The 119522-nt window shown below is 40.0% G+C and overlaps 3 protein-coding genes across 6 annotated transcripts; 1 reads left to right on the top strand and 2 right to left on the bottom strand.

The window, feature by feature from the left end:
- Positions 1 to 9656: 9656 nt before the first annotated feature.
- Positions 9657 to 13106, bottom strand: tnfsf13b (TNF superfamily member 13b). Of its 2 annotated transcripts, none has more exons than XM_044216991.1 (6): positions 12507 to 13106; positions 12275 to 12389; positions 11514 to 11570; positions 11102 to 11202; positions 10656 to 10806; positions 9657 to 10395 (listed from the first exon to the last, which is right to left on the bottom strand). In XM_044216991.1, the coding sequence occupies exons 1-6, from the start codon at positions 12726 to 12728 to the stop codon at positions 10283 to 10285; spliced, it is 759 nt and encodes a 252-aa protein (XP_044072926.1). In that variant the 5' UTR covers positions 12729 to 13106; the 3' UTR covers positions 9657 to 10282. The 2 variants fall into 2 exon arrangements, with proteins under 2 accessions (XP_044072926.1, XP_044072925.1); XM_044216990.1 differs by having other exon boundaries at positions 11102 to 11226; positions 12507 to 13105.
- A 364-nt stretch (positions 13107 to 13470) lies between these two features.
- abhd13 (abhydrolase domain containing 13) lies at positions 13471 to 19707 on the bottom strand. Of its 3 annotated transcripts, none has more exons than XM_044216988.1 (2): positions 19447 to 19707; positions 13471 to 18859 (listed from the first exon to the last, which is right to left on the bottom strand). In XM_044216988.1, the coding sequence occupies exon 2, from the start codon at positions 17774 to 17776 to the stop codon at positions 16721 to 16723; it is 1056 nt and encodes a 351-aa protein (XP_044072923.1). In that variant the 5' UTR covers positions 17777 to 18859; positions 19447 to 19707; the 3' UTR covers positions 13471 to 16720. The 3 variants fall into 3 exon arrangements, with proteins under 3 accessions (XP_044072923.1, XP_044072922.1, XP_044072924.1); XM_044216987.1 differs by having other exon boundaries at positions 13471 to 17810; positions 19447 to 19702; XM_044216989.1 differs by lacking the exon at positions 19447 to 19707 and adding an exon at positions 19046 to 19330 and having other exon boundaries at positions 13471 to 17810.
- Positions 19708 to 36334: 16627 nt separating this feature from the next.
- On the top strand, positions 36335 to 119101 carry LOC122885844 (transmembrane protein FAM155A). Its single transcript, XM_044217544.1, has 3 exons — positions 36335 to 37697; positions 110448 to 110619; positions 113390 to 119101. The coding sequence occupies exons 1-3, from the start codon at positions 36978 to 36980 to the stop codon at positions 113689 to 113691; spliced, it is 1194 nt and encodes a 397-aa protein (XP_044073479.1). The 5' UTR covers positions 36335 to 36977; the 3' UTR covers positions 113692 to 119101.
- Positions 119102 to 119522: the final 421 nt, after the last annotated feature.

Here is a 119522-nt window from a genome sequence, read left to right as displayed (position 1 = left end):
ACACACACAACCAGAATGGGCTAATTTAATTCATTTACTTAATTAATAGTTTTAATGGGTTACATAACTGGCCAGATTAGACATCCACTCAAATAGAGGCAACATGTTCCTCTCTTCTGTGACTGCTTACACTCAACATACAGCAGTCTGTCATAATGATCCTTAATCTATAAGTACTGCCCTGGTAATGAACCCTAATTTTGCAGTAATGCCAGACTGTGTGACGACTTACATTGCTTTCACACATACAGATACAAAGTAGTAGGCAGTCTCTGGTCTCTCATGAACCTGTTGCTCTGTGTGTGTGTCTGTTGCGCGGATGTAATTTACATACTCTGCTTCGCCTGGACATTTGTGTTGTACAGTTAGTTTCCAGAGTACAGGCCACCCTGGCACCCCTAAGCAGAGAATACTTCCTCTTTACCACTCACATTACCCTTCATGTGCCACCATCAGTCCAGCTATGCAGTATATTAGTCCTTTTCTCAACTACACACACTCTACATCTTGCCTCACTCTTCCATCCATATATCCTCCTTCTCTCATCCCCTCTGTTGTAGACAACATTTTTACAGATTAGCATGATAGTCGGTGGGAGTGTATCATGGCATTGTCAAAGGAGGGGGCATCATGCTCCATTAAATATTGACCTAATTTGATTAGGGTTGAATGTGAGAGATGACATGTTTGAAATCAAGCACACAAACATCACAGCCAGACATTATCTTTCATCTCAGCATAAACTCCCTCCATGGCTTCTCTGATAGATCAAAGCAATGTTTTTAAAGGGAATGCTTAACCGCTCCTGTTCAAATCATTAGCATGGCTCTGCAGCTGGGCTCATACTCAATACTCTAATATACACTGTCTAACTGCAGGCAAGAGAACCTGGTAGGTGGACAAGTGTTTGTATGCAAGAGGGAGAGTCCGTGTGTGTGTGTGTGTGTGTGTGTGTGTGTGTGTTAGAGGCTTGATAGTGATGGGAGCAGTAAAGAGGTTACATTTCATGCACCTGCCCTCATACACATTCCAGAAAGGGGGAGAGAACCAGCTGCTTCATGAGCTACTCTCAATGTCCCTCTTTTCTGTCTTTTCTTCCCTCCCACCTCTTTCTGGGAAAGACCTTTACCATCACTGTCATTTCAGCTTCCACTCCTACACACTAAATTACCGTCATAACACTCGAGTACCTGTACCTATGGAGTGCTTTTTTTCTCTCTGCAAGCACAAATTCTAGCTCTGTTTATGTCAAACAGTCCCAGCTCTCCCATTCCAGTTCAGGGAACAAACAGGTAGAAGCCATACATGTTCACACACACACACACACACACACACACACACACACACACTTGTTTTACTAACCCTGTGGGGACAGTCATTGACATTATGCCTTCACTAGCCCCTTACCCTAACCCTAACCACCACAAATAAGTGCCTATTCCTAACCTAAGTGTAACTTGTACCCTAAAACCAAGTCTTAACCCTCAAAAAGCAGTCTCTACCTGTGGGGACCTCAATTTTCGTCCCCACGGGTTAGTGTGCATTCAGGTTAAAATCCCCACTGGAATATAAGAACATGAAACACACACACACAAATGTAGCAAAAGCAAGTCCTGGCAAGCCCAGACACTTACCCTTACATTGATGTCCCTTACTAACACAGTGTCCAATAATAGCCCTGAAGGGAAACAAAGTCTGCAAGGCCGCCAGTTGCATGCCAGCGGCAGCAAGCCCGCATTAATATGAGGAAGTCTTCTGCAGAAAGATGAGGTCACATGGGGAATAGCCTTCCTCTCCTCTAACAAAGACTACGATCACATAGGGCTTGGTCGACCTTTGTGTCAGCTGGTGCACCTGTTTAGTACTGAACCCATGCAGACTGCTCTGCTTTGATGAAATAGTTTCATCAGATGGGGGAAAGTCTCAGACCAAAGGTCTGGATTTAATCTTAGCCTGCTGGAAGTGTTCCACTCCCAAATAACATGTTGCTGCTGCTGCTGCCAGCAGTGCTCCCACCACCTGTCATTAGCTTTAGCTGCTGTTTGAGTCGGCCAACTGCCCAGTCCCATGGGCCTCACTCATATGAATAGTCTGGGATTTCATCTTCATCTCAGGATCATTTTTCAACTCACGTGGACACCTGAGATATATAGGAAGACGAAAAATGTCAATAAGAATGGTTATGGATTACACCCCTGTTTATTTTACTTAATTTTCAGGAATTTAACTCCATCTAAATAAACTCTGGTTTCCAGCATTGGACATGATTAATGGACTGTCAAAAGACTCTTTGAAACAAATAGTATGTTAAGTCAATCAATAAAAGATTAACCTAAGACAATTTTGCTTTAATTTAATTATTTAAGTAATTTAAAAAACAACCAAACATTTTCTTCACAGTTTCTGAAAGGGGAATTCCACTGATTTTACACATGTGTTTACAGGTCTTGGACAGTACTACTGCATATGTGAAAAAAAGTTTTATAAAGCCGTTTGTGACTCATGAGGGAGCTGCGCAAAATCTGAAGTTGGGTCTGAAGACAACAAGTTTAAAATTCACCCCAATCTAGGGGTGTGGAGTTAGAAAGAAGTGAGATTACCAGACCTCTGTAGCAGGCTCCTCTTCGCTGCTTGAGGCTAGCGGCTCGAGGCTACATTAGCAAACACTAGCCTTGAAACCAGATGAATCTGCAAGCTCATGCTTTATTTGCAGATGCATTTGCGAATTGCTCTGGCAATGAAACAAGCACACCAGAATCTCCGACCAAACTGTCGGTGGTCGCGTTGCATTGTGGGTAATGTTGGTTTTGACAAGTAAGAAGAATGTGTTGAATAAAAAAGTCCATATCTCTGTTTCTGCTGCATCAATTTTGATCTTTTTTTAAAACTGTCCATTATGAGTCAGACGATGTTACAAGAGTGCAATGCTAAATTGGTGGAGTACTGTTTTATATGTGAGGATTTGCTATTTTTTTCTGCATTATATCATTGTAAATGGAGTAGCTTTGCTGTTGGCTAGACAAAATAAGCAGTATTAAAGTAAGATTTCACATTGGGCTCAAGTAGCCTACCTTGGGCATTTATTTTTGATATTATCAACTAAACAATCCTTAATTAAAAAAAAAACAACCCATGGGATCAATCAACATTAAAAAATAATGCAGTCTTAAACACAATGACCTTCTATTCAAATGCATGACTCTTATAGATATTGCACATTTCGAAACAGACATCTGTCTCTAGTTCACCAAATATAAATAGCACATATTGGTGTGGATTACAATTTGCAGTTATTAGATTTGAGGGTGAAACAAATCTATGGCTTCCCCAGATGAATGGTAACCCCCTTAATCCCATCCCACCCCCACTTCTGTCTGCGTAGTCAGCTGTCTGCCTTCTGACGTCAGGCACATGAAATGCATCTATCTACTTAGTGTCTGTGTGTATGTATGAATGCATGTGCTTTTTTTCTGAAGGGGGGGTCCATCAGAGGAGCTGCAAAAGAAATCCAGTAAGCGTGGGTACCTGCTGGTCCCATCTAAGAATAAATTAGCTGGTGGACAGAGTTAGACAGGGTTAGACATCAAAAATGTAGACAAAGGCTTTTGACTGACAGGAGGTCCAAAGTTAGGTGTTAGCATACAGGAATTCTTCACCAGTTTGACCTGACAGACAGAAATATTCCAGGTAACAGTTGGTGGCTTCCTTTTCTAGTTTTTGCTTTCCGAATTTTATGCAGCAGTGACTTTCACGACCACACTGCACTTCCTCATAGACCTCTGTGAACAAGCATTCCCGTCCTTAATCATGCATAAAAGGTGTCATTTAAATCTTGCCAGAGCCACAGGCCCTCGGCATTGCAACACAGCCGGTGGGCTGCTTTACATGAGTAAAACAGTGGGGGGCTGCTATATATTCCTTGAACACCTCTGGAGCTCTGACAGCATCAGATCCATCAAAAAGCTTTCTTGTGTAGAAAAGTCTTTGCACCGTCATCTTATTCGCCCCCATTCTCCTCCTCCTCCATGGCTCTTCTTCATCGTCCTCTCTAGCTCATAAATCAACCCATAATTATCAGGGAGGGTGGTGACTAAGTCTTGAGACCATGTGGCTCAACAGCTGACCACAGCACAGGGGACTGGGCTGCGTCCTGAAACAGACCGAGAGACAGCTTTCAGACATTAGTCTCTTGCCGGCTACACCCACAGACCAATGCAGCACGACTTAGCATGTTTCAAAGAAGAGAAATATGAAAGAAGAAAGACAAGCCAGAAGGCAACTGCTGGAAAATGGCATTGTGGAACCATGTGGTTGAAATAATCTTTTCAGTTTAAAGAGAGTGATACCTCCATACAGCACTGCCAGAGACAGAGGCCCACAATCTGGCTGAGCAGGACAGATGGGTGTATCACACACACATACACACACACAAACAGCCCTCAGTACTCTGAATGAGCCCATCTGTGAGCTCCTATAACACAAAAGCAGAGTTTTGTGGGGTGACACAGGCAGAGTTATGTTCTTGTTTGTTACTCAACTCATGTACCGTCACACCAATCTGAAAAACCTTTGCAAAACCTTCTGTTCTCTCTGTCTCCTCACTGCTCTTTTCTGTCTGTCCATGAAAATGCTTCTGTTTCTGTGTCTCTATTTCCCTCTTTTACTTTTTCTGTCTCGAACTTTCCTGCTTTTTTGTCCCTACTCTGTGTCACTCTATCTCTAAACACTGACACACAGGCACACACTGTACACATCACACAACCACACTGCATTTGGGTGAAAGCCGCCCAAGGTCCCCTGAAACTGGGACAATTCCCAATTGACATCCAGCACCCCAAAGGCGTTTTGGAGGAGTGTGTGTTTGTGTGTGCAGTGAACAAGCCAACAAACCTGTTTTCCATTTTCTACACTGCCAGCCGGCACACATGCAACATCTCAGGGCAAACAACAGCATGCAAGATGGAAAAAAAGAGACAGAAACAAAGGCCAGTCCACAGACAGCGAACAAAGACAGTGGCCATTTAAGAAGAAGAAATCGTCTTTCCTGAAAATATATAAAGCAGAATGGATTCAGACATGTCACTCTTTGTGAGATGCTTGTAAACACATTCATGCAAAGAATAAAGCATTCAGAATCACAGTGAGAACAAACTGCCAATGGCCAAACATTGTGCAATCAGTCCTTGTGTGACTGGTAAACACTCACACACATTTCCACACAGCTAAACAACACTCACAGACAAACAGGAGACAAGTGGTACCGTACCTCACTGTAACATTTCCCCCGTAGTTCTTGATGCTTTCTTTTCAGCTAGGAAATCACATCCAGAGACAATCTAGTCTCAGCTGCAAAGATCTGAAATACTCAGATAGAGAGAGTGAGAAAGAAATCAACTCCCAGGTCTCTGTACATCTACACCCATAGGCTAAAATCCTCCACTGACATCTCATCAGAGAGATAGAGAGAAAGGGAGAGAGGGGAGTGTGCCAGTTTGGGTGAATGAAGGGGGAGCAGTTGCAAGGGTGAGAGAGCATGAGTCAGTGATAGAGAGAGGGGGGAGCGAGGGAGATTTAGGAGTTTGTCAGTGAGTGATCGTGTGTGTTTGTGTGAGAGAAAAACAGAGAGTGAGATGGGAGTTTACAGTAAATCTCTAATTACAACTGCTTATCACAAACCCATAAGCAGCTGGCAGGAATGAGTGACACGGAACTTCATACACACTGCACTTGCATTGCGCCCGTATTGTGTGCGTGCTAGTGTGAGTGTTAGTGTTAGGGGGAGGAGAACCAAAGGCTCAAACTATGGACTGAAAGTGAAACCATATAGTGAAAACAGGAGGACAAAAAAGCAGCGCAGAGCAGATGTGCACTGCAAGAGGACAACTTTCCTCTCATGCCCTTAACATGTTGGCGCTCTTCTGACAAAGACTGGCTGTTGCATGTACATACACATAGACATTTATAGTATTATAGTTATATATTATAGCTCATACCTGTCAGCTTTAACCAGATTTCCCCCATTTCTGTGACTTTTTTTTTACTAAAATATTGGAAATTAACAACATAGCAATCTCTGTCATGTGTTGTTAAATTAACAATACGATAAGAGCAAAAACAAAAACAGCAGAACAATAAGGATGAAAGAATAGATAATAGATCTGTCTTCTTATAATCATAGATGTTTATGTACCATTTGTTGCTGTGTTCATGCTTCATGCTAGACAAATGTTGCTGGCTCTGTGTGCATGCCAGAGCTCCATCTTGGGCCCATAATGCAGAATTAGAGTGTGGGAGTCAGGAGATGGAGAGAGGAAGTGGGGCAGAGTTGTGGCAAACCAAAATCCTTCCCTCCTCTCATCCATTTGATGTCCTTGAGTAAAAGGCCAGAAAAAAGCAAGATCTATCAAGATGAGCTTGAACAGAGACAACTTTAAAATCTGCTCTTACTTTTCTTGTACACATGCAGATTGCAAGCCTGGCGTTTCATCGTGGATTGATTCCAGGCAGAGACAGAACCATATGAATTATAGATCAGCTTATATTCCAGCAGATCCTATGTAGTCAGGGAAGGAAAAACGAAACCAAATCTAACGTTAACGCTGTTAAAAACAAATAAACCTCTCATTCTGCTGGGTCAGTCACGTTTTTCAGATCAAAAACAATTAGTGTCTTCTCAAGCTGAATCGATTAAAAATCTGCAGTATGGCAAGCACAGAACATGATGTTTAGACTGAGAGTAATGGATGGCACAATCCAGTTTGTTGATAAACCAAATCCTCACTTAAATGAGAAATCCACGCAGTGCTGCTGCCAGTTGAGCTGCAGGGCTCTGGATCAGCCTGATTACTTTGGGCTGACTGCAGCAGATCAAAGTAATCCCCAAATACTAGAGAAGTAGGTACATGGAACAACCATGTAGTACATTGAAACACAGTGAGACTATGTAAGTGCTGTACATTTTGTAAGTATTTAGGGGAGGCATTGAAGGTCCATGTGTGCATATGTATGTGTGTGTGTCTATGTGTATGTGCAAGTGCAAGTCTATGTATTCTGCAAACTCTGCAGTGTGTGTTCGTGGTGGTTGCAGAAATAGAGCACGCTGGGTTTTATAATCAGGATTCAGTTATCACCTTTAGCCCCTGTCATCAGTCAGACCTGTCCTAAAGCTCCCAACAGGGAGAGAGGGAGGAGGGAGAAAATGAAAGGACAGATGGGGACACAGAGACACTAAGGTCCACAAGTGATGTAGCCTGAAAAATAGGAGAATGAAGGAGACAGACTCTAAAGGACTGGGACTGATGATTCTACTGAATTTACTCCTCTCTCCTACAAGCAAGCAAATCATTCTGTAATCTTGAGAAATGTACTAATATCAAACAAAAATCAGGATTTAAAATCTAAATAAGAGGTTATCCTGCTAACCTCATGTTGATATGTAGTTTTGCAGTGAAGACTGCCTATTAAAACTACATAACATTTAGAAAAAAGATATTTGGAATATTGTTTTTGTCTTGCCTAGTTTCTAAAGATTGGTCTAAAAATACATTTAACTAATTTTCAATATTCTAATACAAATTGTGCTCAAACTATTACTTACGCGATAAGAAACAAAACTTTAACCATTGTAAATATTATGACTTTGTTTGTCCCTTTTTACTGTGTATATGTGATATATATCCGTCTGCTTTTTGTGTGTGTTAAATCATACGACTCTGTGTACTCGCAACATGTGTGTGAGTGTGTGAACTATACACAGTGCCAGCATGTGTACACAGCAGGTCTCGTTTCCTGATTCTGCGGTCTGATGCTGGTTTCTCTTTTGAGTGCCGAGACTCACAATGACATCAGCTTCCGCCAACACACCAGCCGTCACCATGGCACCACACAAAGACATTTCTGGCCGAGAGGGGGGCGGGGAGCATCATGCTTGACACATTTATTGGAGAGGTCTCTTATACCCTCCTCCCTCTCTTTCTTCTTCTTTTTCTCGATTGGTGTTTGTACAGCCGCCTGCTCTGTTTACCAGATCATCAAAGAGCTTCTCAGACTTGGCTGTAGTACGCTGGGCCTGGCCTGCTCTCTCGACCTGTTTTAGCTGCACAGCCTCTCTCTTCCCTTCCGCTTGCTCTTCCACTCATGGCTACATGCTATCCATTAAGTCCATTTGAAATCTTTCTTTCTCAGCCTTCTATTTTAGACTCTTCCTCCCTCCCCCTCTTTCTGGGCTCTCTTCTTGTCAAATGGAGCCATGACTCCAAGGGCAAAATGCCTAGTGAAGAAGTGACCACCCACTGGGCTTTGTCTAACTCTTTGCCCCAACAGACAGAAGGCCTGTGTGTGTGTGTGTGTGTGTGTGTGTGTGTGTGTGTGAGAGAGAGAGAGAGAGAGAGAGAGAGAGAGAGAGAGAGAGAGAGAGAGAGAGTTACACAGAGAGGGAGAAACAGACAGGAGTGTGGCAGGTACTGAAAGGACCCTAATGCAAAAATATTTAAATATCAATCTCTTCTAAATGAACAAGTTAGAAAATATCTCAGATGTCCCGTCCTATCTGGAACAATATAGGGGGTCGTCTTGTGACACAGGGGTGGTACTCTTTTACACTGAGTAAAATAACATCTTTTTTAAAAAGCCAAGTTCATTTAAATAGGCTACTTTAATGTTGTTTAGCTTTAAAAGGTTTAGGCCTGAAACAAAACAAAATAACAAAAATGATGTCACAATTTCTACATTTTAAAGAAAGGTCTATGAATAAATGATTGTTTATTCTTCATTAATTATTTTTCTCTGAATATGAATTGTAGATAGCAGTTCCTTGTATTGAAACATGATATAATGCCATAGCTTTTTCAGAGATCATGGTATTTCTGTCTTTTATTAATTTTTACACATCAACAAAAATCAGACTAGAAACAGTGGGGTGGGGGAGGATGTCCCTTGGGCATTTTGCCTCAAACCCCACCAGATGTGATTTTTTTCACATTTGCATAATTATTATCAGAAATATTATGTATTTTTCTCCAAACTAAGGTAAATGTTTGTCACACAAATCTCCTACTTGGATCACTTAAATGCTCTGCCACCAAACAAACCTCTGTATCCAAAAATGAGGCACTGAGGTTTTCCAGGAGTGTGTTAGTTGTTTTAGTTGTTCCCTGATAGCAGCCAGAAATGTAGTTCAATCTATATTTTCTTGTTCCGCAGAAGCTGATAAAATAGTAACATGATATGACTATCACAATATGATTCCACTGAAAATCCATTCTGCCCAGTCCTACTGCATGATGTACCCTGAATATTATGGAGGTTAATTTTGACACCACATATTAAAAGTCATGATAATCCATTGGCTGAAATGTGTCTGAACCCTGCCAGAGGTGTTTTTATTATTATTAAACTATATTTTAAATTGAAGAATTATCCATTGACGGTGTCTCACTGTTTCCTCCAGGGCATTACAAATTTATCGAGCAGCAGCTCCTTTGAATGTGCAGACATCATACAGTTTTGCCTCAATCTAAAAATAGGCACTCTTACCTAATTTCCACTGTTCCTGCTCAGCCTTAGCTCAGTTCATCTATCTGCTGCCTGACAGGATGCTCTGTCAAGTCCTTCCTTGTGGCCAACAAAGGAAAAACAACCTCCAACCAGATTCCAGATGATGAAATTTCTTGTGCAAGAACTGTCACTTTATTGCATCTGAATTTTCAATCAGTTAGATATATACAGGTAAACTTAAATCAAATTATGGCATTCAGATTTGTATGTTCAAATATCTAAAATAATAAAGCATATGAAAAGAACTATTTCAGTGGCACAGTAATGCTGCTGCTACAGGAGCAAAGACTATTGATCAAAACAGTATAACAATGATTTCACACAAGTAACACATCTCTTACAAGTCGGACAAAGTCAAGTCTCATAAGTAAGACCTTGCTATGTGTTTGTGATTATTTGAAGAAGAACTACTTGATTATGACAGTTTCTCTATTCTAATATCTTGTCTTGATGTGTAGTAGAAATGAACATAATACAGCTGTAGCTCTATAAGATGCATGTATTTTTAAGAGTAAAGAGCGCTGCTATCAACTCATACTCCCCATCATGTTCCCTCAGGCTGAACAAGCTAGGAGTCACACAGTCTATCATTCAGCCAGCACATAAATGGCTGCTTCCTGTATTCTTCTCACACCACCCAAAGTCAGGCAAGGTCACCAGAACTGTGCCCTGTTACACAGTTTGTTCCACAACAGCATCCCTCTGGTCCAAAGTGAGGTGATACACCTTAAGCCAGTTTGACAGCACCCAGGAAGGTGGAGTCTCCATCCATGGACACGTTGGCTGTGGAACGGGGGATCAGCAGCTCCAAGTGGTCCCCAACCTCCAGCTTCACAATTCCTGAGGGATGCAAATGTACACCTCAGACCTTGAACTGCCATTTTCCCTTTTTCCTGCCACAAACAGCTATCACCCACACCCAACTACTGATACACATATACAGCCATTCCACACACACGCACACACACACACACACACACACACACACACACACGACTGAGAGCTGGACTAAAGAGCAAAACACGCTGGCTGACCTTCCATACAACAGCTGTTGTAAAAAGGGTGAACATAGCTGGACATAAACAATAACACAGGTTCACCTCCTGTGTAGCAGGTGTTGTAAGGGTGGACAGGGTTCATGTTCTGGATGCAGCGGAACAGGATCACATACTGAGGCTCGTCTCCCACCACATTCCTCTTCCTCCGGATCACCACATGACCCATTGCAAAGGTGCTGTCCATGTAGTAGACCTGAGCACATCAGAAATACTGGGTTAAATCTGAGGTATGGCCCAGGCATTGGTTTTACCAGTCTTGTGGGTGGTATAGCATTTGCTACTCAATTTCTTATGCATGCGTCATTTGCATTTTCTCTTCTGACCTTTCTTCAAGGTCTGTTAACCAACTGCGTTCTTAGATCGAGCACACCCTTTTTTCTGCAATGTATGTAGACATGTTCCCCTCCTATGGCAAAACTGGTGATTGGCAAACAGACTAGCAGCACCCCCCTGTGGAAAAACTATGAAATGACCACAAATGGACCTACCTGACTGTATACAAAGTAGAAGCCCTCCTCTCTGACCAACATGCTGTCTCCATCTGCCTCCAGGGCAGAGCCTCTCCTCAGCCCCGCCTGCCAGGGGATACCTGTGTGCGGCGTCGAGGAAAATTCTGATTCAAGAAATAAGAGTATATCAGAAAACATGTCAGCAGTCAACCTGTTTCGAATCAGTTACTGGAGTTGCTGCTTGGGGTTTCTGCATATATGTTTACATACATTTTAGTGTAAAATATATTTTATTATTACTCTGTAATAATGGATATATTCATTGTAAACTTGCAAAGTACAAACAAAAAATAAAATGAAATGGTAAAATATAAATAAAAACTACATAAAATTCAAATAAAAACTATTATAAACCACCAAAGTATCACAGTCCAGGCCCAGCATACTGTACCTTTCCTGAAGGTTTTCCTGCTATTGTTTGCCAACAACTGCAGGCAAGGCTGAGAAACTGACAAAACATGAGAGAAATTTAGACAGGTTTAATCTAGTCAGCAGTTTCCTTAAAATCTGCACATTACTTATTCCATTGCTGTTTTTGCTCTCTTTTTCCTTTTGCTCCTTCCCTTTTGGGAGAAAGTCCATGGATGTCAGCACTCAGAAGCAGTCTCCTGTAAATACTGCACCCCAGGGATTGTTAAATAGCTTGAGCTGATGGTGAGCACATTCACACCATTAGTTTTAATAGTGAGCACTAATAGATGGTAGCATTATCTCACCACGTCAAACTTCTTATATTTGACGTTGTTACCACCAAAGCTGATGAGTCATTCACACTGGAAAATGTATTTTGGGGAAGTTTTTTGAATTAAGGGTCAAAGGATAGAAGGTGTGTACAGTTTGTAAAGCCATCTAAGACATTTTATGATTTTGAGCTATAGATATAAACTTGACTTGAAAATTATATATGAAATATCATAACAATAAGGAATGATTGATTGATGATGAAGGATAAAATATCTGAATCACCACCTTAAACTCTAGTAATGGAATCGGTCACACTCTGTATAAATTGCTCAGCCTATTTGCAAGTGAACAAATGGATTTGTAAAACACCACCAATCTTGCTCTGCAGGCAAACTAAGGGAACTAAGAACTGCATCTTATACATAAACAGTGAACTCTCAGGCTCAGGTGCAGCCTACCGTGTCTTACCTAATGTCTCTGTTCCAGAGACCTGTCTTCTCCTCCTTATCAGGGTGAAAGCATGTTGAGACCCAGGTTGGTGCAGAGGCTCCTGGCTGCTTCTCCTGCTACTGATATTCTCAGTCTGAACAGACACAATAAAGTCCTTAGAAAAAACAATACATGCTGGTAAAATGCTTGTCTTTACAATCCTGTGCAGATGGGGTGTTTGTTGTTATGTCCTTAAGAAATAGTTTCTCACCTGGCCTCCATGCTTGACCTCTCGTCCCTCTTCTCTCCTGCGACAGACCTCTGATTTGAGTCCCTCCACCTCAGCTCTGAGAGCCACCAGTTGGTATAGGGACAAAGCTGAAAGAGAGGAGGAGGTGACAGCAGCTAGCGTCAGCAGGAAAACTGGCCAGGACAGCCTCCCTTCACCTGCCCTTTGTCCGGTCCCAGGCTTCACACCGGCCAAAGCTGCCATCGCGGGGCTCTTACAGTACAATCTCCAGGGAGCTCACACTGGCAGCATGACCAATCTCAGGCCTGAACTACGCAGCCTCTCTTCTGACACACTTGTGCTAGGAATGGTGTATGTTTGCTTCTGTCATCAATGTTTTCTCTAGTCTCCAGCTTTACCTTAATTCCTGTCTAAAAGCTCCAATGACTTCCTTAACTCTTGCTTTTGTCCTTCAGTAGCCGGTTCCAGTTTAGTCCGAGGGACTACGCAGAACGAATACAGTGCAAAAAAGGGCTTAACAGCTTCCCCTCTATTGTTCCGCTCAGCTAACCACACTTACAGCTTCCTGCCTGACCAATCTCTCTCTCCTTTCTCTTCATCTTGCTACTTCAAAATGATGAAACACAAAATTCTTCACATTCTAACAAATAAACCATGTGATTGTTAGAGTGGAAACAGGAAGGACAGTCATGGCAGTTATTTGAGTGATAGTCTGGTAGGGAAATAGGGGGCAAGATTGCGGACCAAGAAGGAGAAATAGACAGTATTAATGACACCATTACATTTGAATTTGACAGCTAGAGGAGCCAACATGTACTGAAAGAAGGAAGTGCAAAAATTACTTTGAACGGCAACATAACAGCAAAACAAATGGCGATTCCCAGAATATAAAAAGTGAAGTGATGCTAAGTTACATGAAAATTTATTTGGCACTGTTACATTAAAAAAGCTTGTTTACAACAACAAAAAAATCAAACAAGACAAGCAATTTTAATGTATCAATTTATTGCATGTAACAGTACAGAAAATAGAAAGTGAAAATGTGTGCTTACAAAAGAAGTTGTCAACATTGTTTCAAAATAGAAAAGAAATGTTACTCTAAAATGGAAAATCCCTCAAACTGACTGCTTCATACTAAAGATAAAGATGAATCTTTCAGATGTCTGACTGTTCAGATATCCCATCACTGCTTCGTCAATGTGGAGTCACTGTAAGTCACGGTAGATGTACACAATGTCAACACTATGCAAGTTCATTACAGAAATTTGCTAAGACTCAACATAATTACATGCCAGCTTGCAAATGCAAATTCCAAAGTATGCCAACACTTTCAATGGCATTCATTCCACTCTATTCACAATCATATGAACATATAAAAATATGTTCCATAGTGCTTTTGCACAATACCACAATTATTTTCTTTATTTAAAAAAGGACAGACATTCAGTTAGATTCCATTTCTTTTCATCAACAGGGTGTTGGACAACAATACATTTGGCTTGGATAAAAACCCAATCTTCTAGTTATTATTAATTTTGCTTTAGGCCAGCAACCAAAACAATAAATCAAGAGAATTATGACAAGTTCCTACGTTTTTTCTTGAATGAAGACATGGTGAAATGCAAACTAACAGCACAAGTGTGTAAAATAAAGTGCGCGGAACTAAATTAATGTATTGTCACATTGTTAACTTCAGAGTGCGCAATGTGTTCTGCCAACATATGATCATTAAATTGAATGCATCTAACTCAGCTCATGGATTTGATATAATACAAAAATGCCTGAAACTGTTCCGTGCCAATGGTGGCAAAACATCACACAAAACGGGAGAAAAGACTTTCTTATAAAGCACACTTATTAATTTAAGACCACAATTTACATTCAGAGTAGCTTTTAGACCATTTTTCAAGTTGTTATCTCATTGACACAAACAAATGTGGTCTTCTGATGTTTGTTCAATTTTGTTTAGTATACTGTTTACAAACAGTATCATATATGGCTAAGGAGATCTGTATTGAAATGGCTTTGATACCACTGCAGTGCAGCATGCTGCATTTGGAAAGCAAGAGCAGATAACAGTGTTTTAATCGCCAGGCTCTGCTCCACCCCCTGGAAGACATGCAGGAAAGGTTAATTAGCTCATTAAAAGCCCTCCAAGTGAGTAAAGCCATTTTGCCACATAAGCATGGGGTGAGATGAGAACCTAGAATCCTCCAATTAATAATTGTGATGCTGATGATAATAGCTAACAAATAATCACAACTTTTGATTAAAAACACTCACACTTTTTTCAAGACTATCTTAAAGGGTAATTCCAGTATTTTTAAACCTGGGCCCTATTTTTTTTATGCATATTTTGGGATCTAAATGACTAATAGGTACAAAACATTTTGGCAAAAACAAGCACTTTTAGTGGACATACTTTTGACAGGCGCAATTGCCCCCAAGGATTACGTCGCAACCCATTTCGCGGCTGCCGGCTGAGGCGATCTTCTGGACCAGTTCCAAAACTTTTTGTACCTATTAGTCATTTAGACCCCAAAATATGAAAAAAAATAGGGCCCTAGTTTAAAAATAACCAAATTACCTTTTAATACAATACTCACATGCCCATATGTATGTATGTTGAAAGAGTAATTGGTAGATGTAACCATTCCTCCGGTCTGTACTAGCCATTAAGAAATCCCTTCCTAGTGCGATTAGTGTCCTCTAGTCCTCTTTCATTCTAAAGTTCAGCCGAAGTTAATAAGAGGCTTCAGCAGTTTGAGTTAAACAAATAACGTAAATAACTTTAAAAGATTAAAAGTCTTTTTTTTTTTAAACACAAAATGCCTAGTTTAGAATTTGCCACACTGTTTCCTTGTTGATCTGAGTGGAGGAAAAGTAACACAAAGAGGAAATCTTCTACTCAATAGACTTTACCTTGGAATATACCCACTTGATTTGTCTTACTCAGACTGCTCACTGCTCATACTAGCCTCTGCTCAACCTCAGAATACTTCTTTGCATAAAACGAGAACTGTGTATTTTGTCCCCCATCTTTCCCAATGGATTTATGTTAGAAACATATCTCTTCACGGTCAGTATGGACAAGAAGATTACAGCGACCAAAAACTCTTTCAGTGTACATATGGGCATATGTATTATAGTGATGTACTAAGATAGACTTGAAGAAATCTGAACCCATCCTTTAATAACAAACCACACACAGAGCAAACGCTCCTTACCAAACTACAGGAGCCAAGAGAGGAGACTATCCTGTGTGCTAGTTGTGTTTTAACAGGACATAGTAACAATATCTCTTAGCTTATCCCAATCGCACTGAAACAGAAGTAGTTTGACAGGAAATAATATTTCACGGACTTATTTCTGATAGGCAGAAATAACAACCATGTCAACATTATCTTACTGACCATTTCATCTAAGCCAACACTTTTGTGTCTGAATACAATTGTTTCAACAGCACATATTTATTTATGCTATTGTGCCAGACAAAACTTTCAAAAGGTATATATAAATATTGATCACTACAATGTCATGTCATGCCAAGCTGCTGCAAGTACTCACACAATATTTATGTTCCTCACCAACAGGGGACAGAAAAAAACATCCTTATGCTCCTCAAAGTATTGCTCAGATGTTAGCCTACATAACTCAACATTTAAATCTGAACAAAAAAGTGCTATGTATTAACAAAGATATATATACACAGTATAGGCCTACAGATTATCAGTGTCCCATTTTGTATATCAGAAGAAATGTAATTTTAATTCCAGAAATTATCAGTTTTCACTGAAATATTGTAGGTCCTCATATGGTAATTAAACTATGAACAATTGTTTCAGTGATTTTAATTCATTTCAGTAGAGCCATTACAGCAATTTTTTGTGGTAATGACATGTCTTGCAGTGTGGGCATGTATGCTCTGGCTTCATTCATTTAAGGTCATAAATACATGCATTCATAGCTGCAACACAAAAAACATTGTTGAGGGCATTGTTACCCTCTCTTTAAACTTTGAAATAGTTCAATCATTTTAACAAATATGTTACATTTACAGAAAGGTAAAAAGAGTGAAATAAAATAAAAACCCAGACAAAGCATAAAAAAAATGTACATTCTTTCCAAAAATCAATTAAGTCCATCCAATCAATTTCCGTGACAGCCTTCACTTCCTCCAGCTCTTAACCTGTAGTCAACAGTCAGTCCCTGACTGTTATTTTTCTTCTTTTTTTTCAGATAATGGTGACACTAGCTGAGGGCTGAGCACTCTCCTCATGGGCGTGGCTCTTCAGCAGGTCTTTCATGAACTGCTCCAAAGCAGCGAAGTAGCCCTGACATTGCCACGTGTCGTTGTGTGTGCCCTCTGGAAAGATAGCCAGGCGTTTAGTCCGCGCAGGAGACAGCTCATACAGTTGTTTCATCATGACTGGTGGGATGAGCTGGTCTGACAGACCAGACACAAACAGCGAGGGCATGCGGCACAGTGCCACCTGCCGATAGGAGAGGAACTGATTCCTATAGCACCACAAAGGCAGCAGGCGCATGGGCAAGAAGGAGAAGAGTGTCGCTGCCATGTGGGGGATGCTGAGGAAGGTGTTTTCAACAATAATGGCTGCTACACGGTGAGGGTTGACTGACGCCAAGCGCACAGCCACAGCACCCCCCAGTGAGCGGCCAAATAGTACCACCTTAGTCTTGTCCAGATCAGGACGGGTCATGACATAGTCCAGTGTGGCCTCGGCATCCAGGTACAGTCCATCCTCACTGGGCTCACCCTCACTTTTTCCATAGCCACGGTAGTCCAACAGCACCACATTGGCTTTCAGATTGACTAGCATCAACAGGGCGTTTGGCACCCTATGACCAATATTACCTGCATTACCATGGAAATAAAGGATGGTAGGTGGAGCAGAGGAAGTGGGGCTGCTTTGATTGCCAGGGGTGACTCCAGGAGGCGTGTCCCCTCCTGTGTATCGAAGCAGGATGAGGTTAAGCTTCACACCGTCCTTGGTGCGAATGTACACATTCTCATGTGGGATTCCTGTTGGCATGGGAACATAAAGGCGAGAGGAGGAGGGCTGGTCAGGGAAGTAGAGGAGCACATCCTGAAATTTGTACAGGATGCCTGCCACAGAGGCTAGGATAAGAGCTAGGAGAAAGAATCCTCCATACAGGTGGAAGGTGAGGATGAGGGCCAAAAGGGAGACTCGACAAGCACCCCAGGACCAAGAGGCCAGAGTCAGGGTACAACGCTCCATTGCCCCCCACAGCCTCCAGGGCTTCTCCATGGCTTCACAAGAGCTGAGTCACACGACACACACTCTGCAAATACAGAGACAACCAAAGAAAGTACAGGGGAGAGAGATTAGGGAAAGTGGTTGAATATAAATGTACATGATTAAGGAAAGTATTTAGAAAAAAACATTAAATATTTTAATTTTTAGCAAGAAATCACCACCTGTTAACCTTCATCCAATCAGTGGATGCACTCAGTAAGGTTTTTGGAATGCAGTCCTGTTTAATCGAAAGTATATTCTACACTGTCCGGCTAGCTAGCTACGGGTTAGCTCAGTAACAGTCTGTTATTTCTGTAGGTTATATAAACCCTTTTTAAAGAGCCTCTAGCATTAGACCAATTGAATAAAATTACAAATAGTAACAGGTGTATATGGAAAGGTAAATGCTAAAAAGTAGCCTACTTGCTTTTATTTTAAGTTGAATTACTTAAAGCTTTTTTAATTATTCTGTGTGTAACCTCATCTTTGGTATCACCGATGAAATTAATGTAAATGTACTTTATTGAATCACCTCTATTCTGAAAATGTTACACATATCTGATCGGATGCAAAGTTTGTGGTTACTGTCTCATAAGAGGGACTTGTTTTGAAAATAAAGACAACAAAAGCATTAAATGAAGCAGTACTCAGTGCATTTTATACTGTGGTAAAACATCATCCCTTCAAAGCAGAAGGCCTTACACAATGGCCATTAAAATACTTTGAAGGCTTGACCCCTAACAGACACAAATTGATTAACACCCTCATAACCAAAAAGCCATGTGTGCTGCTGATTATCACTCAAACCATTCAGCTACTGGTAACAGTACTGTCTATCTCCATCCTGTGTTTGGGGCAAAACGCCACAAAATACCACCTGACTACTTGCCTGGCACAAATATAATTGAATCAATCGCAACCAACACTTATCTGTCAGTCTGTTACAAACAGATGGGAGTGGTGGTCACGCCTGGTCCTGGAGAGCCCAATCACAGCATATTTTCCATCTTTCCCTGCTGTACCTGCACCTGCACCTGATTAGGCGGATCCGTTGTTTTCAGCCAGCTCTAGATGGACTGAAAACCCCGTCTTCACCTATTCAGGTGTGGGCAGAGTAGAAACAGAAACAGTAGCAAGTATATACAGCGGTGGGGCTCTCCAGGACCAGGAATGAGCACCACTGAGAGTAATAACGTTACGTTAAATTAACGTTAATGTTGCTGGGAACAAACTGAGGATACATTTACAAGTACTACAAGACTGAAAAATGTCTTGACCCACCCACAAGGAAGAGATGGTGACAGCTGCCGCCAGCCCGGTGAAAAGCACATACGATTAATGTTAGAAGTGCTTTGACAGTTAGCGTTAGCCAGCTAACGTTAACTAGGTTAACGTTTAACGTTACCGGCAGCTATCACTAAGCTATCTAACGTTAATTCTGAACTGTCAACACAAGCTGTCAAACCAGAGACTTCAAGTTTTAAAGTTACTGACCATAAAACCGAACTAAATCCTATTAAAATTAACGTTATAGTTAGCTAGCTGCGGGTTAGCTTCGTAACAAGCATGCTAACTGTCAAGCTATCTTTGCTCCCATAGCTGCTAGTGCTATCAGCACTGTTATAGCGTTTTAAATTAGCCACCTATCTCTTCAATGGTTAGCAAGGCAGCCACATACTCACCCTTCTCTCATTTTTAGCGCCTCAGCTGCATGGGTTTTTTACAAAACAGTAACGCATAGACAGCACAGCCTCTGTCATTCAGCTCTGTAACAGTTAACGTTAAGTAAATTACAGTAAAAGTGAGAACGCAAGGTGAGTAACTGTCAGCAAGAACCGGCTGCACAGCTGGTTAGCATTAGTAGTGTAGCTTTCATGAGTTCCGTGTTGGGCTCAGCACAGGTTCTTCTTCTTCTTTGAGGTTTAACGACAGCTGGCATAGTTAGTGTTGCATTACTGCCCTCTTCTGGAGTTAGTTAGCTCCTACAATGTCTGGTTTGTCAGATTTTATCCATCAGTGCTGTTCTCCTTGGGAAGCTGATCAAACATCTTCTGCCTTGTTCACTTCCACCACACTCCAGTATGCTCTTTAATCCTGCTCCTGTTAGCCCTGTGTCCTATTCTTAATCTAGTCATTATTACCTCCTGTTTCTATTTCCTCCCCTATTTCTCACAATACCCACTCTATTTTGAACTGAATGTATTCTGCTTATCTCCTGATCCCAGTGCTGTTGCCACTCTTTATTGATTTTCTTCCATATAATGCCCTTTCTATGGTTAATATGGTGGTTGGTTTGATTTGTTCAACCCATTCTAAAGCTATCAAAATGGCGTACAACTCAGCAGTATTTGAGTTGGAGAAATTTGAGTTTGTTTGCACATTTCAACTCTGTGGCTAGGAACTGCAACTGCAGAACCTGTATTATCTGTTATTGGATCCTTCGACCCATCGGTAAAAACCAGCACAAAGTCTGTATATTTACATTCCTTGTAACTATAAAACTTACTAAATCTGCACTTTTATTTCTTGCCTTAATTTGAAGTAATTCCAAATATACAGAGTTTCTAGTGACCACACCAGGATTATAGACCATATCACAGCTGGACAAAACTCCTTTTCATATACTCCAAATCTCAGTGCTGCTGCAGCTCCTGTCCTGCCAAAACTTGATTTTGGTGGTTGCTTCCTTTCCCAGCAGGCCTGCAGCACTTTTTTGGTTGGGTGACTATTTCCATGACTTCTTAAATTCATCCCAATAGTTGACTAGGAGCAGTTTTCTGTAAAAACACAGTGACATTTCTTCTGTCTTAATTTGTAGGGCACACACAGGTCAAGTTCTTACTGCTCCTAGACATAGACACTATGAGCCCAGGCCTGGGTCACATCTAATCCTTCAAGTATCAAGTACACTCCCATAATCTAACCTTGTTCTAGAGCTACATATATATATTTAAAGGATGCAAGATGCAGTCGTCTGATCTGAAGTTGAGCAATCACCATTGCATGTGCTATTTGATTTTTGCCCACAAGGTGCTGCTCTTAGAAAGAAAATATTCCAGAAAATTCACAAAGTGAAGGTTAATCTTACAGTTTAAAAGTAAAATCCCCAATTTAAAGTCAATGGGATGCTTCATGAATAATCAACAATGCTGTGTTATAGTGCACAAATACACTTTGGGGACAGGGGACTTTGGCTATTATTCATTCATGACATAAAGCCAAGACAGGAAGTAAAAAAGAGGGTCTCAAAGGTAAAGACTGTTGTAATCCTTTCGTTTCCTAAATCATGATCCAAAAACAAAGTATAAATTGACAGCTTTACATTATGTTAGCCTGCTGCTGTGATCACAACAGCAGACTATAAAAACATGTTTTTTTATGTGTTGGTGGAGTCAGAATTGACACATTTCACAGCCTACAAAAGTGGGTCAAACTGTAGATGTGACAGCCATTACACTCTGACATGTAGGGTGCCGAGAGAAATGTCCTTGAATGAAATGTCCCTCGATGAAAGAACAGCAAGGGTAGAGAGCATGTCAACCTGCACAGAACGTTCATCTCAGTTCCTGCTTACCTGGGAGAATGACTTAACATAGGCTCTGACCATTGCTTGCATAAGGTGAGGTCAACAAAACGAACAAAGGCAATACAACTAAGGGTTTGAGCTGACTGGTTGTGATGCAATGATTTTACATACAATTATGTTGTTCTATTAAACTAATCAGAAAATAAAAACATGACATGGGGAATATGAAGCAAATGGCTTGTTAAATACACATTTGAATATTACATGTTGATGTTTTTCCCTCTTTATAGGTTACCTATTGGTATTGCTGTTTTTAACATCTTGCTCACACTCGGTGTGACCTTGGAGGAGACAGACAGATTATGTGCAGACTAGCACAGCTGTTGGCCGTTCAGCTCTGTCCTTGAGGTTCGCTGATTTGATTCTGTGGTGTCAAAGTCAGCATCAAAACCGTAGATGGAGTATGCTTCTATTCTGTTAGATAAAAAACTTCATAGGCTACCAAAACTAAGTCAGCATACTCCTGAAATATAGTCGGCGTAGAACAGCATATGGTTAATGTGTTTTGATTATTGTTGAGGCAGAAATGCTGACATTGGCTGCTGCACAGATGCAGTTGAGGGGAGGTTTGCTATGCACTGCTTTGGAGGAGGTGGTTATGATGTGACCACATGTATAAGATGACGTGATCATTATATACCTGCCCACATACTGTAGGTAGGTGGACAACTTGTTTTCTCAACAGAAAGATGTAGGAAATCTTTTGATCGTGGTTGGCCTGCAGACAATCTACCAGGCAAACTGCAGGATTTGATATTCAGGCATATTCTTTGTGTGTATTCTGACACTAGTGAAAACCTCCAGAGCCCTTGCCTTTTTAGAATTACAGCTTATAACCTGCACTGTTGCTTGTATCACAACAAGGAGCAACACAAAAAGGTTTTGGCATATGTGCAGATGTTCAGTCTTTTTCATTTTTTGCTGGTAAAGCCCTCACAGAACTCCATTTTAGGTAAGAATTCACTTAGAAAGCTGCCTTTAAAGTGAAAATTGTTTCTTCATCCAGACTGAGGAATGAGGATGAGGGACTGTATTTTTTCAACATGAACAGATTGACTTTAAGATTGTGTCCATGTTCAAACTCCATTCATTATTCAGACTGTTTTAAAAAAGAGAAAAGCTAATAACACAGAATCACAGTGCAGTGGCCTTTTCAATGGCTGCAGCCCTGTCTGGTAGGAGTTGCAGTGTCTATGGAATGCATAGCAGGCATGCACACACATGCATGCACTCGCATGCATGCACACACACACACACACACTCTTGTCTCTTTAGGTTATAGGGAGTGCTGCATTCTGATGGATTCCTCTTATAAGAGACTGACAGCTGGCAAGTTCACTCTCTCTTACCTACCACTCAATTACCTTTGACATGTCAGTCAAAACATCTATTACACACACACACTCAAACTCTCATACACACTTATACACGCACACTCTGTGGTTCCACTCTCGTATTTCCACGACTCAATTACTTGAAATATAGCACTCTAAACAGCTGGAGGGCCTGAGCTCAATAAAACAAAGTCAGAACTGCAACAGGACGAGGAGTGACTGTGATGACCTGGCAGGGAATATCATATCATCAGGCCAAGGGACATGCTTATCATTCACCTCACGCCATGCACCCAATGGCGAGCTATTGGTACATATTGATTTTTCTGTCAGTCAGCATCTTTTGTCACTGGTACTGTGACTTTATGTCTTCATTTTGAGAGTTGCTATCATTGCATTTTTGCTGGTTTTGTGAAAGAGATAGTTGAGCTCGTCATCATAACTGATGCCTCTTTGATTTGCAAGTCACTGAATGACATGCACAAGGTGATAGATGTGGTGTCCATGGCTACAATGTAAATGTGTTGTCACTTTGGAGACAGAGCATTGCTTTGAGTCAGAGAGGACAGCTACATAATGGCAATGCTTCATTTTAAACCCAGGAGGGGGCAAATACAGCCAGAAGTCAGTGCCGTACAACATTAAACTGCCTTTTTCCCCTTTCATGCCAATTCATAACTAACAAAGTAAGAGCTGCTGTAGCTCCTATGGCTCTATTCTAGTATCATTCAACAAGGTTTGATGACGATTGTACATTGTACAGTGATAGCCTAATCAGCTAAGTAAAGTAGGCAGGCCTACCTGGCATTGTGGGCATGCAGCAAAGATTGCTGTATATACTATGTCTATCAGGAATAAATTGGGTGGAAATTGCTGTATGTGTCATGCAGCAATTAAGAGGGCTCGTGTGGCGAGGAGACAGACATTTAATAAATGCTACATTTCCCTCATTTCCCTTGCAAATAAACTTTCTGTCACACCTAAGATGATATCTATCACTCTAATTAACCTGCAGATATAGGTTTGTGCGTACACATTTCTGAGTGTGTGCTCCTGTGTGAATTTTGGAAAAAAGAACAATCCCAAACCAAAGCCATTCAGTGAGGTAATAAAGGAGTAACAGCAATACAGAGGGTAATTACATGTACCTTTGCAGGACCTGTAGCTCCTTCTATTCACATTCCTCATTGTGTTTAGTATACTCCCCATGATAAGTAGGACATTAAGGAAGAGTGGTCACCACCTTCCCTAAAATGCTACCATCATATCTGCAGCATTTTTAGAGTGTGAATGATGTTCTCTAAGCCATCATTAATCTCCCGGTCTTTGCCCAACCTCCTCTGATGGTAGAGATAGATAATTAGCACATTTGCCCATTGTGCCAAAAATAAAGATGAAAAGATGACTTTCAGAGAAGGCTTTCCTTGGCTCTGCAGACACTTGAACAGCCTCCACAGTGGAAAACATCACTTGCCAGAGCTGCTAAATCAAGCAGTCTTCAAGTTGCTTATTAATGCAATTCATCTAGGTGTGTTTTTCCCCAACATTTATTTGAGACAAGTAAAAATGCCAGCTTTTGTCTTTGATAATCTTTGTTTTTGATCTTGCTGTCACGTAATTAAAGTTAAAGGAATAGTTCGACATTTTGGGAAATTCGCTCATTTTCTTTCTTTCTGAGAGTTAAATGAGAAGATCGATACCACTCTCATGACTGTGCATTAAGTACGAAGCTAAAGCCAGGAGACAATTAGCCTAGCTTAGCATAAAGACTGGACACAGGGGGCAACAACTAGCTTGGCTCTCTCCAAAGTTCAAAAATATTCCTACCAGCACATCTGGGCTCACTAATTAACATGTTGTATTCAGTTCTTTAATCCATACAAAAACGGAATGACAAGTTGTGTTTTTATGGGGACTCGCGCTGTAACTATTTCTTGGTGGAGAGCAGTTGCAGGGTGTGGTGACTTCCTGGAGTTTCTTCTGGTTGCCTGGTAACCTTACGGTAACAAAAAAACTCCAAGTCACTCCTCCTGGCCTCTATTCGGCAAGAAATAGTTACATAGTAAAACCACAACCAAACAAAATACAACATAGTTCCCCCTGCTGCCAGTCTTTATGCTAAGCTAATCACCTGATGTTTCCAGCTACAGACATGTGAGCGGTATCAATCTTCTCGTCAAACTCTTAACAAGAAAGCATTTCATGAAATGTCAAACTATTCCTCTGAGGCAATAACCGCCTCAGCTGCCACCACCACAATAATCATCATCCTCATCCTCATCATTATCATCATCGTTACTATTAATCCCTACTATTAATCATTATTATTAATCCCTGTTACAATAATATTTTAACAGCTACCTTGTGCCCAGAGCTCATCACGCTGGGAAAACCAAAACATGTCTCTCTGTGAAGGACATTTTCTTTTTGAAGGAGGTGCAACCATGAAAATAGTGTCAACAGCAAACCCTGTTTGAAAAAGTGCAATATCAAGGGCATGCTGTAATTACAATGTGTTCAATTTAGCCTGTGGAGAGTTCAGCCTCTGCAGAGAGGTAGAACCCACTGTCCTTGAAAAATGCAGCCACATTGTCTCAGTGAAGTCAAGAGGTTTCACAAGGTGGGGCAAACTGTAGAAATTTGAGTGCATATAGGGTCATGTTGGTAACCGCCATCCACTTAAAGAGCAAATTCACTCAATTTAGAGAAAGTTCAGTCACTTTGTGAAGGTCAGTCAGACCAGTAATAAGTGATTGTTTGAGTTGCTTTGGGAGATCACTCCTGACTGAACTGATACCAGAGGACATGTAGACTCTGGTCGCCAGTAGAAACAGACAGGGTTGTGGTCCAGATGAAAGGTTACTGTTTCATCCTGTGGGGACGGAAAGGCCATCTTTCATTTCTCATTTAATAAGTCTGTGTGTGTTTGCGCACATGAGTGTGGGTTTTTATGGGTATGTGAATGAGCAAAAATGGTAGGTTTAAAAGGAAAGAGTGAAGATTTCTTCTCCCAAATTTAGATTTTTGACCTTTGACAAACTGATATATGAAGTGGATAAATAAGGCCAATCAATGGTGTTTTCATAATACAGAAGTTGACTGCTAAGTTCACAAATTTAGAGCACTTACAAAATGGATCCTAATCTCTAAGATAAAGATTAAATTAGATATTGATTTATTCAAACTTATTCACACTGGAATAAAAACCTACACACTCTACAAGAATGTTTCTGCACATGCACTGCAATAGAATGAGGGGTTCTTGTAAATACCCAGGCTGATACACACACTGTCATTTACTAATGCACGGTATCATTGCCCTGAAAGTAATGCTTCATGTGATACAAGTGGGAGAGGAAGGTACTTATTCATCAGTGTGTGTCAGAGGGTTATGCTCTAAACAGACCCTGCAGCAGTGTGTTGCAAATAAAGACTAATAGCTCAGTTGGTGGCAAATACGTCTACTAACACCAAAACATTGCTTTGTAGGAACTAAAGGCTTAACAATTATCCATCCAATTAAAATCTTGTTGCAAACACACTGGACTGAATGACTGATGTTACCATTCTTACGTCCATCAAGTACACTGCAAGTCACATAAGGTGGCGGCTATAAAATCAGAGTAATTATAGCAGAGCATGTGACATATTTACCCATACACAGTCAGTATTCCAGGCAGAAATGGTTGCATAGAGGAGGTTGTGCGAGATTAAGAGAGAGACAGAACAAGAATGATTGAGAGGAAGGGCCAACATACAAGTCCATGTAATGATATACATATCTAGCTTCCTATATCTCTCCCTTTTCAGTCATATGACCCTGTAGTAAGTCAGTGTAATAGCCTTTGCTCAGGGAGCCTTGTGATTTAAAGACATGCGTTTCAACCTGTGAATATTGACAATATATCACCGCCTTCCTTCCTCATCTTCCCTTCTTTATCTCCACACTTGGCTCTTAGTTATTGTCTGTTTCAAGCTCTCCCTCTCTTGCTCTTGCTCTCGCTTTCCCTTGTCTGTTCTCTCTTTCTGTTGCTCCCCCCCCCCCACACACACACAGGGAGACACACACTCCCAGGCACCTCCCCTCTTCACCCCTGAGGCCCACACAATAAGAGCTTAATGAAAAGGTACTTTACACTGGCGGCTGTGCACTGGGGAGATATCTTTAAATGTCACTGTTAATGGGATGAATTAGCAGAGAGCAGGGTGTTCTGCATCTGTGTGTGAATGTGTGCATCCTGATGAAAGTGTATGATACCTGGATAAATGAATTATAGTTTATTTGTCTGTGTGTGTGGGTGTGTGTGTGAGAGAGAGAGAGTGTGTGCATGTGTGTTAGTTCACCACCCAGCAGTATATAGTGGCAGTTCATGCTGTTGATTTATGTTCCCCAGGCTTCGGCTCTCTGGACCCTAGCTTGATTGCAGTGTATCACTGCAGCTACAGCCATGACCCCACTGTGACCCCATAAATTAGCCCCACTGCATGACGGGGAGCTTGCAAAATCGGATGATGGCGATCTTCTTGAGCTGATTGATTTAACTATAGCCATAATTTCAGCATTTATTTATTCCCCTCTAGTCTCCTTCCTGTAAATCGAGTGTCTCAGTGGTGCAATGCATCACAGCTCCAGTGAACCTAGAGGACCATGGTGAGAAGGACTGATGTTTTTCCATGGATCATTGGCGAGAGGGTCTGTTTAATGGTTACATCAATGGTTTACATACTTAATAGAAAGGTATTAGAAGAATGAAGGCAGATCACGTTGCTGCTGTCTTATAATCTCAGCTGATGAAGCCATGATACACTGAGGTGGAACACTAGGTACCTTCTCAAACTCTGGTTTTACACTGATATACAGTAGAAAGTGCCAGTGCAGAATTTATCACTTTTGACCTTTTTCTGAACTTTACTCTGTCTGTGGCAGATATTTACAGAGCCTTACAGAGAGGAGCATGACTGATGGAGAGAGAGGGATAAGTGTCCAAGAGAGAAAAGAGGGTGGTTGTTTAGGAAGGAAGGAGGTCATGAGTGTGTGTGACATGCTGCTGTAGAGGAGGCAAACCTCCTTCACATCAAAGCAGCTTTTAGGGAGCAATTAGCAGAGCTGCAAATAGGCAGATAACACAATTAACAGTGACACAATCTTTACATTAAACATGGTCCCAGGTTAACTGAATTTACAGTGGCGCATCTAAAGAGCAACTTGTGCACAGTCGCTAATGGATGACACTCCTCCTTTCATTGTCTTATTTAGGCTTAGATTTTAGATTGCCAAGAGAAGCACAGATGTGTGCTGTGATCAGAAGTAGAACAAGCCACCACAGGGAGAGAGGGAGAGATTTGCACGTGACTGGTAGACTGCAGAGTGTGTCTGCAAAGTCATCTGAGGTCGGCCAGTCTGTGTGATGAGATAGATGACGCAGAGTAAGGGCTTAGGCCGAGTACAGCACAGTGCCACACAGGCCAGGCTCACACACAAAACACACCACCTTGCATATTAGATTAGATAGCGATTGAACCTTGGCTTTATTTGCAAACAAGAAAGCCACACAGAGAGTGTTAAGTGAGGAACTAAGCTACATAAAACTAAGAGTCTGCAGCCCAATAGCAGCTCTGTGAGGGTGCGCTTGGGCACAGCGGTGCTATAAACTAAATTCAAATGTCAACATGTTAACACGCTCATAATGACAATGGTCGCATTAGCAGGTATAATGTTTACCGTGTTTACCATGTTTACCATCTTAGTTTAGCATGTTAGCATGCTAACATTTGCTAATTAGCAGTAAAGACCTACAGCTGAGGCTGATGGGAATGTCATTAACTTTGCAGGTAGAAATAAACATTTTGGTCTGATGATGGTGCCAGATGAAAAGTCAGGGGGTCAGTTACAATTAATCCTGTGGGGAACACGAATGTGTGAACAAAATTTCATGGCAATCCATTCAATAGTTGTGGAGACATTTTACTCAAAACCACAAATGTGAACCTCATAGTGGCGCTACAGGGGATCACCGAAGTCATTATCATCCTCTGGGGAACATGAATGCATCTGTAAAAAATTTCCTGTTGATCCATTGAATAGTTGTTGAGATAATCTGGACCAAAGTGGTGGACTTACTGACAAACTGACAACATGCAGAGTTGCTAGCTAAGCTGGTCAAGTACCAAACGAGAAGCAAGAAGGCTGCCAAAAAAGCAGTAATAGCACATTTATTATCAAACAAGTCATTTTTGCTGATATATTGTATCTCATCTAGGCAATTTCCATTGCAGATCACTTTTGCAAGTACACAGTAAGACAGTGATGACATGAGCGAGACAGACGTTGAAGAGAAGAAATTGGTATGGACCAGTGCGATTTGCCCTGTGAGCTGTGTTTTCACACAGTGGCAGGGACTGCTTGGTGATTTTCTAAGCCTCAGCATACTAACACTCCAAGCTGAAGAGAGGAGAGGGAAGGAGAGATGAGGCTGGGGGATTGGAGCAGAGCTACTCTGGCCTTTCTCCAGCCCCATCCAGGGCACAATCTGGGTAGTAGCTGTATGTTTATTCCTGTGAACACACCACTCCTACAGGATGAGAGGTGACTGGATCTCGGCACTGGATGCTGCTCAGGTTTCATGTTAGCCAGGATTTGACTTCACTCCCAGTTCTTCAAAGGCTTCAATACACATCCCCCCCCACTTTCCTGTTGGATCCAGGGGCAGACATATCCAGTGGTAGACATATCCCTTTCATCAGGAGGTGCTTTTCTCTGACAGCACAGATTAGTGAGAGGCAAATGCATTTAGAAACGCCAGGCTCATTTTCCTTGCTCACACACTTTACCATGCTTTGCATTAATAAATGGTTCATCCAAGGTCTTCTATCTGTTGTCCCATTGAATTCAGCATATGAAATTTTAATGTAAGCTCACATCACACAAGGAATACTAAATTCAAGTGATACAGCTCTGTGCAGGTGCAGAACAGCTACTTCAAATCGGTTTGATCTCTATTTTTAAATCAGTAGAATTGTAATGATAAAGGACTAAGAGATGAGGATGAATAGACAGACGGGGAAGGAATAAAGTACTGTGGGTCCAGCTCAGGTTGGTGTTGACAGCGGGGATGCTTGGTGACAAAAACCTTTTGGCCTCAGCTCTCTCTGCTGGAGTGTGGAGCCTCAGTCTCATCCCTGGAGTTCCTGTAAATCCTGCCTTCTGCTGTTTACACTAGGGCTAAAGCTGATGTTACAGGGGCCTGCTCCTTCCATCTGGAGGAAGCAGGCCCATTGTTTTTGGTGCTTATCAAGACACTCCTCGAATTCAAGATCTCCTCAGAAATGTGTACATATCTCTGGTTTGTATGCCACTTTGTGTAGAAATTAAAAATTTCTGACTATGTTGTTAAATCGACTAGACTAGGAGTCTACAGCCACGTTAGTGTCACTGTGAGGCTCTTCTTGGAGCTAACGTCAGCATGCTAACATGCTCAAAATGACAATGCTAACATACTGATGTTAAGCAGGTATAATGTTTACACCACGTTCACCATCTTAGTTTAGTATGTTAGCATGCTAACATTTGCTAATTAGCAATAAACAGAGTACAGATGAGGCTGATGGAAATGTCACTAGTTTTGCTGGTATTTGGTCATAAACCAAAGTGTTGGACATTGGTATAGTGTTGGTATTTTGACCTGATGGTGGCTATAGATGAAAAGCCAGGGGATCACCAAAGTGATTACAATTTATTTGCTACACACTTGCATACGCTTGGCAGTCCATCCAACAGTTGTTTCAAGCTATTTCTCTCTCTCTCTCTCACTCAAACCATAAATGTCAACCTCATGGTGGCGCTACAGGAAAAGTCAGAGGATCACCAAAGTCATCAGGATTCATCAACTTGGAACTATGAATGTCACGAATGAAACAAAATGTCATGGCAATCCATCCAATAGTTGTTGATACAGTACATTTCAGTCTGGACTGAGTGGTAGCCTGACCGACCGTCAGACCGACATTGCCATCCTCAAAATCAAGACCTGTGCACCAAACATTATGAGGAAACAACAGAATAATGCCATTTCCTCATCATCAATTATTTATCTCATAATTATAAAAAGTCATTTTAGTTAAATGTTTAAAATTGATTCAAATTAAAAATCTTGTGCAAAAAGCATCTTACTAGCTGTTTAAAGAGACAAGTCTTTTTAAATTGTTGAACTAGAGTAAGAAGAGTAAAACCCACTGTGTGATTATCATTTCTACAGCCTTCTGGCCCTTTCCTAGAGGGAGCAATCATTCCCTGTGTAAGAGATTGTGTAGAGACTGTGAGAGCATCAGGATACAGTCTCAGGTCATCAGTGATGTAGGTAAGAGCGGTTGAAGACAAACACACCCTAACATACACAAATACATTTAATCATGTTATTCACATATTCAACAGTGTTTGATATAACTATTGGAAGCGTTGTGATATTCTCAACAAGAATGTTTTAAATATTGCGGAGGGCATAAAGGCGGTTTAAATAAGCTGTTAAGTTACTAGTCAAACATACTATGCATTTGTATTCTGTATGTTTCCTTGCCATGGTAAAAGCTGCCTTCCCTGACAGGCATATTTCCTTTGAAGCTGGAGGCTGGGTGAACGCAGAGATCCAGATTGCAAGCTGGGAATATAGGCCAGGAATCCAGGATCATGGATACAGGAATAGGCAGTGTCCTTGGGAAGTGTTGAAGTGAGCTGTGTTGATAAGCTGCTGAGGGATTCCTAGAATGGAAATGGGGTGAGCCAATCGATCAGGAGAGTAAAACCCTAAGGCGGAGCAGAGGTGGTGCTGGGTGGGGTGGGAGGTTGAACTGCATGATGGTATCTCCATCATCAGCCTAATCCCCCTCAAGTTCAGTGACCAATTGAACAATGCACATTTGTTTCTTCACCCTTCACATACATGCAAGGACCATACCAGTGAGTCTGCATATTTAATCATTTATGGCAAATCATATCTACTTTACATCACTGCTGACTATTTGGCAAACTATGCTGAAATGTTTCAAGTTTTTACATTGATTTTTTTCACCTTCTAGGCAGCCATTGGTTTCCATTATTTTTTGTATGGTTGAAAATCAATTGGTGGACTTTCTTTGGTTGTGCAATCCATCACAGTGAACAACAACTATGCATTTGTTTTTGTCAAAGTTATATTATAGTTGTGAGATAGTGCAGTGTGCCCTATTCAAATATATCAGCAACAATGTTCAAAAATATTTAAAAGAGACTTGATGTTATGACTGTAATGGAATAAGACAAGCAAATTTCAAGAATATTTTATTGATTTTCATACCATAAAAGGATAGATGGAAATCAATTGCTGCCTAGAAAGTAAGACAAATATATAAAAAAATCTATATAGCATAATTCAGAAAATTGTCACCAAAGACACAGGTCTTTTAATTAGTAACTAATATGTTCCATACTTATGTTAACAACTGAGCAAACACAATTCGCTGATGGAGACTGTGAGATGTGGTTGAAAGCTAGCCGAGTTAATATGTTTTTGTCAATCTACTACTCCTAATGTCAAGAATGAACTTTCACGTTCAAATGATAATCATATTAAGACAATGGCACACACTCAGAGCAGCAGAATAACCACACATCACAGCAGTGTGTGTACCTTTACAGGTGCATACACTATACTTGTGCTTGTGTGGGGGTTAATGCACTAATCTTAAATCACACATCTCTTGTCAATTTGTAACATCCACTCAGGACAGTAAGCCAGTGCTGAGGGTGTTGTCTTCTCTGACCAATCAGAGAGGCTGAGCCTGTCTCTTTCTCCGCTATGATGTCAGGCAGATGAAAGCACAGAAGGAGAGTATGACTGAGAGACAGAGGAAGACAGGGTGATGGTGAGCGAGAGCTTAAGGAAGAGTCGTACAGGGTCAGCTGAGTGGGAGAAGAAGAGAGGGACTGATGGAGAGAGTTGGTAACAGTAGAAAAGAGGGAAATAATGCTGACAGATTATTGAAAAAGTGGAACAAAGTAAATATAGAAGACGAGAGAAAGAGAATGAAGAGCATGCATGCTTTTAAGAGCGAACAAGAGATGGAAAGAGATATAGTGACATATTTACTTAAAGATGTCCATTTCCACACTTGCACAGTGCGTAGGAGGTGGGAAGGTTGTGGATTTGACACAAGTTGGCGAATGGCACAGTTGGATGATGTCACTTGTCTTTCACCCCATATTCCTTCTCCTCTGATTGCTGGTAGGTCCAGTCCAGACACCACCACTCTCCTCCTCCCTGTCTCCCTCCATCAGTATGCTGACAGGTGGGGAAACACATTGAAATATTAACATCAGGGTGCAAAAAGGTCTCGACAAAAACTTAAGATGCTCATGAAATATAGTTTTTTTTTAAAGAACCAACATTGTCAGCATCAGTTTAAGTTTCTTGTATGACTCAAGAAAAACAATAAAGAATGTGGTTACTTTTTATAGTTGGAATTCAGAATCAGAACGACAGCTTCAAACAGAGTACTAAAAAGGCAATGAACCCTCCACTTGGTTATTTTCGATTTGTTTATAAGACATTTTTAAATAGACATTTATAAATAGATGCTTAATCTGAACGACACAAATGTACTTTCAAGTGCCTTTGACAAGCCAGACAGGACAATGGTGTAAAAATAGATATAAAAAGGGTTTTTATATGGAATGACGCACTTATTATCTGCTTTTGATTTCCTTGAAACTTAAAGTGGCAATCTCGAAGATTTTCATTTAAATACACGTCTGTTAAGTCATTATCTTTCGCCAAATGAGTTAACACAATGTTGATTGAGCCTATGGCCCACTGATGAAAATATATAAAAGCCCTTGCATTTGCAGTATTATGAACTGGGTGTCTGTGGCGACATTTGCGGAAAAAATGCTGTTTTAAGTTACTGCTACTGCAGACTAAACATTTCCTGCTACAGCTTCACATTAAAAGCATTTAACTGGCGAAACACGAGTTGACTTTTATTATGATATAGTCACAGGAAATGCAATGTGTTTGTCAGTTAGTACTGACCGCTTTAGTTCATCAAAAATGAGTCTACAAAACAAGACAATGGACATTTTCAGCATTTTTTGACAGCGGATCAGTTTGAAATATTGTAGTGAGTAATGGAACAAGAAGGAGCAGCCACAGTGAGCTGTTAGATGAAGCACTACAGGCGACATGCTGCACACCTCCAACTTCTCAGCGAGGTAACCGAGTCCTTTCACTGTGCCCTGCTGTTTGCAGACTCATGCCATGTGCACCATAAAATCAGATCATGGTTGCTCACAGAATGATGGAAAAAGTTATTACTTGACTTCTTTATTAAAACGACAATAGCTTGTTTTGCTGCCCCCAGAATTCTGTGAGCTGTAGTATTAAACCGCATTTGCTGTTACCACCAGTAACTAGGTGTCGCCAACCAGTTCTGAAATCTTAAGGATTACAACTTTAAATAAAAAAAAAGAGGTTCAGCAGTTAAACTGTGCAGATTTCCTTTGATTTAGCAAGAGTTTCTGTATCAGTACAATGAGATAATAATCAATTCTACACATGTATGTACAGTTGTTTCAGAGAGGACACACAAACACACACACACACACACACACACACACACACACACACACACACACACACACACACACACACACACACACACACACACACATGTTCCCCAGCATGGATAGTGGATGAGTCATGTCTGGCAGCCCTTGCTGTGATGGGTCCAGATTTAAAGGCCAGCAATCTGCATTCATCTCACAGACATACTCCCTCTCTCTCTCTCTCTCCCCTGTCTCTGGCTCTGTCTCTCTACTCTCACTCTTTCCCTCGTGATACATCTATCTCCTTTACACACACACACACACACACAGAGGTAGGGAAGTATTGAAGGTGGTGTGAAACTGACGACTCTCTGCTGTGCCAGACACATACTCCGTATGTTGTTGATTGGCCACATCTCAGGAGCTGACATAAGTCAGGCGTTCAGCTCGAACCAATCAAATTGCAGATCTGGAAATGGTATTGTGAGACTCCTGGCCAGGTCCATATATCCATATGTCTACCAACAGAGCAGGGGGAGGCAGGCATAGACATGCACAAACACACAACAGTTAGGGTCAAAGATGAAGCATGAAATTGAGCAACTACAGTTAAAGGCAGACTAGACAATCCCAGCCATGCCCAGTAGGACATCTATCCCCGAGAGGCACAATCACAGCATCCTGCAGTGACATAATATGTGAGAGCAATGAGTGTTGAATGATGAGCATTCAAGCACCCCTAGCACTGACACAACAGATGTTTGCCATCCGCGATTTCAAATCCTGTTAATGCTCCTACCAAAATTCAGGCCCTGGATGGTGAACTTTCAGTCACCATTACGATCAGAGGTGAATTACAGAACAAAACAGAATCTCCTTGTGTGTGCACCCACTGACATTTGGTGATAAATCAGCAAATTTACAAAAACAAGGCTTTTTTCCTCCACTCAATACGGCAACAGAAATGGCCAAAATACGGCAGACAACAGTAAGTGGTGAGCTATCCATGGTGCTGAAAATTAGTGCTGTTCTCTCACAGAAAAAAAATCACACAATATATAACATTTTCATTTAATTCCCTGCACTATTCAATATGATGTTGCATATTTTATTTTATTTTTTGGCAGAGGGACACTGGCTGCACTAAAACTAATTGGATTGGTGTTAGATGAACACTTCTTCCCCTCAACAAATTCTAGAATAAGCTGCCTCCCACCCTGCCATAAGCACACATTAATCAGGTAATCATCTCTTGTCTTATCCCCAATATACAGCCCATTAACATTAAGCAACACTCTCTTTGGTAGCACTCCAAGCCATGCGCTCTGACAATGATTAGTAGCTTTAAAGACGAGGATAAATACTGTAATTTTACTTTCACCACCCTAAGAACAACTACCACCTATCTCTCCCTCCCTCCCTCTGGTACTGTCTCTGTCACACACACACACACACACACACACACACAGGAACATTGCATATAGGGCCATACTGTAAGTCATGTGTTTGTTTTGAACCCACTGACCAAACACAATACAACTGATAAGATGGGACCCACTTGCAGGGATCAGGTACACAGTATTGTTAAACCTACAAGCACACACCTTGTGCTTGTTCAGCTGCTTTCCACTTGTCAGAGGTTCAAACCTGACTAGTTTTCAATAGAGTTGTCAAAGCCTTAATTTCCCACATCTTAGTTTCACCTCCGTCTCCTCTGGGCAAGAAAAAAAGCTTTGTAATTTGAGGATTTACGGTATGTACAGCCTACATTGCTGTGTGAAATGGGCCGGATCAATGAATCTTAATGACTACATGGAAACAGTGAGTGTGATGTCTTAACTGCATTGTTGTTCTTGTGAATGGACTCGCATCTATCCTGCACCAAAAGCAAGATGTCGCCAAAAGTGTGTGTTTGTGCCCTGCCAAGACAATATTTGGCAACTATTACTAATGAGGAGCAGCGTGGATAGCCAAAACACCCCTAACCACCTTTATGTGTGTCTGTGCTCTCTCTCTCTCTCTCTCTCTCTCTCTCTCTCTCTCCTCTCCTCCCATGTGTGTCTGTGTGTGTGTGTTTGTGTGTGTGTGCACATAGGTAATAAGCTGCTCCGCCACTGCGCAACGATGGAGCTATCGCAACGATGGAGATGACGCAAACAGACCCAGCTCTCCGAAAAAGTGTTTCAAGACGAACATGGCGGCAACTTAACCGCGGTCCAAGATGACAATGGCCAACGGGAGAAATGATTCTAGGCTTTCCGCCCAGGTACGGGAAAGAGAAACCAGCCTGTGTGCATCGAAAGGACTCGTTGCTCTCCTTTAAGTGAATCTGCAAACCGAACGGCGGCAGACGCGCAGCATCAGTACCAAGAGGCTCGCAACAGCTGGTCTCCCTGCGCCCCCGACAAGAGAACAAACCCGGGGAGGGACGTTAGAAAGAGGGGGGCATGCGGTCAAAGAGGACGCCGTTTCCCCCCGGAGAGCCATGGAGAACCGGGATGCGGCAGCGCTAAGCTTAATCTGTGCGGGCGCGCTAATTGGATCGGAATAGCACCGATTGCTGCGGGCGCGATAGAGGAGCGCCCTGGACCGGCGGAGGCACGGCACCCCACCGTTACAGAGGAGAACCAACCGGAGTCCATCCCCCCCCAAGTCAATGAGTATTGTGGCAGAGCAGCCCCCGCGGTGGAGTCGGCCAGGGCAGCACTTTCCTAAAATATGACCAGGGGTGCTTGGATGCGTCGGCAGCATGATGAAGGCTTAAAATACTGGTTTGCACCCCGAGAGAACGAGAAGCCATTTACCGAGTCGGAGCGGGCCCAGAGATGGCGACTGTCGCTGGCCTCTCTGCTGTTCATCACCGTCCTGCTCTCTGATCACTTGTGGTTCTGTGCCGAGGCGAAACTAACGCGAACCCGAGACAAGCGATCGGACGAGGGGCTTGCAATTACGGACATGGGCGAGTACCCAAACTCCCTCCACCGACACCATATCCCAACATCACCTGACCCCCACCGTCTCGCCAGAGAGCAAGATGTTATTTTTCTAGGGAATTCTACCAAACCTCTGTGGCGAATGGACACCTGTCACCCCGACAGCCTGTCCAAAGACTGCTTTACTTTCACGGACGCGAAGACCGTGTGCCTGGGCCTCTCCGGTGGAGGGGAAAAGGGGACACAGTTGGCGTACGTGAATCTGAGCGATTTGTACCTTTCTTTTTGTAATTCCTACTCACTTTTGGATTTGTTTTACGGGTTTACGAGTCCGGACGATTTGAATTGCACCCTGGATATGGCCATGGGGGGATGCAGTGAGTGTGTCCGGGCTTATCAGCGTCTTGACCAGCAGGCGGAGGAGAACTACCGGGAGTTTGAACTGCTGGTTCAGAAATACGAGACAGATGCATACTCGGTTAGGACGTGCATGGAGGAATGCAAGGTAGGACTAACGAGGCTGGGTAGCGCACGCGCGTGCACACAAGTGCATTTAAGGGGGTGGGTTCACAGTCGTCATGGCAACCGTTGGGCATATTTGTCAGTGTATTGGTATTTGTTTTTTAGACTTCAGGCTACCAGTAGACTACCAGTGCCGTTCTTGCATCATTTGGCCTGTTAGGGTTTGCACAAACACACAGTTGCACCAAATGAAACTGGCATGTGGGACTAGAGGACAGGTCAATAGACTCCTGCAGTCCTTCATTCTCTCTCCCTCTCTTTTTTTCCTTGTTTCTCTCTCTCTGGGTCTCTAAGTCTAATCTTTCTAATATGGACTACTTTGTGAACTGTGACTGTGAAAGTGACATTTGACATTTGGAGTAAGGGCCAGGCTTGCACTGCAGCTCTATGAGATGAGGAGAGAGAAGGCTGTTGAGTGGTGCCCATTTCAATATCGTTAATAGCATGCCAGCAATTTCTAATCCAGGCTTTGTATTGTCCCCAGTTTGCTTGTTGTTCCAATAACATGGCAGTCTTAGAGCACATATCTCAGGCTGTGGACTACATGTTGTGCATGTCAACAACATAGCATACGTAGGTCTACATTATCTACACACACACACACACACACACACACACACACACAGACGCACACACATACACAAACAAAGACACACACACACAGATAAACACACTTTGTCTTGTGTTACTTTAGGCATGAAGGCCCACTCGGCTGTGCTGAACAATGAAAACTTGTAAACAGATACATGGTGGGGATACATTGGTTGAATTACACTTCAATCTGTTTCATTTGCTGTGCGCTGGACTGTTGCGGAGGCTCGTCTCCCTGTCAGCTGTGCATCCGCCTGTGCTCTCTCTCCATGGTGCTGAAACAAGGCACTGCAAAGACCTCTCAGGGGGACATGCTTGTTTCTTTAGCTGTGTGGTTATGAAATTATATCCATTCTTTTAATTAGTCTGGCAGTGAAGTATGGTTAAATAGTCGATTTTATTGGCACAAAGACCAACCTAATTTTGGACCACTACACTGCATGTTCTCTCACCTCTACCTATACCTGATTAGCTCAGTCAGGTGGGTTCAAGTTCCTGTTTGGCTGCACACACATGATAGATGGAAAATATGCAGTGTGGGGTCTTTCATTAACAGGATTGAGAATCTCTGGTATGGAAAGTATTGAATATGGTTAATGACACTAGGCATGTGGGAGTATGGCCTGACAAAGACAATATAGATTTATGATGTTAGTCTGACTTGTACTGTCTCTGATATAGATACAGTACATGCATTTTTATACTGCATGCACTGTATATACAATATAGCATTATTTGTGCTTGGCAGCCTTTTACCTGTCCTGTATTATGTTTTTGTGTTTGATGCACTGTAGCTTGACCACTTTCCTTATCCTGAACATTAAGGTTTTGAGGAATTGTAATGAAAGTTGTTATCAAAATGTGTCCAAAGCCGGTAGAGCTGCCTCATCACCACAACAGCACTATAACACAGGTCAGGGAATGAACCTTGGAAAGCAAGAAATCTTTCCTCAAAACTGCCCTAATAATGATCCCGCAGCCCAAACTCATTTCTACAAGATGGATGTTGTACAAGGGCAGATGGTCAGGGTGCTGGGCTGCGAGTGCTGATAATCCATGTGTGTGTGTGTGTGAGGAAGGATAGTTAGTGGGAGGATATACTGAGGATAAACCTTCACAATGGAATCATGTGCTGTTTATGTTTGTTTATTGTGAGTCATAACCATAAGGTTATGCCTGTTTGTCAACGTGAGTGTGTGCATGCATATATTTATGTGCATGAATCTGTTTCCTATAACATCTTATAGCTGCTTCCTTCTTATGCCATCTAATTAGTAGTATGCATTTGCACTCCTACTCTTTGCTAATGTAATCAGACTCAGGCAGGGCTACAGCAGCCTTTTAGCCCCTTTAGCTTGATCTGAATTGCTAATCTGCTTCAGTGTTCTTGTGACCTTTGTGAAAGCACAGCACCCCAGGCCGACATCACAAACCACCGCTCCTTCAAGAACCACTCTGCTGTGTGTTGTCAATAAGTTTAGGGGATTGGAGAACAGATAAGCAGTGAGATGAGAAGAAATGGAGGAAAAAGAGAAGGAATAATGGAAAATGTGAGGTAAGATTAAGAGGTGAATTTAAAGTAAGAAACAGAAAAAGAAATTTGTGTTAAAGATGGGAAACTGTCACAAAGAGGCAACAGTATCAACACATAAACAGTAAACACACACACACACACAGACACATAATAAGACATAACAAGCCTACTAATCGTCATGGACAGATATAAACTGTGGGTGTCATTATCATTCAAACCAGCTAGTTTTCATCTAGATGGTGTATGGCACTGGGCCAGCCTTGTTTACTGAGTAAACCAGTTAGCTTAGCTAGAAAAAGAAAATCAAAATTCAATACAAAACAAGCAAGAAACTTATATAATTGGATATTTGGTTGGTGTAAGTGAAGCAGATATTGCTGTCACTAAAACAAACAAAACATTTTGCGAAGTTAACTTAAAAGCATGACCTAATCCTGGTGGATATACAGACATTTGAAAGGCTATGCGGGGCTCTGATGTGATGCAAATTTTTACATAGAGGATACATTTATTTTTTTAGGCAGTTATGTTGCACTTGTTGAGCTATATGTATAGTACAGTGTCTGTATACAATTCATAGGAGGTCGATGAAGGATCTGCCTCAATGGTCAGAACTCCATCATAAGATATAAATGCAAAGAGAGGCTTAGCCTTGCCACTTGACAAAAATGCTCAGAAGTCTGATTACCTTCCACTGTCAGTAGATGTTGGCCTAGGTTTGAGTGTTTTCATTATGGCCATATGAACTGTTTAGTAATAAAGGTTATAACACTGATCTACTTTTCTGTTATTGAAAGAACATGGCTGGTGATATTCTATATATTTTCTTATAGTCAACAAATCCCATGAAAAGATTAAAACCAACAATGAATCGAACTCCTAGCAAGTGTTACCTGTGTAGCTAAAGCCTCATAGAGCCTATCCCTCTGGGCCATTGAGCGCCACTGTTGCCCAAAAACTACATTTTAATTAAAAACACATCAGTGAGCGACACTGTTGCACTGGGTAACATATTTAATAATTTCAGTGAAAATGGGCACTGTAGTTTATTTAGAGTCAATCAAACCCAATCCTGCTGCTGTAAATACTCGTTAGAGCTCCAAATGTTTATTAATCCACGGCTGAAAATAGTAGCCAAACAATGCAATATTTACTTCTGTTTGAGTAATGTTTGATTAAAACTACAGTGCCCAGCTGTTATAGGAAATTACTTAGCCTTTAAAAAAAATCTAACTATACATTCATGAGATGTTTTTAAAAATGTACCTCTTTAGAAGGAACAAATGGGCTTGGGCCTGCCACTGACAGGGTAGAGAAGTTTCAGTATCAGATGGTGCCTTTAACTTGTAGCTCTCAGACTCCACTTCCTGAATGTGTGTACAAATCTCACCTCCTTTGCTATATTAGCAATCCTAGGCCATAGCCACCACTTCTACCATTAACTTACTCTAAACCTAAACAAGATAATTTGATAGGCGTCTTTCACTGAAGACATTTTGACATGTAACAGTAGGAAAATCACAGGTGTAAATAACAAAATTAATGATGGCTGAATTCCATTTGGCTGCTTCATTTTCAGGGTTGTGGTTGGGTGGCTCACTGTCACACTGTCACACTGTCATGACTTACCAGGACACTTTAATAAAACAGAGCCATATTTAATGTTAGTAACACCTGTGCTTTATCTACTATGACAAGTCAAAATGTCTGCTGTCAAAAAGGCATATTTATGCAGATTGTTGGGAGCAGTATCTAGCCTGGCAGTACCTGTTGCACCCTGATAAACTAATTTCATGGCAATAAAGTCAACTAACCACCTTTACAGTAGCTTAAGGTTCTCAATATCTGATTTTTTCAGATAATAATTTGTTCAGTCCTTTGCCATTTGAGATGGAAGTATGGCAACACAAGATTAGCTGTGCACACATGCATGCAGGCAAGAAGCATTAAAGGAAGTGGACATTACTGTGAACAAACAAGACATTACTGTGAACAAACATATTTCTAAACGGCTCTGTTTACAAAGATCAGCACAACTCAGGTTCAAAAACCTTTGGTGCAATGTGGCCTGTACAGTACACTGTGTGCAGGGTTGCCAGAAAACATAAAATGCAAATATACAAGAAAATACATCAAGGAAAAAATAATGGAAGAGGCATGTGGAAAAGCTGATTTTCTCATCATGTATCATTATTTATAATTATGATTATTTTATTTGTGCTTGGCAAAAAATGCATGCAGATTGCTATGCTGTGTCTTTCCTTTTTGCATCCTGTTCTTTTCTGTCTTTATTCTTTCCTTCTTTACACCTTTTGATCTCTGTATGTATTATTATATCACACACACACACATAAACACACACACACACACACACACACACACACACACACACACACACACACACACACACACACACACAAAGAGCCCCATGTGCAGTGTTTCCTGCAGGTCCAGATCTGACTGTCCCTTCCGGTGTAATTTAATTTGCACTCCCATAATTCTCTGCTTCTCTGGTGGCTGTGTCTCCAGGGTTCTATCTCAACATGTTGATCTCCTTTGTCCCTCCATCTGTCATTGTCTCTCTCTTACTTTCACATCCTCTCTCTTTGTCTTTCTCCCATCTGTGTCACAGCTCTGAGGAACCAACATCACACATACACATGTGTCCAGTATCTGTCTCTACATCCCCTCCACCCCTCTCCCTCCTCCTCACAGATTTGCTTCCCATCAGAGGCCTTGGTTTTTCTCTCCCTCTCCCTTTCTGGAAATATGTGGGTGTTGAGCTCTATTTTCCTGCTGGAGTGATAGATACTGATCTAGGTTAAGGCCCTTTCCTTCCCTTCAATTACAGTCCTGGCCACACAGATCCCACTGTGTGCACCTTTATCCAGCCTCTCTGGCCCTCTGCCTATTCAATCACCTTTTCTCCTCTATCACTCTCTAATTTCTACAAGACTATTCAGTTGAGCCCCTGTTTAATTGAGCTATTTAGGTTTACATTTTAACTCCACAGTGAGGATAGGCTGATTGTGTTTTCCATTAAATAAAGCAGAAATACAAAAAGTCCCTGCTGGAGTCTTAGTGTATGTCAAAGCAAAATTAAGAAAAAATATGATATGATAAAACTTTATCAATCCCCTGGAGGAAATTTTAGCATTGCAGCAGCAAAAGAAGCAGACCAGAGATGTAGGAAGGAACAGGATAGAAATACAGTAAGTAGGATCAAGCCTGCAGTCATGCTAGCGGCTCTGTGAGGCTCGAAGCACAGAGGTGCCTCGAGCTAAATTTGAATGTCAGCATGCTAATATGCTGATGTTTAGGCATATGTTTACCATGGTCACTGTCTTAGTTTAGTGTGTTAGCATGCTAACATTTGCTAATTAGCACTAAAGTACAGCTGAGGCTGATGGGAATGTCATTAGTTTTGCAGGTATTTGGTTGTGAACCAAAGTATTAAACAAATGATGGACTGATGATGGTGCTAGATGAAAAATTAAGGGATCACCAAAGTGATTATAATTCATCTTGAGGGGGACATGTGAACCAAATTGCATTGCAGTTTGTTCAATAGGTGGGACTGGAAGTTCATTCCTGACCCCTTTCACATGTTGGCTTAAAAGTTGAGATTGTGTCATACGATTGAAAGCTCCAGAACAGCTACTAAAGAACTGTATGGTGACAGTGTTTTTGTCAGTCCATCTAAAAATTGTGGCGATTTTCCACTCTGAACCACAATGGTCAACCTGCTGGTGGCGCTAGATGCAAAGTGAGGGGATCAGCAGATTCAATAGCATATATCGTCTGAGAACCATAAATGTCTGTACAAAATTTCATGCCAATATTCTCAATATTTGTAGAGATAACTGACCAGTTGCCATCCCTAGAGCCCCATGGTTAAAAAAATATAGAAATAGCAAATAAATCTAAATCAGAGCTATATGTAGTACTTTACCCAAGACCCTGATATTTCAACTCAGTGTGACAAAGTAGATATATATCAAATATATTTATACGGTATTCATATCTGTATTATTCACTAAGTTTGGGACAACTACATTCAGAGGTAGTAACACCATAAGAAAACATACTGAGTCAGCATATGTTTCTTTTAACACATTTTCTTCAATACAAGTGTATGTTGTGCTAAACTACACATTTATTGAAATGGACAATTTTTTATGTAAATTAAATGAAAGTAGGCTTTGACATAGCATATAATGTAAAGATTGTTCCGCTATCAACACAGACAGCATGGCCCTACTGCAAGCCCTGCACTTTTCTCTCTCTCCCTCAAATTCAATTAGGGCTCTGTTGCTTCTCTACGCAGCTCAAATAGATCCAGGGAAACTCCCTTTCATATGAGCTGCCAGTGTTTGTTTCTCCCCAGGCAGGAGATAAGGGAATGCGTATGTTCGAGAAGAACACAGCAGCACTCCCATGGAAACGCCTCGTCGTCGTCCTCGATTCCCCGTCTATGCAGCACAATGAGACTGTACAGCTCCCTCCTTTGCTGCCTTGGGCCTCAGCTCCAATCAGCACATCCACAGTTTTTTCCCTCCATATTTTTTCCTCCCTCTTTCTTTCTCCCAGGCCACTACTGTAAAGTCCTTTCCCTCATTCAGTTAATATATGTAGGAGTACAGTCCTGTTTGCCTGGTGCGTGGGTACTGTTTAGGTCAGCTGAAAAAGTCAAAGACAACATGTGCGTGTGTGTGACTGTGTGCAAGAACAAGCTTCGTGTTTCCAGCCAATCGCTATAGGCCATAGCCCAGCTCCACTCATAATAAGATAAAAGTTGCAATGAGTCCTTTTAATACATCCACTTCAATTAGATCTATGACATGAACAAATGATGACATTTACAAATGCACACTTGCTATCTGTTTCTTCTCTCCTCTGTCTCATTGGTATGCTTAGTCGAATGATTTGATGAGTGGGTGATGTGTTATGTTTGATTTTCTGTGACAAAGTTAAGTTCTCTCTAGAAGGGGCTAGAGAGAACGGAAATGGCTGGCATTGATAACTGACAAAATGCATTTAACACTGGAGACAAAATTGGCAAACATCAGGGATATATTTTATTTAAGCTACTGATGATTTTAGGTGTTTAGCTATATAAAATATCAATACAAAATAGTCAGCATCTTCACGACAAAAAACAGTATCCTTGTGTCCAGGATTCGGCTTATATCTGCCACTTTAGTTTTATGCAGTGTTAGTTGGTGGCAAACAAAAGGAAGCTGACAATTGGATTAACAAAAACAATAATGTGAAGAGATTTTAATACACAAACTATCTGAGAGACACCAGTGCTACCATGCCAGCCCAGCAGTTTCACATTTACGGTCTCAAGTTCTCCTTTGTGTTGAGATGCACATATTAATTCAGTTCTTGTGCGTAAGCATGACATTGATCTGGAGACTGAATTGTTTAGTTGAAAGGAATAGAATTTTGCTTTTCAATGGAATGAGTCATTGATAAAAATGGAATCAATTAATCAGAACTTCATTGAAGCAGCTCAGTGGAAGCCGAGAGAGCAAGAGAGTGCAAGTATGTGCTATTTAGACACTATTTTTAGAGTAAGGTCTGTCAGCTGTTTAATGGTTTGTTGTTCATATTGGACGAGAAATGGAATGAAACAGCACATCACATTTCATTTACAATCTCTTCTAGAGGTAAAGGCATCTGAATTATGAATGAATTTGAGGTGAACAGGGTGCATAAAACCTCTAAATAATAAACACTGTCATGATTATCACAATGATAAATGTAATTTTAAAGGGGAACTCTGTCGATTTTACACATCAAAGTGTGTTTACAGGTCTTGGAGAGTACTGCTGCATATGTGAAACAAGTATAAAGCCTTTTGTGGCTCCAGAGGGAGCGATGTCACTTGAGGCAACGTCAGTTGGGGCTGAAGACTAAAATCTTGGGGTGTGTGAGCTTACCAGACCTCTGTAGCCCGCTCCTCATCTCTGCCTGAGGCCCAGCGGCTCGAGGCTACATTAGCCACGACTAGCATAACACACCCGAATCTCCAACCGAACTGTCAACAGTTATCTCTGGCTCTGCTACATTAATTTTGATGCTTTTAAAAAAAAAATTGTCCATCATGAGTCCGACAGTGTTATAGGAGTGCATTGCTAAATCAATGGAGTGCTCGTTTAATACTGTGTGGTTTATCACCCAGAACACCAGCATCATTCGTGATTGAGAAAAAGTTGATTGGCAGATTATTTTTTTTTTTCAATCAGGATCTGATAAATGTCTATGTGACTTCCTGTATATACTGTTGATGCTGCTGGAAACTGTCCAAGTTGACTGTTGATTTTTGACACCTCCCCCGGCTGCAGCCAGAAGGGATTCATCTTGAACAAGCCTGTTTTTATTAAACATTTTATGTTGTATTATATTTTATCAAATATTTCGTGCATCTAAGCAGGCCTACATGCATAAATAGCAGGGTACTTTATTCACTTCTGAGGCAGCACTTCCTCACAGGCTGTTTACGAATCCTATGTCCACTGCATCTAACCTAAATCATCTCAACACTAACCTTAACCATCTTGAAGCTTAACCTATAACCATTTGATGGGTGGAGGTAGATGGGAATGGTTTGGCTTCATTTTTATGGATTTTCACAGAAAATACTGGCCACCATAGTTTATAATAAACAGTCTGACTGAGGGTAGGGAAATTAGTAAATTAGTAAAATTCTCCAGAACTGAGCTAAACACAGACGCCATTAACAGTTCATGCATCTCTCCCAGATCAGATAGCTATTAGATATAAAAAAGTGTAATTGCGACCAAAAAAACAAAAAACATTACAAACAGAAATGAGAAGCATTCTAACCAGATATTTACAAGGTATCATTGCATCGTAGGCCCCAAAAAAATAGGGCTCCCCCAAAAGCCACGGTGCTGCTAAGCCAGTACTGTAAAGGCTAGAAAAGCTGCGCGGGTTAAAATAGAAACGCTTCGTCAAAATTGAATAATTTATCAATATTCTCTACAGCAGATGGGGGAAAGACAAATTGCGACAGCAGCATGACAGAGGCCAGGTCATAAATTGTTAAAAATTAACAAATCGCCTACTGCATATAGGTGTCAATGTGTAATCGAAAATTCTCTAAATTGCATCTGGTATTTAACTTCATAAAAGACACTTGAAATAGGAACAAAAACAACAAGAACAAAAAGACATCAGCAATAGTGAAGTGTGCAAAGAAAGCTACAGTCTGAGCATCACTGGCAGAGAGACAGAAACCAGTCACAGTTCCCAGACTCTGGTGACATTCTCACATTACTGAGTCATCATCATCAGCTGCTCACAGCATGTCCTGATTCAGAGAGAGCAGAGCAGAACTGTGAGAAAAGACAGACAAATGTACTGGCAGTCTATAAACTCACAAATACTGTACATACATGGTATACTGTAGCATAACCAACAACACCACACGGGTGAGAGGCTGACAGCGATCAGATGACAGAAGCAAATAGGAGTGGAGGGGGTTAGATTAAAGGGAATACCCAGATATGTACAGCATGATGGGCTCGTTTCAGATCCCCTGAAATACTGTATTTTCTCTGGATTTTGTACAAACAATTCATTTGAGCACCTTGTCCTACCTAATCCTTTCCATTTTAATCAGGCTAGTGTTTCTGTCAATGGATGAGTGTGTGTGTATTTGCTGAGTGAGGGTGTATGTTTGCAGGTATGAGTGCATGGCATAGTGGGATGTTGTAGTCGTTTTCCATCGTTATTTGTCATTAACTTAGTATGAAGAGTGAGAGGAGCCTTAAAGGAATAGTATGATATTTTGGGAAATTCACTTATTCACTTTGCTGCCGAGAGTTAGATAAGAATTTCGATGCCACTCTCATGTATGTCTGTTAAATAGGAAGCTACAGCAAGGAGATAGTTAGCTTAGCCTAGCAAACTGACTAAAAGCAGGGGGAAACAGTTGTGGTTTTACGGGGGGCTATAATTTGTCATTTTTATGGTTCGATTTTTGTGCTAGTTAAACAAACAAGATATGTGTTAATTAGTAAGCTTTAAAGGTGCTGGTAGGTGGGTTTTGTTATCTTTAGACAAAGCCAGGCTGCTGGTGCTAGCTTCATATTTACCGTACAGACACAAGATCTTCTCATCTCAGCAAGAAAACAAATAAATATATAAATAACAATAATTTCCCAAAATAATCTATTCCTTTTAAGTTTGCTAAAGCATATTTTTCATCAGTGACTTGTGACTTGGGAACATTTTCATTTTATAGGTTGCAACTAACAATTATTTTAATTCTTGATTAACCAATTAATTATTTTGTCTATAAAATATCAGAAAATAATAAAAAAAAGGCCATTATATTTACCATGGGCCCAGAGTGCCATATTTAAATAGCTTGTTTTATTTGACCATAAATCCAAGCCTAAAGATATTCAGTTTCGAACATCATATATGACAAAGAAAAAGCAGCAAATCATCACACTTGAGGAGCTGGAACCAGAGAATGTTTAGCATTTTTGCTTGAAAAATAACTGAAATTATCGATTATCCAAGTAGTTACCAATTAATTTTCTGTCGTTAATCAATTAACTAACTCAGATTGAGCTGTAACATCCTGATATGCAGTCGACCAGTGGTGACATTCAGAAATAAAAGCACAGGGGGTTGTTGATGCAGTTGTTCTTGTTTCTGTGGGAAAAAATGAAATGTGGAAAAAAATTAGACTTAGCTTTGATGATCTACATGTTTTCAGTCACAATGGATATTAAATCAAGACAACAATACTGCATTGTTTCATGGCTGTTTCTAGGGCAGCATGATGGAAGGTTGCACTCAGGGTAACAGCCATTCATGTGTGATACAGACTGTTTAAAATATCTTTTTTGTTTGTTTAGTCATTTCTGTGTGTGCGTGTGTGTGTGTGATTGCCTGCGTTTCTCCTGAAAAAGTGTTTTCCAGGTGGGGTGGAAAAACCTCCAAAATAGCATTTAGGCAAAATTACTCTAAATGCCTCCATTCAAACTGATGCAAATGAGTTTGTGTTGTCCTCCTCACAGCCCTCATTATGAAGCCAAAGAGGATGATTATTCACATCATTACTCCAGTAGCACCTAGCAACCACCTCACCACTAAAGAGCTTTTCCCGGTGCGGGATACAGGATTAAAGTATGTGAGACCTACAGTATGTTTGGTGGTCCGATCGAGGATTTTGTGAGTGGGCTGTAGCTAAGCAAGTAGTATCCTCACCCCAACACCTCCTCCAGTCTGACACAGTAATTTGATTGTGGACGGAGTGGGGGGGGGGCAGAGAGAGAGAGGTTATTGATGGGTACAGATAGAACATGGAAAGGGAACAAAGCAAGACAGAAGAGGAATGGAGGAGAGCTTGACCTGATGATGAGGGCCTTATTGGCACATCTTCGTAATGGTTTTTCACCTGTCGTGTGTGTATTTGTGTGTGAAGTGGATGGATAGTGGAGGGGCTAGTGGGGTTTTTCACCTGCTGAAGTTCCCTCTTTGTCTAGAACCTTTTTGTTCATTTGTCCTCAGCTCCCATCTGCCATTTGTCAACTGCTGCTGTGTCACTCTTTCATCATCCTTTTACTCCATCTTTTCCACTGTTATGCTTCATTCTTCTTTTTCTTCCATCTTTTCCCCACTTGGAAACTTGTGTAACATGGATGGTGCTTTAGTCCTGTCCTGCTTTGTCTCTTTTGTTGCAGTTTTGCTTTACAGTGGCATTGGCAGCCCCTGACTGATTCTCTGTAAATTATTCATGAAGTCATTGACTTCAAAAGCACTGAGGAGGACCTGGAACACTTCTCTCCCACACCCCTGTGAAACTCAGCTGTACCTCGCTTTTTTGTAAGCAAACATACACATACACAAACGAAAACATGTGCATGGCCCCACATTCACATGTAAAAGCATGCGAGCACACCCAAATATACACACACACAGAAAGGAGGCAGGTGGTTTCATGCTTGCAGATCGTCTTCCCGTTTGACTGCAGGAACTTTTCCAGTAACCCAGGAACATATTCAGGAACCTTGAGAACTTTTTCTGTCTTTCAACACGTATGCATGAAATGTAGTTCAACGTCCAGAGGCAATACTTTCTGATAACCAGAAACTCTTCAGGTTAAGTCTGCAGTATTGATTCTCACTCACTGCTACAAAATATGTATACAGCATTCCAAGCAAGGTTGATGCTTTGTACTCTACTTAATCGTTGCAGATCTTGAAATGTGATGGAATCAGAAACAATTTATGGGTGCTTGATGTGTCAAACTTCATGTTCCACACACCAAATTTTCATCTGTGTCTTGGTATCATATACTCATGTTCCCAGAATCCTACAGATCACACCTGAGACAGCAGTCATTGAGTATTTAGACAGTAGGGATGAGTGTTACATAAAATTAAGCTTTTTATGGTGTCAGGAGTGGTGTTTGTGTGTGTTTGCTTTGCTCTAACCTGGAGGACATGAATTTGTTTTGGTGTAGATATCGTCTCCCCACTGTAATCCTACAGAGTCTGACCTCAATATTGACACTTTCTCCACACTGTCTGCCCCCCCCCCATTTCCTTTTTGCATCCCTTCCATTCCTCTTTCCATTTTAATCAAGTTTGTTACCCGTCACACAATCGCTACCCCTGTTCGTCACATCCTCCTCCTCCTCTCCCTATCTTGCTCCCTGTAGCCCTAATCCTCCTGTGCAGGCTCTTAGCTGGATAAAGCTGTCTCCCATTCTTTCTCTTTATGGCAGGATTTACAGCAGTACCCCTTCATATCCCCCTTTTAGCACTCTTACGGTAGCTTCCACTGTTACAGGGTCGTGCTCTTTGGAGAGCATAAAATTCTATTGCACAGCGGAAGGAAATCCTTGAAGGCCCCTGAAGGTCTCTGAAAAACACCAACTAACCTGAAAGGGTTAAATATGATTGAAAAAACTGTCAACTTTTCATGCATAACTTAAAAACTCTTACTGCATTGAGCAGAAAATAAAAATAGAAAGGTCATGGAAGTAGATTTTGATAATGTAGACATTTTGATTCTAAACTGGCTTTGTGACACACTGTTGTCCATTAAAGTGCAGCATACAGCCACTTCCCTGAGCTTTTCTATGGGCCACCTTTTTAAATGTGATTTTGATCACTCTCAGTTGGCAAATAGATGTCTGGGCTCCTTATTTTTTCACTGTGTCCTCTGCACCCGAGCTTAGTGCCATCATTCCTACAGTATAATCCAGTGTGTGTGTTATTTTATTCAGTGCAGACAGTGCAGTGTCTTTGAGTAGGAGAGGATGAAAAGGAGATGTGAATTTGTCAAAAATGTTCGAACATTCAGGATTAATGATTTGTTTTTGTGTTCGTAGCAGTGTTGGTGGGATATGAGGGAGGGCATATTACTGTATATGGGACTGTGTGAGTGAGTAAGAGAAAAGAGTGAGAGAACGAGGGCGACTTTCAAAAACTGACATATTGATTTCCCATTTGAAAGCAGGGGTGAGGTTTCGGTCGGGAGAGATTAGGAGGTGGAGACTTCAAAGAAAAGGAGGACATGAGGTGGAAAGAAAAGGCAAAAAGAGAGGGGGTTCGTCCGAGATTGACAACAGAATAATACTTATGATGCTTGAACAGGGAGTGAGCTGGACACACATGTAGAAGGACAGTGGACAAACAGGGGAGGGCTGGTGATGGGGAGGATAGGGGCATGACATTACACCCCCTCCATCCGAGACTGATGTTTTCAGTCAAGGCACACAGATGCTGGTAGCATAACTCTGGCATAGGAAATGATGGTGACTGATTGATAGGGGACGATGAGGGTCATATCCTGTATAGAGGACAGCAGGACTGTTACTGACAGAATTACTTCGCCTCTCTCTTTCTCTCTTTCATCTCTTTCTCTGTCTCCATCAGTCCTCTACTCACCTCCCCCAGTCCTGCTTGCTGTGCCAATACTCAGCCTCTTTCTCTGTCTCAGTTTTTCTCTTCCAGGGATGCAAGTAATCCCACTTTTTCTCCCCTGCTACTGATGCTGATACCTAAACATAGGTTATCTTCTGATTTTGAGTACCCGTCTATTATCAGTGTTCTTTTTCTCAAAATGTAATATCTGTAAACCTCTCTGTTAACATATGTGTAAGCTAACAAATAGAGATCACTTCTTGCAGTAATTTTTGAAACAACAGGTTTTCGATTTCACACAGAGGTAAACAAAAACAGGCTTCTCATTTCTAATCGATTTGCCAGCTGAAATGACAACTTTTGTCAGCTGTAGCTAGCTAGCGTAAGCTAATGCTATTCCTAAAACTCCATGAGCAGTTTGAAAATGCCATCTCCAGCTGACTTCTTGCTGATTCGTTTTAAAAGAAAAGCCTGTGAAAGAGTTCTTAAATTTGCACTTGATGGCTACAGACATGATATATAATACTAAAAAACTGAGGCCAAAGCTACATGTCCTGGGTAAAAAGTCAGCATCCTCATCAGTTGATGATCAATAGAAGACATGGAAGTAAATTAGCAGCATAGTTCATGTTTTGCAGGGTATAGCTAGTTAGCCCTAGTATTATAGTACAGTATTATAATAAAATTGTTTGGATCTAACATAAATCTTGGGTGATTCGGACGCTTACTATAGAAAAAAATCTGTGGACAAGCAACACAATAGTTAGATTTATGCTTTAATGTTTGTCTGTTCAAACAGTATGCTTTACCTTTGCAAGAGAAAAGAATTTGAGGATGAGAAATTTATAATGAGTATAATGAGTTACTTATAATGAGTAACACTATCGCAAGTTTGGCTGGAGTTGCTGGAGTGGACACTTCCCCAAACCAAATAAAGACCAGGACGGAGCTGCTATTGTTACTCTAAACTATGATTTACCTGCACCTTGGTGGAATGCTCCAGTCCCCAACAGGTATTTTTGTAACATAACCTGTAAACCCCCTTAATAATATAGTTAGCTTGCCTTTGGAAATAACACTGGGTTACTACTAAGTAAGCCGGTTGTTTTAGAGCAGATAAACACTGTTTAATCCATTCCTTATACTTGTGCTTTTGGTTTTGGAAAGGTAATTTAAAAAAGCTGAGACATCAAGTTCTTGTCTAACACACACACAGTTTATGCTGTAGAATAACTACTGCTGTGAGCAGCGGGGATCAGAGCCGCTGCCGCATTCAATGTCTCCACACAGAAAAGGCTTCCCTCGGCGCAATTACATAATTACAGCTTCTACATCTCTTCACCAAACTTCACCTGTGCGTGGCTCCATTTTTTTTTTTTTCACCAGACCAAAACTGACATGCTGAAGAATGTGGCTCCTCCGGTAGTGGTTTGAATTGTAATTGCTAAAAGTTTCTTAGTAAGAAGATGTTATTTCAGTCTTTTATCAAGTCAAATTTGTATTAAATCCATGGAAATTTCAAAATGACTTACAGACAAAAAGTGCAGAACTATAAAACTATATGGAGTAAATCTTTGGTAATGTTAGCTAACTGCTAAAGTCATTGTCAACACTACCACTGCCCTCACATTAAAATGCATTTATAGTGAAGCACATGCAGGAGGTGTATCAGTGGTAGCTTTACGTACATTAGCTTACCGCTCTAAATGAAGCATGTGGAACAGAAAACAGTTTTTAATGTGGATTGGTGATCTTTGGTCGATATCTGCTTAATAAGTTCAGTATCAGTGCTGATCCAATAGTTTGAATTGGTGCATCCTTACTCTTTTCCACTGCCTGTCTCAATTTCTCACTCACTTTCTCTGTATGTGTCTCTCGCTCTTGAAGCTGCATGAACAGTAGCACAGTGCAACATTAGAAAGAAGAAGATCGCAGGTGGAGCACATGATGCTTTTGCAAGTCTTTGCTTGTGAAACTTCAGTCCCATTTATGTTTGTTTGTCGATGTGTGAGTATGATCTGGGCATGTGTGTGGTGTGTAATGTGTGTGTATGTGTGTGTGTGTGTGTGTCTTTATCATTGTGTTCCTGTGTGTTCTTGGGGCTCAGTGTAATCACTGCTCTAATCTGTTTGCCAGGAGTCTGTGTGTGGGTGACATTAAAGTTCTCATTAGCACTGTAACTCAGCACCAATGTCACTGTGAAGACACCAACGACCCATCCACTGCAGCAAAATCTACCCACCATGTCTGCGTGTGTTTGTGTGTGTGTGAGAGAGAGAGAGAAAGAGTAAAAGCTTCAGTTAACAGATTGAATTATTTCTTTCACCCATTCTCCTCATTTTCTTGTCTTAGTCTTTGTTAATGCGCTGTCGATTTCATTACTCATGAAGGCAAAATTAGATAAAACAGTACACGAGTGCTTCGTTTAATAGCATGCACTATTAAAAAGTTGAGAAATAATAAGAAATGTGTGATTTACTGGATGAGATGAATCATGTCTTGCTGCACCACATTTTCATTAAATAACTTAACAGTTCTCTTTATAGACACACTATTTGATGTAGATTATGCTGAATTAAGGCAGGATGAATGAGAAAGAAGAGGTGGAAAGAAGGAATAGTTGGGAAGAAGGAAGAGACGGGTTGCCATGGTAACAGGAAACGAGCTGGAATTGAGTGAAAGATGTGGTGTAGACCGTTTCAGAGTGAAAACCACAACAATACATGGTCTACCACTGCTGTCGTAACCAGAGATACTGGCTGTGCAGGTCTCTCTCTCATCATTTCTCTCATCACCCAGATATCAGCATCCTATTTCTATCCCCATCCCTTGACCCACCTCTGAATGCTGTTTGAATAAGCATGGCTATGAGCGCTCTGCACCAAGTTAGTCTGAGTTGTTTGCAGCAAGCATATTAAGTAAAGGAACCAGAGCGAGTGAGAGAAGTGGGTCAGGGGAGGATATGGGCGCCTGCACTCAGGCTGGTTCTGTCTGATTTCACACATCCCAGCTAATCAGCCTCTAACACTTAGCATCATCACTTTCTCTAGAAGCAAGCTGTCCTACTAGTTGTTCTTGGGGGAGAGGATAATGCTAACATGCTAACACAGAGCTAATCATCTCTGTTGTGCACAGAAATAATGTCCTCTGGAGGATAGTGTGGTGTTTTAAAGCAACCCAACATGGTCTTGCTACTGTGTAAGAGTGTTGCACTGGGAAAATGATTCACAGCTGGTCTGGGGTGTTTGGATGTAGTGTTAGCATTTTAACATGCAGCCAAGTTTCTCTGTTGTTAGCTGCAGTTTTGGTTTAAAACTGACTAGATTTTGTGGTTCAGGATGGTTTTCTTGAAAAAGGCAGTAAAAAGTGAAAGCAAGAAAAAGAGTGGAGAGAGTGATAGCAGATCCACCAGACTTGTCTCTAGTGTCCTTGGTGACGCAGATCTGCAGTTTTTCTGCAGTAGGAACAACAGAGAGGGAGAGAGCGAGACAGAGAAAGAGAGCACATTTAGAGGGTCAGGGGCTGAGACAAACACTGAGGCTCAGGGCGTGAACATTCGGCACCTGCAGTGGGACTTGCTTGCTACAGTAGTTTTTTCTGGAGGAAATGGGGTCTCTGATTTGCATTATGCAGCATCCTAGCTGCAATGCCAGCTCTGCTGCAAAGTACAAAGTTGACAAATATGAGTTATATTTTCAGTGGCTTGACTTGGTATTGAAAAGTATAGATTTCTTATTTGGCCTTTGGGCTGAAAGCATGTAGTTTTTGTTGTTGAAGGTTTGTGTATGTGTGTGTGTGTGTGTGTGTGTGTGTGTGTGTGTGTGTGTGTGTGTGTGTGTGTAAGGAAGGGGGTGGGTAAAGGCCCTGGGCTGCAGTTTTGGAGTTGAGTTCGAGAGTTTAAATAATGACTGCAGAAAGCTGAAGCAAGTTGATGATGTTGGAAATGTGAGGTGAAGGGCTGGGCTATTTCAACTTTATTAACAGATGCCTTCTAATATTTTGGGCTGTGTAAGACTCAATTGGCCCCTCTATGAAACAAAACCAACCATATACAGTCGCCAAATTGAAAGAGTTCTTACTTACAGCCAGGGCGATAATATGAAATACTAGTATTCTCCTGTTGCAGAGGTAAATGAGGGAGCAAGCAGGTCATGCAGAGTGAGCTTGATGACAACCAAAGTGTTTTTACTATGCTCACCTGCTGAGTGGTGCTCTTGTTACAGCAGCGTATTACCACTTCAGCTATGTATACAGTTTCACTTAAGCATGCAGACGCTCACTTTTACTGCACATGCCTTCCCATACTTGTAATTTCCAGTAATTTTTATATTTAATTGAACATTTGCCTAACCAATTTTGATGCACAAAGGAAAACATTAGCTAAAACACTGAATATACAGGATACCTATAATATAATTCCAGAATAGATCCAGATGCAAATATTGCAGCAGTAAGATGAGTGTTCATGTATGTGATATAACTTCAATGTGTCCTAGGTTGCTACAGATGTTCTACCAGTCTTTAGTGGCCAGTGTCTTCTTTGCTGTGGTGTGCTGGAGAGGTGGCATCGGGACTTGTGGTGGAGATTATTTGCATGTTTTAATTTTTTGTGCTGTTCTTCATAATTTTGACATGGTAGACATCTTTTTTGGAACTTTTCCACCCTTCTGATATCAAAAGAAAAGAAGAAAAGTAGTGTTGGAACGTTTGTCTGTTTTGACTATTAAACACTGCAAAGTAATCAGTGTGCTTCAGTCTCTTCACACTTCTGATCTTACATTTTACTTTTACTAGCAAACACTGGGCCATGTGTGTCTGCAAATTAGTTTATTGGAATGGCAGGTAATGTGTGTGTGTGGGGTGATAAGTGTTTGGGATGGGGGCATGAGAGGGGTTGATGGGTGGGATGAAATGGGGGTCGAGCATGCAGGGATGAATTGAGGGTTGGATGGGGATCGATGATGGACCAGAAGATGTCATAGCAAGGAACCTGGGGAGTGAGACTCAGGCTGGGAGCACGTCTCAGTGAGGCTTCATAGCTTCATCATCCCCCCTGTGCTTCTTGTAATAAGAAGAAGCGAGGACAGAAAGCAGAAAAGGGGTTTGGGGTTGTGATACATGGGAGAGAAAGGGGTTAGAAAGGGGAATATAGGTAGGCATAGAACATTTAATTAGAGAGAGGCATTGTCTTTAGTTCTGAACCTAAGTTATAATATATCATATATATATATATATATATATATATAAAATTAAATGCATGCTTTCTCTCTGCCTTTTTATAATTTTAACCAGCCATCTTTAAGCTAATCTAGTGGTTCTATAAATGGACCACTGAAAACGTTTGCTTAATTAATAAAGGTTAATGCATTCAAGATGGAACACTTAATCCTGCAATACAAGGGCATTTGGTTGAACATTCACTTTCAGTATGTTTGATATCTGTTTCGTCAATATTTAATGTAGAAAATGAAGTAAAGTTTTAAATGGTCTTTCTGGGCCTTTACCAAATCTATTCTTCAATGGAATAAATCTTTTGTTATTCTTCCTCCACTACTTTAGTAATACAAGCATGCAGATAGATAGCATGTGACAGATGTTTACTCTCTTAATCAAGGTTGAGTGCCCTATGATTCTATCAGCTGTGACTGGGCAACATCCCAATAAAAATTTGACATGGTCTTATAAACCCAGTAAACCAGTGAGGAATCCCATCATGGTCCTGTGTTGTAAGTGAAAGTTTCTCACCACAAAGAAAACAAAATATCATTGGAAACATAGCTCTGGAGCTGCAGTCAGAAACATAGTTTGGTAACTGTAGCATCGAGGAAGGTTTACATGAGTACATCTATGCATTAAAAAGTAAAATAGCAACAATAGTGTCACAGTATTTCTGGAAAACAGGCTTCAGTGAGTACAGTATTAGGAATTCAGATGACTAGACAAACATGACATGCTTATGCTTGAAGCAATGCTGTCTTCCTACTTTTTGCCTACACACACTACAACAATAATTTTGTGTGCTTAATAATTAATTACATGCGACAACTTTCAGTTGATCCTTTTTCGAGTAATTCTCTCTGCTTCCATGAACACCTTATACAACCTACCTATGTACCTAATTAACACACTCACTGAATGTAGCTTTTAGTGTGAGTTCAGGAGGGAAGAAAATTATCATTCTAATTTCCTCTTTGAGCCATGTCTCAGCTTCTCTTTAATTGTCTAACAAACTCACTGGGCATATGTTCAAGGGGCTCTCCTATGTATCAACCAATGACTATCCATTCTGAAGGGTATTCAAACTACAGTACAAGTCATATCTTTTTGTTGTAACTGCAGTAAATGGCACTTTGGTTGCCCACTACCACCGATGTCAAAGCTCCATCTATGGTTCCCCAGAAGGATGTCTCTCTGTGGTCACTCTCTCTCTCTCTCTTTTATTTGTTTGTGCGAAATGTGTTTTGGATAATGTTCATGTTTTAGGTACTAACTGAATTTATTAATTCTTTCCATGTCTTCCTGCACTGCTCCATATATACTGTAGCATGCATGTGTGTTTGTAAATTCAGTTTAACAGATAAGACTCCATTTACATTATTAGAGGGATTAGGCACCGGGTGGCCTAGCAACTAATAGAGCAATTGTCTGTCAACCAGACAAAAGCTTCTGTTGCAAGACATTTTCAGGAAGCTGCTCATCCAGCCACAACCCTCTCATTTTATGCCATTGAAAAAATCTCTAACCCACGTAGAGGTATTGATGTAAATCAGAGACTACTTGAACCGGAACTGGAATGTAAATAGATTTTTATGTGAAAATATTACATTCACAGGGCTCTTTTACTTGGTTCTTGTAATGTCATGTACATACTGTATATATATATATATATATATATATATATATATATATATATATAATATATATATGAACTTACATATGTTAATGTACAGTATATGTGCATGCATATACTGTATATGTCTATATATTCATTCAGTTACTTTTGTAGGCCCTCCTCACCACGTCCAACTGGTTGATGAGTTCATGGAAAACACATTCTTACCACCTTTCTCCTGATTGGCCATTACTATACTCCAGAATTACGTGGTCTGTAACTTGTGCTGAGGATCGTTTCATGACCTTTCATACTAACTATGATTCCCCCTCCTCGGTAGGTGAGAGTCCAGACTTCCTGTCTGAGCATCTCTAAAGGTTGAGATTAATGAGAGAAAGAAATAAGTGAATTTTTTCCATTTTGTTTTAGCACTAACTTGACCATTGAACTTTATTTTGAAGTCAGATGTTTTTTTCTCTATAGTAAGTTGCATTAACAGAACAAACTTACCAGATACAATCATTTCTATTATATCCCTCCAGACTCTCATTTTTACTCTTGTCTCTATATTTCATGACGAGAGTCATACAGCGCAGAAAACGTTTTTCACTCAACATTTTCAACTTGCGCGAATGTGCCTTCACCTTAATTTGCATTTCCTTGAGTGAACCCTCACCAGCCTCAACCAACAAGGTTTAAGCACAACTGTTGTCAAAAACTACCAGATACAGACAGTGAGACAAGAATATGAACTTTAGTCTTGTGAGTCATGACATGATTTAAACCGTAAATGAAAATAAACTGCAGGTAAAGGTTGAGGAAAAGGGTCTCCTCCATGTAGGAATGATTTCCAATGCTGGGACAAACCAAAGTACACACACACACACACACACACACACACACACACACACACACACACACACACACACACACACACACACACACACACAGCAGTCAGTGTTAAAGTGTAAACATATTTCATTGACAATGTCTATACTGATACCATGCTTGTTCAACTGGAAAACTGTTCTCTTGTTTGTCATATTTACTTTCAAACAGTTTCTGTTGCTGTGCTCAAAATAGAGAACAAAACTAACAGGTAATATTTGTAGTGACAGTTGCAACACTGTTCTGAGAATTGTGCTAATGTCTCCAAGCGTTACCAAGTGTCTCCACCTTTTGACACATTGACAATGTGAGTGGTGCATATTGATATTTTATAGTAATCTGCCAAGAATGCATTGTCCATATGAAATTCAACCATTTTCTGTTTGTTCAACAATAACCTGTCTGTCTGAACATAATGGGTCTCAGACTTACGAAGCTTTTTGCACATCTCAAATGTGGTTTTAATGTACGTAAAACTATACACATACTTCAACCATTATTATTATATTAAAGATCATATTGTTCCACATGTGTATGCAGACATATATGTGAAAGATGATATTAGAGCAGCTGTGGTTACATATCACACCTGCAGCTGCTATAAGGTTGCCCCCTTAGCTGTCAGAGGTTCACCCAAATAAGTGCCTGTGTACATGTTTGTGTGCAGTGTGTGCTTGTGTTTGTTGCTTTGCACACTCACAGACACAGAGAGAGAGAGTCAGTGTCAGCTGTGCACCTGTGTATGCTATGTCCTGTGTCAGCGTGGCCTCTCTGAAGCTTGATGTTATCAACCTCTGGTGATGAAAGGCAGATTTTCCCTTTTCCAGGTGTCTCTGGAGTAAGAAGGAGCAGGAGCGGTTTCTGCAAGTCCTCCATGGGCCTTGCTGAACATTCATGATTGGCTTGTTATTAAGCTGTTTCATGCTAATCTGAGTTGACTTTCAAGTCTAGGCATGGATCTGTATAAATCTTAAATCCCTTTGGATTTATTATCATCCTTTTGTATAAACTCTCACAGGACCAAATGCCTTGAACAGTCACCATGATAATGAAGCACCTTGTGTCTGCAGATTGAGTAATGTAGTCTTAATTGGCTGAATAGCATTTCTTTCAACCTTTTGAAATTGTACAATGACTGTCTAATTACAGTTTATATGGTGGAACATACACTCAGTTGCCACTTTATTAGGTACACCAAGCTAAAGCTAATGAAGTCTAATGCAACAGCCCTGCACTAAATCCTACCTTCATGACGGTTATAATGTTCAGTTTGTTGAAACTGCTTTAGAGAGGTTTGGAATCAACTTCATTGTAATTTTGGTCATTCTTTGCTGTAGTTTGTGGTAGTTCAAGGGGTTTTAATATTTAGTCAACTTTCTTTTATATAAATAGGGTGGAACAAATATTTGAAACATGTTATTTGTTATAATGCAAGAAAATGTATTGTTTAGGAAAAAAGTCAATGATTGTTTGATTTGGTTTCATTGAAGAAACATTATGTAACAAAGTATGGATATTGATATGATTTCATACAATGTGATCAACGAACATTGCATAAAAATGTATGCTGGGGTATATTCCAATTTTTTACAATATAATAAGATAGTGAAAAATCTATTTTCCCAAAGTCAGCTGGCAAAGGACAGCAGTGAAACCACAGTTCACTTTTTTTCAAACTGAAGGCAAGTTAACAACATTGGTCTGGTCAGCCAGGTCAGGTATAGAAATGAATAGGCTAGTTCAGCAGTGAAAACCCTATAAAATACTTCACAGATGTTTTTTTTTAAGATTTACATTTTTATTGATATGCTCACATAGTACACAGTATTTTACTTAAAGTTGTAACCGTGGTCTCCAAACTACAGCATACACTCCTTGAGCAGCTACACTGTCAGAAATACAACAGAAGTGCAACTGTTGTATCTGTTTACAGTGCAGCCAAACAAACGTATGTTATTCTAATAAAAAACTTGCTCAGTAATAATTGCAACCACGATTTGATTTCATGGTGCGCACAGCACAAAGTAAGCAGTAAAGTTGGTCAACTCGGTGAGAAATTGGAGGTGTGCAGCCTATCACCTGCAGCTCTTCATCTAACAGCTGAAAAACTGATCCAATGACAAAAAATGCAGAAAATGACTGCTTGTTTTATAGACACATTTTTGATGAACAATCCCAGAATCAATAACTTCAAACAGGGCAGCACGAAACACAGTGTTTCTTCTCCTTATCCTCAGATGATTCATCCTCTTCAACATTTTCCTTTTCCTTTTATCCTTAGAAAACCTGTATGTTTGTGTGTTTCTTCCACATCTTGCTGCGTCTATGCGCGATGCTGAATACATCTGAACAACAGGCTCTCTGCCACCTTTCAGGACACTGAGTTTATATTAGGTGACAAAGCCCCTGCTGAATATTTCAGTGATACTGACTGGCTACTGGGAAGGGTAATTCTTGAAATGAGAAAGCTGCAAGGAAGAAAAGGACCATATGTCACTGTTTAGTGCCTGAACATGCTGTTCGTCAATAAACATAAATCTTTTTTCAGGTAGACTAGTGTGTACGTCACTGTTTATCTTCTCATTTTCATTTTATATTGAATAAGCCGTGGGATGGCACATATATTTATAATTTACTATGAAGCTTTCGAAGGTTTGGCCTGAATGTTGGCATAAGGATATTCTTATTGAACACAAATTTGCTTACGATTCATTACGAATCCCTTGATTAGGGGTCTTAAAATTCACTAATCTGAAAAAAAGATCATAAAATAGGTTAAATGTAATTCAAGTAGTGTTTTATTGCTGCCCAGTCTAAAATGGTCCACACTGGGACTCAAGATGCAGGCAGCCAGTTGGCTGCTAATTTTTGCACTTGTTCCCATGGAACAAAGCAAAGCTTTCCATTTATCAGTTGGTCTATGTTCCAACCCTCACCCACGGTCATAATAATAATAATAATAATACATTTATTTTGTATAGTGCTTTAAAAGGTAATCAAAGGCTCTTTAAATGGTAAAAAAAGACAATAACAGAAACAGTAAAAGGATTATCAGTATATAAACAACAACAACAAACAGCTAGAAACAGTGAGCTTTGGGTAGTGACCGAAAGAATGAGATTGCAGATACAAGCAGCCGAAATGAGTTTCCTCCATAGGGTGGCTGGGGTTAGAGATTGGGTAAGGAGCTCAGACATCTGGAGGGAGATCTGAATAAAGTTGCTGCCTCTTCGCGTCGAAAGGCACCAAGCTTTGTAGGTTTTCCGGGCCCAATTGGTCCAATTGGTAGGAGATCCCGGGGTAGACCCAGAACACACTGGAGAGATTATATATCTGGGATGGATTCCCTTGATCAGTTATGATAGAAAAGTGATGCTTCACTGTCACAAGAAGTGAAATGTATGTGTTAACCTGCTTCTTTTGTGTCTGTGTGGCTAATAAGTACTTTCCTTTTAGAAAGTCATAGCAGGAGGTAGCCAACTACTGCTCAGGTCGCCTCATCTCCCCCTCTCTGTGCACCCCCTGCTGGCTCAGCTGGTCTGGAAACCCACCTTAATATAGATCAGGCACCTGGGAGAACAGCATGGGGTCCTGGCCCCCTGGCCTGTTCCAGAGTTTTATTGATAGGCACCGAGCCGAGCTGCCAATATCACAGCAGCACATGGACCTAGTGGCTGTCGTTCAGTGTGTGTTTGTGAGAGTGTAGGCTCCTTTGTGTACTGTAAGTGTGTATCTCTATGTTGTGGCATTTTTACTTTCTTCTTTTTGTTCTTGTTTTCCATTTTTCTTAGAACGTCCTTCATTGGCATGCAAGAAAAATGCTTTTGAACATCCAAACAGCCCTGCCAGCATACACATGCATTCACACACAGACACACACATACCTGTATAATGTGAGCTTAACATGGGATAGTTCTGCATTGGAAAGTAACTCGTCATGAAGTATTGTCAGTGAAAGAGAGTGTTGGCTATGTTATTAGATTTTCTTTGCTCTGACTCCCATCGGTTTTCTTTGTACTGCTGCTTCTGATTTTTAACTGTCATGATTTATTCCATCAAATAATGACATTGTGATGTTAAATTAATATCACGGAAAATGAAACATGGCATACAGGTGTACATCTTATATCTTTACCCCATTTTACAGAGGGTTGACTTCATCTATACAGCATATAAGCACATGAAAAATCAGTGAAAAATGGGGGTAAAGAGGATGGGTAATGAGAAACACGGGAAAAAAAGTGTAGACGGAGACAGACAGAATAGAAGGAGAATGAAGAGGTGGTTAATATTTCATTAGTTAATTAGAGACTGTGCTACGTTCTGAGTGAGTGTGCTGTAGCTCTAGGCTCCTGGGTGTCATTGTGGCCAGCACAGTCATCATTTACTGTACCAGCCTATTTCCGATGGCCTTCACTTCACAGCAAATACAGTACGGGACTAGAGTAGTTCTTTTGCCACAAACCAAGTGAAGGTGGATCCAGAAAGGTAAAGGAAATGTAAAGATTTTTGGAAGCAAGGTGCAGTTTAATGTGCAATGTACAGTCAGGCAAATATTGTGCAGACCACAGAGGGTGTGGCAGTGGTGTTTTGGTATATTTGTGGCCAAGTGTGTCCCGTGCACCCAGGTAAACTTGGACAAAGTGGAATATGATGTAATCCATGATTAAAGATTGTCAAAGGACATACTAAAGGGTGGTTACAATCTGGTATCAGTCAAGGCCAGTCACATCAGTGCCTTTAAAAGCAGTGTTCTGCCATCTTGATGTAACAAGAGTTTCTCCTATAAGCAAACTGTATTATTTTGCAGGAGGTTCAGCGTCACAATGTGGACATACACAACTAGCCAACTATGAATGTATTGCACCACAATTTTTTTAAGTAGGCATGCAAAAATCTGCTCCACAGGATTCAGTCATGTCCAGCAGACGACTCAGTATTTAGTGCCACAACAATCCAGCCACATTTATGGTGCCAAATAATTTGTTATTTTATATTGAACCACAGTGTCAATACTGTAACCATGGGCAATATGGGTTTACAAATCGTAGTAAGCCACTTTGTGTAGAATTTGAAAGTTTTCGACTTTGGCAGGCCCTTAGTGGTACTATCCAAAAAGACACTGTGGCATATGAGTGTTGTTTTGAAATCTAAACAAAGAACCTCCATAACTCTGCTGTGCCACAACATGTAGTTTATCACAGCCAAGTCCTTCTCTATTGCAACCTGTGGTGATACTTTGCCAGAGAGAAGGAGATAGTCAGGTAACCCTGTACTTTTGGGTGGAAATATGGAGAGGAGATTATGTTTGAAATACACAGTCTGGAAGCGCAAAAACCAACACCTAAAGACTTGACTTGACCTAAAGTAACTTTAATGTGTGTAGCAGCAAGGTGCGATGTAGCAGCTAACATTACAGAGATGCCATCTTCTTCGATTGACTAACCCTCTTGACATCTCAGGTGTTTTACCATCACAGAAAGATAAGTTCTATTTCTCTGGCCACACCCAGGCCTGATTACTGCCACAGCTGTTCTCAATCAAGAAATCGGACCTGCCTGACAAAGTGAAGTAGACGAAAAGATCTTCAAAAGCTAGACATCATGCCGAGATCCAAAGAAATTCAAGAATGAAAATGAGAAAGAAAGTAATTGAGATCTATCAGTCTGGAAAAGGTTATAAAGCCATTTCTAAAGCTTTGGAACAGTGAGATCCATTATCCACAAATGGCGAAAACATGGAACAGTGGTGAACCTTTCCAGGAGTGGCCGGCCGACCAAAATTACTCCAAGAGCGCAGCGACGACTCATCCAAGAGGTCACAAAAGACCCCACAACAACATCCAAAGAACTGCAGGCCTCACTTGCCTCAGTTAAGGTCAGTGTTCATGAATCCACCATAAGCGACGAGACTGGGCAAAAATGGACCTGCATGGCAGAGTTCCAAGACGAAAACCACTGCTGAGCAAAAAGAACATTAAGGCTCATCTCATTTTTGCCAGAAAACATCTTCATGATCCCCAAGACTTTTGGGAAAATACTCTGTGGACTGACGAGACAAAAGTTGAACTTTTTGGAAGGTGTGTGTCCCATTACATCTGGCGTAAAAGTAACACATTTCAGAAAAAGAACATCATACCAACAGTAAAATATGGTGGTGGTAGTGTGATGGTCTGGGGCTGTTTTGCTGCTTCAGGACCTGGAAGACTTGCTGTGATAAATGGAACCATGAATTCTGCTGTCTACCAAAAACTCCTGAAGGAGAATGTCCGGCCATCTGTTCGTGACCTCAAGCTGAAGCGAACTTGGGTTCTACAGCAGGACAATGATCCAAAACACACTAGCAAGTCCACCTCTGAATGGCTGAAGAAGAACAAAATGAAGACTTTGGAGTGGCCTAGTCAAAGTCCTGAGCTGAATCCTACTGAGATGCTGTGGCATGACCTTAAAAAGGCAGTTCATGCTCGAAAACCCTCCAATGTGGCTAAATTAAAACAATTCTGCAAAGATGAGTGGCCCAAAATTCCTCCACAGCGCTGTAAAAGACTCATTGCAAGTTATCGCAAACGCTTGATTGCAGTTGTTGCAATTAGGTTTAGGGGGCAATAACTATTTCACACAGGGCCATGTAGGTTTGGATTTTGTTTTCCATTAATAATAACAACCTTCATTTAAAAACTGCATTTAGTGTTTACTTGTGTTATTTTTGACTAATATTTAAATTTGTTTGATGATCTGAAACATTTAAGTGTGACAAACTTGCAAAAAAAAAAAAATCAGGAAGGGGGCAGACATTTTTCCCACCACTGTATATGCTGGGCGCCGTTATTTGCATAATCAATACCTACACAAAGTAGGTAAGAAAGTAGGTAGGTAAGATTTTTTTAATTCATTAACATACAGTAATTGGATTAACTTCATTGTATTGCATTTCTACTGTACATCTGAATGTGTTCACCAATTTACAGTCAGAGTGAAACAAAAATGCATGACTTACAGAACATGTGGGATTGGGTGATTTGGGAGAGTTACATATAGGTGTTCCTAGCTTTTAGTGACATAGTTAGCACCAATATTTCCAGTATTCTGTTCACCTGGTCTGAGCAGGTCGGTGGCGCACAATGCACGGTCATACCTTACACCAGAAATGCAGTGCACTGGATTGCCATTGATATACCCCCTACTGCAGCTGTTGTCCCACTTTGGAGCATGGTAAAATCTCTAAAGTAAAGAAAAGGTGAAGGCATATACGACTTTGTCTGTCAAAGATGCCCTTTGTCTGCATCTGCACAAAAATACGCCGTAGAGACCCAAGAGGGAGAAAGTGACATGAGGTAAGGACAATCAAGGACAAAAGGGCAGCACTGAGTAAAGCAGTGGGAGGCATCAGTTTCCTCAGAGAGAAACCATAGAAATGCCACAAGTTACCTCAGGCTTCTGGGTAGCAGCACTGAGAGAGAGAACAGTGTAAGTGTATGTAAGAGAGAGCTGTACAAAGAGGAAAATTTGGAGAAAGAGATTTAGCTTTAAAGTTGCTGGAAAAGACAATAGAAAAGTCTCTTTTCTGTTGAACAGTTGTCAATTCTTAATTAAGTCTCATTGCTATTTCAGGCATAGATGTTAAGACAGAGGTGAGAAAGTGTCTTCTCTTATTAACAAGCATGTTATGATGTGAGAATGTGACTCTGTGACCAAAAAAGATACAGATGTCTCAGTTATGAGTCATATAATAGAGAGAGTCTGTGTGTTTTTGGAATAAATAGCTCTACAGGTGGTGAGTGTTTTGGTCTGCATATCTGGCTGCAAAACATTCTGGAAACTAATAATAACACACACAAGCGCGCACACACACACACACACATACACACACACAAATACAGGAACGCACATGAAAAGCTTTGTCTTGTTTTGTGAGTCCCTTGTGCAATAACGTCTTGCCAGTCCATGAATAAAGTTTTCCACAGAGAGCAGAGCAGAGAGACTGATGCACATGAGCTGTGATTGATGCTTTATTGAGCTTATCAACCCAGAGGGGAACAGAAAACCTAATTCTCCAACTCTTCTCTTCTAACCGCAAGACCAGAGGAAAGAAGAAAGAGAGCAGGGACCAAAGTCTGCATGTTAATTACAAGTGTATACGATAAACCCAAGTGCATTGGGTGTGTGTGTGTACTCAATAATGTTTACAGCCCAAGGAAGTCATTCATTCAAAACAAAAGGTCTCATCATAAAAGGACTTACGTGTTGCAGCTTTAAAATAATCACAGGTAATGCGTCATAATGGATTTATTGTTTTAGCACGGTGTAACGACAACGTTTTTGAAAGTAGTTGGCTTGTTTGATACTAATACCACTGGTCTTACTGAATCAAAATGAGGACGTGAACATTAAAGAAAGCACATTATGGGATATTGATATAATAGAAATATAATTTTATAATATATTTTAGCTAAAGCAAGTTTATATATTTTACAAACTTGTTTGAGTCAAAAATAAGACTGAAAATGTGCCACAGTTAAATTATTCATACTAATAGAAAATGAATGTTTGATTTCAGAGAAATTTTAAAACATCACAAATGGCTTGTAATATTTTGTCTTCACTCTTACCTTTTCATTACGCATTGCCTTGTGAGATGATAGTTTCCTTTGATATCATCCTCTAATATAGGGAAATGTTGGTATTTCTAAGTACATTTTCTCTTTTTTCCAATTTAACTGATAAATTCCAAAAATGTGGTTAGAATCACCAGCAATATATAGCAGATTTCATTATTTTACAGTTTAACAGAATCCAATAGTGTTCAAGTTTCCATTGGGTGAATGGCTTTAACCTTACATGGCTTTTATATGTGTGTGTGAGTAAGCATCTGACTGTCCTCCAGGCATTTTCTGAGTTTGTTACATGAATTTCCATGCATTTGATGTGAGCCTAAAGTGTAGCTGCAGTCAAAGAAAATGCATGGCACGGTTCCTGTGAGAAGTTTGAGGGCATTATGCAACCAAGCCACTGTACTGTTACAGTATCCAAGGCAACACTTTCATATGCATCACACCTTCAACATTTTAAACGGCTGCAACTGTATGAGTTTGAACCCCCTTTGCACTTCAAATGAATTTTCACTCAGATCTAGGCTGGCAAGTTTGCAGTCTCTACCTGCAATGTTTCACTGAGCAGAGTTTTTTTCATGTTGGAAAATTAGCATTCTACTGTAGCTTTCACCCTCACATCAGGGTGTTGTTGCTGCTGTTTTAGCAGCTTTCACTCCTACACTCCTGGTTCTAGCCAGATATGACTCAGGACTACTAATTGTCTTCATGGCATGAAGGAACCCTTGGGGGTATCAGAAAATAACTCTGAGTGATAACTCATGTTCATACTTTTTTTAGATCAGTCCTTTGCTTCCAGGTATATCATGTGATCTACAGTATGTGTGTGTATACTGTAGGTGTGTGTGCATGTGTGCAAAAATCTTTACATACACATTTTTTTAAATACACACAGCATGTCTACTATAAAGTTTCTTTATAGGGCTGTGCGTACCTTGTGTGTGTGTGTGTGTGTGTGTGTGTGTGTGGATTGATGGGTGCAGTAGTGTAACTGGGATGATTTCTGCTGTTGGATGGCCTGGCAGTAGTGTTATTTGGCTGAGAAAAGGCTCTGGCCCTCTCCAACCCTCTGCTGTACTGATTACTGACTCCTGACTCCTGGCACACACACCTCAGCTATAGGCCAGGGCAGCTCCACCCCATAATCACTATTGATTACTGATAATCCAGTTAGGAGAAGGAAAACAGCCTGTGTTTTGGCAATGAGTAGAAGATGGCATCAGTTACATGAGCCATCTCCTTACAGTAGTGCTGAGGGAGGAAGGATAGGAAGCGTGCTGTATTCTAAAATCCCTTTCAGATATGAACCTTGTTATATAAATGTGATGGCAATTTTATGTCTTTTATAAGCATCTAAGTAACTTTTCCATAAAAGCTGTGACAACAATCTTTCTGGCCAGACCTAGTAACATTTCCGTAACACATTTTGTACATTTCTTTGTTTTAATCACTGTACAGCTCTTTAAACTATAGAATATATATTGTATTTTCTCCTACTTTGTATATTTTGACTGTTACCATATGCACCATACAAGGCAAATTCCTTGTGTGGGAAAACCTACTTGGAAATAAACCTGTTTCTGATTCTGACTTCCAACACTTCAAGTCTGATACTGTCAAGGTTAAATAAACAGAGATAGACTAAATGAAAGTGTTGTTCCTCCCTCTAAAAACACTGTAGTAACTTTGTTGTTTAATTATTATGCACAAAGAAAATAAAATCAGTTGAATATGCCAAAATATAGCGTGAATGAGCCAATTTGAATCTGTAGAGGAGATTCTTCTCATGTCAGATCAGTCTATAAAATTGCGTTTTTATTCATTTCAGTCTTTGGGGTGAAGTACAAAAGAGTAAAAAAAAAAAAACAATAATTATCAGTCCATCAGTCTCACTTTTTACAACTTAAGATAAAAGTTAGTTAGTTAGTTACAGTAGTTTATGAGTCTGGCAAAATGCTACATACACCATGTGAGCAAATAGGAATTAAAGGTTCAGCGTGTAACATTTAGGAGGAGCTACTGGCAGAAATGGAATATAATATGTATAAGTATAATTTCATTAGTGTATAATAATCACCTGAAAATAAGAATCGTTGTGTTGTCTTGTTTGCGTGCATTATACAAACAAAATGGGGACCCACTTGTGAAGACATGGCTCCATAGCCCTACTAGTGGTCAAAAACTCCACAGGTTACCACGAAGATAAACATTAAAATAATAATTAAAATGCAAAATAACGTTTAAAAACAGTGAACATTCTTCTTCCTTGATATCATTACTTTTCAGATCACCGCTGTTCTCCAGAAGCGCTACCACTACCTCTCCCTCACCAGATGCCAAATATTGCATGGGAATTCGAGCTCTGTCTGTTGTGGGCCTGTCACGTTTCAATAGATCCAGTAGGGAACATTTATGCCACAGGGACCTATGTTTGAAAAAGTCATTACTTCAAGCCAGCAATGTTACAGATTCTATGTCTGAGTTATAATGGGTTATATTCTGAGAGTGCTAGAGAGTCTGCATTATTGAAGGCCATCTATTTGCAGTTCAGCAGCCTTTGATAAAGAAATATATGATTAATCAACAGTTTGATACTGTATATTTTCTGAGTGCTGTTTAAGAGATATCAGAGAATCAGATAAAAAGACAGAAAAGAGATTTTGAGAGAGGAGAGAAGAAAAGGAGAACGGAGACAGAAAAGAGGCAAAGGAGAGAGGATGGATAGGTTAAGAAAAACAGCTTCAGTTAATCTGCAGAGTGGGAGATAAAGAGAGACTGTGAGATGCACTGTAGGTGTGAGGCTAAACTGAGTAAGGCATTAACACAGATGTTTTTAGCACAAAAGTTATATTATATCACATGGCACGCTAGGAAATGTGAAAATTAAAACTCCTCGACTGAAATGTTGAATTTAAAAGCAGAACAATGTGAAAAAACAGACTATGTTAGGATTATATATTAAACATTCAATTTGAAAAAAACTCAAATAAATCAGGAAGCCTTTCTTCACATACTATATTCTGTATGCTACCATTCAGGCAAATGTAAATGTAAATAAAATCACAGTATACAAGCATGATAAATTTAAACCACCTCAAATTTGAATCACATAAAGATAATATTGAAAGAAAAAATGTTTTTCTTCATACAGATTCTTTGAGATGCATTCTCGGTAATGGTTAAAAAGTGAAGAAGCAGGCATCTACTGCGTTGTGTGGCATAATCCCGGCCATCAACTCCCACGCTCTCTGCATCTCCACAGCATGTAGCATCCACTGTCTGTCAACACTAATGGGAGGCAAACCAAACAACTCAGAGGGAAGGGGACAATAATATACACAAACTACACAGAGATAAATGAATATTGGGCCAATGTTTCACAGATTGGAGTATTGTGAGTTATGCTGATAATGGATCATGTTTCAAACTATCTGCTTTGGACAGCTGGACTTCTCCTTGTGTCACATTTCAGCATTATTGCTTCAGTGCTAAGAGCCTGTATCAATTGTAATGCGATTATAAATGCTGCAGCTGGGTCACAGGAGGAGGGCAGGATTTAGAGGGTCATTACAGCAGAACCTGTTAAAAAAGAGAATAAACAAAATGTCCTCATGAACAAAACCAAATAGCAGGATGATTTAAAAATTGCATGCTGACTTATTGATAGCAAAATTGAGCTTTGTCGCCTTTTTACCTTGTCACAGCACAGTGGATTTAATAGTACTTGCATAAAACTGAAGGGTGATTAAGGGACTGAATACAAGATAATTGTATTTATTGCAATGCACACATGGGGTCAATAATAAGAGTGAATAATGCTGTTGCATAGTGTAGTTAGCGGTGTGCAGTGCTGCAGGGCCGGCTCATGTCCTTCCTGTTCTCTGAATATGAGGTCCCATTGGTGTCTGACGGCAGATATGGCAGCTAAGTGGGCTCTGGATTGATGTTCTCCTACAGCAAAGCACTGCAGAGGCCTAACTCTCGCTCCCCTCAACCCCCCCCCCCCGCTAAACCTCTTCTTCACTCACCTGCATTGCACCAGTTATTTCTCACCTCCAACTTAACATCTCCTCCTGTCCTATAGATTCAGTACTCTACAGTCCTCCCGCCTCCCTCCCTCTGTCCCTCTATCTCTCTCTCTCAGTAAACATTGCATTTCATTCACGTGTGCTCAGGTGTGGGCTGACTTCAGGGAAAATGAAGGCTGATAATTCTCCTGTTAGTAATGATTTTGAATTACAGACATCTACCGTGAGCGAAATAATGACTGCAGGAACTTAACGACCCGTATCATGGAGCTTCCCAAAAACTTTTATGGATCTGTAAGGGTTTGATTCTAGGTTCTGCCTTGTTTTTCCTCTGTGTTTTACAACGTCATTGAAAAGGGGACACCACTTTGGATTGGCCATAGAAGTTATAATCCTAAATATTTTAGGCCTGGTTGATCTGGCGACACCCAACGTTATTGGTGTTAACAGCAAGTGAGGTTTACAGCAAACACTACTTTACAGTGCAGCCAAACAAACTCACATTGTAATATTTAAAAGTGATCAGCTATTAAAAGACTACAGAAAATTACTGTGATGATCGTGGTCAGTGCTAACCTTCGTGACAAAAATGTGTGACTGACTGTGTGTGTGACTGTTTCACAATAAAAGCCACCTCGCGCTTCACCAGTTCAGTGCCTTTATTGTAAACTAGCATTGGTACTTATGATGATCACAAGAAATCAACAATCAACAAAGGGTAAGACAAGCCAACAGCCACAAAGTTCCTCCACCCAAGTCAAACTCACAGCATTTTTAAAAGGAAAGAAACTGAAGAAATTAACATGAACCAGTTCATTTGGTACTGTGAATTTAGTTCAAAATTCAAAGTTGTGGACCATGAAGGTGAACTAGTTAATTTTAATCTGTGTAAACTGAACTTTGAGCTAGCTCTTGTGAAGTGTGAATTTACACAACACTGCTCGTGTATGAGAATCCACTGTGGGAATGGCAGACCCCTAACAATGAAAACTACTCTAGAGAGAGGTAATATGTAGAATGGCTATTGCTGAAAAAAATGTCGACCTTAAATAGCTACCCCCACTCCAATGCTCTCCACAGCCAAGTGTGTCCTTTGGGGCAGGTCGGCTGTTCGTATTGTTAAATCAGCCCACTGCTTTATTCTCTCCTGATTCAGAAGATGGGGAAGAGTGGATGAAGAATCTGGTGGAGAACAGACTTCAAGGTTTTTTACTGAGTAAAAGCAGCGTTTGGTCACACTGCCTCACTACCTTTCAGTAGAAAAAATAGCTCACTAGTGGATATGTTATATGATCAATGCTACCTGAACGCTACTGGGACATGTTAAACACTGTGCACACAATTTCCAGTTTACACGGCCAAGAAAACATTAGGGAAATAAAACACGCATGTCAGATATTCAGAATCAGACTATTGACTATATACTGAAACACACTTTCTTGCAGTGCTGAGCTAAACACGTCATGCATTATTAATTGCCGTATTGAAAAAGCTGTTGCATTCCATCCCCCCGAGAGTACCTGCAACTAAATTTACTGTTAGTGTCACCTCCTGAGCAGTGACGAAAATGTAGTTCCAGGAGCGCATCCCCAAAGCCCGGGAGTACAGTGTAAACAAATGCACAACCCGTGACAAGTGCTACACGTGAAGCTGTGGGTCATTAAGTTTCTGTAGTGGAAAAGGCCTACAAAATCAAATAGGTGCACCACCCTCTTTTGTTAAACAGGACAAATTGCCGACATGGCCTAGCCCCTTGTTGCACCACTGAAACCATGATAAATACTATGTTGTTCAGACTCCTCTGTAACACAAGGTCGGACAGGGTAGACTGTGCTCTCCTCAGCTACTGAACCATGACGCTGTTTAAGAGCTCTGCCTAAGGGAACAGGACCCAGCTTTACACCATCAACCCCAAGATTAAAGGGCTAAGGGGAGGAAAAGCAGGAAGACCTGGATGTGTGTCTTTCTGTGTGTGTGACAGCAGTATGTGTGATTGATCATGATAGTAGGATGTGTTTACAGCATTTGGTGGGGCCACTGGAAATCAGGCCCCTTCTTTTCCCCGTCGCTATAGCAATGACTTCCTGATCCACTCTGGGCTGATTTAATAGTCCTGGGGGACCTCTAAACACATGCCATGATGCTCTCTGGGCCCCGCTCATCAGGCGTAGGCTGCTGTAAATTCAATCAGTTGCCGGTTAGAGCACCTGTGTGCACTTGGGTGAGTATGTGTTTGTGTGTGCAGCTTATCAATGTGTGCGTTGGTGTATTTTTGCTCTAAACAAACTAATCATTTTCTGAAGTAATTCAATCAAGCAGTCAGTCTTAAAGTGTTAAAATATTTAAAAATCTGATAAGTTTTCAATTCAAGTGTCATTATGGTCTTGTTTTCAGTTGCTCACTTCCAACAGACAAAAGTGGAATTATTTCATCCCTTTGATAGAAAAATTTAGATTTAAATTAGGCTGCTATTTTATATAAACATTGAATCAAATAGCTCCTGTTAATTTGACGTAGTTGCTTATACTGCTGGTCCCACTGAGAGTTAGTGCCTCAGTCTTCAACTCTGTGCAGCTTTTAGCATTAGCTGAAGTAAATAAGCGGTGAAATAGTCAAAAGCCCAGTAAGAGCTTAGGAGATGATGGTCTATAGGCAAATACAAAGCAATATTGGTGCTAGTACTATATTCACAGAGTTATATTCTTGGAAGCTGTCCAATACAACCACTGTCTTGTGTGTGTGTGAGGCCAACAGATAAGACTGTGGTTATTTAGGTATTGATTGGACTTTAGGTACATGTTTGCTAGAATTTTAGCCAGAAGACCTTAAATCTACAATAACAGATTTTATGGCCACTTGGGGTCAGCGTAAACAAGCTGTGAACACAACACTGACTTATTAGCACCTTATAAAGTTGATATGGCAAATTTGTTAGCAAACAGTTATTAAACAGATATTTACACATCCATCAGACAAAGAGCAACATTATCATTCATTTGGAGCTGTGTGTCTGGCACCTGATGAATGTAAGTCTAATATTCACTCTGCTTTTAGTTCTGGATTGGTCTCCACCAACTTCTGACAAAAAAGTCTGGCTCTTTGCAGCTAAATGTTCCACTATATTCACCAGCTAGTTGCTGACTTTGTCTGTCTGCAGTTTGGTACTTTTTTGCTAAAAACAGGTCCATGCTGTGGCCGAAAACAAAGCTATGAGTGTGGTGAGAATGAACCAAAACAGTAATGTGCTGGCCGTAAGACCAAAAACAATGAGCTGAAAGATGTGATAAATCTCTGTAGAGATGTCATTTGATCCAATGTTACTATAAAAAATATTGATTATAGCTGCTTTGATGATATGATGTAGCAGATCAGTGGTACTTTGACTGCTTGCATCTGAGTAAGTGTCTCATATCAAGTATGACATATGTAAATTGAATATTTAAATCAATGACTATGATAATTATAGGTTTTTCAGGATCATAACTGTTATCTGTCCAGACTTTTAGAAAACCATTTAAATCACATGAGTGTCTGTGGTCTAATCAATGCTTTTGTAGGTGTCTGTGACAACCTGATAATTATATTTATTGTATTTATATGCGACGTCCTGGTGGTTGAGTGGTCGTCTGTCACACATTTGTTCCAAGTTTGATATTGGGCAGGGACCTTGTCTTTACCCCCACCTATCGCTCTCTCTTTCTGTCCCAGTTTTCTCTCTATATATATGGTCTATGGTCAAATACAGTAAAAATTCTATGAAAAATTATTTAAATGATACAATAACGTTTTACATAAATTTTATAACATTGCCAATGCATATATTTTCAGTAAAGGCATGAGTGGACATCAGTCAATAGCTATCTTCTGTTATGCTGCATGTAGAAAAAGTAAGTAAGTAAGTAAAATTTTATTTATAAAGCACCTTTCAAAACATATGTTATAAAGTGAGTTACAACAGGATAAAAGGTTAAAAGAACAAAACACGAATCAAAATAGTATACATGACTCAGGCACAAAAACACTCAAGAGAGTTTGCTGACCTGACTGTTCCACAGCCTGGCACCCAGGACAGCGAACGCACAGTGTTGTGTTGTCATGTTTTCAGTCTTGAACGAGGTACAACTAGCAGGCCTCATTCAGAGGACCTGAGGGGCCTAGCAGAAGTATAAGGCATTAAGCAGCGGTATAAGACATTAGATACGATTATCAGATAAGCCTAACAATCTGATTGATCACATGTTCATAAATATCACTCTGCTCATTCATCAATGAGAGCTACTGTAGAGGCACATGTGGATCTGTAACACAGGCAGCTGGGTCAGTCTCATAGAGAAGTAAAGTATCTACAATTAGTAACAAGAAAAAATGACATGCAATACTGGCAAAAGTATCTGTGAACAGTGTAAGTGTGGAATCATTGGAATCATCATGTAATTAAATTTATTTGAACCTTTTGCATGTTCTCTCGACACCTATAAACAGCTCATCCTGAAGGCAGATGGCAACTTTTAAAAGATATTTTCTGTTTGTTGTTAATAGTCAAGATCATATCATTATAGAAAACAAATATATGTTTCCTAAGAATCATTACAATTACATAATACCATTACTGAATTATGTATGAGGCTGCAGTTAAACCATTACTTTACTTTTGCTTTTTGGTGGCAATTAAAAAGGAAGCACAGCTTAAATGAGCAAAACGATGCAATGAAGCTGTTTATCAGGGTAAAATGAATTCTTAAGTATTTTTAAGCAAACCACTAGTGCCATAATGGCTTTTTCATTTTTAATATTTAAAGGCAAATGTGCCTCATTTACCTTTCCTTTGCTGGCACCACACTTTATCACCAGTGGTATTGGTCTGTTCGTCCTGGAAGTTGAGTCTGTGTTTTTTGAAAAACCTCTTTAAGATACTTTTTAAAAGTCAAAAAACATGTCTTGACTTTCACCTTTTTATTTGTGTTCTGGTGGGGATTTCAAGAGTCGCTCCATTAAAGGTACCCTGTGGAGTTTTCTTGTGAGCAAACAGTATGCTTGCATTCAGTGTGTCTCATCAGAATAGAGTGTATGTATCTTCTATGGTAAAAAGTTAACTTGGGTCAGTTCAACACCTACAAAAACCTATGGTTTCCTATTCACCTCCCAAAATTCTGTCAAATTTAATTAATATAAAGCAGGGTTGATCAACTGTATGTCATGGAGAGCCAGAAGTCTACAGGTTTTCATTTAAACCAAAAACTCAACCCACTGATTAACACTGTTTCAAGTGGAGGGAAAGAACTTGTCAGTAAAATCACCTGCTGAGGTGAAAAGAAAACCTGCAGACTGTTGGCTCTCCATGGCACATGGCTGAATATGTCTGATTAACAGCACAGAGAAGAGATATTTGGAATCAGTTCTGTACTCTGTGAATCTGTTAGAAAATCTTCAGTTGTAATATTGCTGTTTGTTTTTAGAATTGGACCAAGTGAAACCTTTCTTTTCCAAATCCTCTCCAAACTTCACTCAGATTGCAGGAAGATCCAGTCGTATTACTGCCGTTGAGTGTTTGCTCACGCATTTGCTTTCTGGATATTCAAATGTTCTGTATTTAACTTGGCACATGTAAACACCATATTGTGTTTACAATATGCGGTATAAGCCCGTATCTCAAATATTAAATACCTGAATATGCTAGCTGGGATATGCTGAGTCTACCACATTTTGTTGAGTTTGATGGACAGAGCAAGAAAGTAAATCAAGAGGGAGTTTATTGAGTTTAAAATGTTCTAACCTGCAATAACTGATTTTTTTGCCCACTCAGGTGAAAATAACGTTAAAATGTCATCACCTTTTAAGTTGATATGGCAATGTTGTTAGTAAACAGTTACTTATTTACACATCCAGCATTTACAGAGCAACACATTATTCATTTGGTGTCATGTATGTGTTCACCTGGTGAATATAAGTCCATTATTCACTCTCTGTTAGCTCTGTTCTTGGTCTCTATACTAACTGAGGGAAATATCTGGCTCTTTTGCTGCTAAATGCTCCACTATGTTCACCAGCTAGTTGCTAACTTTGTCTGTCTGCTGTTTGGTGCTGAGCAGGTATAGTATACTTTGGGTTTTAGAGCTTTTTTTTTTTTGCTGAAACTGACACAATGAGAGCAGCGAGGGGAACCAAAACAGTAAAGTTGCGAACAGCTAAACAATGAGCTTAAACACGCTATTAAGCTCTGCAAAGTCGAGGGGAGCTGCAGATTCAGGTGAGAATTCCCTGTAGGTTCAACACAATGAGATCCACAACACACATATTAATAGTGCATTATGCCCATATCAGTGTTGTGTAAACTTGTTATAATTTACTGTACTTACAATGTAAAGTGATATTACTCCACAACACTTGCACTGTTATGCAACACATACATCACCTACCTTGAGAATGTTTAAATCAAAACTATCTCTGCTATGTTTTAGATTGATTTAAACCCATTTTTATATTACTGAATGTTGAAAATGTCTTGAAATGACTTTTTAAAAGAAAATGTAAAGCTAAAGCTTTACCATTGTATTTTGTACTGTGGATTATAAAGTTCATAGAGTATTACAATGGAACTGAAAATACCTATTGTGCTGTATTCATGTCTATATTTAGTCTCCATGGATACTATAATACACTGCAATTATAAAATTAGCCTTTTACAGAAAAGTGTAACCATGAAAACATGGTTATACTTTTCACCACTCATACTTCCTAACAAGTGCTATTGTTGGAACTAGATCTGCGGTTGCCTTGGAAACCGCTCTATTCATGCCGGGTGATGTACGACTGCTTCCTGTTTGCTCTCTCCTTGGACATTTCAGCTTAATCGCCTGGAAACAGGCCAAACAAGAAAATATGAAGCAAGTTTGGCAGCTTTAAAACAGCAACAAATGTAATGTATCTTCGCTTTTTTCGGCTGTCCTTCCTGCAACTGTGGAGGGCATACACATGTAAATTTGGATGAGCTGTAGATGTGTAGCTCTGCCTCTGACTGTGTTGTTGTAGAAATAGCTTCAGCTGATTCACTTTCCTTTATGAAGGCAGACTGATGTCTTTTTCAGTGCTCACAGTATCTGACCAGCAGTTGTCAGCTTAGTTCAGAAGGTGAGGATCTGTCTGTCCCTGTAGATACATTTGACACATATACACACACATACACATACACACAACGTTTCCACATGCTCCTGGGGCATCAATCCTACTCTCCCTTCAAGGGAAATGTAAACGAGCTCTAAGTGATAGCCTCAGGCCATTACAAGGTGGCTAGAAAGACCTTTCAGCCTGCCTTAAGCTCCTCGAAAGACAACATGCCAGTATGACTCCATCAGCTAACATATGAGAACATAAATGATTTAAAAGGAATAATTCACCCTTAACATTGTTTGTTTAATCAGTGGTAAACAAACAGCCACCGGCCAAGTTCTCACATTGAAATCATTGCACCATTCTGTTGTTTGCTGGATTGTCATGCATAACTGGCAAAATATAAAAGACATAACAGCTTTTGGAATTGAACACAGCAGCACATTAGAATGTACAAAAAGTAGGATAGTGAGGTAAAAAGTCACTTGACTGAATGAATGGAAAAATGTGGGGATAAAGACTTCCCATTGTGATTTATAGCTGTTTTTGGTACAGGAAATAATGTAGCTATACATTAAACCATTTCATAGGTGTATCTTTTAAGGGTCCAGTTTTAGAGAGGATTGACATCTGAGCAATAAGGCTAATATGCTGTCTTTAATGTAGCGGCTGCTTAATGTGTTTAGTCAACAAGATGATCCAGTGGTTTGCAGATAATGAATAAATATCCTCTTTTTGGTGATGTATTACAGTCAAACAACCAATATGATGAATTTAGCCTGCTATTTGTAACGAGGATTGATTAATCAGTTGATTAATCAATTTGTGGATTGACAGAAAATTAATTGGCAACTATTTTAATAATCTCTTAATCATTCAAGTTTATTTATTTAAATTTAGTTTTAAAACACAAATGCACAAATGCCAAACATTTGTTGGCTGTAGCTTCTTAAAGGTGAGAATTTTATGAGATTGTAAACAGAATATCTTTGTGTTTTGGTCTGTTAAAGGAAAATACAATTTAAAGAAGTCGCCATGGACATATTTTCTACTTGCTGACATTTCATAGTCTAAACAGTTCATCAGTTAAAAGAAAAAATAATTGACAGATTAATTCACAATGAAAATAATCTTTAGTTGTAGCCTGAAATTATAATAAGGACTTCTAGAATTTGCATCAAGGTTCAGCAGGGACAAACCCATCATAAAAGAGGAAGTGATACTTATCTCTCTGCTGACAGCTGCCTCAGAGGACACATTATCAAGACATACTGTGTTTTGAATAAGGGCCTCGACCTTCACTTGGTCTGGACTGGCAACTAGCATTATTATTCACTAACACATAAACCCTGGTATAGGAGGAGGCAAATCTTAATTATGAATACCTTGTAAACAAATAAATCCCATCAATTGTTATAGATGTGATTAATGTTCACAAAATACATGATCAGACAATAGCAAGTGTCTGATATCAAGCTAATTTCACTAAGTCACACAAAGCAAAGTGGAACAAGTTTACCCATTCTCTTCAGACATTAATGAAAGTCATTCTGGGAAATGTAAGAAATGAAAGCACAACAGGAAAACTACATGAGGCATGCATGAGAAAAAATAAATTAGACCACTTAATTTGAAAATAACTTCTGGACTCTGTTGAACATAACTAATTGATGGCATTTGTAATCTTCCTCTGTGACGTATCGCCTCTGGTCACCCTCTCTTGCTCTGACATCTGACCTTTTCCCATGAGGCTGCACTCCAATCACAGAAAAACAGGAAGAACATTGCCTCTGACAGCAGGCGTTACGAGTGGCCTCATGGGAAATGTAGTGCTGGCAATCTAAAGTGGGGTATGAGTCACCATCTGTCTCCCTCACTCAGTCATAATCACAAGCACTGCACATGCGTGTTTTGGTGTATGTGTGTGTGTGTTTGTCAGTATAAACTGTGATTGTGTTTACAGGTTATTTGTCCTACTGCTGTCTTACAGTTTGAATCTATTACATGGAATTTGTGGGTTGACCTTGCAAAATACTCTAGCAAGAGTCTCAGATGTAACTCCATCTTGTGTGTGCAGATGATTTTTCAGGAAGGTCTGTGTGTCTGGGAAGTGCCATCAGTGCTGGTAGCAGTTGACGTACACACAGAGAGAATATGCTACTGCATACACACACACACACACACACCACCTAGAGGCTGAGACTGTCCTACTGTGTCTCTACTTGGCACCATGTTTAGGTATTCCAGGCAACACTCACAGGGTATATTGACATTCCTGTCTCATTGCCTGCTCCATTGTGCATTCTGTGAGAGCTAACCCCCCCCCACATCTCTCTCTCTCTCTCTCTGTCTTTCTCTGTGTCTCTCTCTCACTCTACAGAACATCAGACTTACTATCCTCACTCACACTCAGCTTTGGAGCACAGCAAGACAACACATACATCAAAGCAGGCACAGACACACATGCAAACACAATTACACAAACAGTGATTATAGTATACAGATCATATTTCAAAGATACATTGATTTAGTGACCCTATTTATGTGACCAGTTTACTGATTTGTCAATATGTCAGTTAATCATGATGTCAGTCTGTCCTTGAACAAAACTAGAGGCAGGGCTTGGTGTCAATACTAAGAGTCTTCCCATCAGCCTCAGCTGTGCTTTGAGCTAAATGCTAATGTCATCATACTAACATGCTTACAATGACAATGCTAACGTGCTGATGATAAGCAGGTATAATGTTTACCATGTTCACTATCTTAGTTGAGCATGTTAGCATGCTAACATTTGATAATTAGCATTAAACACAGCACAGCTGAGACTGATGGGAAAGTCATTGGTTTTGCCGGTATTTGGTCATAAACCAAAGTTTTGGACAAATTGGAATTTTGACGTGATGATGGTGCTACATGAAAAGTCAGGGGAAACACCAAAATCATTACAATTTACCCTGAAGGGGGCTGAATGTGTGTAGCAAATATCATGGCAATCCACCCAATAGTTGTTGAGATATTTCAGTCTGAACCAAAGTGGTGGACCAAACAACATTGCCATTCCTAGCTTGGCTAAATATTTGGCCATATTCTTACTGTAGTGCTTACTTTTAATCAGGAATTATCATTTTGCTAAGGCAAAGTTCTTGAATGAGTGTCGTTAAACAAGGATGCCCTTGAGAGGTTTGGCTTATTTTGTTGAACAACAAAAGGCTTTTTAGTATCCTTACACTCGTAAGATACTGAAAAAACTCAGTTGCTGGGTGTGATTTTGTTTTAACACTGAAGATTCAGCTCCGTGTATGGTGGGTACAATCTGTTGTAGCTTTACAGGAATTTGTTTCTTTATTTCTTCACCTTATGAATTAATGGAACAGGTGGCATTCTGTAATCATGGTGAAGCATTTTTGTGATTGAGAAGAATTTATTGCTGAGAATGTTTCAAATTGCTACCAATAACGGTAGAATTACTATTGTATATTCAATATACTGTGTATACTGTGTATAGTTACCACAGTAAGTTGATCTATACCCTCTAACATCAAGCACCAGTTTTTGTTTAGTTCTAGCTTTGGTTTGAATGGGTTATACGCCATTTTTTGAGAGACCTCTGGCATTTGATAAGATAAGCTGTGGATATATGTTGACCCAAAGTCAACAACAACATACTTAGTTTGTCCATGTCCTCATAGAAGCATTTTCTGATGTGACATAATGGTTAAGGTTTGGTTAAGTTTAGGCACAAGAAGAACTTGGTTAGGTTTAGGGAAACATCATGGTTTGGGTTTAATTGACTTTGTGAAGGGACACTTGTCGTCATGGTTACAGTAACAAAGACGTGGTTAACGATCGTGTTCATGCCTAAAAATAAAACAAAGTTGACTGTAGTTGGAAATAGGGAAACGAACAGTGCTGTTAAAGTCTGACTTTTTGTTTTGTTATTTTTGTTGTTGTTTTGTTGTTTGCTCTTTAATAACATCACCTGAATTTGCTCACATCATAATTTCTATGGCTGCTAGAGGGTTTTGTCACACATAAACATATGTCATTTTGGAGTGCATGCTGAAGTAACTAATGCTGTTGTTCTTCTTGTTTGGCAAGTGAATAACACATTTTGCATTATTTGTGTAGCTACAATTATGTCATTTGTAGCTATTTCACTAGTACAACCCATAGTTGTTTGGTTGGGGATGGGGAGCTACTATTATTCCTGTAAATGTACTGTAGAAACTGTTTAAAAGTGATCACTTGGAAGCGCTATGCAATGCATCAAAGCAACAACACCTTATCACCAAAGGTGTTGCCAAAATCAACAAAAACAATTAGAAGAAGCACATATATAGCACTGATTTAGATCTCAGAATCTCAGACCTCAGGAGCTGCTGTAGTAAACAAATGCTTTACCAACCAAGGTAGTCGTGGCTCATCTGCTGCTTGTTTATCTCAGTGCTACAGGTGCTGTAAGGGAAATATATTCCTCTTGCAACACAAGATAATTTAAAACAATTCCTTAAATATGTATTTTGTCCACAGAGAATAATATATGAAATAATGAAAAGGGTTAATAAGGAGGAACAAAACTGAAAAATAAAAGTATATAAATAAATTGAAAATGTGAATTGGAAAGGACTGAAATAGAAAGTAGGACTCGTAAGCATTACACACACATATAAACAGACCTAGTTTGCACACACACACACACACACACACACACACACACACACACACACATTTGCACACCTTCAGGAGCTGGAAGCAATGTAGCTCACTCGCATCATGCTGGCCTGTGATGTTGGTTTGTTTATGTGTGCCAAGGGAGTGATAACCTGCTACTGTAGCTAACATTTCTAAACAGCTGCAGCAGCAGCTCGCACTGAGAAAATGAAAGGGCAGATTTCACCTGAGTTTGGTTGTTTGGCGCAGAGAAGTCTTTGAGGCAGCTGGTCTCTTTGTCAGTTAAAAACACCCATGGGTTTATTTATTTTGACCATGCTGCATCCTTATCCTCCTCTCATCCACATCATACCTCTCAACAGTTGGTATCTCAGCTGTTGGTGAGGAGACATGTAGTCTTTTGTTTTGAGTTGTTTTAACTTACTAAGGACACCCCTCCTTTTCTACTTACTTGCTACATACTTGTTTGGCTGGTACTGTGTATTACAAGTCTAGAACTGACATGAGAATTGAGCAACTAGAGCTACTATTTGACGTGTGCTCCTGACACCAAAATAGCCTCAATCAAGGACATTTTATTTTGAAATGAGTAGGGTTTTTTTAACATTTTGTCAAGTTTTCAAATTGTACTAAGCTACTTTTGTGACTTTTTATGTTTACTTCAAGCACTTTCATCCAAAGAAAGCCAAAAGAAAGGGCCAGGAGTTACAAAAAAACCAACAAGTTGAACCTTGACTTTATCCGTAGGAAATATGGATACAAGAGATAGTAATGGAGCTCTTGATGAGAGACCAAGGCATTTGGAAGGGAAGACACAAGATGAAACAGTTAGTTTAATGTCAAAATTATATTTAGCTGTCAGCTAGAATATGATCAGCCACTGCCAAGAAGTCAGATGAGCCAGTGTAAAAATAAATGCATCCGCATGCACACACACAGTACACATACATTTTAAGATATGAAGATGATATAAAGTATAGCCCTTTGTGCTTTTACCGTAAAATGCCCTCCTTGACAAATAAACACAGTGAGAGGGTGTGATGACATGTGACAAAGGTTGGAATCAAACAAGGAACATTGTGGTCAGGATTTTAGAAATACTAAGGTCATGAGTCCCCCCCAATGTACCCCCCACCCTCAGAAAACTTTGACCAGAAACCAAATATAAAGTATTCAAAGTGTAATTTAACAGTGCTTCACTGCCCTCTTTGGTTGAAAAAATTATTATACTAATTATGCAACAGTCCAGTTAACAATCCAGTTAAATTTCAATTTCATTTCCCATCATTATGGTCTAAATAGTTTCATAGCTTGGTCCTCACTGCATGGAATAATGGGAAAATATAGAATCATTTACTTATTTATTTATTTTGTTAGTGTAAAAGTAGTCAAAATCAAATATACTACAATACATCTACAATACTAGAATCAGTCTATGAAATACCCACTATGTGACTTGTCTTTGTGTAATGTGTTTTTAAGAAATTGTAGAATATTAGTGCCCCCAGGCTGCTACAACCCCCATATTCCTCCCAAAATATCAAGGTCATGACCTTAGCGTCCTAAAAAATACTGAGAACATGAGCTCACATAAACAGGCATTTATATTTGCACGTTAGCATGCGCACACACACACACATGCTCACACACACACGTAGGCCCACCAAACTACATTAAGTGATTCAGCATTGATCAGAACCCCAGAGAGTGGACCTCTTAGCTCCTTTATTAATAATTGATACAGGCCAGGAGAGCACCGGGGCGCTCATCTTTAGTTAGCATATTAAGGCAGGAACCTTTTCCTTCAAGGCTTAGAGGCAGAAGCCACTTATGGGAGGTTTGTGACTACTGCATTCGCATACTAATTACATTTAGCTGAGCAAGTAGTCAGGGGACCTTATTTAGATGATGGAGACATTAAGACATGGCTCTAAGCTGGCAGACCAAAGTCATAATATCAGACCGATTAATGTGGAGAAATAGAGTGAATCCCCAAGAGACATGCTTGTTCTATTATCATATATATTTGTCATCACTGCATCTTTTACACAGGTACTCCCAGGAATAAGCTCCAGTTAAGAGGAAAATAACTCTATACCAGTGCCTGCTGTGTATGACTTTTTAAAGTTGATAGAGGGCTTTCACACCCTGCTTGTATTGAAAAATATACTTCTCTGTGTATTCTGTCACGAGTACAGCTGAACATAGATTGAAAGTTTGGAGGGTTCGCAGACACCTTTAATGATTTGCCTCTGCTAAGTTAAGTTACACATTTATTTTTCCATGGTGAAAATCACAATGATTCAGAGTATGAGATGTGATGTGTTTGTCGAGTGAAATGAGGGGAAAAGTGAAGCCTGCTGGTATTTATGCCCCAGCATGCTGTTCTGCAGGCCTGCAGGTCAGAGCTGCCAGACAGCGGTGGTGGTGAGGAGCCAGTCACGTACAGATGACACAATCCGCTGTGATGCCACAAAGCTGGCACTGACAAAGACCAGCGAGAAGGCAGGCAATACATATCCTGGCATTTCTGTGTTATGTAACTGCTTGTACACTGTGGAACATTTAAGGCCATGCAGCACTTGAAGCAGCAGATGCACATGTTTTCAAACACCCTAAATGTTTTTGGTGGTCCAGTGAGCAATGAAAGTATCATGTCATGTGTTATGTAAAAGCATGCCGTGGTTGCTCTTAGCCTGATCCAGCATCATACAGTATACTACGTATCACAGTCCTGCATGATTATCCCCCGGATCTCCAACAGTTCAGTCACACAAAAAAGATACTCACATGGAAAAGTCCTTCACTGCAACATATATCCAGTGCACCCTTTTAATTATGGCAGTGTACTTAAGCCATAAGTGCACTCTTTTGCTGCCTGCCTGCTGTCACACCGCTCACCTGTTAGCTATGCTGCTGCAGGCTGCTACTGCTGCCTCTGCCGTCGCTGCTGTACATACAGCATTTGAAAAGCCCCACAATCACCCTAGCATCCACCTGCAGGCTCTGAGTCTACCTTCCTTTCCTAGGGGAAGGTTAGTATCTTTGGTCGCCAGTCCCTAGTGTGCTGAGCTTGATGTTTCCTTGGGAGGAGCAATGAGGTCAGAACCTAGATGCCAAACATTAGTTGGCTGACTGAAATATGAACAATATACACAGTAGTTATCTGTACTTCAATCTAGACACCATGTATGAGAAACAGTTTACAGAATAGACAATTGAACTTTATTTTGTTCCTGCACACCACAGGGTTGAAACGTAGGTGACAGGACTTCTGACACTTCAGATCTCCTGACACTTTCAAAGAGTATTGCTTTGGATCAGTTTCATGAAATCCAATAAATTATTTTATGTAACCCTCAGAGGGCTTTAGATTCTGTTAACAGGTATCAAACCTAGAAAAGGGCAAGCTGATTATGAAACAGTTCAAATGAGTACAAGCAGGGGTGATACAGATATATGTGTTTCAGCAGATTGTCAAAAGCAGTATCCTGGCAAGGTCATCTCTGTGCTGTGATTGAATCCATTCAAAATGATGTCAGTCAAAGCGACTCTCTGCATTTTGTGTCAGTTAATTGTGTCTTCCTAAGCATCATTTCCCTGGTTGATGGATTGCAGTAGACAAAGGGTGTCCTCAGACCACAGCCACTGCCCACATTATAGACTCATCGCTAAGAAAGCAAAGAGCTCACAGCAGTACAGGAGTCACTGTGCCCCCCTAATGACAACACAAATCCTCACATGTCCTCTTCTGATGCAGACATGGCTTTGTGTGTGTATGAGTGTGTGTTGCGTGTTCAGGTTGTATATTCATGTATGTACATGTGCGCACGTGTACATACACTCTTTTGTGGATACTATGTGGGGGAGGAAGAGGAGGTGTCAAGCACACAGTGGTATCCAGGAAGAGATTGTTCTGTTCTTGTAGATGTGTGGGAGGACACTGTGGAGTGGGGGTCATCTGGGACCGTGGATACTCAGGGAATTACTTACTCTGTTTTCAATTTCAATGCAAATGTTGGGAATGTGATGCTTAGAGGCCTGAGTATATTACCCATGATTGGTTGTTGTCAGTAAAGATCTCCAAGGGCAGGACCTGGTGGAATCATTACAGCAGCAAGAGAATGACCTGAAGACAGTCAGCACACTCTTTATGCCAACAACAGCATGTGCAGCTTTGTCACAATTTCAAAAGCTGTTGGGTTACTGTTCATTCATATTGTCACGGTAAGTCTGTTAGCTACATGTCCGGCCTCTGCAGCCAGTCCAGTAGAGGACACAGTATATGCACGATCTTTATAAATGTCTGCCCCGCTTTCATAAGTTCATTTACATAATGGAATAGAACAGGCTCATTGGGGATTGTGACTCTGCAGAAATATGCTCCAAATTTTCAAATTCATAAAACACATTGTCATGGCTCTGCAAGCTGTGGCTCTATACTCAGATACTACTCTGCCACACAGAATCTATCATACTTATGCCCCCCTTTATTTGTTGGATTGTAAGGGGTAACACATTAGAGGGATTGAAAGAGCAAAGGCAACACGAGAGAACACGAGGGAGATGACAAATGGTGAGAGAGGGAAGATTAATAGTTAAGGTCAGATAAAAAAGAAAACATAAATGGTGGATGGGTGCAACACTGGGAGATCAATGGAATAAGAGAGATTTATAATTGTAGGATAAGTGCCAAATGTATAGTCTACCACTAGGATTATTTGGAACAGTACAGTAAATGATCATAACCTCATAGGTAGCACACCATTGTGGCTAAACGTCAAATCAAAGTTCTACAAAGAACCTTAAAGGTCTTAATAACTAAGCAAACTCTTACAGCCTTTACATGAATCATTGATCAAATCTCAATTATTTCTTAAAGGCTACACTCATTCAATATATGGACTAGAGTAGATCAAAGTGCCACATACACAAATAAGATTCTATGCTGGTGTTTTACTCATATTGATTTTAGGAATTTTTGAATGTCTTCTGCATAGTTTGATAAAAATTTCTACCAAATTCAGTCTGACATATTATATAGAATATATTAAAAAAACTAAAAAAAAAACTTCAGCTTGGGTCCTCTACCAGAGGCCTGGGAGCTTGAGGGTTCTGCACAGTATCTTTGCTGTTCCTAGTACTGCACTTTTCTGGACTGAGATGTCTGGTGTTCTTCCAGGGATCTGCTGTAGCCACTCCTCCAGTTTGGTGGTCACTGCCCCGAGTGCTCCGATGACCACGGGCACCACTGTCGCCTTCACCTTCCAAGCCTTCTCCAGCCCTTCTCTGAGCCCTTGGTATTTCTCATGTTCCTTTTTCCTGATGTTGCCATCACTTGGTATTGCCACGTCAACCACTACGGCTTTCATCTGCTGTTTGTCCACCACCACGATGTCTGGCTGGTTCGCCATTACCATTCTGTCAGTCTGAATCTGGAAGTCCCATAGGATCTTGGCTTGGTCATTCTCTACCACCTTTGGAGGTATTTCCCACTTTGACCTCGGGGTTTCCAGTCCATACTCCGTGCATATGTTCCTGTACACTATGCCAGCCACTTGGTTATGGTGCTCCATGTATGCTTTCCCTGCCAGCATCTTACACCCTGCAGTTATGTGCTGGATTGTCTCAGGGGCCTCTAGAATAGAAGGCAGGCACATACTGTAATTGGATGAGTTGAGTCTAAATTGTTGTTATCGTCAACAATTGTAAGTATTATTGCCTGTGTAGCCAAAGCCTGTTACAGTTTATTCTTCTGCACCATAGAGCTTCAGTGTTGTCCAAAAATCTAAAACACATCACTGAGCCACCTGTTGCACTGGGTGACATCTTCCTTCATTACCAAGAACGTGGGCAATGTAGTTTATTTTAGGTCAATTGTACATACCTCATCCTGGAGCTGTAAATCCTCATTTGTGCATCAAAACCACAGCTGCACTATTTACTCCTGTTTGAGTAACATTTGCTTAAAACTACAGTGCCTTTCTTAAGAATGAAAGTATATACAGTATTCAGACCTGTATCTAAAGATTTGTCTTCAATAGATGAATGGGCTTGGGGCTGAGAGCCACAAACACAGTAAGTCAGAAAGCATTGAGAGACAGACTCATTGCTGGTTTTGGTCTTTTCATGGGATTTTTTAACAATAATAAAAATACATTGCCAGTATTATCCTTTACAGCTAATTCTGAAATAAATATGGTCATGTAACCTGACTTGTGATCCTACTACACTTTGGCACTAACCCCTACTCTTGGAAGATTTATGTGAAAGGGCCCTGAGCTCTAATGTCCAGCTGTGCAGATCTTGAACTGCAGGGAGATATAAGCTATCAATTATTGAAGTGAGATATGGGTTATCTATTATTGCTGTGCACAGAAAAGAGTGATGTACTTTCATCGCAGCAGACAGTTGGTGAGAATGTTCCTCATTAAGCAAGCCCTTCATGAGTGGGTGACAGTGATTAGTGCTGAAGAGGACACATGCATATGATGAGGCTGGAGTGCAGTATTAGCCTTTGTTACATGAAGCGTGTGTTTGCAAGTGGAGCAGAGTGCACCAAGAGTTCCTGTGTTCTCTCCTCCTCACAATGGAGGCAGCAGAGTGGAAAATCTCTGGATTATGAAGAGCTTGACCCAGGGACATGCACACACACACACCGCTACACACACATGCTCCACTCACCCCATTTATGTAAAACTCTGTGCACCTGCGCTATACACACAACATAATGGGTATTTCAGGTATTGCAGTGTTACTATTATGGGAAACTGCTGCTGCCCCTCAGCTTCTCTCCTCCCCTCTGCTCTCCTCTCATCCTCTCATATATCAACTCCCCTAAGCAGTGGTGAGCTGGGCCCCAAGACTAGCTCTCTTCCAGTCAATGATGATATTAGATGGTCCATTTTGTCATCACATCCGAGTGGAATTACAGCCATGTTGATGGAGATTCAGATACATTTTGGATGTGAAGAAGGGAGCCTTGAAAGAACACGCCTTAGTGCACCTTTCGCTGCCACTGTTGCCTATTTTTCTTGTTAGTGTACAAAATGGATTATGTTACATGTGATACAATGGTGTAAGTCGAAGATATGAGATGACAGGTGAGGTGGTTTTGAGTAGGCCTTTGAGTTGTAGTAAGCCAGCAGGTAATAGGTAGCATCCGTGTTCTTACATAGCCTCTTGTAATGGGATATGTGACTTAGATTAATGGACCTGTCATTGCTTTGTCTGAACATATGGTCCACATTCACCTGAGAAACATATATTGAATTTCAGTGCATATTCAAATCTATTTTCCTACAGATAAGCAAAAAAAAACCTCAAGCATCTGTCAGATGTTTTTGTTTTTCATTTCATAATTTCCTGCTGATGTGTGGTAGCAGTTAATCAACACTTAATATATTTTTTTATTGTGACAAATTTTGTTGCTGTTTTGGAAAATCACATCTTGTTCTACTTCTCTTTACCTGTTAACCTTTATATCACAAAATCGAAAGTTGTGTTTTTTCATTTTTGAAATAATGGGTCCTTGAATTTAGACAAAAGGAGACAAAAGAAGGGTTTTAAGTTTTAGATGGTGACTGCTGATTTTACCGGCTGAGATGAAATCTACAGTAACGCTGGCAGAGTTTAGTTGTAGCTAGCTAGCTAAATAACATTAACTCCATAAGTTAGTTGAAAACTCTCTAGTTGACTTTTTAATGTTTCTAGCTGACTCGTATGAAAGTGAGAATCATGGAAGAGGGTCTTAATATACATTTTATGGCTACTAACTTAGCGCTGTGTAATAAAGCAAAAAAGCCTAAAGAATTATCTTCACGAGGTGATCCATGATGAAGACATTGAAATAAACAAGCAGCATTGTTCTTGTATTGCAGAGTAGAGCTTGTTAGTCCGAGTAGCTACAGTATTAAGAAAATATATGTTGCTCAGAGACTACAGAAATACCTAAATTACTTGACAAAGATTAGATTTATGCTTTATTGTATTTTCAAACAATATGTTTCACTTTTACATGAGAAAAGGCTTTGAGCACTAACTGATGAGTTAGGGTAAACTTCCCCAAATCAAATACAGAGCAAGACAGAGCTGCTAACATTATTCTAAAGTCTTATATAGTATCATCTGGGGCAGTTGTTGGTTCCCACACAGTGGATGTGCCAGTCAGGGTTTTTTCCAGTGCCACTGTAACTGCAAATATATGTAGTTAGCTAATGGCATGCTAACTCTTGGCCTTGAAAGTAATGCTAAATTGCTAATGTAGCTGACCTAGTCAGCCAGTCATGCTAATGTTAGGGGTTTGCATTAAAGCTAGTAAACAGTGTTTATTGTTGTTTTTGTTGTATTGTCAGTGTTTGTTGTGTTTTTGGTTTTGGAAAGGTGATTAAAAACTATTTAAATGCAGAGTATTGTTCTTAGAGCCCTATGTACACTGCTCCAGCATCAGAAATCCAAAAGTTGACAGGCCTACTGTACCTAGTTATGGCCTGTTACTTGTAAATCTAAAATGTTAGCTTTTCATTCATAGTTGTTTGTGCTTTCAGTGTTTTCTTATTAGAGCAGTACTGTTCTCCACCCAGGTGGTTATGGATACACATAGAGTATGCATTTGGGTGCATATCTTCTAGGACCTTGAATGCTTAACTCGATCATGATAATAATCTCCACGCTATCATTATAATTCAGTGTAAACTAATGCTTTTCCCTGCAGTAGGCCTTCCAACAGTATGGGGGCTGCTCTGTTCTGCTCTCCTCTGCTTGCACAAACTCTCATTCTCTCCATGATACAGAGCTGCAGCTTATTCTGGCAGCAGCAATCAGATTAATAAGTAAACAAGCTAGTAATTGTCCTCAATAAAATATTCAAATGATATGGCTGTTTACTAAAAGGATGCTCATCCTGTATTTTCAAGCTTTAACCACCCATGATGATATGACATGTCATTACAAGTACCATTTTTCTCTCTCTCTGCCTCCTTCTCTCTTACCTCGTCCCCCCTTTGCATATGAGTTCACTCTGGCTATCCGTGTAACATGTAACTACTTTCCCTTCAGTTGTGGTGTGTTTTAAGAATAATGTACTGCAGAATACCAACTGATAAATGACTTAATGCTGATCAAATGTATATACCAAGTGTGCTTTGCAAAGTATAGCGTCATCTCTGTGGTTCCACTGAAACATACATCTCCGTATGTGCCACTGCATGCGTTAGATCTCTGTGTTAATCTTTCATCTTGCAGTGTATGTGAGTATGAGCACCCATGTATGCTTGTGTGCCTCTGTGATCTTGCTTTCTGTCTAAGCACAGCATTGCAGAGCACAAGCTGCATACTAACCCAATCATTAAGACATAAATGAGAACATCAGAATCTATCTGCAGTCTCGCACACAGCAGTCCCGAGAGAGAGACAGAGGGAGGGAGGGCGAGAGAGAGGAGGGGGGAGGGCTGACCAATTTATCTTCAGTTTCTCCTTCCTCCTCTTCTAATGTTTGCATCTCCCCATTTCTCTCTTGCTCTCCCAATTCCTTTCTTTCTCTGACAGATAGAAGCACTGGGCCGGAATGTGGCCTGGTTGAATATATCAGACTTTCTGCTTATAGTTTTTAGTCTAATTGGGAGCAGCAAAGTGGCTGTGTCTCAGGCTTGGACCAGACGATGTGACCCCATCGGATTCTACCATTCCTTTCTAAATTTGTCCTCCATTTCAAACATTGGCCAATCCTGGCCCATTTTCCCATCCATATGTGTGATAAAAAGATAACATCAGAGAGAACATTAAAAGACGGAAAGCTATGATAGACAGGGAGTGGGCTAAAAATGGTAGAGACGAAAAGCTACCTGTGTGCTATTGTGCTGTTGCTAGAAAGAGTCAAAAATGTTGTCTCTGTGTACAAAGTCAATAGATATCTGCTTTGGATGAGGATAAATGTGTGAAAGAGATCAGTGATGTTTTAGCGGATGCCACACTGTAACCAGAGAAACCAGTAAAGATGGGAATGTGAAGGAAGGTAGGCAGAGTGACAGAGAGACATGCTGGGGGATTGAGGGGGTTGTGACTCAGGTTAATGATTCATTGAGGTCAAACCAGGCACTGCTGACCTCTCTGGCTCGATGGAAACCCTGCACCACTGGGAATGATTCCCATAGGGACCATGGCATCTTCCTTTGTGGGAATGGAAAGCTTATTTTGTATACTATACTATACTGTCTATACTTTGTAAGCTCCAGGTTATATGATAATTCAATCTGCAACAGCTGTAGAACAGAGAGTTTGAGTTCACTGCAGTGACATGCTCCACATAGTGTTTGTGCATGCATGTGTGTGTACCTACTGTATATCTGTGTGTGTATGTGTATACATAAACACACACATAAACATAACATGGAGTATTGCCCTTGAGTTTGCTCCTTCTTTGTGGGATAATAATATTAGAAATTAATCTTCTTAGAAGCATAGCTGACGAAGCATGTTTTGTTTGACCTGAGCTGTTCCAAAAATACCCAAAATAAACACGTACAGTGGTGTGAAAAAGTGCTTGCCCCCTTCCTGATTTCTTATATTTTTGCATGTTTGTCACACTGAAATGTTTCAAATCATCAAACAAATTTAAATATTAGTCAAAGATAACACAAGTAAACACAAAATGCAGTTTTTAAATGAAGGTTGTTATTATTAAGGGAAAACAAACCTACATGGCCCTGTGTGAAATAGTGATTGCCCCCTAAACCTAATAACTGGTTGGGCCACCCTTAGCAGCAAACAACTGCAATTAAGCGTTTGTGATAACTTGCAATAACTTTCACACCACTGTATATTTCCTGTCAGGAATTATGTTTTTAAGGACTGTCTTTCCTGGACTTGTCCTGTCTCTCACATCTACAGCCTCAGAATATATAGTGAAATCTTTGTTAGAAGAGCAGCTTCCCAGACACAAGCTGTGTCATGGCAGCTTCTCACTTTACCTTTGATCAGGAAATGTTTCACCTAAACTGTCATACACACCTCCTCATAGCCTCCAACACTGACTGACTAAACTTACAATGCATTTCAAGTGTGTATATTAATGTAGGGCTGGTGGGCCAAATACATCAACCTCTGTGTGGATACAAGACTAAAAATTTGGTTATGCACAAAATTAGAAATATGTATGCACAGTCACCCCAAATCAAGCTTCTACTGTGTTCATGTCAGTGTCTATTTTATAAATCACAGTCACTTTAAAACTGTGTAGATCAATAACCAATGGCCACTCCCACAATTAGTTATTAATGAATGTGGACACAACCCTTTTTAACCTGGTTTGATTGGCCAGGACCTTTACCTTGATTTTTAATTGGCAGCATAAAAATGCCAAAACCAGGTCTGTATTGTTATACACAGCCAACAGGCACAACTACTGTATATAGTGTGCACCATAGTAACCTATCATCTCAATAAATTGCACTTCACAGGTTCGTCCACAGGGTCTGTCACTAGCAACAAAGATGCTAAAGAATTCAAGAGACTTCTCAGTGATTCCATAGTTTCTATCAGGGACCATCTGTCATAGTTTGGGGTTTTTGTTTCCTGTTTATTTTGTAGTGTTCTCCTCTCCTCATGTGTCTTGTGGTTGTACTTCCTATCTTTGTTTGCTTTCCCTCCAGTTTAGATTGTTGGCCCTGCCTTGATTAATTGCACCTGTGTCTCGTTGTCGCCCCTACCCAAGTGTATTTAGTCTAGGTTTTTTCCTTTGTTCTTTGTCAGTTCATTGTCCTTGTCATTTGCGTTTTCAGTTGTACATTGTACCCAGGTCAAGTATCCAAGCCTTGTTCTGGTGTGTTTGTTCTTTCTTTTTCCTGGACCTTCCCTGTGGTTTGAATTTATGGACTTTTCTGCCTGCCTTTCAATTTGTTTGCCCATGCTGGACTGCTTTCCTGATTTTAAACCTTGCCTGCTTCATCATACCTGTAAGCCTGCTGTACAATTTCTCTTGCCATCATTGAACTTCACCAGCTCTGCCTCTTGTCTGCGTTTGGGTCCTACTCCCTTGTGTTCCCTGTTTCCCTGCGTGACACACATGTCACCATCACAATCTGCTTTTCCCCATGCAAGTATACATCTGCATGTGAATAATCCCACTGGGGAGATATGTTTATTATCAAGTGCATGGATACATCACATTGATGGGTGGTAAGATGTCTTGCATGAAACACAGTTAAACTGATTGAACTGAATCAAATGGTGTTGAAAACAGTATCAAATTAAGTGCAGCAATGAGTTTAAAGAATCAGTGGCAAGTAAAATTGCACTAAATCAACTTGTTTAAATTTCTTGTTTATAAGTAAATGTCAGGCTGATAAAATATAATCAGAAAACGATTTGTTGACAATTTCAGTTGATCACTGTGAAATCATGTAATTTGGGTAATTGGTTTTAAAACTTCAGTATTTAATTGCATTTAATTTGATTTAACATTTTAATATAACATTTTATTCAGTTCACCATTTTGCTTACTAGGTTTTTAGTTTGTTTTTTGTTTTTTTGTTTCATGTCACCTCCAACCGGGTAGTCGAGTTTATCTCCAACTTTGTAAGATGTTTTTACTTCAACTACTGTATGTTTTGATGATTATATTCAAATATTATTTAAAATTAGGTTATAAAGAGTGTAACTGTAGATTTCAGATGTTAGCCTTACATGTGTAGTGAATGTCACCCAAAACCACTCTGTGCATGTTGTAAAGCACATGTGAATTTACAAACATTCTTACAGTGACATCTGAGACACCTTTTACCATAATGGAGTCCAATACAACACCACTACTATCAGCCACAACCTCAAAAATGAGGTTTTGAGCTTTACAAAAACAGAATTCATTGCAAGATTGTTGGTTAGGATTGTATTTGATTGTGCAGAAATATCTAATAAACTGGTAATTTTGTGTCAGCAGGCTGGATTCTCTGAGAGGTTCAGAGTCACACTCCTTGTCAGTGGAGCTGGCCTCCACACAGGGTGTGTGTGTGATACACATAGCAGCTAGTCTTCAGGTTCACAGCTTACTGTTGTTGTACCAGCCCAGACAAGACCTCCATTATCAATACCTCCTCAGCTCTGGTAGCTGTTCATCTGATAATTAAACAGCTGGTAGCACTGATTTTCTGCTGTGTACCAAGAGACTGTGCATGTACGTGCGTGTGTGTTTTTATGTACTTGTGTGTGAAATAAGAATATTTACAGATGTCAGTGAGTCCGATTTCACTCATGATGAAAAGTTATTAAAAGAATATAAAGGAACAACTTCCTGTAGGTTCCAGTAAAACAGGAAATGATGGCATATCTCAACATCAGTTTGTACAATTAAAACAATTAAACAATTAAATGTATTCACACTAACATTTGGTCACATTAAAGATTTTCACTGGCAGATATGAATTGATAATACAATTAATACATTTTTTTTTTTTTACTAACAATGTAATTCATTGAAATCAGTTGTAATCTTTTCAGTTCCTTTGACCCTGAGTCAGAGAGCAGTGAGATGACATGGTAAAGAGGCAAAACGTGACTGGTTCTCCTGTGTACATTTGGAGCACCGATTGGTGCCTGGCAGGTAGAACTTTATACAGTAGAACCAAATTAGAAATTGATTTTGGAGATAGAACCTTTTTTCGAGTTTGAGGGTCATTAAGACACCAAAGTCAAAACTTGTCAAAGAAGAATGCCATGTAAATCCATTTTTGACAAGAGTGTCATAACCTTATAATTGTAATTATCAAGCACCGAGAATTAAATTGCAACATCTTTTCATTGATGTTTAGAAATTCATGGGTTTTAAACTTAGTGTTTACAGCACCACTTGCCAAATGGACCAGTGCTCTCTTCTGCTCTCGCAAGCGTGCAGAACAGACGGCATGTTTGTCTTTCTCAGTCTTAATCTTCCTGCGTAGCTTTGTAGGTCCAATGGGAACTGTGTGCTATTATGGGTATATTTAACAGCAGGACCAGGATATGTTCATTTTTAGATAAGGTGAGGGCTGTTATTCCCTCTAAATCTCTGCTTTGACTTGCTGTGTCATGTGACCTCTACATATAACGATGAAATCTTCAGTCAGACATTAATATTGACGGGTTGGGGGGAAGGTGGAACAAATTATTGACAATTATTTAAGGCAAAGGTAATGAACATCCATCAGCACATTAAAGTAAAGCACTATGCTCAGTGTTGCTGATCTGGGGAATTAGGCTATGCCTGTACTAGCTCCTATTTGTAATTTGTATCCAAATGCCTGAACACCTGTCATAAAGTCACTATATAAGCTTTTGTAAAAAATAAAAAAAAACATCTACCACTGCGTTCATATGCTTGTCTACGTATCATTAACAGTGTTGCAGAGGAATAGAATTTCCTTGTCATTTGGACATTTGATTACCTCTTTCCATTTCCTGTTCCTCTACCTTCTTCTTCTCTGCTTCCCATGGATCTTAACTTTACATTAGCTTCTAATTAAAAGATGCAGCTTTTTCCATCCTGTACTGCTTTGAAGAAAGCTTTGATTCCGCTCCCCCAACCAAATGCAGAGATAAACTTCAGTGACACCCTTTGAAGATTCCTCCCTCCTTTCTCTCTGACTTCATCTTTCATGCCTGTGCCTGATGAACACGGATGGAATAATCTGAGGGAAGTTACTAACTGAAAGGTTTAGTGTATGTACATGCACACATGCATATTTGTATATGTGTCAAATAGAATATATACTTTTTTTAATCAATCAACTGCAGTGTGGATTTCTCATCTCTAAACTCTAGATGCTAACACTGTCAGATACACACTGTGCCCATTTGATTTAAGTGCCTTTAAAACAAAAGGACATTCAACTGAAAAGCAAGAAAGGCCAATTTAGGACATGGGCTCAATTTCGAGAGGCTCCACAGGGTCTGACATGGCTGACCTGGCTGGGTCAGTGGTACCTGAGGGAGGAGAACCCTCTTATAACAAGCTACTGACAACTGTATGTTATTAGTACTGGAAAGACCTGCTGACACCACTGTCCCTCTTGTCTGTCTCTTAACTCTTTCTCATATTCACTTTTGTTCTATATGCCCATGTGCACTTACTTTACCTGTAAATGAGACAGAAAGAGAGCAAGCTTGAGAAATAGCACAGCTAGAAAGAGAGCACAGTGTGTGTCTGAAGGTGAGTGTGTATATCTGTTATGTGTCTACTGGCAACCTTGCGCCAGACCCCCCTTCCAGGCCATTTTTCATCTAACTGCTGCAGTACACACTGCAGAGGGAGACAAGGGTGGTGGAGTGGGGGTGAGGTGGCATGGGTAGCAGCAGGAGAAATAGCAGTTCCGCGAAGAGAATCTTGCTGTGATACTGTACCGTTATGGTGAACATTATTTAACAGGTTTGCATGGCTGGGGATGCAGGAATGGGACCCCACGGAGGCAGAGAGAGTTGATAACTGAGCTGCAAGTACACGCACATGCATACAAGCATGGCCTGGTAGAGCTAACAGCAGGCTGTATGACTGCAGTGGGTGTTGATTCATCACTCTCACTCACAGTAGGCCCATCTTGCTGATAATTATCTTTGTCAAATTAATTATCAGTGTAAGTGTCAACATGACAGTTCCGATGAATTACATCCAGATAACCTTGGTTAATCAACAAAATTAGTTTAGGGCAAATGTTTTGTGCATATAGATGTGTTCCGTGTAGAAAATGTTCTCTTTTCTCATCCATCTCCATCCTCATATCCATGATTTCTCATCATCGGCACTCTCTCTGTCTCTGCTCTCTGTATTCTCATAGAGAAGGTTTTTTTCCTCTTATCTTCTCAGTCTGAAAGCAAAGCTGTCTGTCTACAGTAGAATCAGCACGTGGTACAGCTGAGCTGTGGATGTAAACTAGCCAGGATACAGTAGTACAGCATCCATGAGTTTCTTTTCATGTTTTTCTTTCATATATTTATTTTTTTGTTTTCTGCTTGACTGGACTGTCTACTGTTCACTTCATGAGATATGCACTGTATAATGAGATTGATGGGTCAGAAATGACCTTTCTGAGAATTTTTTTCCTCTTGATCTGATTTTTTAAACTTGGTTTTGTTTTTCATCAAACTGTTAAATACAGCATATAAAACCAAAGTGCTGATGTCACAAACTACCCCAGAATAAGTGACAAAATAGGTGGTCAAACATGAATGAAATTTCTTGTAAACTTAAAGCAGCTATAATCAATATTTTTAAATTAACAATGGATCACATGAAAACTTGATGTCCCTCGTGGTGATGAACAGAGAGAATTATCACCTGCAGTTCCCCTCAGCACTACAGAGCTTTATAGCGTCTTTCATCTCATTGTTTTGGTGTTATGGCCCGCAACTCTCATCGCTAGTTCACTGTAATCACTCTCATTAGGTTCAGATGCAGCCGGCAGCTTTTTTCAGCAAAAAAGCTCTAAACAAACCATATCAACTTAACATATGATAGTATGACAGTATTGTGTTTACAGCTTGTTTCAACTGCCCTCGACTGCCCAAATAATTTATTATTATTGCTGCCTTAAGCTATAATAGAATAATGTGTTGTTTGGGAATGTCAGTAATGAATGCAGTGTGTGATGTGTGGAAACAATACACAAAACCTTACCCAAACTAGCTGGTGGAGGCCTGGAAGGAAGGGAAGACATCTCTGTGAGGCTAATGTTTAGCAGGTGTAATGTTTACCATGTTCACCATCTTAGTTTAGTGTGTTAGCATGCTAACATTTGGTAATTAGCACCAAACACACAATACAGCTGAGGCTTATGGGAAGGTCATTAGTTTTGAAAAATCAAAATTTTGTCCTGATGGCACTATATGAAAAGTGAAGGGATCACCAAAGTGATATCGCTTCATCCTGATGGGGCAGGAATGTTTTTACCAAATTTCATGGCAATCCATCTAATAGTTACTATGTCAACCTGCTGGCGGGACTAGAGGAATAGTCTGAGGAGCACCAAAATCATTTGAATTCATTCTCTGTCTGAATGTCTTTACAAAATTGCATGGCAATCCATAAAATAGTTGTTGAGATGTTTCTGAACCAGAGTGGTGGACAGACTGACTTTGCCTATATCTAGAGTCATGTCTAAAAGTGAGTTTAGTATTGAAAAACGTGCAAATTACTCAGGTGTAGACCATTTCCTGACCACCTTCAGCATTGTGCTTATTGGCTCCTGAATCAGAACTCCACACTAAGCACACTCGCAGCATGCAGAGAGGGACGGACACCACATTAACCACTGATACTTGTTTTCTTTTATAACATAATACTGTACAATCATCACCTTAATAGAATCACACTGAAAGACACTCAAAAGCCGAACCATTTTTCCCCCACATAGTTCATGTTTTAAAATGTGTGTGTGTGATGGAAGCTGGGTGATAACTTTATCAAGTGGTCCAGACAGAATGACATCCTGACAGCAGGACCTGAAATGGATCGTCTCGAAGGCTCAGAGGGCAGCGCAGAGCACCACCTGACACACTCTTGTAGGAAGTGAACACCTCCTGCATTGAGGAAATTCATTCTTTCATTATTAATTCACACACTGCCATGATCATTTCTTTCGTTCATTCATTTTTCATGTAACCCTGTACAGTTGCTATTTTGCGATTCAGTGCTCATAATGCTTGTTGTATTTTTTTCCTTTTCACTGAGAATCATACTACATTGAAACATGGCCTGTCAAATAACAGCATAACAGGCTGGTGAACTTTGTGCTGTCTGTAGTCTGAGGTTATTCTATTTTTTCCCACACATGTCCCCCTCTGTTTCGCTATTTGTTTTGGGTGTATACTCTTTTTAATAACCTCGCTCAATATAATACCTTATGTCCTTGGTGTGTGGTAATTACATTAGCATGGCTTTTGTTTGCCAAATGATCAGCCCAAAAGATATGAAGTGGTGCTGTCGGTGTTCGCATGAGTGTGTGTGTCAGTGTGCGTCTGCTGTATGTGCAAATGTTTTTGTTGTGCAACATGCAAACAGCATGTTGTAATTATTGAGAAACCATACCTTATGTGTCCACATAGTCATTAAAATGTTACATGAATGTAATTGAATAGGTGCCTCTCAGGGAGTTGCATGAGTGCTTTCTGCGTCACTTCACTTTAAATCAATTTATTGTGTTGTGGATTCAGTCTGCCGACAGCCTTGCTAGTCCTTTTGTTTTACTATGAGATTCTCATTGGGTCCTCTAACCATATTGGCTAAACATGCCTGTTTATTTAATGTCTGTCTTGTTGTTTAGATCATTAGCTATATTAAATGTTTTCTATACAATATAACTGCCATTGACACAGTTTGTATGCTTGTCAAGTGCTGGTGCCCCAGGCTAGTCAGTATACACGCATGCATTTTTTCACTATACACACGAGGAAATGCACTTAGGTACATCACAGCCATTTAAATGTTGCATGCTTAAGTTAGCAGGGTAGGTATGAAAATATATTGAAGTGATTATAAGCATTTTCCTTGCAGAGACCAATGGTCTGTTTTTTCTTTGTGTCTGAGTTCACGGTTGATTACATTCACTGACTTACCAACATGTTTAGCCATGTACACTCGTTGGTTTGCATATGTGAATGTTGTTTTTCCAGATTATATTTGGTGTAACCTTTGCTATTTGACCCTTCAGCCCCATCTTGTAGAGGAACTCCCATGGGGCATTGCTGCTGCTGCTTCTGCTGCTGTAGGAATTAAAGTGATAGTTTACATGCTGGCTCCTACTAAAGAACACCCTCTATCTGACCCCTTTACATCTCTGACTGCCTTAGTGTCACTGCTTTAATGGAGTGCTCATTTCATCAGCACTGTGTGTTGCACTGCATGCAGAATGATAATCTGTGCTTCTGTGGACAGGGTATAGGTAATTATATTTTCTTCAGTGTAAAGTATACAGTAGGGTCCATTTTCAGTATTAAAAAATAAAGCTCAAAATGTAACTCTTTATTTAGAATGTTATATAATAATAAATAATAATACTAATATAATAACGTTTTGGTGCACTGAGACATAATCTGGATGATAATCAGTTTAAACCAGTGCAAAAATCATTCAACCAAAAGAAAATCAGTGTATTTTCTAGTGAAAATCAGTAAAAAGCAGAGATAATGAGGCTTAACTTGAATTCACTCAGTTTTCATAATTTCCTTCTGTTGTTCTACTCCCATGCCCCAGTTTGACACAACTTAAAAGTATGCTAATACCAGGCTATTGTGCTGTACACTTGTCCTGGACCATTATTTAAGCTGAGGATCATTTAAATAAACAGAGCAGAAAAGAGGATAAAAGAAAAGAGGATAGTCTAAATGCAATGAAGCAGTGAATGGCTGTGTTAGTTGTAATTTACAAGGCGGCTCATGAGACTCAGTGTTTATGTGTGTCTGTGCTTCTCTGTAGCACTGCTGTACTGAACTGCATGTTGAAGAGGAATAAGTTACAGTAATCTGGTGTGTTGCTACCAGCTCCCTCAGCCTCAGTCAGCAGTTTAGCCACAACCACAAGTCCGGATAAAATATTAAAGACGAGGCACTGACAAGGCAGGGCCATCTGGGGCCACTTAAAACCAATACCACAGGGCAGGGTAAGGCCTTCCATCAATTACAATCTTATTAGCCTAATCGTTATGAAATAATCCAATCCAGGAGACAGCTGAGTCTCAACTCTGCAGATCTCCAACAGGCAAGCAAACCAGTGGAGAGCAGGGAGTTGAATGGGGTGTAACAAAATATTTTGGCATTAAATTTTGCAATTCAAAAATGATATTCATTGAAGAGCTGAAGATTGGATTGTAGTATCAGCTAAATATTTTTAATTGGCTTATTTTAAAATTTCAAAAGCAAACTTTAATCTGGCTTTGACCACTGGAGTGTTTTAAGTCTTTCGGCCAGAAGCAATGAATAAGTTTCCCGACTGACTTTGAATGTGACAAGAAGCACCAACTCAGTGTGTGATTTCTTAGAGCAGACAGACACAATTTCAGATAGATTCCAGTTTTCTCTAATTTTCATTAAGACCCTCTCTTATCTGCTGATATCTCTATTCATACAGTCCATGATCTCTGTATACTCATGGAGTCATGGAGCAACTCAGACAACCTCAAATTTTCACTCAAGCTGTTGTTATCATTTTCAACTTTAGCAAATGTGTTTTCACCTAAATTCACATTGCCTAGAGCACATCTGTATCTGTTCATCTCTTCTTTCCATTGACGTTAATTGCATTAATTCCTCTAAATATCTTTTTGCGTTGTGTTAAGAGATTGCAATTGAACTGAGGAATTTGCTGTGGAAATTGGGGTTTGTGGCCTCCTAAGGTACTTGGAGAATGTTCAACCTATAGTCCAACCAAGTTTATACATTTGTTCTTTATCTCCATGCATTACATTTATATACATTAATTTGGCAGACACTGTTATCCAAAGCAATGTACATTTTCCACCACATACACACATATGGAAAGCATTTTGAGATTCAGTCTCTACAATTACTGAACAACCCGCTCTTCTACCTGATCTGTTTGTGTCCTCTCTGCATTTTGCACTAAAACCTGACTGATTATTTTTATCCAAACGTTTTTACTGTCAATGCTCAAGTGGCTGGCGCCTTATTTACCTTTAAGATTTACCATTTGGAAGACAAAACTAGGCCTTTATATGAAACAGTCTTATATTAGAGACCTTTATTGCTAATTTTACTTGTTTTATAAGTATATTTCATCATATTTTAAGACAAATGTCTGTTTTCTTATCTGCTTCCATTTTATTTTGGTGCTGATGGTGTTTGCTGCTTTTCTTTTTAAGAGAAATACTGTTCTCAGTCACTAATTTATTCCAATTGATTGAACTTTTAGCTTTTTTTAAAATCAGTGTTTATTAATCAATACCTCCTGCAGATGTTTCACATTAAAAGTATCTAAGCAACTCAACTGACATAATCCTCCCTTTCCTGACAGGCTTTTAATGTGAATCATCTGCAGGAATTGCTCAGTTTCGTTGACATTGATAGAAAAAAACTGCAAAGCAGAGGAGATTGCAAGTAATTAGTGAGTGAAAACAGTAGTTCTGTTAAAAAGAGAAACTCAGAGCAACAGAGCAGTGGGTATAACACATATATGTTGTTGTACTGATGTGGTGTGTAATTATCCTAAATTTGCATGATTATCTGAAATTTAAAAATGGTGAACAGGGAACATGAGGAATTGGACCCAAATGCAGACAGATGCAGGGCAGGTGCAATTCAGTGATTTCTTAACAAAAGTAAGAGTACAGCAGGCTTACGGGGATGATTTGGCAGGCAACGTCTAAACCGGGAAAGCAGTCCAGCATGGGCAAACAAATCCAAAGTCCATAAACAGGCAAGGTCCAAGATAAAAAAAAGTCCATAGTAAAAGTCCATACAACACTGGGGAAACACTAGGAAACTGGCTGGAGTGCTTGACGTACAAACAAAGACAATCTGGCACTGAGACAAAGGAACACACAGGCTAAAGACATTAGTGAGGGGAGGATAACTAGACACAGGTGAAACTAATCAGGGTGGGGCAGAAAGCTCGCGGGAAACACACAAATGCAGGAAGTGAGGTGACTGAAACAAGAGGAGGCGAGTATTACAAAATGAAACAAGAAACATTGACTGACTAACATGAAACAAAAAAGAACATGAACTAGGGAGCAGAGTGGGATGTGACAAATATGACTGTTGTGCTGATTTAACTGCAGATGAAAATTTGCAAACATACATATTACATATTTACATTGCACTGATGTTAATTATTGTGGGCTATTCTTGATAAATAAATTTACTGAAGTAAAGAATTACTGTTGTGGAAATATACATTATCCTGAATAGGATCCTTTGTAGTACAATAGTGATGACTATTATTTTGAACTCGGCCATTACTTGAAAATGCATTTTGTAGGTTTTTCATGTGTGCTTCTATCTGAAAATATACGGTAAAAGCATCATGAGCAAATCAAACCATGATGCCTGTATTGTGAAACTATCGCAGTCGCACCCTCAATGGGAAAGATGACACAATGACAGGAGTTAAGACAGAAAGCGAATGAGGAGTTGTAAAAGGAAGTGAAAGGTGACAGAAAAGGGAGAATAAAAATTTGAGATCCAGCTGGATGACCTCTAACTCACTGAGTCGGTGACTTAGGGAGAAGGCAGTATTTTACTCTCTCCCCAAGGGGGTTGAGAGAACACAACAGATTGGAAAAAGTTATATAAAGGAGAGAAAGAGTCCATCCTACCACTGTCTTTATCATGACACTCCTCTCCCTATCTCTCTCACTCACTGCCTATTTCTCCCTCACTGAGATTTGACAGCAGAATGATAACCTACTAGTCATGGGTCTACAGTAGACTGATGGTTGAGGGAGTGGAGATCTCGTATGCAGCAGCAGCAGTGGGCTTCACTTAGTGGAACTGAGTGCAAAAGGACATGACTGTGTGGCAAAGGGCCATGGTTGGGTCATGGTTTCTACATCACATCTGTTGCACATCTGTTAACTGGCAGGCTCCTAGGGCACGCGTGGTCTTGATATCACCTAGATCTAACCTACTGTAGTTCTTTGTCCTTGTAAATAAGCATTACTAAACACTGACTTGAATTCTGATATAAGGAAATGTGAAACGGATGGGAAAATGGTTACCACTTGTATGAGACCTTTTCTTCTAGGCTCAGTTCAAAGCTAAGGGACTGCTCCAGGTGGTGTTAAAAAATAATCTCTTCAGATGTGATATTATTGATTATTCAGCTTTTGATTGTTTGATTCATGGCTGAGCCTCAGTGCAAATGACCAGACGGACCTTGACTTTAACATTGTTTTCTGAGATTCTGCTGAGTATGGGAAATGTCTAATAAATACCAAAACAGACACTACTTGACACTCATTGCCAATGACATTGTTAGTGTAATGTGATACATTGCTGAATTTCACTCAGTTTGTCTTTATCTCACCATGCTGCCAGCTACAGGATGAGCAGTTGTCCAAACACAGGGAACAGCAGGACAAGAAATGGAAAATGTTATGTGTGCAAAATACAAAAGACAACCACGTAATCTCACACATATGTGGGCACTTATATTCACACATACACAAACGCACAGTATGTAAATAATTTAGAAATATGAATCTGATGTGTACAAGATGTGACATTACGTCATGTGACCACACTTTCATTTGTGACATTTGAATGATAGATTAGAGAGAAGGGCAGTGCATGTCTGTGTGTGTGTGTGTGTGTGTGTGTGTGTGTGGTGTCCTCAGGAACCAAACTTTAACTTTGACAGCAATTTACTGTACAGTATCTGTGAACTTTTACAGAATGTCTGTATGTGCATGTGTTCAGTCAAGCATATGCCTCTCAGTCTATGAAATACTGTACATGACAGATGATTCAACCCAGCAGTTACTGTTATTTTGAACAGATACATTGATACATTTCAGAGGCTATAAATTATATCTCAGTGTGACCATTAGAATTAAATTGAATTCAAGTTTATTTGTATAGCACCATATCATACAAAAGCAGTTCAGAGTGAATTAGAAGCACAAAAGATATTTGAGTTCCAGACAATAGGTACTTGTCACAATAAAGGCGATTGTTAAACTTATCTTTCTTCATCTTTGTTCATTTTAACCTACAGTAATGAAGCCCTCACTCAAATTATGAACAATTTGTGAACATGAATCAAAGACAATTTCTAAGAATAGTTTCCTAATGCATTGCCTTTTCCCCCCGTCATCTGAATCACGTATTGCATTCTTTTTTGCCTATTTATATGCAGTAAAATGAAACACAAACATATACTAATGCCATATTACAGAGCAGTCAAGGAAAAATGACAAACATCATTGCTTGGAAAAAGACAGAATGCATGAGAGGGCTTTAACTATGCCTTATATACTAATGCAAAAGGAAAATAATAGCTACTATCATAATCATAATATCCTCTCCGCTGCTTTACATTACTGCATACTTACATCTTGACTGGATTGCAACCATCTACATCTACAGTTTAACCAATAGTTTAGTTCAGAAAGCAAGCTTTTGTACTTGCACTGTACAGCCATACAGTCTTTTAAATTGCTGATTAGTATATTTTCAACTTACATCAATAATCATTACATTACATTCTGTGCTTGTGTATATTTCTTCTTTGATTTGTTCAGGGATTTTATTTATTTTTTTTTTTTGGTGTGTCATTTAGAAGCCGCTCTACATTACTATTATAAAAATATCATAACATATCATCATACATTCTATCTTGCCCTCTTCTTCTCTTTCTGGCACGCACACATGCACAACCACAATAGCAACATGTAAGTATCTATGGAGGAGAGATTTGATCTATGGTTTGGTGATTTGCTCACAGCAGGTGCTAGCTTGCCTCACAGTCCCTGGAGTGTTTCACAGGAAATACCAGCTAATTGCTGCAGGTGATAATACTACACAATGAGGCGACCACCTTATCACATGAGAAAAGAAAAATAAGGTGCTAAGTAAATCATTTGTCCCCACTTGTACAAATATAAGCCTGTTTTCCTGCTATGTTCACAAACATTACTGATGTAAACAAACCGCTTCAGATACCATTAATAACTTAGATTGTTGTCTGCTGATGGTGTAGTCCCTCATTCGTCCAGGAGTGTTGCATCGTAGAAAAGGTTTCAGTCGTAGTCATCTGGACACTGTTTTCAGAATCAAGACGTTTCGGCTCCCATCCGGAAGTCATTCCCAATTGCGAAAATGGTCTGAGAACTCAGAAATTTAAGCTACTCTGTGTTGCTTAAGCCCTGCCCTCAGGGAGGAATCTTCCTGAGTGTCTGCTGTTTGCCCTGCCTAGTTTCACCTGAAACTGACCTTCTTTTGTTTCCATGATGGTCCAGTAATCAGGCCTATTGTTTTATGGCTGCACCTCCCTCATCACTGTTAAGTACCTGATTAGCATATGATTGGCTTGACCAAGGTGTTAATACACTGTGGTAAACAGTTGGCCAGTTGAATCTCAGACCACCATTTCTGTTTCTGAAAAACCCTCTTTAAACAGAAATGGTGGCAGGGCTGAGGGCAGGGCTTAAGCAACACAGAGTAGCTTAAATTTCTGAGTTCTCAGACCATTTCGCAATTGAGAATGACTTCCAGATGGGAGCCGAAACGTCTTGATTCTGAAAACAGTGTCCAGATGACTACGACTGAAACCTTTTCTACGATTGTTGTCTACTGTTGATATTGTATTAAAAGAGCTGAATTTGGTAGTGATAGGTCTACACTTATACTTTCATTTAGATCTTAAATTGTGCCTTTTATAATCCTTATGATTTTCATTATATATAACCCATTTTTAAAACTATTTTTATTTCCCTTTTTCAGCAATAGCAATTCAGTGTATTGTGCACACTGTAAATGCCTCTCTTTATATTTTTTATTGTTACTAGCTTTTGCATGCAATTTTAAAATTGTGCATTCCACTCACAAGGGATTCACAAAAAACTATGAGTGCACATACTGGGCTTTGTGTGGAACTACATTCGATCATGAGTTCAGTATTACCTTGTCAGACAACATTGTTGATTTTTTTTATAACAATTCGTGAGTTGCTCTTTTTCGTTGTGTTTCTGACAGAGTGGCTGCCCAAAGCGTGTTTGCTGCTTTTTATTCCTCATAATCACAATATTAAGTAAAGCTCCAATATGTATTTTTGGACCACATAATTTGAGATGTATTATTGAAAAGATCTGCAGCTTTTTCCAGATCTTTTAACCACATCTCCCTCTCCCTCAGCGGATGAAGTTTGTTCAGTTGTCATGGAAACAACTTTTGTTTGATTCTCTGGATCTTAATTGATTATTATACTGTAGGCCCATTTTACTGATGTAAACAAACCCTAAATTGCCTCTGAAAACATTAGTACTGTAACTTAGATTTAGTTGTTGCCTAATGTTAGTCCCTGTATTAATATGAGAGTGATAACAGGGTCTAATCTTTTGTTATGATTTTTGGTGGTGGGGTACTAATATGTTTACATTAGGATTTACGGTATAGATTGTGACTTTAAATGTTTGTAACACAAGTTGCAGTTCCTCCTGTGTATTACATTTCACTCAGGCTGTATATAGTAGTCGTGAAACATGGAAATGTTCCATTTAAGGATTACTGCATATAAAAACAGGAGATTACCTTGTAAAATGCAGCCGCAGTACACAGTGATGCTCAGTTGATCTGAAGATGTTGGGAAATACTGTATATTGACTGACAAAGTGATGACTGCCCAGCAACAGCCACATTCATTAAACTGTGGATATCAGGATAACCAGGATATCTGCTCAGTTTTGTGTGAATCACTAGCTGTAGAGGTCATGGAGGATGCACATACATGTGAGAGTGTGCATGTGTGCATGCGTGTCATCCAACACAACCCTCCCTAACTCATCAATATCCTCTCTCTGCACCCCCTCCACCTGTCTTCCCCTCTCCCCTGTCCTCACCTTTTTGTCTCCCACCTAGATGGTTTATAAGCCCTGGCTGTGTTCTCAGTACTTCCAGACAACCCAGATGCACTGCAGTAAGCGAATCCCCTGTGGTCAGTACTGCCTGGAGGTGCAGCAGCGGTGCCCCTTCGTCCTGCCCGACAATGATGATCTCATTCATGGAGGCAGCCCCAGTTTTATATGCACAGGTACATGAAAAAAATCTTACAGTTTATGCATTCTTCTGTTTGTTTTTATCTCCTGTGTTTGTTTTCTTTTAACCTTGTTTTAAAGTTTAACATCAGTACGGTACTTGCCACTGCCCAGTGTAACTTTAGTACTCAACCAGTAGGCACTGAGCAGGTGGGCCGAAGTGCTTTGTTGACTATATGAGGGATAAAATAGCAGTACTTCCTGGGATTCGAAGCTACAAGTAACAAGCTTGTCTAACCTCTACTGCTTCTGCCCACCCTGTGTACTGTAGATTGTGCTCTTGTCTTGAGTAACTAACTGTACAATAAGCGAACTTATATGGAAAGCCAAGTGGACCATAAACATCTCAGCAATGTAGTGTACCATCCAACAGGCAAGTTATATAAACAATGTTTATGGTCCACTTGGCTTTCCATAAACACATAGTGAGCACAAAGGGAGCATAGAGTCTTGCTCAATGATACTTCAATAAAACAAACAACCTCTGATGGACACACAATGAACACTTGTGACTTTACAGTTACAGGATGTTCTGTCTAATCACCAGACAGGGTAATACACCATGACAACAAATTGTTGGCAATTACTCACAGCACTAAGAGGTAGCTGCACAATGGAGCACTGTGGCAATATGTCTGTATACTCTGTCTGTACTGAACAGCATATATCACTCTGTGGGTCAGGATACACACACACACAAATCTGAATCCTAAATAAATGCTTAACCTTGTCGGGACCATATTTTTGTCTCCACGTACATGGAAGGTGAGTCCCCCACAGTATTACTGTGTGAGCAGATTTTTGTCCTCGGAACATGATTAATACAAATACAAACACTTACATCACATGTTGGTGCTGCCCCCTGGTGGTCCTGTTGAGTATCAGGTTGCAGTCATGTACAGTGTGACAGAAGGAATTCAAAGTAATGTTTGTGTTTCTGATTTGTGTATGTTTTCCATTTTAATCATTTGTACAGATTTATGTATTTATGAAGAATACTAAACAAGGCTGCTTTTGTCACTCTTTGAAATTAAAGGATAAGGCCAGCAATATTCAATATTTTTGCTATTATCAACAAGTCTTATGAAAAGACCAAAACCAACAACGTGTTAGTCTATTTCTAAATAGTTTCTGATTTCCCCAGCCTATCTGTGGCTCTCAGCCCATTGCCCATTTGTTTCATCTGATCAAGAAATCTTTAAAAATGGGTCACATAATTTTTAATGCTGGGCACTGTAGTTTTTGGTAATTGTTACTCAAAACAGGAGTAAATAGTTATTTTTAGCTGTGTATTAATACACATTTGCTGCACAAGTAAGTATTTACAGCAACAGGACGGTGAATGTGGGATTGAGTCAAAATAAACTACAGTGCCCATGTTCATTGTAATGAAGGAAAATGTCACCCAGTGCAACAGTGTGGCTCATGGATGTGTTTTTAATAGTTTTTGGACAATTATGGAGGTCTATGGCACAGTGGAATAAGCTATATCAGGCTTTGGCTACAGTTTAGGTCTTTTCATGGGCTTTGCTGACAATAAGAAAAATATAGAATATCACCAAACTTTTTAGAAATGTTTTATCCAGTAGAAAGGTCTTACCATGTGGCAATCAATTCTAAACAATTCTAAAGTCTGCTCTGTGAACACAAGCTAATGTGCTGAGCAAGACTAATCAAGCATTTGGGTAAATATGAGTAAGTGTGAGATGACAGCAGCTATTGCAGCTCTTCAGGTTGTGTCTTTCACTTCTGCATGTATATGTACATGTGTGTATTTTGTCAATACCTCTGTAAACATGGTCGCTCTAAAAGCAGATTTTTCAGAAACTTGCAGTAATTACATGGTTCCTCTGACAGTTGAGCTGTTGACAGTGAAAACTGTGCTGAGTGGGCACACACTTCTTCAAAATTCTCCTCACTTTAGCATGCACACAGGCCATGACAAACCCCCTTTGCTTATAATGTGAGTGGAGAGAATGTCAGAAAGCTGTTTGTGATTTTCAGTCCTTGTGTCGATGCAGTATATCTTGATACATAATACTTTTGTTGCTATATTGAATGTATCTTTAGTATGTACAGTATGGCACTGTATGGTAAGGCAAGGCTAATCACCGTAATTCAATTAGGTTGCTGAGCAGAATATAAAAGAGACATTAGGTGCAAAACCAAACAGAGTTAAAACACAAACGTTTTCAGGGGAAAATTAGTCAACAATGTTCACTTTAGTTTTAACATTTTGATGGCATGATATGATATTAATGGAGATATTGACTGTACACCTAGTGTTAGCCTAGTTACACCTAGTGTTCTAATTACTGGTGTATTCATCAGTTATCAGAGTCCCCTGTTTTCTGTATTTGCAGAGTGTTTCTTTATGCTGTGCATGTGTTGTCAAATTGGTGAATATGTTTCTTAATTTTCTTGGGTTTTTTTCCATTTGCATGTGTTTTCTTACATTGTGTACTGCACTGTACTCTTGGTGCTTTCCAACTTTAATTTAAACTTGAGAATGATCAAGTTCATAGGAAATCATTCCCACTGAAGTGCGTTGTTGATATTGTCTTTTTATATCTTTTGGTTCTCAAAGCAGTGCTTGTGGGGGAAGCTGGACAAGCAGCAATACTCTTTTTTTGACAGGAAGCAAGTACAAGATTTATAAAAAAAATGCCACATGCAGCATCTTTAAGACAACATGTGAGCTGTGAGCTAACTGTTTATATCTCCACCACTACCACCACCACCCCCTCCCCCCAAAACAACCCCCAGGGCTGCTGGAAGACTATCCATCAGGTGTGGACCCAGATGCAGAGTGCTGTGACGTGCGGTGGGACTTGAAAGTGGACAACCGTTCCCGGGGGACCCTGAAAAGAACTCACCCGCCATGCCAGCACCGTACCTCCCTCAGCTCCTCGGCAGCCTGCAGACTGTGTAACAGCCGGCTCAAACTCTGCCTGCTGGTCCTCGTCCTCCTACACACTGTTGCCAGCCTCACTGCATCCCACAATGCAACAGGACTGGGCCTCCCCGCCATCACGCCTCTGGAGGAGAGCCCTGCCAATGAGGAGTGATATAGCTGCCAGGAAGAGGGGAGGTTGTTGGGGTGGGGGATTCCCTCACCATGGCAACCAATATGGAAAAATACAGCCACAGTTGCGAACGGCTGGAGCTGTGTGCCTGTGGACATTCTGCAACGTTTTCTGGCAAATGGAAAATGTGGGACGCTTTGAGACGAAAGACACACAAATCAATCAAAACAAATAAATAAGCAACAGACATACTAAGGGACTCAACCAGTCCCTTAGATAGAAAGGGGACAATGCCACAGCCTTTGTTGAGTGGGAAGGTCAGCTTCCTCATGGCTGAGTTTCTCTCACTACGCTTTTTTACACTGTGTTCCAATTATTGGTTTCTGTTGCACTGGCTGACTATGGAATAACACAATCATATTCTCTTTCTAATGTTCATCCTTTGTGTTTGTTTCTGGGTCTCTCATACAGGAAGAAATGTGCTCTCTAAATAAGATAGATAAAGTGTAAAAAAAAATATTAGCTGCAAGGTTGTGTGTGATGGTTTTTGTTTCTAGATTTACTGTGTGTGTGTGCGAGCATGTGTGGGTGTGTGTGTGCTTGTATGCATGTCTTTACACGTGTGTATGTGTGTGTATGACAGGATGAGTGTGTGTTGCTGACATGTGCCCTAAAAGTCTACCTGGTGCAGCGATGATGTTTTTATGGAGGCCCCCTCAGATGTCACTTAGCTCTGCCATGCTGGTTTGTTGGCCACAATCCCATTAAAACTTCACTGGGTTTTTAATGTGGTTCTGATGTCCATAAAAAGCACTGTGTTTAACACAGGTTTATGGTTTTCCCTCACTTTGTTTTGTGAGATAATATTTCTGTAATTAGCATCAGTTAAAAGCTAACACCTGGCTAAACTGTGAAAACATCAGGAACAAACAGAATGCATTCCTCCAATGTCACCAACACTCAAAGTCTCAAAGGATGTCTCAATTTTATTATAACTTGAGTCTTCTTTTCATAGTTTTAACCATGACTCCTATCACAGCACTGTCCTCACCGTAGTTATTGCTTTCAGAGATTGGGACGACACTGATAAAATAAAGTCTGACACAGGAAAAGACACAAGCAGTCAGTTTAGCCAAACTTATTTGGAAGATAAATGAAGGCTGAGTGCACGCACACAGTTTTTTCTTGTGCAATGAGAACATTTCAGATGCACTCACTTTTAGTTTTTATACCAAATACAATGATTTAGATAATTTGGCTGAACTGATAGCTTGTTTATAATATATAGCTTATCATCTGACCTTTGTTTTTTTGATCCATTTGACTTTATTGTAGCGATACTGATGTGTTGCCAGAGCTCATCAGCTACTTAGTAAAATGTTATCATAACCAATAGAACTGACAGCCTAAACTACAAAATTAAGACCCAAGTATAAACCAGAAAGATCCTTTAAGCTTCTACACTACAATAGGGCCTTTACATAATAAGAAATTCACATCAAGTCTAAAAAAGTTTAAAATGAAAAGTAATTTGGATTCTCTGACAAGTGCACATTATGTGTTCAATGGTCATGGTTTAAAGATGCAAAACTAAAGCATTAGGATTAGCACTCCTCATGCTGTGCTCTACTGTGTTTTGAATAGAGATGAACAAAAGACAAGGCAGAAGCACATGATTAGATGTAGAAAGCTTTTAGTAAACTTACTGACATGAGCAAAATTAGGAGGGTCAAGGAATCTTTACGTTGGTGTTGGTACATTTTTTGTTCATTACCTTTTAATAATACTAGTTGATAAAATATTATACTGTCAACTATTAAAGGCAGGGTAATATCCAACAGTTTGAAATAGATCTTCTGTGGTTTAGTTTATACAGAGTTAGCCACTTTCTCGCAACTTTGTTAATTAGTGCACAGGAAGCTAAAATAAAGCACAGATAGGATAATTTTATCTCACAGAACAAAACATGAAACTGTGTTAAGCTTGTCTTAACCAAAGATGTTATTTCAGACATTTTACCAAAACCCCATTTGGATTCTGGTCACTTTTCAGCAACATTGGTCAGCAAAGTTAGCTGACATCAGGATTTTAGCACTGGATCAATATACATTATTCACTGTTGCTCCAGACGAAGATTTTGTTATTTCAGATTTCAAAGGTACTATCCAGTCAAAATAATGTCTGCAACAGAAACATGATGGTTACCGAAGGGTCCTCTGCCTCAAGAGCCTTGGTTCTTTTCCTTCTCCCTCCCCTTATCAAGTATAAATCATAAAAAACTAAATTTACTGTTTGCCCTCAAACCAATACTGACATCTACATCGGCGGTGTCATTTTAACTGCAGGCCTTTTGATGACTGGATGTTACCTTTAAGGCCTTTTTATAACTTGTAAACTGTAAGTCCCATGCAGTTATGATGAACACAAATTGTCAACGACTTGCTAGTAAAGGTAGCAAGCTACCTGCAGTAGTGTGAAGGAAAATCCCCTGACTAATAGGTATATTATACTATGACTCCACTCCCTGGCCATACAATACATATAGAATGACATTCTACATATCACCAACACAGACAATTTGTTCAAAATGGTCAGTTTGTTTCTGTTGAATCAAAGTGTATAATCTATTTTCATGAACTGCATGTGGAGGCTCTCTGCAAAGTTATGACAGCCTCTTTTGTTGATTGTCCTCAGCCCCACTTCCGCACCACATCTGATCCTGAATCAGCTCCTGTAGCATGCCCACTGTCTTGTACTTTTCTCCTGAAAAAAACTCAAACTCATGTCTCATTAAGTAAAGGGCTTATTAAGATATACAGTACAAACATTATCATCAACACACTTAACTACATGCACATCCAAATTGTTAGCAGACAAAGGTTAAAAACACGGCTCATTTCCTGTTTCTTTTTAAACTCGTACACCTGCAGTACAGAGGCACTCCACTGGCTTTTACTGGAGAGCAGGAATGGAAACAAATCCAGTGAGAGGACCATGTCATTGTTTGTGTAAGCACTAATGGCATAACCTGATAATTGTCTAAGTCAGCTGACACTTATGTTTATTTTATAAATGTTGACCAGCGTGTGAACAGAAGGGAATGGTGTGACCTTAAGGGCTGACTTATTCTTTAGTTTCTAGATTTTCTTCTGTCTCTTCGATGAACAAGGCTGTGAGATCAGGTATTCGAAGATAAACAAATGTTTTTTTTCCACACTCAAGTATGTTGATTATTTAAATGAGATGTTCAATCCAATATCTGATGTCAAGAATTTTATTATACAGCTTATATGAGGATTTAAAATACATTTTTATTCACACCATGTCTATATAACCAGTATATTGGCTTATTTTGACACTTATGCTGTTTAGACCCTGCCCCACTCTAGACTTCCTGCTTGCATGAAATACATACTGTAACTGCTCATTGTCATTCAGCACAGCACACCCATGCCCAAGTTGGATGACCGCATTCAGTGATAGAAAAATGCTGCTATTCTATTGGCCACCAGTAGATGGAGATATTTTTATTCTTTTATATTGCTACTGCTGCTGAAGACCTACCACACGAGGACTGTCATATACACAGGAATCAGAAAGGGTGAGCTCTGGAAGAAAAAGTGATGGGCCTGCGGGTAAAAGTGTGCTTTTGTGTGTGTGTGTGTGTGTGTGTGTGTGTGTACGTCTGCGTATGTGCATATGCAGAGATGTATGTTTGTGTCATGTCGCTAATTGCTGTGTGTTCTCTGGAGAGCTCATTAGCATTGCCATGACCTTGGGGCCTGCAGGACAGGTGTGGCAAACCACCACTGTCTTTAGACCCGCAGGGACCTGCTACATTAGTTGTCTCATTATTCACTGCAGCCCTGAAGCTGCATGCATGAAACCATTGTACTGTACAATGTGTAATAACTGTGTCAGTGCCCCAAGACCCAAAACAGACTAGGGTAGGGGTAGATCTATGTTTTCCCTGCACCTGTCTAATAGAATATTTCCCCCAACCCTTGTCTGAAATGAGATTTCAGAGGCAGTGCACAGAAGGTCAGGGAGAATTAAGTGGACAATGACCTGAAACTGGTGCCAAAGCATACCTTGATTTGATAAATCCATTTCAAATCTGATATGACATGCTGCTTTTCATGATCAAACATAATGGGAAACAGGAGGAAAACAGGGTCTGTAAGTGTCATAGAAATGTGCCATGTTATCAACATATGGATTGCACCTCATAAGCTTCACACAACCCTTGCCATAAACACATGTAAGGGATCTCTTGAAAACATACATGATTTCAATCTTCCTATCATGTCTGCGGCCATGCTGTGATGTAACAGCCATCACAAACCAACTGTTGGACATTCATTCTAAAGTCATTCAGAGACCATGTCTGCTTTACATGCGGAAATGCATCCTCACTGTGGTTGCATGGGTGCGAATGCTGTGCATATGTGTTGTCCCTCAAGCCCCTTCATGTTTGCACCAAGGATGGACATTTTTGTGTGCAAGGTTTCTTCCAAACAATAATAGAATTAGATTTGACTGATGTAAATCTCTGATTTTACTTTTGTTGGTAATGTAGGCATGCACGCAACAGTTACTCTGCTGTGCTAATTTTACTTTTTGTGTGTTTTGGTTTGTCATTTTTTTACTGCATTATACTGGGAAGAAATTGTGTAGGGTCCTATAGTTTCAATCTAGATCCCCCGACAATGGTCTGTAGCAGTCATAGGGTATGGTCTGTCACATTACATAACACACCAACCTACAAAAACTAAATTTGTGTTTAACCCCCTGCACATATAGACTATGTATGCCACTTGCCCCTAATCCCCTGTGCACCCACCACCAAATGGTATGTACACACAATTGCCCTCTTTCACTCCCTCTCAGCCTCTCTCTGTTTTCACAATAGTTCCGTTCTCTATCCTGTGGATCTATGCAGAAGCCCATTTCTTTTTTGGTTGTAAATACGTTCCCTAGTATGCTGAACAATGTATGTCTTTGCGTCCAGGTTTCCTTGTGTATTTTGAGTTGATGTCATGTTGTTACTTTCTTCTTCTTCTAATTCTTTTTTTTTATTTTGAGCGTCTGAAATCATTGATGTGGTGAGGTTTAACCAATAGACTTGTCCTCAGCTTCGCAACCTCATTGTGAAAGGTTGTGGTTCTGTGTGTATGAAAGCGAAGGATTTATGATTATAGAAATGAAAAAGGTTCAAAGTCATATAGAAGTATCATTGCGATTATGATTATTATGATTACTATTATACTACCAGTATATTGTAATATTATAGATGCTTTAGTTCAAGTAACTTCTTTAATTTTTTTACAAACAACTTTGATGAAATGATTTATAAAACAGTCTCACAAGTCACAATCTTTTCGAAAAGTATGAAAACTACTGCTACAATGATTAAAATTGTGTTCTAATGAAAATAAATACAGACATGTAATCTGTTCCTCTGTTGTGTTTTTGTATGATGTGACAATGTTCCAATTAAGATGCAAAACAGTGAAAACAATAATGTCTCAGCATCCGACAACAGCTACTTCTCCCTAACGATGCACTCTGCTGGTGGACAACAATGATGTCATGTTCAACAAAGGTAATGGATGTTGTCAGCTTCCTGAGCACAAGACGAAAAGCAAAAAAAAAAAAAAAAAAACACTTTGAAAGAAATCATCCACCTTTCAGAACTTAACTTTATGTGACAGAAAGAAACAGTTAAGTTTCACAGTTGAATCATTACATCATTTACACTCTAGTTAACTTAAAATAAAAGTTATGATTTATTTAACATTTTATTCACTGTTTGCTTTTCAGTATTGGAAGCAAAATTGTTTTGCAGAGGCCATGATATCTTGACTTTAATA

The sequence above is a fragment of the Siniperca chuatsi genome, linkage group LG12 (genome assembly GCF_020085105.1).
Source record: "Siniperca chuatsi isolate FFG_IHB_CAS linkage group LG12, ASM2008510v1, whole genome shotgun sequence".
NCBI lineage: Eukaryota > Metazoa > Chordata > Actinopteri > Centrarchiformes > Sinipercidae > Siniperca > Siniperca chuatsi.
The sequence above is the reverse complement of the archived record's forward strand: the minus strand, read 5'-3'. Positions and strand labels throughout refer to the sequence as shown.

Excerpts from the sequence above, each read along its gene's own strand:
- abhd13 (XM_044216988.1), bottom strand. The coding sequence starts at position 17,776 with ATGGAGAAGCCCTGGAGGCTGTGGGGGGCAATGGAGCGTTGTACCCTG.
- tnfsf13b (XM_044216990.1), bottom strand. The coding sequence starts at position 12,728 with ATGGCAGCTTTGGCCGGTGTGAAGCCTGGGACCGGACAAAGGGCAGGT. Across the intron at positions 11,227-11,513 it reads CAGGAAAACCTTCAGGAAAG|AATTTTCCTCGACGCCGCAC; the intron begins GTACAGTATGCT and ends TTCTTGAATCAG. Across the intron at positions 10,396-10,655 it reads CAACACCTGCTACACAGGAG|GAATTGTGAAGCTGGAGGTT; the intron begins GTGAACCTGTGT and ends TGCATCCCTCAG.
- LOC122885844 (XM_044217544.1), top strand. The coding sequence starts at position 36,978 with ATGACCAGGGGTGCTTGGATGCGTCGGCAGCATGATGAAGGCTTAAAA. Across the intron at positions 37,698-110,447 it reads CGTGCATGGAGGAATGCAAG|ATGGTTTATAAGCCCTGGCT; the intron begins GTAGGACTAACG and ends TCTCCCACCTAG. Across the intron at positions 110,620-113,389 it reads CCCCAGTTTTATATGCACAG|GGCTGCTGGAAGACTATCCA; the intron begins GTACATGAAAAA and ends AACAACCCCCAG.